General features: G+C 45.0%; 2 protein-coding genes across 6 annotated transcripts in view; one reads left to right on the top strand and one right to left on the bottom strand.

Annotated features, from left to right (window-relative positions):
• Window positions 1-5,944, top strand: part of GNB1L (G protein subunit beta 1 like) — an 80,576-nt gene extending 74,632 nt beyond the window's left edge. For all 5 annotated transcript variants that reach the window (XM_070950748.1, XM_070950749.1, XM_070950751.1 and 2 more), the window contains exon 7: window positions 5,076-5,944. In XM_070950748.1, coding sequence (XP_070806849.1) covers window positions 5,076-5,342 — 267 coding nt within the window. In that variant the 3' untranslated portion in view covers window positions 5,343-5,944. The remainder of the gene's footprint in view (window positions 1-5,075) is intronic.
• Window positions 5,945-31,102: 25,158 nt separating this feature from the next.
• TBX1 (T-box transcription factor 1) lies at window positions 31,103-72,907 on the bottom strand. Its single transcript, XM_070950798.1, is given in 9 exon segments — window positions 31,103-31,548; window positions 39,980-40,080; window positions 41,140-41,207; window positions 49,263-49,418; window positions 53,130-53,301; window positions 59,601-59,702; window positions 72,312-72,476; window positions 72,649-72,697; window positions 72,700-72,907. Coding segments are annotated over 9 exon segments (1,467 nt in total).
• Between the last annotated feature and the right edge of the window lie 71,272 nt (window positions 72,908-144,179).

Genomic DNA, 144,179 nt, shown 5'->3' on the forward strand with positions numbered 1-144,179 from the left:
CTGGACAGGACAGGACAGGACAGGACAGGACAGGACAGGACAGGACAGGATAGGATAGGATAGGATAGGATAGGATAGGATAGGAAAGGATAGGAATAGACTGGACTGGACTAGGATAGGATAGGATAGGATAGGATAGGATAGGGTAGGGTAGGGTAGGGTAGGGTAGGGTAGGGTAGGACAGGACAGGACAGGACAGGACAGGACAGGAAAGGATAGGAATAGACTGGACTGGACTAGGATAGGAAAGGAATAGACTGGACTGGACTGGACTAGGACAGGAATGGACTGGACTGGACTAGGACAGGAATGGACGACTGGACTGGACAGGACTGGACTAGGATAGGAATGGACTGGACTGGACTGGACTAGGATAGGATAGGAATAGACTGGACAGGAAAGGAATGGACTGGACTAGGATAGGATAGGATAGGATAGGATAGGATAGGATAGGATAGGAATAGACTGGACTGGACTGGACTGGACTGGACAGGAATGGACTGGACTAGGATAGGATAGGAATGGACTGGACTAGGATAGGATAAGACTGGACTGGACTGGACTAGGATAGGATAGGATAGGATAGGATAGGATAGGATAGGATAGGATAGGAATAGACTGGACAGGAATGGACTGGACTGGACTAAGGATAGGATAGGATAGGATAGGATAGGATAGGATAGGATAGGAATAGACTGGACAGGAATGGACTGGACTGGACTAGGATAAGATGGGATAGGAATAGACTGGACAGGACAGGACAGGACAGGACAGGACAGGACAGGATAGGATAGGATAGGATAGGATAGGATAGGATAGGATAGGATAGGATAGGAAAGGATAGGAATAGACTGGACTGGACTAGGATAGGATAGGAATAGACTGGAAAGGAATGGACTGGACTAGGATAGGATAGGATAGGATAGGATAGGAATAGACTGGACTGGACTTGACTAGGACAGGAATGGACTGGACTGGACTGGACAGGACTGGACTAGGGTAGGAATGGACTGGACTGCACTGGACTGGACTAGGATAGGATAGGATAGGATAGGATAGGATAGGATAGGATAGGATAGGAATAGACTGGACTGGACTGGACAGGAATGGACTGGACTGGACTGGACTGGACTAGGATAGGATAGGACTGGACTGGACAGGACTAGGATAGGATAGGATAAGATAGGAATAGACTGGACAGGAATGGACTGGACTGGACTGGACTGGACTAGGATAGGAATGGACTGGACTGGACTAGGATAGGATAGGATAGGAATAGGCTAGACAGGAATGGACTGGACTGGACTGGACTAGGATAGGATAGGACAGGACTGGACTGGACTAGGATAGGATAGGATAGGATCTGAATAGACTCGACAGGAATGGAATGGACTGGACTGGACTAGGATAGGATAGGATAGGAATAAACTGGACTGGACTGGACTGGATTGGACTAGGATAGTATAGGATAGGAATAGACTGGACAGGAATGGACTGGACTAAGGATAGGATAGGATAGGATAGGATAGGATAGGATAGGATAGGATTGGAATAGACTGGACTGGACTGGACTGGACAGGAATTGACTGGACTAGGATAGGATTGGACTGGACTGGTCTAGGATAGGATAGGATAGGATAGGATAGGATAGGATAGGATAGGATAGGATAGGACAGGACTGGACTAGGATAGGATAGGATAGGAATAGACTGGACTGGACAGGAATGGACTGGACTAGGATAGGATTGGACTGGACTGGACTGGACTGGGATAGGATAGGATAGGATAGGATAGGATAGGATAGGATAGGATAGGAATAGACTGGACAGGAATGAACTGGACTAGACAAGGATAGGATAGGAATAGACTGGACTGGAATAGGATAGGACAGGAATGGACTGGACTGGACTGGGATAGGATAGGATAGGATAGGATAGGATAGGATAGGATAGGATAGGATAGGATAGGATAGGATAGGATAGGATAGGATAGGAATAGACTGGACAGGAATTGTCTGGACTGGACTAGGATAGGATAGGATAGGAATAGACTGGACTGGACTGGACTAGGATAGGATAGGATAGGATTGGACTGGACTGGACTGGACTGGACTAGGATAGGATAGGATAGGATAGGAATAGACTGGACAGGAATGGACTAGTCTGGAATAGGATAGGATAGGACAGGACTGGACTAGGATAGGATAGGATAGGAATAGACTGGACAGGAATGGACAGGAATGGACTGGTCTAGGATAGGATAGGACAGGAATGGACTGGACTAGGATAGGATAGGACAGGAATGGACTGGATGGGACTGGACTGGACTGGACTGGGATAGGATAGGATAGGATAGGATAGGATAGGATAGGATAGGATAGGAATAGACTGGACTGGACTAGGATAGGATAGGACAGGACGACTGGACTGGACTGGACTTGGATGGGATGGGATAGGACAGGACAGGACTGGACTGGACTGGACTGGACTAGGATTGGATTGGATTGGATTGGATTGGATTGGATTGGATTGGATTGGATTGGATTGGATTGGATTGGATAGGATAGGATAGGATAGGATAGGATTGGATAGGATAGGATAGGATAGGATATAATAAGACATGACTGACATAGAATGGGACAGGACAGGACTGCACTGGACTGCACTGGACTAGGATAGGATAGGACGGGACGGGACTGGACTGGACTGGGACAGGACAGGAATAGACTGGACTGGACTGGACTGGACTAGGATAGGACAGGAATGGACTGGATGGGACTGGACTGGACTGGGATAGGATAGGGTAGGGTAGGATAGGATAGGATAGGATAGGATAGGATAGGATAGGATAGGAATAGACTGGACTGGACTAGGATAGGATAGGACAGGACTGGACTGGACTGGACAGGAATGGACTGGACTGGACTTGGATGGGATGGGATAGGACAGGACAGGACTGGACTGGACTGGACTGGACTGGGATTGGATTGGATTGGATTGGATTGGATTGGATTGGATTGGATTGGATTGGATAGGATAGGATAGGATAGGATAGGATATAATAAGACATGACAGACATAGAATGGGACTGGACAGGACAGGACAGGACTGCACTGGACTAGGATAGGATAGGATAGGACGGGACTGGACTGGACTGGACTGGGACAGGACAGGAATAGACTGGACTGGACTGGACTGAACTAGGATAGGATAATGAAAATGAAAATTTGAGGGCCAGAAAAATAAACTTACCCCTTTCCCACAGTAGCCAATTAGGATGGATTAAGGTTAACAAATTGAAATTGTCTTTTCCGTCTTCTTCTCTTTCTCTCCTTTTCCTCCTCTTTCTCTCCTTCTCCTCCCTCCTCTTTCTCCTTTTCTTTTCCTCACTCTCTTCTCCTCTTCCTCCTCCTCTTTCTTTCTCTCTCCTTCTCTCTTTCTCTCCTCCTCTTCCTCTTCTCCTCCTCCTCCTCCTGTACCTTGTCTTTCTCTCCTTTTCCTCCTTCTCCTCCCTCCTTTCTCCTCCTTTTCCTCCTTCTCTCTTCTCTTCTTCTTCCTCCTCTTTCTCTTTCTCTCTCCTTCTCTCTTTCTCTCCTCCTCTTCCTCTTCTTCCTATTCTCCTCCTCCTCCTCTGCTTTGTCTTTCTCTCCTTTTCCTCCTTCTCCTCTTTCTCTCCTTCTGCTCCCTCCTCTTTCTCCTCCTTTTCCTCCTTCTCTCTTCTCCTCCTCTTCCTCCTCCTCTTTCTCTTTCTCTCCTCCTCTTCCTCTTCTTCCTATTCTCCTCCTCCTCCTCTGCCTTGTCTTTCTCTCCTTTTCCTCCTGCTCCTCTTTCTCTTCTTCTCCTCCCTCCTCTTTCTCCTCCTTTTCCTCCTTCTCTTCTCCTCCTCCTTCTGTCTTTCTCCTTCTCTCTTTCTCTCTTCTTCTTCTTCTTCTTCTTCTTCCCCTTCTCCTCCTCCTTCTTTGCCTTGTCTTCCTCTCCTTTCCCTCCTTCTCCTCCTCCTCCTCCTTGTCCAGGCTATTATAAACCCCCCATTAAATTGTTCCCTTCTATCCATTTGAATTAATAATATAAACCAGATGAGGTATTATGTGGACATTCCAAGCTCCTGAGATAACCATGGCACTCCACTGTCCCTCCCCTGTTTTTATAGCAGGATTTATTCCCCCCCAGAAGCTCTCAATTCAGTAATGAGCCATTTCAGGATGGCATGACGGACGAGCGTTTGAGGTGGCCCCCGTTCCATTGGGTAGATTAGGGATGTCCAAGCTTTGCGACTTTTTAAGACCTGTGGACCTCAGTTCCCAGAATTCCCCAACCAGCCATTCTGGAAGTTGAAGTTCACCCATTTTACAGTGGCCAAGGTTGAGAAACACTACCCTAGATATATAACCCAGTGACAGAGTTGGAAGGGCCCTTGGAGGTCTTCTAGTCCAACCCCCTGCTTAGGAAGGAAACCCTACACCTCTTCAGACAAATGGTTGTCCAATCTCTTCTTAAAAGCTTCCAGTGTTGGAGCATTCACAACTTCTGGAGGCAAGTTAATTGTTCTCACTGTCAGGAAATTTCTCCTTTGTTCTAGGTTGCTTCTCTCCTTGATTAGTTTCCACCCGTTGCTTCTTCTCCTGCCTTCAGGTGCTTTGGAGAATAGCTTGACTCCCTCTTCTCTGTGACAGCCCCTCAAATATTGGAAGGCTGCTATCATGTCACCCCTAGTCCTTCTCTTCATTAAACTAGACATACCCAGTTCCTGCAACCGTTCTTCATATGTTTTCATCTCCAGGTCCTTCATCATCTTAGTTGCTCTTGTAAAGAGCAGGTAGAATTTGTGTCAGGAAACACAGAAGGCAATTGCAATGAAGCCTCTCTAAGTGTGCTTGTAGCTTATAAGTCATGTCATAGTGTCAAAATATTGGGAGAGAGAGAAATGGCAGGAAGTGGAGGACGGGAGAAACGGGGCTTCCATTCTTTGGGGAGAAATGAGGTCATCTTTAGCTGAGTGTTTCTTTTGTTTTTCCTTTGACCGCACAAACAAAACTTTTGCCATGCTCATCTCTCCACATCTGATCTTTTCCATAGCTTCAACAAACGTACCAGCTCACCAACCCTGGGATCTCCGAGGTGACCTTACGTCAAGACAAGAAGATCTTGGCCACAGCCGGCTGGGATCACCGCATCCGTCTCTTCGGCTGGAAGAAGCTTAAGCCGTTAGCTGTCTTAGACTACCACACATCAACAGTCTATTGTGTAGCCTTCTCAGATCACAACCAGCCCAGTGAGAGACTAATGGCAGCTGGCTCCAAGGACCACCGCATCAGTGTCTGGTCAATATATAATCAGACATGAAAGGAGAACTGGAGAAGACCAACATTTGCAGAGTTCAAAGATGAGAGAGAACCATGAAGGAGAACATCAACCAGTCACTGCCCTGCAGAATGGAAGGAGAACATCAACCACTCACTGTCCTTCAACCCTCAAAGAATGGAGAACTCTAAGAAACAAAAGACTACTAACACTAGAAGGTCGCGATATTCAAGCAGGATGGCATGCATCTTCGGGATCTGGCCTTCTAAAGAGCAGTCAGCGTTGATCTCTTCTAGGACTGACCGGTTGGATCGCCTTGCAGTCCAAGGGACTCGCTGGAGTCTTCTCCAGCACCAGAGTTCAAAGGCCTCATATTTAATATTACATATCATCACAGCAGCGAGAATAGTTTATGCCCAACAATGGAATATACCTAAAGAAAGGGAAATAATGAAGAAAATATTTGACTGCACAGAATGTGACAGACAGACATTGGAACTGAAAAATAACGGGAGAGACAGATTACTATGAGATTTGGAATAGATTTTACCAATGGTTAGGTTTAAGGAATGGAAGTCAGAACAGATAAGAACAAGGATGTGTAGATGGAAAGAAGATGTAATATATGTAGATGTAAGCGTCTATACAAGGTTAAGTATGTGTATATAATTAGTAATGCATATTGAATACACAAGAGGCTTTAGTTTTGTATGGCGGAGATAACGCCAAGATGGTTGCACCTTGTCCAACTTTTTTAATAATAAAGATTATATATATATTAAAAAAAACAACTCGCTGTCCTACAGAATGGAAGGAGGACATCAACTTTAGCATAAGCTAATGTTGAGTTCGATTCCAGGAAAAATCTTGGAGGATCCTTGGATGGAAGCCCCTCTCAGTCAGCTCCCCATTGCTACTGGTTGCCCAGTGACTGAGCAAGGGTCACCTGATGTCCCTTCTACTACTCAGCAATCTTACAATGCTGAGCAAGGATGCTTACAACCACACATTTGTTATGACAAGGGGGTCTCTCTCTCGCTCTCTCCCATCTCCCTCTCTCTCTTTCTCTGTCTTTCTTTCTCCTCTCCCTCCATCTCTCTCTCCCCTCTCTCCCTCTCTGTCTCTCCCCCCTCTCCCTCTCTCCCCCTCTCCCTCTCTGTTTCTGTCTCCCCCCTTTCTCTCCCCTCTCCCTCTCCCTCTCTCTCCCCTCTCCCTGTCTCTGTCTCTCCCCTCTCTGCCTCTCCCCCCTCTCCCTCTCTCCCCCTCTCCCTTACTCCCTCCTCTCTCTCTCCCCTCTCTCCCCTCTCCCTCTCTCTCCCCATCTCTCTCCCCCTTTCCCTCTCCCTCTCTCCCCCTCTCCCCCCTCTCCCGTCTCTGTCCCCCCTCCACCTCTCTCTGTTTCTGTCTCCCCCTTTCTCTCCCCTCTCCCTGTCTCTGTCTCTGTCTCTCCCCTCTCTGCCTCTCTCCCCTGTCCCTTTCTCTCCCCCCTCTCCCTCTCCCCCCTCTCTCCCCTCTCCCTTTCTCCCTCCTCTCTCCCCTCTCTCCCCTCTCCCTCTCTCTCCCCATCTCTCTCCCCCTTTCCCTCTCCCTCTCTCCCCCTCTCCCCCCTCTCCCGTCTCTGTCCCCCCTCCACCTCTCTCTGTTTCTGTCTCCCCCTTTCTCTCCCCTCTCCCTGTCTCTGTCTCTGTCTCTCCCCTCTCTGCCTCTCTCCCCTGTCCCTTTCTCTCCCCCCTCTCCCTCTCCCCCCTCTCTCCCCTCTCCCTTTCTCCCTCCTCTCTCTCCCCTCTCTCCCCCTCTCCCTCTCTCTCCCCATCTCTCTCCCCCTTTCCCTCTCCCTCTCTCCCCCTCTCCCCCCTCTCCCGTCTCTGTCCCCCCTCCACCTCTCTGTTTCTGTCTCCCCCTTTCTCTCCCCCTCTCCCTGTCTCTGTCTCTGTCTCTCCCCTCTCTGCCTCTCTCCCCTGTCCCTTTCTCTCCCCCCCTCTCGCTCTCCCCCCTCTCCCCTCTCCCTTTCTCCCTCCTCTCTCTCCCCTCTCTCCCCTCTCCCTCTCTCTCCCCATCTCTCTCCCCCCCTTTCCCTCTCCCTCTCTCTCCCCCCTCTCCCCCCTCTCCCGTCTCTGTCCCCCCTCCACCTCTCTCTGTTTCTGTCTCCCCCTTTCTCGCCTCTCTCCCCTCTCCCTGTCTGTCTCTGTCCCCCCTCCCCCTCTCTCTGTCTCTCTCCCTCTCTCTCTGCCTCTCTCCCCCCCTCCCCTCTCTCTCCCCCTCTCTGTTTCTGTCTCTCCCTCTCTCTCCCCCCCTCTCCCCTCTGTCTCTCTCCCTGTCTGTCTGTTTCTGTCTCTCCCCTCTCTCTCCCCCTCTCCCTCTCTCCCCTCATGGCCTAAGGAACTACTATAGGATAATTTGGTCTAGCCATCCCTTCCGTCTCATTCAAGTTAGCAAGACAGGTTGGTTAGAATTGATGTCTGCATGATTTCATGGTGGATTACAGCATGTACTCCTTTCTCCCCTTGGAATTTGAGATCCAGGACTTGGATAAACATTTTGGAAACATCTTAACTATGTTGTAAAATGGGGAAAAATTGATGGTTCTATATAGAATTCATTGTTGTACAGACAATCTTTCACTTACAACAGTTCATTTCGTAACCGTTCCAATGGCACTGAAAAGAAAGTGAGCGACGACCATTATTCACACTTAACGACCATTGTGGCATCGTCGCAGTCATGCAATCCAAATTGGCAACTGGTTCATACTTACGACGGTCTCAGCGTCCTGGGGTCACGTGTTCCCCTGTTGTGACCTTCTCACAAGTAAAGTCAATGGGGGAAGCCATGATTCACTTAACAACCATGTTACTGACTTACAACTACAGTGGTCCACTTAGCAACTGTGCAGGAAAGGTCATAAAATGGAGGCAAAATTCACTTGACGGTCTCGCTGAGCAACAGAAATTTTGGAGCTCCGTTGTGGTCGTATGTCGAGGACTACCTCTGTTGTATTCAATGTTATAAACTACCCCTGGCAGCAATTTATTTAACAACTGTGGCGAGCCAGGTCGTAAAAATGGGGCGCACACACACAAAAAAAGAAAATCACTTAAATGTTTCGCTTAGCAACAGAACTTTGGCGCTCTACTGTCGTCGTAAGTCGAGGACTAATCGATTTCATTTTGGCTCCTCTCGATTCTGCGTCAGAAATTTTGCCCAATTCTGCTCCATCCCTCCCTCTAAGCTACACACCTGCTCTTTCAAAGATCAGCCAACAGCATTCGGAGGGGGGACAGACTTGTAAATTTAATTCCCGGACGTAAAAACTGCTTACCCAGAGCTTCTCCGCACCGTCAGGATTTTATCCTGAGTTTGGCTCGGGTCCAGCCTCATCCCGACATCTAGACACCAGCTTGGCAGCTACATAACCTCACCTGACTCACCGGCCGCGGAGCAAGCCGCCACGATGAGAATCTTGGAGTCTGCCAAGGTGAGCCTGTCCTAAGGAGCTTCGCATGGAATCAGACTAGAGCAGGAAGGGACCTTGGAGGCCTTCTAGTCCAGCCCCCTGCTCAAGCAGGATAAACTATACCATTTCAGACAAGTGGCTGTTCATCTCTTCTTAAAAACCTCCAGTGGATGGAGCACCCACAACTTCTGGTGGCGAGCTGTTCCACTGGTTAATTGCCCTCACTGTTAGGCAGTTTCTCCTCAATTCCAGGTTGCTTCTCTCCTTGATTAGTTTCCATCCGTTGTTTCTTGGCCTGCCTTCTGGGGCTTTGGAGAAGAATTTTACCCCATCTTTGTTGTGACAGCACCTCAAATATTGGAACACTGCTATCAAGTCCCCCTAGTCCTCCTTTTCTGTAGACTAGCCAAACCCAAATCCTGCAACCACTCTTCACTGACTGTAAACCACTTTGAGAGGACTGGAAAGCACTGTGAAGCGGTATATAAGACTAAGGGATATTGTTTGTGTCCCTCTCTCCCTCCATGGTGGCACAGTAGTTAGAATGCAATATTGCAAACTAACTCTGCCCACTGCCAGCAGTTTGATCCTGACTGGCTCGAGGTTGGCTCAGCCTTCCATCCTTCCGAGGTGGGTAAAATGAGGACCCAGATTGTTGGGGGCAAGAGGCTGACTCTGTAAACCGCTTAGAGAGGGCTGTAAATCACTATGAAGTGCTATGTAAGTCTGTTATCTTCCTCCCTCCCTCCCTTCCCCCCTCCCTCCCTCCCATCCATCCATCCATCCATGCTGCACAATAGTTAGAATGTAGTATTGCAGGCTAGTTCTGCCATAGCCAGGAGTTCCATTTTCACTGCTCACGGTTGACTCAGCCTTCCCTCCTTCCAACGTGGGTAAAATGAGGGCTCAGATTATTGGAGGCGATAGGCTGACTCTGTAAACCGCTTAGAGAGAGGACTGTAAAGCACTGTGAAGCGGTATATAAGTTTATATAAGTGCTATTTCGATTGCTGTTGACTCAGCCTTCCATCCTTCCAAGATCGGTAAAATGAAGACCCAGATTGTTGGGGGGGCAATATGCAAAAATAATGCTGATATGATAAACCACCCAGGGAGGGCTGAAGCAGGAGAAAGACCCTATCCCAGGGGTCTGCAACCTTAAATACTCAAAGAGCCATTTGGACCTGTTTCCCATAGAAAAGAAAACACCGGGAGCCACAAAACCTGGGTGGGCGTGGCCAACTCGATGTCACTCACTTCCACCAGTAGGTCATGTGACTGGGTGGGCGTGGCCAACTCTATGTCCCTCACGTCAAGGGGCACCTTGCCGTCGTCTCCTTGCCCCTCCCCTCCCAGCCACTCCTCGCCTGCCCGCCCAGGCTCCTTAGGGCCCCAAGAGAAAGCAGTTGTTGGAGCTAAGCAGCCCCCATGAGAAAGAGTTGGCAAAACAGCTCGGTTCAAATTGGATCTGACCAAGGAGGCGGCTCAGCAGAAGCACCTCACTGAGGACTAGGAGCATAGGCTTTCCAAGCAGAGGGAAGACCTGCGGGAGTGCAAGGCCAGGTACCGGCGCCTGGAGGCTCACAGGCTGAGATGGTCAGCCAGTTCCAGGTCATGAGGCAGTCCCACTGGAACGAGGCCGTCCGGCTCTTCACCACCAGCGGCACTTCCCTCCAGCCTTCGCCCAAAGCCCCACACCAGGAGGCTGAAACAGACCCCAAGTCTGAATTCCTGCCCCCCTCCGACCCGCACAAAAAGACCCCAAAGGGGGAGACTCTCTGCAGCAACACAAACGTTCATTGCATTGGACCGTAGTTTGAGGACCCCTAATTCAGTGCAATATAAAAAATGCAAATAATTTTTCTGCAGACCACCAAACTTTTCTCATGGACCCCCAGTTCGTGACCGCTGGTCTGGGGTGACACACACGCATGCATGCATGCACATATCATACAGTGCAATGTGCTTTAAAAGGCTGCATGCTCTCTCTTTTTTTGGCTCCTGATGCAAAAGGGAAGGAGACACTTACCCCGGGGGGCTGTGGGAGTAATTGACTTTTCAATTATTTCACAGTTTCCAACCTGCCCTGCTTTTCCCTCCTCCTGCTGGAGGGGGTGAAGGGAAGAGAGCAGTTTTAACATCTGAACATTTGAAAGCATGGTAGGGAAGCAAAAGAGAGAAGTCGCCCCAACATAAACTTTTTTAAAAGAAACCCACAACCCTCATGTACAGATAGGTCTCAATAAAAGGTAAAGGTTCCCCTTGCACATATGTGCTAGTTGTTCCCGACTCTAGGGGGCGGTGCTCATCTCTGTTTCAAAGCCCAAGAGCCAGCACTGTCTGAAGACGTCTCCGTGGTCATGTGGCCGGCATGACTCAACACCAAAGGCGCACGGAACTCTTACCTTCCCACCAAAGGTGGCCCCTATTTTTCTACTTGCATTTTTATTTTACGTGCTTTCAAACTGCTAGGTTGGCAGAAGCTGGGACAAGTCATGGGAGCTCACCCCCTTAAGCGGCGTGCTAGGGATTCGAACCGCTGAACTGCCGACCTTTCGATCGACAAGCTCAACGTCTTAGCCACTGAGCCACCGCATCCCTACAAAGTCGATGACAACTCAATTTCCTGATAATAAAACTTCCCTTGTGGCAAGTGGATACAACTCTGATGCTACAATTAGGGGAGACCCACCCAGTTTCCAAATTGTCTGGCGATTATCTGGGATATTTATCGGGGTCACGCATCTCAAACTTTTTGACATTTCCTCCTCCTTTCATTGCCCATTCCTCTTCTTTTGTGACCGAGAAGACTGTTGCATCCGAATTCTCCTTTCTCCATTTAGTTAGTTAGTTAGTTTGTCAAACATGTATAAGATAACAGATATAAGTATAAACATGATTATGAATACAGGACATGTATACAGGATACAAATAAAAGGGGATATTAGGACAGGGATGGTAGACACGTTGGTATGCTTATGCACGCCCCTCACAGACCTCTTAGGAATGGGGGGGAGGTCAACAGTAGACAGTCTAAGGTTAAAGTTTTGGGGGTTTGGGGAAGAAACCACAGAGTCAGGTAGTGCATTCCAGGCATTGACCACTCTGTTGCTGAAGTCGTATTTTCTGCAATCGAGTTTGGAACGGTTTACCTTGAGTTTGTATCTATTGTGTGCTCATGTATTATTGCGGTTGAAGCTGAAGTAGCCATTGACAGGTAGGACGTTGTAGCAGATAATTTTATGAGCTACGCTTAGGTCAGAGCGAAGGCAGCATAGCTTTAAGTTGCCTAAGCCCAAAATTTCAAGCCTGGTGGCATAAGGGATTCTGTTGCGAGCAGAGGAGTGGAGGACTCTTCTCGTGAAATACCTCTGGACTCGCTCAATCCTATTAATGTCCGATATACAGTGCGGGTTCCAGGCAGACGAGCTGTATTCGAGAATCGGTCTAGCAAAGGTTTTGTATGCCCTATTTTGCAGTACAATATTACCGGAGAAAAAGCTTTGCATTCCCTTCCCCCACCCCGTTTACAACAACACTGAAAAAAAGTGACTTTCACACTTTCACAACTATTGCAACATCCTCGTAGTCACGTCGAGCCAACACCACCGGCATGGAATTGCTAGGGCAATGCGTTGTGTATGTAATTAGCCCGATGAGAATTTTTAAAAATGTTGAGGGGAAGCTGAAATGAACAGGACAGCCAAGAAAGCATTTCCAGCCCCCCTCCCAGAAACCAAAAGGTAAAAAAAAAAAAAAAACAATTTCAGCATTTCTGTTTGAGAGAAACCTCAAATGCAGGCAAGTTTGAAACCGTCTGAGCAAGTATTCCTGCTTTTAAAATATGCTCTGTTGACCGTACGTGTTTTTATTTGATCGTTGTTGGTTTGGGGGAGGGACACGTACAGGTAGTCCTCGATTTACGACCGGAGTTGAGCCCAAAAAAATCTCACTGGCTAAGCGAGCCCATTGTTTAGCGAGTTTCGCCCCATTTCTACAACCTTTCTTGCCACCGTGGTTAAGTGAATCACTGCAGCTGTTAAGTGAGTAACGCCGTTGTTAAGTGAATCCGGCTTCCTCGTTGACTTCGCTGGTCAGAAGGGGGTAAAAAAGGGGATCAACATGACCCCTTTGCAACCATCATAAATATGAGCCATCTGACTTTTAATCCCTTGACCATGGGGATGATGCAATGGCCATAAGTGTGAAAAACGGACCTAACTCACTTTTTACAGTGCTGCCGTAACTTACTTAGTCACTAAGTGAATAGCTGTAAGTCAAAGCCTACCTGTCGTAGAGATGTGGCTTACAGTTGCAAGGAAGATCTCCAATCCTGTGGCTCATTGGGGTTCTGGGGTTCGCAGTGGTTCGGGAGAACCTCTAGCTAAGATTCTGTGCCATTCGGAGAACCCCCAAATCCCACTCCTGGCTGGCCCCTCCCATCTCGCCCCTCCCAGGAGTCCCCACACGGCCCGTTTTGGATGCAGGTAAGTGCAGGGCACACGTGGAGGCTCAGACAGGGCGAAAAACAGGCCTACCGGAAGTTTGGAAAGGCTGGAAACGGGCCCGTTTCCGGCCTCCAGAGGGCCTCCAGAACCTGGGGAGGCTGTTTTTTGCCCTCCTGGAGGCTCAAGAAAAGCCTCTGGAGCCCGGGGAGGGCAAAAATGCCACCCCCCGCCGTGATGCAGGAGACTGACTAGGCCATGGCCACCATGGCAACACCCACCTAGCAACAGGGCAGAGAACCCCTTGCTAAAAATTTTGAAGCCCACCCGAAGAGATTCCTAATGGATCAGCCTGTCACCCACCAAGCTGAGCCCTCCAGTAAAACTGGAATGAAGCAGCCGGCTTCGAATCCAGTCAGATCTATTTCACCTCATCAATCACGTGAGTAAAAATCCCTTTCCCCGGCTTGGAATTAGGTTGCTACCCATCCCAACTGGGAGATTTTTCCGTACATTAAAATGCCAAGCGCCCGTTGATGAATGGCACCAGCAGGGATCAGGCCCAGACGCGCCCCCCCTCCCCCCCGCCCCTCCCGCACAGAAGCCTAGATTTGAAGAAGGAGGGTGAATTTTCAAGTGCTTTTGCAGAGGCTAGTATAAATAAAACCATGAAAAAGAAAGAAAACTCTAGATTAGCAGAGGTTGGTCCATACGACTCCCAATAAGCACCTTGCTGGATTTGAACAGGTTAGCCTGGGGTTATGTGATCCGGCTATCAAGGATAGAATAGTTCATTCAATCACATCAGCAAGCATCTTAATGACCTGTAGAGATTCTGAAAAGGTGAACTTCAATAAATTTATCTTCTAAAAAGGGGCATTTATTAACTGGATTAACAAAGAAACATTATCACTTATCATCTCTACCTATATCGCTGTCTATCTTATTATCTCTACCTTTCTCTATCTGTCTCTATCTCTCTACCTCTACCTGTATCTATTGTCTCTGTCTGTCTGTTTATCTATCATCTGTCTAATTTTCTATCTATATCTATCATCCCTGCCCAAAAAGCACCCTCCAAAACCAGGAAAAGAGCAAGGAAAAATATATATAATATTTTTACATTCGACTACATTAGATTAATTGCACCATCTATTGCACCAAAACCTATGAGTGGATATAACAATGAGGATAAATAACTGTCTCCATCTCTCTCTCTCTCTCTCTCTCTCTCTCTCTCTCTCTCTCTCTCTCTCTCTCTCTCTCTCTCTCTCTCTCTCTCTCTCTCTCTCTCTCTCTCTCTCTCTTTCTCTCCCTCCCTCCCTCTCTCTCTTTTCTATCTATCATCTATCTATCTGTACCTATCTCTGTCATCTATCTATCTGTTGTGACCTCGGCTTCCTGAGTCATTCAAACACACGAGTAATCCCAAAAACCTCTTTTATTGCAACAGCTGTGAATTACGTTCACAGCTGAGAAGTCCTTTGGGATAATCGCCAACCTTTATCTCCCTTGACACGTTGCCAAAGACCTACTTGGCAAAGCCACACGGAGTCCAGAATCAAACAGAGATGCCGACTGGGAACAGAATTAACAACATTGCTTTCCTGCAAAGGGCCCACGTGCCTTTGCTCCTCTTTTAAGCCTTATGGGAGGGGCCAATCATCTCCAGGCCTTACTCCTGAGTCGTCCCTTTTGTTTTAACTGTTCTTGCCTTCTGGCAGCTCTGTGCATGCGCATACTAGGAACAGGCTCCTCCTGTTCCTCTGTCTCTCTGATATCCGACTCTGGAGGCTCCGGAGTCCACACATCACTCCCAGGTGGCCCTGACCCCATCTCTGCCTCCAACGCAAAGCCCTCGTCCAAGCCTTCCTCAGCCTCCAGGACTGGCCCAAGTTTCTCCCCAGCCTCCTCACTGTCCAACTCCACTGCCAGCTCTGCAGGCTGCTGGTGGACCACAACACTATCCATCCATCCATCCATCCATCCATCCATCCATCCATCCATCCATCATCCATCATCCTATCTATCTATCTATCTATCTATCTATCTATCTATCTATCTATCTATCTATCTATCTACCTACCTACCTACCTACCTACCTACCTACCTACCTACCTACCTACCTACCTACCTACCTATCTTGTCTATCATTTACTCTGTTTTCCTGAAAATAAGACCCAACTGGAAAATAATAATCCTAGCATGATTTTTCATGCTCATAATATAAACCCTACCCCCTAAAATAAGCCCTAGTTAGGATTGTCAGCCAGATGGGTGCATTTAGTACCGTATTTCCCCCAAAATAAGATCTAACCAAAAAACAAGCCCCAATGCATCTTTCGGAGCAAAAATTAATATAAGACCCAGTCTTATTTTCGGGGAAGCATGGTATAATCTATCTATATCTATCATCCCTGCCCAAAAAGCACACTCCAAAAACAGGAAAAGTGCAGGCAGAAGAAAAAAAGAATATGATCTTTTTACATTCGACTGCATTAGATGAATTGCTCCATCCAGAACCTATGAGTGGCTATAACAAATACGAATAAATAACAATCTCTTATCTTTATCTCTATTTTTCCTCTATCTCTCTTTACCTATCTATATCTCTATCATCTATCTACCTCTACCGTATCTATCTAACTGGCTATAACAAATGGGGATAAATAACAGTTTGGCTGTTGTGGTCCGCCAGCAGTCTGTGGAGCAGGCAGCGGAATCGGACAGCGATGAGGCTGAGGAAGAACATGGGCCAGTCGTGGAGGCTGGGGAAGGTCCAGATGAAGACTCTGCGTCGGGGGCAGAGATGGAACCAGGTTCATCGGGGACTGATGCGCGGACTCCGGAGCCTCCAGAGGCTGCCAGCAGAGAGGCAGAGGAACAGGAGGAGCCTGTTCCTAGTGCATGTATGAGAAGAGCTGCCAGAAGGCAAGAGCAGCTACAACAAAGAGGACGACTCGGGAGTAGGGCTAAGAGATGATTGGCCCCTCCCTTAAGGCTTAAAAGACCAGCAATGGCTCTTGGGCTCTTTGTCGGAAAACAACATTGATAGACTCGTTCTTGTCTTGCTGCACCTATCTCTGGTCGGCATCTTCTGCTTCTGAACTTTTGCCAAGAGAAGCCTTTGGCAGTTTGCCTAATTATACCAAGGTTGGTGATTAGACTGAAGAATTTGTGTTATGAAGAATTTGTTTTAATTTAGTTTGGACTACGCTGAGAATGAGTTAATTCTCAGCTGTTCTAATAAAGTCTGTTTGTTTTGGAACTGTTTGCGGCAACTACTATCTACTTGGGCCTGGGTCACAACACTAGTGTCTAACATACAGTTTGAACCAGAGGTGGTATTCAGCCGGTTCGGATCGGTTCGCTCGAACCTGTAGCTGAAATCACCGGTGGGCCCGCCCCTGACTCCCCACCCCACCCCCGACTTCCCCCCCACCCCCCGCCCCAGCTCTATGCCATCCTATTTAGGCATGTTTTTGAGGCCGGGCGTATGCGTGGAAGGTGCACGCATGAGCAAAGCGTGTGTGGAAGGCATGTGTGGAACCAGGGGGGGCACGCATATGAAGCAAGTGTGCGTGTATGCGGCAAACCAGTAGTAACATAATGTGAAACCCACTGCTGGCTTGAACACCACCGAAGTATAACCTCGATATTTTGATCGTGCATCGAAACGGCTCCCTATTTTATTCTATTTTTTTTCAGCCAAGCATGTTATAAAAACATTTGGAAAAAATAAAATAAAGTTCAGGCATGTTAGAGAGGAATGTTGTCACGCTGGTCTCTTACAGAAGGTGCAAACACCACCTGGGCCAGAGAAACAAAATAAACCCCATCAGAACTTTTTGCGAAGGGTGTCTCGAAGGAGACACCCTTCTGTGCTGCGGCTGCTGCGGGGTAAAAAAAAAAGACAACAACTTCAGGATTGTGAGGGTATATCTCAGCGCCAATCATTTACCTCAGTTCATTGTGGTAAACCAATAGTTGTTACCAACAATTAGCGCGAACAAATCTGGCTTCCCTTACGATGATGGAGATTATTGTAAGCGGCTTTGAAATAATACAATTAGGGCTCGGTAGAAGTGGAGCCAAGTCACCTGAGTTGCAAAGGTTCAGAGAACCGCGTTTCTAATGAACCATTAAGAATATAGGCCCGTGATGGCGAACCTATGGCATGCGTGCCAGAGGTGGCACGCAGAGCCGTCTCTGTGGGCACGTGCTCTGCCAGCCAGCTGATCTTCACGGGTGCTGGAGCGCCGGAAAACGTCTTGGAAATGGCTAAAAAGCAGGCCATTTTTCAGGCCGTTTCTGGCCTTTTTGGGGCTGTTTTCAGGCCGTTTTTCAGGCCGTTTTTAGGCCTAAAAACGGCCTGAAAAAGGCCTGAAAACATCCATAAAACCAGGCATATGAGCACCAGCCAGTTGGTCTTCACGGGTGCTGGAGTGCCGGAAAACGTCCTGAAAATGGCAAAAAACCAGGCTGTTTTGCAGGCCGTTTCTGGGCCTTTGGGAGGCTGTTTTCAGGCCGTTTTCAGGCTGTTTTCAGGCCTAAAAATGGCCTGGAAAATGGCCTGAAAACGGCCCAGAAAACAGCCAAAAAAACAGGCATATGAGCACAGGCCAGCTGGTCTTCACGGGTGCTGAAGCACCAGAAAACGCCCTGAAAATGGCTAAAAACCAGGCCATTTTTCAGGCCATTTCTGGGCCTTTGGGGGGCTGTTTTAGGCCTAAAAACAGCCTGAAAAATGGCCTGAAAATGGCCCAGAAAATGGCCAAAAAAACAGGCATGTGAGCACCAGCCTACTGGTCTTCAGGTATCCAATGCTCTAGCGCACGCATATGCACAGACATACATGCGCGTTCTGGTTTGAGCACTCGGTGCCGACAAGATTCGCCATCACTGATCTAGGTAATCCTTGATTTAAGGCCACAATTGAGCCCAAAATTTCCGTTGCTGAGTGAGGCATTTGTGAAGTGACTTTTGTCTCATGAGCTTTCCACCGTTTTTAAGGGAATCAACTGCAGTTGTTGAGTTAGTCACATGGTGGTTAAGGGAATCTGGGCTTCCCCATTGATTTTTTTTTTTTTTTGCTTGTCAGAAGGTCGCAAAAAGGGATCAAATGACCCCGGGATGCTGCAACCGTCATAAATATGAACTGTTGTAAGTCATGATAATTTCATACCAGCTGCAGTGCTTGTTTGGATCGCCTCTGCCCATAAGACAGGTGAATCCTGAAGAAAGGGGATATCAGCCAAATTAAAAACTCGCGACATTGGGGGCTGGTGTCAGGTTTCAAAGGGCCCCCATTGGCATTTTTAAGGTTCGTTGAAGCTTCTCTGCTTTCCTTCTCATTGGGCTTTTTTAGAAGAAGGAAGGAAGGAAGATTTGTGACCTGAAATAATGAACTTGACTCTCATTTCACACCTCGTGCTGAACCAGAGCTTGTTAACCACGATTGAGTGAATGAACTATAATTAGGTGAGCTCATACAGCACCATCAAGCTAAACCAGGAGTCTCCAAACCTGACAATTTTAAGACTTGTGGTCTTCAGCTCCCAGAATTCCTCAGCCAGTCATGGACTTCAACTCCCAGAATTCCACAGGGGTCTCAAAACCTGGCAATTTTAAAACTTGTGGACTTCAACTCCCAGAATTCCTCAGCCAGTCATGGACTTCAACTCCCAGAATTCCACAGGAGTCTCAAAACCTGGCAATTTTAAGACTTGTGGTCTTCAACTCCCAGAATTCCTCAGCCAGTCATGTACTTCAACTCCCAGAATTCCTCAGGGGTCTCAAAACTTGGCAATTTTAAGACTTGTGGACTTCAACTCCCATGCTGGCTGAGGAATTCTGGGAATTGAAGTCCACAAGTCTTAAAGTTGCCAAGTTTGGAGAGTCCTGATGTTCAACCATAGTTGGCCTGCAGTGCTTGGCTGGGACACCACAGCAATCATTCAAGGCTTACAAACAGGATGTATACAATTTACACAACACCCGAACCAAGCCCAAACCACCTATCAAGATACACGAATCTAGCCTACCTCCCCTCCTTCCTTCCTTCAATCCCATCTATCAACTTATCAACTGGTCTTCATCACCTCCTACCTCCATGTTCTCCTTAGCTTGGACTGCTGCAGCTCAAACGAAGTTGGTCTCCTAAAACTGAAAGCTTTTAAACCTAGACTCTTAAGCCACCACCCCCAGCAGATTGTTAGAGATCTTCTAACGGTATCCCTACTCTTGAGGAGACTCTTACTCACTAGTAGGCTTTTATTTTTGAGGAGTCCTGCTCTTGGTTCCTTAGATAGGTTCTTTCTATGGTCAGTAGATGGCAGCATCTACCTCACCTTGTTGGATTCTCAAATTAAGCGGTGTTAATCTTGATGGATACTTAGATGGAAGACCACCTACTCTAGACTCTGATTATGACAGCAGCTAGCTAACCTTGGTTGAACTCAAAAGGTAAGCCTCTCCACTCCTGGCTGATGTTCTGGATGGAGGACAACTAAGAAATCTTTTGAGTCGCAGACATGAATGCAAAGTTGAAAAAATATCCTAGAAAAAGGCAGTAGAAATCAGATTACAGATTAACAGAGTTGGAAGGGACCTTGTAGGTCATCTCCGCCCAAGCAGGAGACCCTACACCATTTCTGACAAATGGCAATCCAGTCTCTTCTTGAAAGCCTCCAGTGATGAAGCTACCACAACTTCCGAAGGCAACTTCTATTCCATTGGTTGATTGCTCTCTGTGTCAGAAAAATTCTCCTCATTTCTAGGTTGAATCTCTTCTTGGTCAGTTTCCATCCATTGTTCCTTGTCTGGCCTTCGGGGGCTTTGGAAAATCGCTTGACCCCTCTCCTCTCTGGGGCAGCCCCTCAAATATTGGAAGACTGCTATCATGTTTCCCTGGTCTTTCTCTTCACTAAACTAGCCAGGCCCAGTTCCTGCAACCATTCATCGTATGTTTTAGCCTCCAGTCCTCTAATCATCTTGATTGCTCTTCTCTGCACTCTTTCTAGAGTCTCAACATCTTTTTTATACTGTATACAGTACTCTAAGTGTGGTCTTACTAAGGCTTTACAGAGTGGCATTAGTACCTCACTTGATCTTGATTGAATGCAAGATCTGTTAATGCAACTCTTATCTATCTATGCTGCAACCATCATAAATTCGTATCAGTTGCCAAGCACCCAGATTTTGCTTATGTGACCGAAGGGATTGTTCTGATCTAGGCTTCCTTAGAAAGTATAAAGCACACTCTTAGTCCTGGCAAAACCTCTTTTATTTACACGGCTGTGAATTATTGCCATTCACAGTCCGCAAGGCTTCACAAACAGTCTTTCAGGGGAATGTTTATCAACACCCACCTATCTCACGTGGAACGCTGCCAGAGAGCTAATTTCCAGACGCAGGGCAAGGCCAAACTTGGCACAGAGTCACAAACAGAAGTTTCAAATCTTGAATCGGCCAGATGAACTAATTGCTTCCTGCAAAAGCTCACGTCCCGTTCGCTTCTCTTTTATATCTTATGGGAGGGGCCAATCATCTCCAAGCCTTACTCCCAAGTCGACCCTGTTTCCTTAATTGTTCCTGTCTTCTGGCAGCTCTGCGCATGCAAACACTGGGAACAGGCTCCTGCTGTTCTTCTGCCCCGCTGATGTCAGACTCTGAAGAATCCGGAGGCAGCACATAACTATCAGATGGCTTTGGCCCCCTCTCTGCCTCCGATGCAGAGCCCTCATCCGAGCTTTCCCCAGCCCCCAAGACTGACCCAAGTTCCTTCCCAACCTCCTCACTGTCCAACTCTGCTGCAAGCTCTGCTGGCCTCCGGCAGGCCACAACAGGGATGTTGTGATAGCTGTGAATACAAGGACCGGTTGTAAATAACTTTTTCCAAGGGCCATTGTAACTTGGAAGAGTTGCTAAGCGAATTTGTAGTCAATCCAGGACTTCCTGTATGTGTGCATGTATGTAACCAACATGCTTCTTGGAAAACATTGCATGTGCCTATTTTACAGCTGTCATTCATGTCAAGAGCTTTTATATTTAATATCTGGTCTGCCTTCACATCCCTGGAACACTTAAATAATTTAAAAAAAAATATTTACAAAAAACTCCCCTGGATCATTTTCACAACAGATTTGTAGCATTTGGCCGAGAATTTTATTTCCCCCATCATTTTGCTATTTCTTTCTTTCTTTTTTTAAGCCAGTCCACTTTTTAAAGTTTGATCTGATCCCTTTCAAGATCAAGTTGCTTTCAAGCATGAAACATCCTTGCTGGGAAAAACTTCTGTCTGGTATACAGATTAGGCAGGGAGATTTCTCTCTCTCTCTCTTCTCTCTCCCTTCTCTCTCTCTCTCTGTTTCTTTGTCTTCCTGTGTGTCTCTTTCTCTCTTCTCTCTTTTTCTCTCTTTTGTATCTTTGTCTTTCTCTGTGTCTCTTCTCTCTCTCTCTCTCTCTCTTTCTCTCTCTTTTCTTTGTCTTTCTGTGTCTCTTTTTCTCTCTGTTTGTCTCTCTCTCTCTCTCTGTGTGTGTGTGTGTGTGTGTGTGTCTCTTTCTCTCTCTCTCTGTTAAAAGAATGTAAGATTCCAGTTTTTTCTCCCTTTTTTTTGGTTTCTGTGCATACAGCCATCAGGAAATCCTGTACCTAGAATACGGGGGCCTGTCAAACATCTTTTTTTAAAACCCAGGTCCTTATCCACAGCTAATCTCTTCAAAGTATGCATTTAATGGGAAAAATGTGCAGGCTGTTATTGTCCTTCTTTTAATGTGAGTCTTTCTTTTTGCAAAGCTCGCCTCTCGTTTCCCATGTGAGTAAGGAAAAGGCGCCCATTTATCTTCATTTAGTCACAGATTGGTCAGCCGAGCCGGGTGCTGTCTGCCCGAAACAAATGTGACATATACAAACCGTTTGGGATGTCATAGGCTAGGAGATGAAAACCCCAGAGGTTTATTTCCCAAACATCTGTGTCTTGTTTCAAAACCCCACTTAAAGGCTTGCGCAGGTTCTCACTGGCTGCGTGTTCAGGTTGTTTCTCCGTGTTCGGGAAACTACCAAGAGAGTATAGACTAAGAAAACGAGACTTCATGAATTGTTTACCCCGAGCATCTTAGTTCTTACACACACATACAAACACAATACAGACACACACACAGACACACACATAATTGTTTCCCCAAAAATAAGACAGGGTCTTGTATTAATTTTTGCTCCGAAAGATACATTGGGGCTTATTTTCTGGTTAGGTCTTATTTTTGGGGAAAATACGGGACTAAATGCACCAATCTGGCTGACGATCTTAACTGGGGCTTATTTTGGGGGTAGGGCTTATATTACACGCATCCTGAAAAATCATGTTAGGACTTATTTTTTGGTTGGGTCTTATTTTCGGGAAAACAATGTGTGTGTGTGTGTGTGTGTGTGTGTATATATCTCAAATTTATATATATAAATTTTTATATATTTATATATATCAAATTTATATTTCGCTGATAAAGAAATAAAGGGAGACTAATATACATCTATTTCAAGCTATTTAGCTCTCATCAGCTAGCCCTACCCTTACTCGGATTCGAACTTGGGCTGCCTGCACGTTAGGTTGTATTAACCTCTGAGCCACAAGTTCTCCTCCCTTTATCAGCTTGAGCCAGGGGAGAGATGAAGTGTTTTTTCTATCGAGGCACTGGTCTACCCCACCATGTGGGAGGGAGCATACAGTGGTGAAATTCAAAAATTTTTTACTACCTTCTGTTCGGTTCTCTGGGCGTGGCTTGGTGGGTGTAGTGTGGCTTGGTGGGCGTGGCTTGGTGGGCGTGGCAGGGGAAGGTTACTGCAAAATCTCCATTCCCACCCTACTCTGGGGCCAGCCAGAGGTGGTATTTGCCAATTCTCCAAACTACTCAAAATTTCTGCTACCGGTTCTCGGAACTACTCAAAATTTCTGCTTCTGATTCTCCAGAACCTGTCAGAACCTGCTGGATTTCACCCCTTATTTTATATGAATATGCAAAAAATTAAAATCTCGGGTTTTTTCCCACGTCATTATAAATAAGTTGGTTAAAATATTTAAAATCCTGGTTAAAATCCCATCTTAAAATCTTCTAAAAATCCTTACAGAGCACTCTGCAAGGTTCTTTAAAACCTCAGCTAAAATCCTACCAGTGACTTTAAAAGTTTTTCTTAAAGCAACGTTTCGACAGGCTCACAACCCTATCATCTTCAGGCTCTGTTTCATGTAGAAGCTATGGGTTCTCTGTTGCGGGGCCGGAGCTGTCGCTTATCTATATTTGCTGCTGCTGACGTTAGAAGATTTTAAGCTGGGATTTTAACCAGGATTTTAAATATTTTAACCAACTTATTTATAATGACGCGGGAAAACACCCGAGATTTTAATTTTTTGCATATGCACACCCGCGAAAACTTAAGAAGACATTATATGAATATATATATAATATATATATATGTATGTATGTATGTATGTATGTATGTATGTATGTAGGTCTTTGGTTATTCGGGTTTTCTCCCACGTAAAATTGGAGGTTTCTTGGCAACGTTTCGACGAAGTCTCATTCGTCATCTTCAGGCTGGTGTTCTCGGCTTCGTGCTTCTAGGAACGAAGCCGAGAACACCAGCCTGAAGATGACGAATGAGACTTCGTCGAAACGTTGCCAAGAAACCTCCAATTTTACGCGGGAGAAAACCCGAATAACCAAAGACCTACATATAAACACCCGCGAAAACCTCAGAAAACATATATATATATATATATATATATATATATGTATATATGTAGGTCTTTGGTTATTCGGGTCTTCTCCCACGTAAAATTGGAAGTGTCTTGGCGACGTTTCGACGAAGTCTCATTCGTCATCTTCAGGCTGGTGTTCTCGGCTTCGTGCTTCCAGGAGCAATATATATAAATATATATATATATTCATACAGTCATACAGTCTCTCTTGATTCACTATGTGTGTGTGTATGTATCAAGAGGGACTGTATGAATGTATTGGTTTCAATGTTTACTTTGAAGACTTTGAAGGGCCCAAATGTGGGTGAAATTATCTTGACCTAGATAAATCTCCAGATGGAGGAAAAATATTGTCAGCTAGTGCAGAATGACAAATGTTGGAAGGGACCTTGGAGGTTTTCTCAAGCAGGAGACCCTGTACCATTTCAGACAAATGGTTGTCCAAACTCTTCTTAAAAATTTCCAGTGTTGGAGCATCCACAACTTCTGGTGGCAAGTTGTTCCACTGATGAATTGTTCTCACTGTCAGAACATTTCTCCTTAGTTCTAGGTTGCTTCTCTTCTTGGTTAGTTTCCATCCGTTGTTTCTTGTCCTGCATTCAGGTGCTTTGGGGAATAGGTTGATCTACTCTTCTTTGGGGCAGCTCCTCAAATATTGGAAGACTGCTATCCTGTCACCCCTATTCCTCTTTTTCCTTAAACTAGACATACTCAGTTCCTTCAACCAGTCTTTGTCTGTTTTAGCCTCCAGCCCACTAATCATCCTCGTTGTTCTTCTCTGCACTTTTTCTAAAAGAGTCTCTAATGCAAAGGATCGCTCTGTGAGTGAGATAGGCAGCCTCTAAATTTGATCTATAAAATATAAAATAATTGACAAGCACCCCGGAAACCCCCACGTGGACAAAAGAAAAATGAGATAAAGCAAAAACTCAGAGAAATACTGTTTATAAATGTTACTGCCTGCCATCTTCCCTCCTCCCGCTCCCCCAGTGTTATCTACACATATCTACAAATTATCTACAAATTATCTACATATTTTGCAGATATGATTCTTTGGTTTGCCCCCCCCCCCCCCGGTTTTTCCACTCTTTCTCTTTTTTTACACAGCAACTATAAAAGCAGAAAAAAGAACCATCAGGAACTGCATACGTAATCACTTTGGGGGGGGGAGAGAGAGAAAAGGAATAATATAGGGGTGAAATGCTCCCGGTTCGGACCGGATCACCGATCCGGTAGCGATGGCGGCGGGTGGTTCATCGCAAAAATCCCTGCACCCCCCCTCCCATGCCCAGCTGAGCCGCGCGATCATCAGAGGCTGTTTTTTTTTACTTTTAAAAGTATTTTTTCTACAACTTCTTCGGCCGAAAAAAATGCTTTTAAAAGTAAAAAAAAAGCCTCTGATGATTGCGCGGCTCAGCTGGGATCGTCAGAGGCTTTTAAAAGCATTTTTTTTTTCTGCAACCTCTTCAGCCAAAGAGGTTGTAGGGGGAAAAAATGCCTTTAAAAGCCTCTGGCGATCTCAGCTGACTTGCCTGATCGTCAGAAGCTTCTAAAAGCATTTTTTTCTGCAACCTCTTCAGCTGAAGAGGTTGTAGGGGGAAAAAAAATGCCTTTAAAAGCCTCTGGCGATCCCAGCTGACTTGCCTGATCGTCAAAGGCTTCTAAAAGCATTTTTTTCTGCAACCTCTTAAGGTTGTAGAAAAAAATGCTTTTAAAAGTTTTTTTTTTAAAAAAAGTTGGCCATGCCCACCCAGTCACATTACCATCCCCAAGCCATGCCCACAGAAGCGGTAGTAACAAATTTTAGATTTCACCCCTGGAATAATATAATATCAATAAATATAACAATGTCACAATAGGGTTTTTTTGACTCAAACCTTTGGCACCGATGCGTTTCGAGAGACGTTGGAGATCACAAAGCAGAAGAAAAAACAAGAGTAAAGGGCTTTTTCTCAAAGTTATAACAATGCACACAGGACAGCAGAATTCTTCCCAATAGATTTTACATCGATTCTTCAAAGAATCCTACAGCGAAATTTGTTAACGAAACAAAACCTAAATTTTCATTTTGTATTTGGGGTTTTTTTTACGGCATGAAGTTTGCTGCATTTTTCTGCTTTTGCCACTAGCTAAACCGAAATGCAAAAACATTATAAAGGCTACAGCTGTTTTGTGCCCGCACCTGTCCTTAAAGGCTGCCCCAAAAATATCACGCCTGGCTGCTGAGATTATCCTGGGACTTTAAGCCTCTGCATTTGGGGGGGGTGGGGGGGGAAGGGGAGAGACAAGAAATAACCGAGGTGAGCAAAAAGCTGCAGACGCTAGAATTAAAAGCACAGAGAAAGGAAGTTGATTTTTTTTTCCAGAGCTGGGCAAGTTTAGGCTGGGGGCGGGGGGTGTATGTCAGAATTGCAAAGAAAGGCATCAATTATGCAAAATCGGACGCCTCATTTAAAAAGAAAAAGCAGAAAGACCCACCCCCATTAAGAATGATATTGATTTACGGAATCCCAAGCCGGTGCGGCAGTGTTGTGAGGACAAAGCTAATGGCAGCTTCTACTTTTGAGGGTCAACCATCATCAACTCTTCTTGGAAGACCAAGAGGATTTCTCATCCTGTGGTTTTGCACCAAGATAAAAAACTGAACAGAGAGAGAGAGAGAGAGGGAGAGAGAAAGACAAAGAAACAAAAGAGGGAGAGAAGAGAGAGAAAGAGAGAGAAGAGAGAGAGAGAGAGAAAGAGACACAGAGGAAGACAAAGAAACAAAGAGAGAAAGAGGAGAGAGAAAAAGAGACAGAGAAAGACAAAGAAACAAAAGAGGGAGAAAGAGAAGAGAGAGAAAGAGAAAGAGACACAGAAAGACAAAGAAACAAAAGAGAGAGAGACACACACACACAGAGGAAGACAAAGAAACAAAGAGAGAGAGAGAGAGAGAGAGGGAGAAGAGTCAGAGACAGAGAAAGACAAAAAACAAAAGAGGGAGAAAGAGAAAGAGGAGAGAGAGAAAGAGAGAGAGTGTAGGATGAGCAGTTTGGATTGTGACACCTCTTCTCATCCACCCACCGAACCGCTCCCTAACCTGGCCAACTTTCTCTTAAGAGGACGATTCTGCTCATCCTTGTGAATGGAAGATCTCAGTTCCATGGAAAGACCCAATCCAAAGAAAACATCGGTTTTTATTCCAGCTTGTGGGAAGGGGGGGTGGGGTTGGACTAGAAGACCTCCAAAGTCCCTTCCAACACTTTCTGTCGAGGGGCTGCTTACGGATTCTTTCTAAACCGCATCTCAAGCCGGCTGCCGGAAAAATAAATAAATAAATAAACGACCCTGGACCTCCTCAAAGGCTCTCCTCCTCCTGTGGCCCCTTCTCTCTCTTCTGCTTCTCGAGAGTGGGTGGGATGCTCTTGCGGAAGGGAGATTGTATTATTTCCATTGGCGTCCACCGGCCCTAATAACACTGTTGGGATATGGGGAATACAGATAGTCCTCAGCTTACGACCAACCGTTGAGTGCCAAATTTCCGTCGCTCAGCGAGGCAGTTGCGAAGTGAGGGTTCCCCACACACACACCCATTTTGTGACCTTCCTTGCCACAGGTGGCTAAGCAAAATCACTGCAAATGTTATGCTAGGAACACGTCACCGAGCCGTCTTGAGTTTTGATCGCTTGACCGTGGGGGATGTTGCAACGGTGGTCATAAGTCACGAATGGGGACTGAACAAACCGTTGTTAAGTCGAGGAGGACCTGCATTCGTGAAAGCCATTGCTTCTGGTGGGTGGAGTTGGCCGGGCTTCCGAAATGCCTTGTTAGTGACAATGAGAATTCCAGAACTCAAGGGCATGGTTGGCTTGGCCCCAGCCCGAAACAAGAGGCATGGATCAGGAGAGGTTGGGTGGCAGGGGACCAAGAGATGCCACCGTCGGCATCTCAGCGCCCACCCGGCCCATGCCAGTCATGTGCTAAGCACATGCTTGTGTGTGACAACTGAGCGCAGGTCAGGAGGGACCGCATACTCCATGACAATCGTCGTCAGCTGTGCCCGTCACTCAGAAGGCCGAAGAAGACAACGTCCCAGGATTGTCGGGTTAGGGAGGCATGCAGGAAGCTGCCTTCTTTCCAGCACACAGGTAGTCCTCAGCTTACAACCACAATTGAGCCCCAGATTTCTGTCGCTAAGTGAGATCTCTGTTAAATTGGAACAGAGGTTGCCTTCGGAAGTTTCATCCCTGGAAGCTTTCAAGAAGAGATTGGGCTGCCCCCTGTCAAAAATGGTGTAGGGCAGTGATGGCGAACCTTTTCGGCATCAAGTGCCCAAACTGGAACACGTGTGCATGCATGTGTGCACGCCGGCACCGGAAACCCAAAAACCAGCTGGCCGGCGGAAGCAGCCTGTTTTTTGGGCATTTTGGGGGGCCATTTTCAGGGCCATTTTTGGAAATGGCCCAAAAAGGGCCTGAAAACGCCCAAAAAGCAGCCTAAAAAAGGCAGGAGAATGACCTGTTTTCTGGGCATTTTTCTGGGCGTTTTCCGGCCATCTTTCTGGCCGAAAATGGCCAAAAAAACTGCCTAAAAACAGCCTGGAAAAGAACCCAGAAAATGACCCCAAAATGGCTCTGGAAAACAGCCTGGTTTTCTAGAAACCAGAAGAGCAGTGGGCAACGGTGCACATACCCACAGAGAGGGCTCTGCGTGCTACCTCTGGCACGCGTGCCATAGGTTCGCCATCACGGGTGTAGGGTCTCCTGCTTGGGTGGGGGGTGGGGGTTGGACTAGATGACCTCCAAGGTCCCTTCCAACTCAGTTATTCTATATTCAATGGAACGACTTTCCTACAGAAGTTGTGGGAGCTTCATCCCTGGAAGCTTTCAAGAAGAGACTGGGCTGCCCCCTGTTAGAAATGGTGTAGGGTGTCCTGCTTGGGGATGGGGTGGTGGGGGTTGGACTAGATGACCTCCAAGATCCCTTCCAACTCTTCTGTTATGTTCTGTTTAAAGTGAATTTTGCCCCGTTTTTCATGCCACGGGGGTTAAGGGAATCCCTGAAACGGTTAAGTTAGTCGTACCATTGTTAAATGAATCTGGCTCTCCCCATTGACTTTGCTTGTCGGGCGGTCGCAAAAGAGGACACTGGGACACTGCAGCCGTCATAAATACGAGTCAAGTTGCCAAATGTCTGAATTTGGATCGTGTGACCATGGGGATGCCGTAAGTGTGAAAAAAAGTCACTTTTTTAAAAAAAAAAAGTATGCCGATTAGTGTACATTTAAAGTGACGATAAAAGTTATTCTCCTATTCTACGTTTAGGGCCGTTGGAACTTCAAGCGGTCATTAAACAAACAGTTGTAAGATGAGGACTACCTGTAGGCCAGGTTGGTCTACTCCAGGGAGTGGGGAACTACGGCCCCTTTATGGCCCCTGTGGACTTCAATTCCCAGAATTCCTGAGCTGTACCTGGATGGGCAAAGCTCTCCAAGGTCGGATGTAGACTGTCCCAATCAGGTGTTCCCAACTGCTCTCCAACAGAGATTGCTGAGACTGGATCCTCAACACTGTAAAAGAAACCCTGGTGGGTGACTTGGTCCCCACTACGGTAGGAAGAACGGGCCAGGGGGCAACAAAGAGGCAGTCCTTGACTTACGACCGCAATTGAGCCCCAGATTTCCGTGGCTAAGCGAGGCGGTGGTTAAGTGAGCGGTACCCCATGTTTGCCACATGTTGTTCATCCAATCCCTGCAGTTAATTGAATCAAGAAGGGATTGGACCGCCATCTGTCAGAAATGGTGTAGGGATTTCTGCTTGGGTGGGGGGTGGGGGTTGGACTAGATGACCTACAAGGTCCCTTCCAACTGTGTTATTCTATATTCAGTGGAGGGACTTGCCTTCAGGGGTTGTGAGAGCTTCATCACTGGAAGCTTGCAAGAAGAGACTGGGCTGGCCCCTGTCAGAAATGGTGTAGGGCAGTGATGGCTAACCTTTTTGCCATCGCGTGCCAGGAGGGGGGGAGCGGGAGAGGTTTGCATGCATGTGTACCTACACCCATAATTCTATGTGCCCCGCCCCTCACATGCCCCCCCTTCCTCGCGTTCCTAGCACGTGATGACCCGGTAGGCCTGTTTTTCTTTCTCATCTGGCTCCAGATCCTCTCTTTGCATCTGGGGAGGGTGAAAACAGGCTTCCCCACTCCCTCGGAGGCCCTCCGGAGGCCCAAAACAGCCCATTTCCCAACTTCTGGTTGGACAGGAAGTGACTTTTTTGCTGTCCCCAGCCTCCAGAGACTCCGACGCATGCGCACCGGAGCTGAGCTGACGTGCCAGGCGACATGGTTCTGCATGCCACCTGTGGCACACGTGCCATAGGTTCGCCGTCATGGGTGTAGGGTCTCCTGCTTGGGCAGGGGGGTTGGACTAGATGACCTACAAGATCCCTTCCAAGTCTGTTAAATCTGTAAATCATGTGGGTGTTAAGTAAATCTGGCTTCCCCCCATTGACTAGTTGGAAGTTGGCTGGGAAGGTTACCAATGGCCATCCCTTGACAATGGAACGGTCACAGATACATGCCGGTCGCCACAGGGCCGAATTTTGATCCCGTGACTATGGGGTTGTTAGTTGAAGAACAGTCGGAAGTCACCTTTTTTTCTGGGGCCGTCGTAACTTTGAAAAGTCACTAAGGGAACGGTTGTAAGTCAAGGACTACCTGTATAGAGCTGCATCAGGGCCAGAACAGCTAGGAAACGACACCAGGACGCTTGGTGGGTTACGCAAGGGAGAAGGGAACTGCACCTCAGTGGGCCGAGTGGAAAGCTGAAGAGAGGAGAAACTGCCCTTCGAGCCCCACAGCCGGCGACGTAAAGCGAGTACGAGAGAACGCCAGCCTTCCATCGCTCCACCGCATTGCCCCAAACGCGAGCCAAAGATCACAACTCCCCGGATGGGAAAAACACAACACAAATCTTGAACGACGTGTCCAACAACAGAACCTGGTGGAAAGGATGGCGCGAGGAAGAAAACCGTGTGCACAAGGGGGACGATGGTGGATTTTCCCCATACCCCACCCCAAATTCGACAAAACAGGAAACGCTTCCCAAACGTACTGAGCAATTCACACCATGCAAAGAGTCGGTCCGAGCTCGAGGAGCGTGCATCGGAGATGTTATCTCGGTCCGTAGTCATAGGTCGTGGGCGCGCCGGCAGTGGAATACATGTTGGCGGCCGCAGCGGCAGCAGCCGCAGCTGCAGCAGCAGCTGGATTCATGTGGTGGTGATGATGATGGTGGTAGCTGTGTCCTCGGATACCGGGCAAGGGGTAGGGGGCTGGCCGGCTCTTGGCTCCTAGATAATGGTCGTAAGCGGAGACCGGATGCTTGTAGGGATGGTGATGGAGAGGTTCGGAAGCAGGGGGGTCCAGCCGCAACTCATGATGGGGGGGACTAGGCCGACTTCCAGCTGGACTAGGGAGGGGGACCAAGCCGCCACCACCAGGAACCGGGAGCGCCGGACTTAACACCCGAGACATGAGCTGCTGATGAGTTGGATCGGCGTGGAGGGGTGTCCCGCTAGCCGATTCCCGTTCGTATTCCCGTCGACTCTCCACTATATCTGCAGCACACAGATAAGAACAGGAAAGGGGAGCAGGGGAGAAAGTATAAGAAGGAGTCAGCTAAGTGTGACATCTTTAGGTAGTGGCCTCTGCGGTGTAAATGTGTAGCACAGGGAGTTCTCCAAACTTGGCAACATTAAGACTTGTGGACTTTCAACTCCCAGAATTCCCCAGCTTTGCAGAGACATCTTAGAATAGAACAACAGAGTTGGAAGGGACCTTGGAGGTCTTCTAGTCCAACCTCCTGCTTAGGCAGGAAACCCTACGCCAGTTCAGACAAATGGTTATCCAACCTCTTCTTTAAAACTTCCAGTATTGGAGCATTTGCAACTTCTGGAGGCAAATTGTTCCACGGATTAATTGTTCTCACTGTCAGGAAATTCCTCCTTAGTTCTAAGTTGCTTCTCTCCTTGATTAGTTTCCACCCATTGCTTCTTGTCCTGCCCTCAGGTGCTTTGGAGAAGAGCTTGACTCCCCCTTCTTTGTGGAAGCCCCTGAGATATTGGAAGACTGCTATCATGTCTCCCCTAGTCCTTCTTTTCATTAAACTAGACATACCCAATTCCTGCAACCGTTCTTCAAATGTTTTAGCCTCCAGTCCCTAAATCATCTTTGTTGCTCTTCTCTGCACTCTTTCTACAGTCTCCACATCTTTTTTTTACTCTAAGTGGCCATCTTTGGACTGATCCAGCAAGGATGATATGTTTGTGCACTGCGTTAAGCCATAATCCAAATTCATTCCGCATGTTGTGTAAATCCAGGGGATGATCTGAAGCAGGCTATTCTGTTCTATATCCTATTCTGTTTGTCGGATACTACTTCAATATAACAGACTCTTACAAGATTGAAAGTATTTTCCCCTCTCCTTTCTCTTCTACTCTCTGGAAAACTAGGGAGGGTCCCTTCTGAAATTTTTTTTCCCACACCCTTTCTCCTTCTGTGGGCTGGGAAATCTTGTCCATGCTGTTTGTTCAGTCTGCAGCTCTTCCTCCTCCCTCAAGGTCATTCTCACATACCATTCTCTCTAGATAGCTACAAGTTCCCCTTCACCTAGGCTTAGGAATTTCTTGGCGTGTATCCAGCCTTCCCTGGGTAAACCAGACAGGAAACCTGTCTCGATGAACTAAACTTCTATTTTTTTTCATTGTAAAGTTACATTAACGGGCATCTCGTAGGCCCGAAGGTACAAATTGCCTGAGCAATTAAGGTGGGCTCTTCCTCAATTTCTTCCTCTGGTTGTTAATCCACTCGGGACCCCTGTTGCTCTTGTCTGATTGTGTCCTAAGGTAACGGTAAAGGTACCCCTCGCACATATTGTGCTAGTCATTCTCGACTCTAGGGGGCGCTGCTCATCTCCGTTTCAAAGCTGAAGAGCCAGCGCTATCCGAAGACCTCTCCATGGTCATGACTCAATGCCGAAGGTGCACGGAACGCTGTTCCCTTCCCACCAAAGGTGGTCCCTATTTTTCTACTTGCATTTTTTACGTGCTTTCGAACTGCTAGGTTGGCAGAAGCTGGGACAAGCAACGGGAGCTCACCCCGTTACACAGTGCTAGGGATTCGAACCGCTGATCTGCTGAACTTTCGATCGACAAGCTCAGTGTCTTAGCCACTGAGCCACTGTGTCCCTATTCGATTGTGTCCTAGGCAGCACCTTTTCCCCTCATCCCCCAAGGTCACCCACATATTCCATTACATCATGCCATAGATCAGTTTCATTCTGATCCCATTCCTGCACTCATGACGTGGCAGAGTGAAAGCATGAAACATACTTTACAACAGAAAGGTGTAGGGATCAGGGTCCTTATGCAAGGACAGGTGCTCTGCCCAGATGTTTCCATCTATTAGGTCCAGCATCTCTGTCTACACTGCAGAAACAGGATCCAACCACACAATGTTAGGACTAACCTTCTACATTCTGGAGTCTACAGTCAGTGTAGAATTGAGTATCAACATCAATTCTACACATTCAGTGTAGAATGTAGAAGGCTAACCTTCTAGATTCTACATTGACCGACACTGAATCATCTACTTTTCGTCCCCTTCTGTCATATTCTTCATTTTGTGAGTGGTTCTGGGAGTCTTAAAAAGCTTCTAGGTTATCCTTACCCTAGAAAGTCAGGAGGAAAAATAAGCTTTCTACCACCACAAGGACATAGTTCAAGGGACCATTTGACCCTACAGTAGTGGCCAAAATTATGGAAACCTTTTGGGACAAGTGTATTTTTGAGGTTTGATGGCTAATAACACCACTTTTTTTTTTTTGGAGTTTCAAGATAATCCTATTCCACTGCTGGAATGGCCTGGGAACAGCCCAGACTTTAATCCAGGGGTGAAATCCAGCAGGTTCTGACAGGTTCTGGAGAACCGGCAGCGGAAATTTTGAGTAGTTTGGAGAACTGGCAAATACCACCTCTGGCTGGCCCCAGAGTGGGGTGGAATGGAGATTTTGCAATATCCTTTCCCCAGGAGTGGGGTGGGAATGAAGATTTTGCAGTATCCTTCCGCTTTAACGCCCACCAAGCTACATCCACCAAGCCACACCACACCCAAGCCACGCCCACAGAACCGGTAGTAAAATTTTGGATTTCACCACTGGGGCTGCCACAAAGAAAAGGGAGTCAAGCTCTTCTCCAAAGCCCCTGAGGGCAGGACAAGAAGCAATGGATGAAAACTAATCAAGGAAAGAAGCAACTTAGAACGAAGGAGAAATTTCCTGACAGTGAGGACAATTAACCAGTGGAACAACTTGCCTCCAGAAGTTGTGAGTGCTCCAACACTGGAAGTTCTTAAGAAGATGTTGGATAACCATTCGTCTGAAGTGGTGTAGGGTTTCCTGCCTGGGCAGAGGGTTGGACTAGAAGACCTCCAAGGTCCCTTCCAACTCTGTTGTTCTATTTTTTTTTGTTTTATGTCTCCTGCTCTGAAGTCACCTGGAGATTCAGAAATACGTTTTCACCCCCACCTCCCCGACAAGCAGTGGTGGGATTCAGCCAGTTCGCACCACTTCGGGAGAACCGGTTGTTAACTTTCTGAGCAGTTTGGTCAGCTGGTTGTTGGAAGAAATCATTAGGGCAGAGAACCGGTTGTTAAATTACTTGAATCCCACCACTGCCGACAAGGCTGTTCGACGGACAGCCATCGCAAATGTTTTCTCCCTAAGAAGGAAACAAAAGGAGACTTCCCGTGTGTGTGAGGGCCTATATAGGTATGTGCACTTTGATTGCTTTTCAGACCGACCGTCTGACGTCGAGGGGAAGAATGCAGAAATATCCCAAAGTTTAGGTTTCCTTCTCTTTCTTTCTTCCTTTTTTTTTTTTTTTAAAAAAAAGATGAAGTGTTTAACATTATGTTCAGCAAAAGATCCCGGCTCCCGAGACAAGGCATTGTGATTTTGATAAATCGAGCAGGGTTGAGTGACACGTTTGCACACGCCTGAAATTTTTGCAATTGTATAACGCTAAACAAATACAGGCTTCCCCCCCCCCCTTTTCTTTATTTTAATAGGCTCGGAGTGCTCTTTGAGAAAAAGGGCCTCTCTCTTGTTTCTTTTTTCTTCTCCTGACCGACTGTTTATTCTGCGTAATGGAAATGGAATCAGCGAGAAAGCTTAAATAGCTATCTGGGGCAGGTTTTGGAGGAGGTTAGAGGCAATTACTGGGTATTGTGGGTTTTTTCTTTCTTTCTCTTTCTTTCTTTCTTTCTTTCTTTCTTTCTTTCTTTCTTTCTTTCTTTCTTTCTTTCCTTCCCTTCTTTCCTTCCTTCCTTCCTTTCTTTCCTTCTTTCCTTCCTTCCTCTTTTCTTCTTTTTTTTCCTTCCTTCCTTCTCCTCTTCTTTCCTTCCTTCCTTCCTTTCCTTCTCTTCTTTCCTTCCTTCCTCCTTTCTTCTTTTTCTTTTTTTCTTCCTTCCTTTCCTTCTCTTCTTTCTTTCCTTCCTTTCTTTCCTTCCTTCTCCTCTTCTTCCTTCCTTCCTTCCTTCCTTCCTTCCTTCCTTCCTTCCTTCTCTTCTTTCTTTCCTTCCTTCTTTCTCCTCTTCTTTTTCTTTCCTTCCTTCCTTCCTTCCTTCCTTCCTTCCTTCCTTCCTTCCTTCCTTCCTTCCTTCCTTCCTTCCTTCTTTTTTTCTTTTTTGGCAACTTCTCCTCCTATCTATTCTTTGGTTTCTTTGTTCAAGAAAACTGCTTATGTTATATAGCTCTCGTAGAAACAGAGAGTTTACAGGGTAAATTAACAATAATAAGATACACAAGGGAAAATGAGTCATGCTTAATGTGCATTGGTTGTAAGTTTATATGGGAGGCAAATGTGTATGTGTATGTGTGCGTGTGTATATATATGTGTACATACACATACACATACACATACACATACACATACACATACACACACACACACACACACACACACACACATACACATACACATACACATACACACACACACACACACACACATATACATATATATAATCCTTCAGCGGGTTGTATCAAAGCCCCAAACATTTAATTCAATTAAATTTCGGATTGAAATTCCAACTGTATTTGTATATACATTAGAATATCAAGTTAATTTTCCTTTTAGGATTAATGAAATAGATCTGGCTGAGTTTGAAGCCAGCTGCTCAATTCCAGTTTTGGTGGAGGCATCAGCTCACTGGCTGATCCATTAGGAATCTCATGAACCCCGATGAGCCACAGGATTGGAGATCTTCCTTGAAACTGCAAGCCACGTCTCTACAACAGGTAGGCCTTGATCCACAAAATGAGGATCACATCATCCTGGGACACTGTCTCAGTGTCTTTTTCCAGTGCCGCTGTAACTTCAAATGGTCACTAAGTGAATAAGCAGTTCACTTAGTGACCGTTTGAAGTTACAACAGCACTGGAAAAAGTGGCTTAGGACCGTTTTTTGCACTTAAGACCGTTGTAGCATCCCTGCGGTCAAAATTATGATCAAAACTGAGACAACTTGGCTACTGGCTCGTATTTATGACGGTTGCAGTGTCCCAGGGTGATGTGATCCCTGTTTTGTCAGTCGATGTATTTATTAACTTAACAACTGCAGGGATTCACTCAACAACTTTGGCACGAAAAGCAGTGGTGGGTTCCAAAATTTTTACTACCAGTTTGGTGGGCGTGGCTTGGTGGGCGTGGCAGGGGAAGGATACTGTAAAATCTCCATTTTATCAGGGGCTTTTTTTTTTTTTACTTTTAAAAGCATTTTTTCAGCCAAGAAAAAATGCTTTTAAAAGTAAAAATAAAAGCCTCTGATGATCGCGCGGCTCAGCTGGGCATGGAGGGGGGGGGCAGGGATTTTTGCTACCGGTTCTCCGAACCACCCGCCGTCATCGCTACCGGATTGGGCGATCCGGTCCGAACCGGGAGCATTTCACCCCTGCTTCTACCCCAGAGCAGTAACTATATTGAATTCTACTGTCTAGTGCAACATGAATGCAATGTCAGGGGTTTTCAGTTCAATTGTATAGAATGTGAGGGGTATGTGTGTGTGTTTTAATGTATAATGTACACTGAAGATGGCATTTAATTTCGTCGTACGAGGTGCAATGACTTGGATTGGGAGGCTCTCCTCACGGTCACTCATGCCCTTGTCACCTCACGGTTAGATTATTGCAACGCGCTCTTCATGGGGCTACCCTTGAAAAATGTTCGGAGACTACAGTTGGTCCAGAACGCAGCTGCGTGAGCTGTCGTGGGTGCACCTAGGTACACCCACATTACATCAATTCTCCGCGAGCTGCACTGGCTCCCTATTGGTCTCCGGTCACAATTCAAGGTGTTGGTTATTCCCTTTAAAGCCTTACATGGCTCAGGGCCAGGGTATCTTCGAGACCGCCTTCTACCACGTAACTCCCAACGACCGGTAAGATCCCACAGAGTCGGTCTCCTCTGGGACCCGTCAGCTAAACAATGCCGGCTGGCGGGCCTGCAGGGGAGGGCCTTCTCTGTGGCTGCCCCAGCTCTCTGGAACCAGTTACCTCCTGAGGTCCGGATCATCCCCACCCTATTGGCCTTCCGAAAAGCAGTGAAGACCTGGCTTTTCCATCAGGTCTGGGGCCGTTGATCTCGCTCTTGAGATCCAGCGAGATCCGGCCATGAAGGGTGTGAATGAGTTTTAATGTTTTTAATTTTTAAATGTTTTTTATAATGATTTTAAATGCATTGTGAGCCGCCCTGAGTCTTCGGAGAGGGGCGGCATACAAATTAAATTAATAAAATAAATAAATAAATAATAAAATAAATAAAGTAAACTAAACTATATTTCCTGAACGATGCTACTGACAATTCGGCCTTTTCCCAACAATAAACAGGATCCAAAATGTGTCTTTGGATGAACCAAACAGCCCCTGTTAAATTTCACTCTCTTATTCCTCCAAAATGGGATTCTTTGCACCAGGGAGAACGATGTTTGCTTGTAGGGACCTGTTGTTGTTTTTTTTCCCCAGGTAGACTCAGAGTGCTAGATGGAGATACAACTAGTTGGATCAATGTTGCTCCCCCACCCCCAAGTCAAAAACCTCCTATTTACAAAGCTGGCTGTCTCGGGAATTAAGTCCTTTTGACGGGTTTGCAAGGGGGATGCATTAAGAGCAAAATCCCCCCGTCCCCCCAAAAAAAGAATAACCAGATCAGCCAGGGAAAGCACAATAAAAGAAGATCAGCCACTAAGAGCCCAATAAAGAAGAGCGAACTTCCATCTCTAAATCCTGGTTAGACGTTCCACTCTTTGTGAGCAAAATGTTTTTCTTGTAATCCGTCTAAAGCAGACTGGCCAATTGCCAAGCTCTGTGTCTTAACTAGTTAGCAGATTCTGGCGGTGCACCGCATTTAATGTCGGGTTCCTATGCGTCACTCCCTTAAGACTCAAAGGGAGTGCTTTCGGAGGGCGAAATCCTGCATGGGAGGGCTGACGTGGACTCTGACGTGGGGGTCAGTCTTACGGCCCCGTCCGCGCAATGGACGTGGCGGGTTTCGTGGTGCTGACGGCACCATGATGCTGCTTTGCATTTCAGGTAGTGTTGCCTGAAATCCATGTGAATGTTGGAATGGGCTGAGTTTCATAGTTTTAAAAGGATTATATGTGGCTTTTAATTTTTGATTGGGAGCTGCCCAGAGTTGGATGGGCAAGTATATACATGTTTTAAATAAATGGATAGATGACAGATAGATAGATAGATAGATAGATAGATAGATAGATAGATAGATAGATAGATGATAGAGACAGGCAGACAGACAGGCAGATAGATGGATGGATAGATAGATAGATAGATAGATATAGATGATAGCAAGATAGATAGATAGCAAAATAGATAGATGATAGATATAGATGATAGCAAGATAGATAGATAGCAAGATAGATAGGTAGGTAGGTAGATAGATAGATGATAGATAGATAGCAAGATAGCAAGCTAGATAAATAGCAAGATAGATAGATAGATAGAAAGATAAATAGCAAGATAGATAGATAGAAGATAGATAGAAGATAGATAGATAGATAGATAGATAGATAGATAGATAGATAGAAAGATAGAAAGATATAGATAGATGATGATAGAGACAGGCAGACAGACAGGCAGAGACAGATGGATAGATAGATAGCAAAGATAGATAGGTAGGTAGATAGATGATAGATAGATAGCAAGATAGATAGATAGCAAGATAGATAGATAGATAGATAGATAGATAGATAGATAGATGATAGCAAGATAGATAGATAGATAGATAGATAGATAGATAGATAGATAGATAGCAAGATAGATAGATAGATAGATAGATAGCAAGATAGATAGATAGATAGCAAGATAGATAGATAGATGATAGCAAGATAGATAGATAACAAGATAGATAGCAAGATAGATAGCAAGATAGCAAGTTAGATAGATAGATAGATAGATAGATAGATAGATAGATAGATAGAAAGATAGATAGATAGATAGCAAGATAGATAGATAGATAAATAGATGATAGCAAGATAGATAGTTAGATAACAAGATAGATAGCAAGATAGCAAGATAGATAGATAGATAGATAGATAGATAGATAGATAGATAGATAGCAAGATACATAGATAAATAGATGATAGCAAGATAGATAGATAACAAGATAGATAGCAAGATAGATAGCAAGATAGCAAGATCGATAGATCGATAGATCGATAGATCGATAGATCGATAGATCGATAGATCGATAGATAGATAGATAGATAGATAGATAGATAGATAGATAGATAGATAGATAGATGGATGGGCGGACAGATTGTTCTGGAACGGTGACAGATAGAGCATTAGATGATTGGGAGTGATGAACAGGGAATTCTCCATAAGGAAATGACAAAGCTCCCCTTTTTTGGCTACTGTTTTCCTGTACAGCTGGGACTCTCACAGGCTCAGAGCGCAGGTGGGAAACTACGGACTCACCTTTGTCAGTTCCATTTTGGTGCACTGGGGAAGACACGGGATTTCTCGACCGAGCGAAGGCACTCATAAGAGGTAGGGCTCCTGGTCGGTGATTCCTAGGCCTGTTATGGGAGAAGGGGGAGAAAAAAATCAGAACACTGTTCTAACTCTGTGATTGACTCACCTCTCACTTCAAGCTTCTTGTAGAGGGATGCTCTACTTTTGTATGAATTGTATTTTTGTAGGAGCAGATTAAGTTCCATATCTGAGTCCAGCCTGGGATGGACCAATTAATTAATTTATTACTTATTACTTAATTAATTGGAGGGCAATTGATCAGTGGAACAGAAGTTGCCTTCAAAAGTTGTGGATGCTCCATCACTGGAGGTTTTTAAGAAGAAATTGGGCAGCCACTTCTGTGGAATTGTATAGGGCCATGATGGCAAAAATATGGCACACATGCCACAGGTGGCACATGGAGCCATATTGGTGGGCACGCGAGCTCAGCTGCGGCGCACAAGTGCCCGCCAGCCAGTTGATTTTCGGGCCTTCTGGACCACCCAGAAGTAGGGAAACAGGCTGTTTCCTGCCTCCGGAGGGCCTGGGAGGTGGGGAAGGTCCGTTTTTTGCTCTCCCCAGGCTCCAGAGCCTCTCTAGGAGCCTGGGGAGGGCGAAAACGGCCTTCCCCACCCCCCAAGGGCCCTCCAGAGGCTGGAAATGGCCCGTTTGTGAACTTCCAATGGAACCGGAAGGCCCGTTTTTTGCATTCCCACCGGAAGTTGGGAAACGGGCCATTTCCGGCCTCTGGAGGGCTTCCAGGGGAGGGTGGGGAAGGCCGTTTTCAGCCTCTCCAGGCTCCTAGAGAAGCTCTGGAGCCTGGGGAGAGCAAAAAACGGGCCTACTGGGCCCACCATGCCATTGCGTGCCAAAAGTGGGGGGAGCGTGGGGGGGGGTCGCGTGCGCAGGGGACGGGGCACATAGAATTATGGATGTGGGCACATGCGCGACCCCCCCCCCGGTGTGACCCCCACTTTTGGCACGCGATGGCAAAAAGGTTAGCCATCACTAGTATAGGGTCTCCAGAGGGTTGGACTACGAGACCTCCAAGATCCTTTCCAACTCTGCCCTTCTGTACTCTATTCAACATTGGAAGAAGAGAAGAAAAAATTAAACAGGCTTACCAATCTTCAGGATCGCAATCCCGGAATCCTTTTGCAAATGGATTGCTGGCAATCTTAAGCTGGGTTATCTGAAAGGGGAGAATTAGGGAAATGGCTTTAGAGTCATTTTGCGACTTCCTTGCCGCTGTTGTTAAGTGCATCCCCGCGGTTGTGAAGTTAGTAACACAGTTCTTAAGTGAATCTGGCTTTCTCCCATTGACTTTGTTTGTCAGAAGGTCGCAAAAGGAGATTCCCTGACCTCGGGGCATCGCAACGGTCATAAACAAGCATCTGAATTTGGATCCCGGGGAGGCTGCAACAGTCGTAAGGATGGAAAAATGGTCCTAAGTCACTTTTTTTCAGTGCCGTCGTAACTTCGAACGGTCACGAAAAAAATGACTGTAAGGCGGAGGCTACCTCTATTTACGTGCAGCTCTTTTAAAAACTGCCACGGTCAATTTTTTGCTGCTTTTGAATGCCCACCTGAATGGATTGTCAACTCAACTTTAAATTGTGTCGCTTGTAAACCTGCAAACTCTGTAAACCGCTTAGAAAGGGGCTGTAAAGCACTGTGAAGCGGCATATAAGACTAAGTGCTATTGCTATTGATTCAGCCTTCCAAGGTTGGTAAAATGAGGACCCGGATTGTTGGGGGCAAGAGGCTGACTCTGTAAACCGCTTAGAGAGGGCTGGAAAGCACAGTGAAGCGGTATATAAGTCTAAGGGCTATTGCTATTGTTCTTCCTTCCTTCCTTCCTTCCTTCCTTCCTTCCTTCCTTCCTTCCTTCCTTCCTTCCTTCCTCCCACCCATCCATGGTGCACAGTGGTTAGAATGCAGTATTGCAAACTGACTCTGCCCACTGACAGGAGTTCGATCCTGACTGGCTCAAGGTTGACTCAGCCTTCCATCCTTCCAAGGTGGATGAAATGAGGACCCAGATTGTTGGGGGCAAGAGGCTGACTCTGTAAAACCGCTTAGAGAGGGCTGTAAGGCACTGTGAAGCGGTATATAAATCTAAGTCCTATTGCTATTGTCCGTCCTTCCTTCCTTCCTTCCTTCCTTCCTTCCTTCCTTCCTTCCTTCCTTCCTTCCTTCCTTCCTTCCTTCCTTCCTCCCACCCATCCATGGTGCACAGTGGTTAGAATGCAGTATTGCAAACTAACTCTGCCCACTGACAGGAGTTCAATCCTGACCGGCTCAAGGTCGACTCAGCCTTCCATCCTTCCAAGGTGGGTGAAATGAGGACCCAGATTGTTGGGGGCAACAGGCTGATTCTGTAAACCGCTTAGACCGAGCTGTAAAGTACTGCAAAGCGGTATATAAGTCTAAGGGCTACTGCTATTTGCTCTTTTAAGTCTAATTCGCAGCACCAGGACAGAGGCATCTTTTAACCTTCAGATCCGTTTTGAAAAGCACGTATTATCTGCAAAAATTATCCCTGTCCTATTCCCCAGACCATCACTGCGGAGTATTTATTTCATTCACAGGGAGGTGGGGGAAGAGTGAAGCGGGGAAGGGACATCCCCCGCCCCCCTTCCTCCTTTATAACCCCTTTATATTTAAACAAATCCAGGGACAAAGTATAATGATTGTGAGTTTCCGGAATGGGTTGAAAAACAAACTTTAAGCCCCTCGGTGACAGTTCAGCCCTTCGAGGTCAAAGTGATAGAAAGCAGAAGAGAAAAATAAGCAGCTGTTCGAAGCGATCAGAGGGATGGCATTCTGAAAAAGGCTTCTTAAAGGCGCAGCTTCCCTCCAGCCCTGATCCCATGGTTCCCTGTTTTCCTTGTGTTCCATCACTGCTCCTTCTCTCCTCCTCCTGCTCCTCCTCCTTCACCTATTATGGAAAAAACAGTCTTCCACCTTCTTCGTTGTTGCAATTCAATCTTCTCCTTTATGAAAAGAAATTTCCTTCTCCTCTTCTTTCTCTATTATTCTGAAAACATCTTCTCGCTCTCCTCTTCCTCCTCCTCCTTCTCCTCCTCTCCTCTTCCTCCTCCTCTTCTTCAATTATTCTGAAATCTTCTCCTTCTCCTCCTTTTCCTCCTCCTCCTTCTTCTTCGCCTCTCCTTTCTCCATTATTCTGAAATCTTCTCCTTCTCCTCCTTTTCCTCCTCTCCTCCTTCTTCTCCTTTTCCTCCTCCTCCTCTTTCTCCATTATTCTGAAATCTCCTCTTCTCCTCCTCTCCTCCTTCTCCTCCTCCTCTTTCTCCATTATTCTGAAATCTTCTCCTTCTCCTCCTTTTCCTCCTCTCCTCCTTCTTCTCCTTCTCCTCTCCTCTTCTTTCTCCATTATTCTGAAATCTTCTCCTTCTCCTCCTTTTCCTCCTCCTCCTCTTTCTCCATTATTCTGAAATCTCCTCCTTTTCTCCTCCTCTCCTCCTTCTCCTCCTCCTCTTTCTCCATTATTCTGAAATCTTCTCCTTCTCCTCCTTTTCCTCCTCCTCCTTCTTCTTCGCCTCTTCTTTCTCCATTATTCTGAAATCTTCTCCTTCTCCTCCTTTTCCTCCTCCTCCTCTTTCTCCATTATTCTGAAATCTCCTCCTTTTCTCCTCCTCTCCTCCTTCTCCTCCTCCTCTTTCTCCATTATTCTGAAATCTCCTTTTCTCCTCCTCTCCTCCTTCTCCTCCTCCTTTTTCTCCATTATTCTGAAATCTTCTCCTCCTCCTCCTCTCCTCCTTCTCCTCTCCTCCTCTTTCTCCATTATTCTGAAATCTTCTCCTTCTCCTCCTTCTCCTCCTCCTCCTCCTCTCCTCCTCTCCCTCTTCCTCCTCCTCTTTCTCCATTATTCTGAAAACAACTCCTTCTCTTCCTCCTCCTCCTCCTTCTCAAAGAACATGGTTACCGTTTTTCTTATATTTAGCAAGGAAAGGCACACCTTCCTTCACTTGGAAATGGTACATTTGATGTGTACATCTACAGATCAGATTCAAGGAGCGTGTGCTCCAGAGGTGGGTTTCTGCAGGTTCTGACCAATTCTGAAGAACCGGTAGTGGAAATTTTGTATAGTTCGGAGAACCAGTAGTAAAAATTCTGACTGGCCCTGCCCCCATCTATTCTCTGCCTCCCGAGTACCAGCTGATTGGGAGGAAATGGGGATTTTGCAGTAACCTTCCCCTGAAGTGGGGAGGGAATGGAGATTTGCAGTATCCTTCTCCTGGAGTGGGGTGGGAATGGAGATTTTACATTATCCTTCCCCTGCCATGCCCAACAAGCCATGCCCAACAAGCCACACCCACAGAACCGGTAGTAAAAAAATTTGAAACCCATCACTGGTGTGCTCTCACCGAAGCAAGAGATTTGTGGTCTATCAGGAGGAAGCAGGAGATCAGTGGCAATCTCCCCCCTCTCCACCCCTGCCCCATGGGGCACTTCTGAACCCCTCAGGCATCTTTCAAATCTAGCACATCCCCCAAGATTTCTTTTCTATTTCTTCTGCGTAATGTTCTTGGTGGATTTTTTTTTGCATTTCTACCCTAATGGACAGCTCTGGGATTTTCTGGTGGTCTCCCATCCTAGTCCATCCCTACTTTTTGAAAAACCCACTGAAGGTTAGCTCAGTGCTGCCACCACCTGGGAGGATTTTGAAATGCAAGACTAATTTTGGGGGGGGGCATAGTATGTTCCTTGTAAGAGGAAAAAAATCGAAAGAATCTTTAATTCCATAGACATTTGGGAAATTCAAGATTCCAGCTGACCAATTTGAATTGATATCTTTTCACCCGCATTGTAATTGAATGAATACGAAATATCATGATTCCTGACCTAAGAAAACCTTTGCATATCTGAGAGACAATTTGGTCTAGTGGTTACAGCACCAGCCTAGAAACTAGGAGTCAGTGAGTTCTAGTCCTATCTTAATGAAAGTCTGACTGAGTGACTTTGAGCCAATCACCAGGAGATGGTGAGTTCTAGTCCTTAAGACTTAAGCCTGAAACCCACCTGAGTGACTTTGGGCCAATAGCCAGACAGCTGAGAGTTCTAGTCCCGCCTTAGGCATGAAAGCTGATTGGGTGACTTGCCAATCGCTCTCTCTCAGCCCAATTCACCTCACCTGGGTATGCTCACCACCAATGAGTTTTTTGTAAAACTAATAAAGGCAGGATACAAATAAAATAGTAAAATAAAGAGAGGATATATATGATATATAAGACATAAGATAAGATAAAATATTAAAATAAAATATTAAAATAAATTACCATACAATTAAACCCCGTATTCGTAAAACTAATAAAGGCAGGATACAAATAAAATAATAAAGATAAGATATGAGATGAGATATAAGACATAAGATATAAGATATAAGATAAGATAAAATATTAAAATAAAATATTAAAATAAAATACCATACAATTAAACACCATATTTGCAAAACTAATAAAGGCAGGCTACAAATAAAATAATGAAATAAAGATAAGATATAAGACATAAGATATAAGATAAAATATTTTAAAAAATAAAAAAATAAAATACCATACAATTAAACACTGTATTTGTAAAATTAATAAAGGCAGGATACAAATAAAATAGTAAAATAAAGATAAGATATAAGACATAAGACATGAGACGTGAGATATAAGATATAAGATATAAAATAAAATATTAAAATAAAATACCATACAATTAAACACTGTATTTGTAAAACTAATAAAGGCAGGATACAAATAAAATAGTAAAATAAAGATAAAATATAAGATATATAAGATATAAGCTAAAATATTAAAATAAAATACAATTAAAAAGCTCTCTATTCCACGCACGCACCACCAAAGCAAAATATTCTGGTGCATCATTCAGAAATGAAAGTGGACTTTTCATTATTATTCTAACGCAATTTTTTCCCTCTTTGGGGGTGTGTGAATTGCGTTGGTGAGGGAGGAGAAGGGAGGGGAGCTGCCTATGGTTCCACTGATAATACGGGAAGATCAGTTTAACCTACGTCGTGCTGTTTTGCCAATTTTGAGGAGTGGGAGGGTAGCAGGGAAAGTAGAGATCTTTACTTCTCTAGAAATCAGGCCTCCCAGGGTGATCAAATTCCTTCAGAAAGCCATCAACGGATTTAGCAGATGAAATGCTTAAGGAAAAGCAGAGAGAAGGCAGATAACTCTTCAGACAGTCTGCAGGACTTGCTGGAGATGCAAAAAGTGTACATTATTTGGCTGGAGAATAGCTGTGCGGAAAAGAGCAAGTCTCTTGGATTAAGCCTCCCAAAAGGGACTTTCAGAGTGGTGAACATGGTTTGTCAACCTTGATGACATCAACTCTCAGAATTCCTCAGAAGGGTGGACTTCAACTCCCAGAGTTCTCCAGCCAAGTTGCTTTAAGATATATGGACTTCAGCTCCCAGAATTCCCCAGCCAGCACGCTTTAAAATATATGGACTTCAACTCCCATAATTCTTAATCCAGCAAGTTTTAAAATATATGGACTTCAGCTCCCAGAATTACCCAGCCAGCATGCTTTAAGACATATGGACTTCAACTCCCAGAATTCTTAATTCAGCATGCTTTAAGATATATCAAATTCAACTCCCAGAATTCCCCAGCCAGATTGTTTTAAGATATATCAACTTCAACTCCCAGAATTCATAGCCCAGCATGATGTAAGATATATGGACTTCAACTCCCAGAATTCCCCAGCCAGATTGCTTTAAAATATATGGACTTCAACTCCCAGAATTTCCCAGCCAGCATCCTTTAAGCTATATGGACTTCAGCTCCCAGAATTCTTAATCCAGCAAGCTTTAAGATATATGGACTTCAGCTCCCAGAATTCCCCAGCCAGCATCTTTTAAGATGCGTGGACTTCCAGGATTCCCCGGTCAGCCTGCTTTACAAATGTGCGAACTTCAACTCCCAGAATTCCCTGTCCGCCAGCATCGGTAGGAAACTCTTGGGAGCTGGCTGGGAAAAATTCCTCATTCCTGGCTGGGAAAAATTCCCTCGCTGGGGAATTCTGGGATATGAAGTCCATACACCTTAATGTCACCAAGGTTGAGGAGCACTGGTTGAGAAATTGGCCTTCTTCACACCAGGCGAACTGAGCTTGAACCGGACTGGGCTTCCCCGTTGCCAGAAGTTTGCAAAAGCTCAGAACATTGCAACCGTCATAAATACGAGCCAGTTGCCAAGCGTCTGAATTTTTATCACGTGACCATGGGGGAGGCGCGCTAACAGTTATAAACATTAGAATAATCCTAAATCACTTTTTTTCACTGCCGAAACATCACTAAATGAACTGTTGTAACTTGAGAACTGTCTGTACCCTACTTGGCTTCAATTTTTGGCTGCAGAGATGGGGAACATCTCCAAAGCCTGCAAATATTTTTCTTTTTTACATAAATAAGCCTCTTTCCCCCCCCCCTATTTCTGATTGATTTGAAGCATTCAAAGTCGCCTCGGAGTTGGGCTTTGCTAATTTCATGGGTTCTTCGCTGTAGAGACGCATTTCCCATCTAGTCTTCTGGCATTGATATTATAAGGGAGGTGGGGTGTCACATTAGACACAAGCAATCCATAATCCTCCAAGGATTATGCGATAAAAGGACTTTCAGGCTCCCTGGGCACATTCTGGGCACAGAGATCTCCCAGATGTATTAAACAGATGCAGTGAACTGGTGTTTTTATCCCCAGCTGCAACTTCACACAATTTTTTTTTTTTTTTTTTTTGCTCCATTGGGACACCGTAATTGCATGCATGGGAAGCTGATAAGAATAATACTTCGTTTTTACAATATTTTTTATAGATATTAAATAGTGAAGATGGTATTTGATTATACGCAGAGAATAAGATGAATAAGTTTATGCAAAGCTATTAAGTAAGGAATGTTTCCGGGAAGAATCAATATAAGTTTATGGGGTAAAAAATAAAAATAAGGTTTTTACAATATATTTTATTTGAGATTGGTTAAAATATTTTGGTAAGGGTTGGAGATGCGATGGTTAATTGTAACTGGGCTCTGATTGTGTAATACTGGAAGAAAGAAGACTTGCTTATTATTGAAGAACGGACGAAAGTGGATTGATTACTTTCAAGCAATAATTGGTTTAAATAGTTATATTTAGATATGAACAAGGGGAGTTAAAGTGCAAGAGGGAGATAAATCTATAGATAGTTAGTGTATGGTTTTTTTTATGTTTGTTAAATGCTATACCCTGTATTGGCTCTGGAAAGTCCGGGCGGGGGAGGGTTGGGGCAGGAGGGGGGAGGAGAGAGGGGAAAATATGTGTAAAATTTTTAAAAACTTTTCAATAATAATAAAAAAAAGAATAATACTTCACGCGCACATCTGGTTTCTTTGTCACCAGCTGCACATTAGAAGTCCCACATCATGGTGAGGAGGTACCTCTAAGGTTCCAGATGTTACCAAACTGAAAATTCTGGAACCCTGTCGTGATCAACCCAGTGGTGAAATCCAATTTTTTTTTTATTACCGGTTCTGTGGCCGTGGCTTGGTGGGCGTGGTATGGCTTGGTGGGCGTGGCAGGGGAAGGATACTGCAAAATCCCCATTCCCTCCCCACTCCAGGGGAAGGATACTGCAAAATCCCCATTCCCTCCCCACTCCAGGGGAAGGATACTGCAAAATCCCCATTCCCACCCCACTCCAGGGGAAGGATATTGCAAAATCCCCATTCCCTCCGACCGGGCCCTGCAGTTACCTGGCATCCAAAACGGGCTGCGTGGAGACTCCTGGGAGGGGGAGGGGCAGAGTGAGCCCGGGTCAGCCGGTCCTTGCAATTACCGGTTCGGCAAACCAGATTAAAATTAACATCCGAACCGGTCCGAACCAGCTGAATCCCACCAACCCCTGGCCTTAATTCTTCCCTCCAGGTCCTCACATCTGAGATGATTTAAACAAGAACGTATGTCGCCTTTAAGAGCTTTGCACCAATTTCCCAACTCACCCACCCACCCCCACCAAAACAAGCAAAGTTTGGTTGATTGACTGCACCCAACAATCTCCGACCTACCTTCTCTTTTCCGGCTCTTCATCCATCATGTCACTAGATGAAGATGTGTGCTGGACAAGGGAAGGTGGCTTTTTAAGGCGAAGGAGGGGGGCAGGCAGGGGTGGTGGTGGTTGGTTGATAAATGACGTCTTGGAAAGCCCTGCGTCTCCTTAATGAATTCCAGATACTCACCCGATGGTTTTGATAGGCCGTGACGGCGGTGAACCGGGTCTCCTCGAAGACAAAGGTCTTAAAGTTCTCCTCCGCGTACTTCTCGCTGTCTTTCCGCGGGTCCACGTAGACGACGTGGAAACGGGGCTGGTATCTGTGCATGGAGTTCAAAATGATCTGAATGGCAAAACGAGCAAGGGAAATCGTATAACTGGTCCGTTCGGCCACACCAAGGTGGTAGCGACGAGAAAGAAAGAAAGAGAGAGAGAGAGAGAGAGAGAGAGAGAGAGAGAGAGAGAGAGAGAGAGAGAGAGAGAGGAACACCCCATAAAAATATTCAGATTAGAAGAGGCCGTTTCAATGGCAGTTCTTGCTCCCCTCAACTTGGCAAGAAGGTGAAGGGTGAGTTCAGAGGCGGACTTCAACAATTTTAGCAAGGGATTCTCTGGCCAGTTGCTGCGTAGGCACGGCCATGGTGAGCATGCCCTAGTCCCATGATGGCGAACCTGTGGCACGCGTAGCCATATCGGTGGGCACATAAGCTCAGCTCAGGTGCATATACGCGCGCCAGCCAGCTGATTTTCAGGCCTTCTGGGCCCACCAGAAGTTGGGAAACAGGCTGTTTCCTGCCTCCTGAGGGCCTCGGGAGGTGGTGGGGAAGGCCTGTTTTTCTCTCCCCCTCAGGCTCCAGAGCCTTTCTAGGAGCTTGGGGAGGACAAAAACAGCCTCCCCTCCGCCCGGAGGCCTTCCGGAAGTTGGCAAATGGGCCGCTTCCGGCCTCCGGAGGGCCTCCGCAGGGTGAGGAAGGCTGTTTTCGCCCTCCCCAAGCTCCTTGAAAAGCACTGGAGCCTGGGGGGAGAGAAAAACAGGCCTACTGGGCCCACTGGGCCATCGCGTGCCAGGAGCGGGGGGGAAGCGAGGGGGGGTCACATGTGCATGCACGGGGGTGAGGTGCATAGAATCCCCCGCTCTTGGCACACGATGGCAAAAAGGTTCGCCATCGCTGCCCTAGTCGGCTTCCTGCACCATGGCAGAGGGGGCATTTTTGTCCTCCCCAGGCTCCGGAGGCTTTTCTTGAACCTCCAGGAGGGTGAAAACAGCCTCCCCAGGCTCCGGAGGCCCTCTGGAGGCCAGAAATGGGCCTGTTTCTTCCCGAACTTCCAGTAGGCCCGTTTTTTCGCCCTCCCTGAGCCTCTGTGCATGCTGTGCACTTACCTGCATTCAAAACGGGCCATGTGGGGATTCCTGGGAAAAGAGGGGCAGGGTGGGCGGGGCCAGCCAGGAGTGGGATTTGGGGGTTCTTCGAACTGCACAGAATCTTATGTAGAGGTTCTCCCAAACCCCCAGCAGCCTACCCCTGGGTGAGTTGTCTGCCATGTTGGCTGGGGATGATGGGGGTTGTTGTGTCACACAGTTTTATTATTATTATTTATATTTCTATGCCGCCCACTCTCCGAGGACTCTGGGCAACTTGCACCAAAGATCAGTATACTAAATAGCATATTGCCCTCAAAAATCTGGGTCCTCATTTTACCCACCTCGGAAGGACGGAAGGCTGAGTCAACCTTGAGCCGGTGAGATTTGATCTGCTGATCTGCTGAACTAGCAGTCAGCTGAAGTAGCTGCAGTACTGCACTCTAACCACTGCGCCACCTCGGCTCGAGTGGGGTTTCTCAGCCTTGATGTCTTGCAGTGAGTTGATGACCAACTCACAGAATTCTGGAAGCCGACTTCCATGCATCTTAATGTCACCAAAGTTGGAAAACCCCACTCGAGAACTTTGCAGCTGCATGACACCACAGGTCCCATCGTTCCCAGCTAACATGGTGGACACCTCACCTATCATCTTCTTCTGTTGTAGAGGAAAGATGTGAAGAGTATCTTTTGAGGATACATGTGGGGAGAGATGATCCCCAAGGCTTTAAAACCATGAGCTATTTTTCATTGGGAAAACTATGGTGTGAGTTTTGAAAGGAGATGCTTTAAGTCAGAAATGTCTTTTCATCTTCCCAGTTTGGCCCACAACCTTGAGTCTCCCAACCAAGTCTTAATCTTGCTGAATTTTCAAGGCCAGTTAAGGCTAATAAGATGCTGACACATTGTTGTAACCCAATAGATCTGTATAGAACTACGGTTGGTAGCCCAATAGATCTGGTCAATAGTTCCTTGACCAATTCAGAAAGAATTTGAAAGGACAACCTGATCCTTCTATCCTTGGAGTTGGAAGGGACCTTGGAGGTCTTCTAGTCCAACCCCCTGCTTAGATAGGAAACCCTACACCACTTCAGACAAATGGTTATCCAACATCTTCTTAAAAATTTCCATTGTTGGAGCATTCACAGCTTCTGGAGGCAAGTTGTTCCACTGATTCATTGTTCCCACTGTCAGGAAATTCCTCCTTAGTTCTAAGTTGCTTCTCTCCTTGAGGAGTTTCCACCCATTGCTTCTTGTCCTGCCTTCAGGTGCTTTGGAGAATAGCTTGACTCCCTCTTCTTTAGGGCAGCCCCTGAGATATTGAAACACTGCTATCATGTCTCCCCTGGTCCTTCTTTTCATTAAACTAGACATACCCAGTTCCTGCAACATCCCCTGATAATAAGCCCAATCGGGCTTTTGAGCACATGGCAATAAGGCCAAGCGCTTATTTCAGGGTTCAAAAAAATATAAGACAGGGTCTTATTTTCGGGGAAACAGTATTATTATTGTTGTTGTTGTTGTTGTTATTTACCCTGTTTTCCCCAAAATAAGACCTCCCCTGATAATAAACCCAATCTGACTTTTGAGCGCATGGCAATAAGGCCAAGCGCTTATTTCAGGGTTCAAAAAAATATAAGACAGGGTCTTATTTTTGGAGAAACACTGTATTATTATTGTTGTTATTATTATTGTTGTTGTTGTTGTTGACCCTGTTTCCCCCAAAATAAGACATCCCCTGATAATAAACCCAATCTGACTTTTGAGCGCATGGCAATAAGGCCCAGCGCTTAATTCAGGGTTCAAAAAAATATAAGACAGGGTCTTATTTTCGGGGAAACACGTAATCTATCTATCTATCTATCTATCTATCTATCTATCTATCTATCTATCTATCTATCTATCTCTATGTACCTATCATCCATCCATCTATCCATCTATCCATCTATCTATCTATCTATCTATCTATCTATCTATCTATCTATCTATCTATCTATCCTGCTTTCCCCAAAATAAGTCATCCCCTGATAATAAGCCCAATTGGGCTTTTGAGCGCATGGCAATAAGGCCAAGCGCTTATTTCAGGGTTCAAAAAAATATAACACAGGGTCTTATTTTTGGAGAAACACTGTATTATTGTTGTTATTATTATTGTTGTTGTTGTTGTTGTTGACCCTGTTTCCCCCAAAATAAGACATCCCCTGATAATAAACCCAATCTGACTTTTGAGCGCATGGCAATAAGGCCAAGCGCTTATTTCAGGGTTCAAAAAAATATAAGAAAGGGTCTTATTTTTGGAGAAACACTGTATTATTATTATTGTTGTTATTATTGTTGTTGTTGTTGTTGTTGTTGACCCTGTTTCCTCCAAAATAAGACATCCCCTGATAATAAGCCCAATTGGGCTTTTGAGCGCATGGCAATAAGGCCAAGCGCTTATTTCAGGGTTCAAAAAAATATAAGACGGTCTTATTTTGGGGGAAACACAGTATTATTGTTGTTGTTGTTGTTGTTGTTGTTGTTTTTAAAGGTGTGGCTATTGTTTTAATGTATTGTGAGAAACCCAGAGTCGCCCTTATGTGATAGGCGTGCATCTAAACTGATGAAATAAATGGTGATGTTGGTACTGCTAGGGGGGATATTCACCTCCCTCTCCAGCTGTCCCTGGTTCTCCCTTTCCCAGCGACCACTTACATGCCCATTGTCATCCAATAAATTGTTCGTCAGCTTCAACTTATCAAAGGACACAATCTGCTTCATCCACTGAGCTCCTCTCGCAGGAGAATCCGGGTGATAGTGCACTCTTCCCGGTGTGGCAGGGTCGGCTTTGCCAGCGACCAGCCAGGAGGAACTGTGAAACGCATACCTGCGGAGAAATTTAAAAAAAAACAAAACCAATCAGGAATTGATATGATTCACAAGGGTTGGAAAGGAGACCACCAGGAAATCCCACAGACGTAAATTTGACCGGGACAGTGGGGGGAAAAAAACCCAAACATTTGGCAGATGTAGGAGATCTAACCTAGGTTCTTTGATCGCCCCGCTCATCCTTCCTTCCGACAAGGAAGCCAGGTTTACTTAGCAACCATGGTACTAAGCTAACAAGTGCAACGATTCACAGAACAATGAGGGCAAGAAAAGTCGTAATATGGGGCAAACGTCACTTAACAAACATTTTCACTTAGCCACATAAATTCTGGGCTCGCTATTTTTTCACTGTTAAGTGTGAAAAGCCAGCCCAAAGTCACTTTTTTCTTAGGGAGGAGGAGGAGGGGAAGGGGGAGGGGAGGAAGAAGAGGAAGAAGGAGGAGAAGAGGAAGTAGTAGAAGAAGAAGGGAGAGGAGGAGGAGGAGGAAAAGGAGGAGGAGGAGGAGGAGGAGGAGGAGGAGAAGGAGAAGGAGAAGGAGAAGGAGAAGAAGAAGAAGAAGAAGAAGAAGAAGAAGAAGAAGAAGAAGAAGAAGAAGAAGAAGAAGAAGAAGAAGAAGAAGAAGAAGAAGAAGAAGAAGAAGAAGAAGGGAGAGGAGGAGGAGGACGAGGAGGAGAAGGAGAAGGAGAAGAGGAAGTGAAAGAGGAAGAGGAAGAGGAGGAGGAGAGGAAGAGGAGGAGGAGGAAGAAGGAGGAGGAAGAGGAGGTGAAGGAGTAGGAGGAGAAGAAGAAAGGGAAGTAGGAGGAGAAGGAGAAGGAGAAGGAGGGGAAGAGGAAGAGGAAGAAGAAGAAGGGGAAGGAGGAAGAGGAGGAGGAGGAGGAGGGGAGGGGAGGGGAGGAGGAGGAGGAAGAAGAAGAAGAAGAAGAAGAAGAAGAAGAAGAAGAAGAAGAAGAAGAAGAAGAAGAAGAAGAAGAAGAAGAAGAAGAAGAAGAAGAAGAATCTAGTCAACTGGCCGTTAAGGGAAATGAGCCAGGGATAATAGAGGCATTCAAATTGGGCTGGAGTTAGATCTCTTATGGGAGCAGGGACTCGTGACTTATGACGCGTTTGACCCCCCTTTCAGGCTCAGCCTTGTCATCTCCTACAACAGCCCAGATACGACGTAAACCCAACACGCTGGATTAAAGACCGCATTGCGGTTGCACGGAGAAGCCACCTCAGTCAGGACGGTTCTCTTGGCATCTGGGCCATGCTGGCTGCCTTCTATCCAGCCCCAGTGCCCGGCATCGGACCCCCGAGGAGATTCTAGACTTCTCAAGCCAAGAGAGTCTTGAAAAAGCAGGTTTCGGGTGAAGGGTGGAGGTGCCCAATGTAGGCTGAACAGAAACAAATGAGGAATCGAGCAAGAAGGAAGGTGGGGCGCCTCAGGCAAAAATCCTCTTTCTTGCATGCAATAGATCCCGTTTCCTTTTGACAAGCAAACATATTTGAGGCCCTGCGGGATGTTGCCGAAATATTTACCTCCTTGTCAGCGTGCGAGCAAGGAGGCTTGGAGGTTTCTGCAAAGGGGAGTGGGCAGAGGAAGGGGAGAGTAACATCATAACTGGGATCCTGCGGGCGATGACATCATCACGACACCCATGAAGTCATTGTGGATTCTCTTTTTATTTCCCCCTCCCTCCCCCGAATGTTGGGCGGCCAAGGAGGGGTGGTGGAAAACAGGCAGTAATTACCCGTCTGTGCTCTTGGTTTTTAATTCATTTAAGTTCATTTCATCATTGACCATCTTCATGGTTTTATATTGATGCTTTTAAACTATACTGTAAGATGCTTACAGTAAAGGGACGCAGTGGCTCAGTGGCTAAGACGCTGAGCTTGTCGATTGAAAGGTTGGCAGTTCAGCGGTTCGAATCCCTAGTGCTGCCTAATGGGGTGAGCTCCCGTGACTTGTCCCAGCTTCTGCCAACCTAGCAGTTCGAAAGCAGGTAAAAAAAATGCAAGTAGAAAAATAGGGACCACCTTTGGTGGGAAGGGAACAGTGTTCTGTGCGCCTTTGGTGTTGAGTCATGCCGGCCACATGACCACGGAGACGTCTTTGGACAGCGGTGGCTCTTCGGCTTTGAAACAGAGATGAGCACCGCCCCCTAGAGTCGGGAACGACTAGCACCTATGTGCGAGGGGAACCTTTACCTTTACCTTGCTTGGAGTCACTTTGGAGAGTGAGATGGACGACATCCATATTTAATCAATAAAGAAACCTACAAATGCTAGCGTTGTTCCAGAGAGAATTGTGTATGTGTGTGCACACATGTGCTTGCATGTTTGAGCAAGGCAGGTGGGAGATGGACCCCTGGTTGTGCAAGAAGCGATACCGACAGATTTCCCAAACCATGGAGGGCGGGGGGAATCACCAGCAGCACAATTCTATGAATATTCTCCTCTTTTCATATAGAGTACGCTCGATTTTGGCTGGAGTTATCAGTCACCCTAAAGGAGGTCAGTTTAAGAGGTGGTGGATGTGTTCACAGGACACATGAACCCCAAATGATATTCGACTGTCTGAGGGTCGTGTGAAGCCTGCATGTTTGATGAGCTTAAGGAATCAGGTATGCCCAGAAAAGTAGCTGAAGTTCATAGCTGGGTTAAGAATGATGTGTGAACGTGACTGTGAATGAACTTTCCCCCCACTGAATACACTCACATAGTGCTGGGAATTATGGGAGCTGGAGTCCAGCACATGTGGAAAGTGCACAGTTGGTAGGTAAAGTGGGAGGGAGGGAGGGAGGAAAGAGAAAGAGAGAAAGAAAAAAGGAAAAAGGAAAAGACAGAAATTAAGACAGGCAGGCAGGCAGGCAGGCAGGCAGAAAATAAAATGAAAGAAAGAAAGAAAGAAAGAAAGAAAGAAAGAAAGAAAGAAAGAAAGAAAGAAAGAAAGAAAGAAAGAAAGAAAGAAGAAAAAAGAAAAAGTGAATGTGAATTTGAATGAACTTTCCACAAGTTAATACCCCACATAATGCTGGGAATTATGGGAACTGGAGTCCAGCACATGTGGAGAGTGCACAGTTGGTAGGTAAAGTGGGAGGGAAGGAAGGATGGAGGGAGGGAGGAGAGAGAGAGAAAGAAAGAAAAAAGAAAAAAGAGAGAAAGAGAAAGAAATAAGAAAAAGAGAGAGAAAGAAAGAAATAAGAAATAAAGAAATAGAGAGAGAGAGAAACAAAAAAGAAAAAGAAAGAGAGAGAGAGAGAGAAAGGAAGAGAGAGAGAAAGAAAGAGAAAGAAATAGAGAGAGAAACAAGAAAGAAAGAGAAAGAGAAAGAAATAAGAAAGAGAGAAACGAGAAAGAAAGAGAAAGAGAGAGAGAAAGAAAGAAAAAGAAATAAGAAAGAGAGAGAGAAACAAGAAAAAGAAAAAGAAAGAGAAAGAAAGAGAGAAAGAAAGAGAAAGAAAGAGAGAAAGAAAGAGAAAGAAAGAGAAAGAAATAAGAGAGAGAAACAAGAAAGAAAGAGAAAGAAATAAGAGAGAAACGAGAAAGAGAAAGAGAGAGAGAAAGAAAGAGAGAGAGAGAAAGAAAGAAAGAAAAAGAAATAAGAAAGAGAGAGAGAAACAAGAAAGAAAAAGAAAGAGAGAAAGAGAGAGAAAGAAAGAAAAAGAAATAAGAAAGAGAGAGAGAAACAAGAAAGAAAAAGAAAGAGAGAAAGAGAGAAAGGAAAGATCTCTACTAAATCTGTTTAAAAAATGGCTCAAAGGCATTCTTGCTTTTAAACTGAGAACAAAATTGGAGATAATCGCTGACAAATGACTGAAGCCTCAAAGCAAAATAATGATTCAGGGAAAAAAGAAAAAAAAAAAAACCAGCAACAAATTTGAGATTTAGCTCCCTGCTCCTAAATTGCAGCTTCTTGGCAGGAAGCAAAGGCCAAGCAAGACAGTTACTTTTAGACGAGCTTTGGAGAGAGAGAGAGAGAGAGAGAGAGAAATGCCTGGAAGGAGTGGAGCGTGGAAGAACAAACTTGGGTCGGGGGGGGGGGAGGAGGGAGGAGAGGGAGGAGGGCCACTGGGGGAGGATTACGCCACCCAGTGAAGCCCCCATCCCCACTGAAAAGCATAGATTAATCAATCCTTCCAGGGGTATATTTCACATAATTTTACCACTGGTTTGCCGTGCACTGAAAGCATTTTGCTTATGCGCATGCGCATGGCTTAGAAAATGTGGCTAAACAGGATGGCATAGCACTGGGTCGCCACTACAGATTCGCCCGAACCGGCTGAATGCCACCACTAAACTCTTCCCATGACTGTCTGCTAGAAGTGAATTTTTCCCCTTGTTTCCAAAAAGTCATTTTTTTTTTTTTTACTCCTCTCCTTAGTTAACAGAATAGATTAAAACAATGGGCTGGGCTGGGGTGAGGACAAGGTTTTATTGTTTATATCCTGTATTATTTTTGCAAATAAAATCCAAGGCGGTGAACATATTCAACACATCTTACGCCTCCTATTTTCCCCACAACAGCAACTTTGTAAAAGGTGGGTTTCGCTGAGAGATCAGGACTGGCCCAAAGTCAGCCAAGCTGGCTTTCATGCCTAAGGTAGGACTAGAACTCACTGTCTCCTGGTGATTGGCCCCAAGTCACCCAGCTGGCTTTCATGCTTAAGGCAGGGCTAGAACTCACCATCACCTAGTGATTGGCCTAAAGTCACCCAGCTGGCTTTCATGCTTAAGGCAGGGCTAGAACTCACCATCGCCTAGTGATTGGCTCAAAGTCACCCAGCTGGCTTTCATGTCTAAGGCAAAACTAGAAGTCACCATCACCTAGTGATTGGCTCAAAGTCACCCAGCTGGCTTTCATGCCTAAGGCAGGACTAGAATTCACCACTGCCTAGTGATTGGCCCCAAGTCATCCAGTTGGCTTTCATGCTTAAGGCAGGACTAGAATTCACCATCGCCTAGTGATTGGCCCAGTCACCCAGCTGGCTTTCATGCTTAAAGCAGGGCTAGAACTCATCATCACCTAGTGATTGGCTCAAAGTCACCCAGCTGCCTTTCATGCTTAAGGCAGGACTAGAATTCACCATCGCCTAGTGATTGGCCCCAAGTCACCCAGCTGCCTTTCATGCTTAAGGCAGGACTAGAATTCACCATCGCCTAGTGATTGGCCCAAAGTCACCCAGCTGGCTTTCATGCTTAAAGCAGGGCTAGAACTCACCATCACCTAGTGATTGGCCCAAAGTCACCCAGCTGGCTTTCATGCTTAAGGCAGAGCTAGAACTCATCATCACCTAGTGATTGGCTCAAAGTCACCCAGCTGGCTTTCATGCTTAAGGCAGGGCTAGAACTCACCATCGCCTAGTGATTGGCTCAAAGTCACCCAGCTGGCTTTCATGTCTAAGGCAAAACTAGAAGTCACCATCACCTAGTGATTGGCTCAAAGTCACCCAGCTGGCTTTCATGCCTAAGGCAGGACTAGAATTCACCACTGCCTAGTGATTGGCCCCAAGTCATCCAGTTGGCTTTCATGCTTAAGGCAGGACTAGAATTCACCATCGCCTAGTGATTGGCCCAGTCACCCAGCTGGCTTTCATGCTTAAAGCAGGGCTAGAACTCATCATCACCTAGTGATTGGCTCAAAGTCACCCAGCTGCCTTTCATGCTTAAGGCAGGACTAGAATTCACCATCGCCTAGTGATTGGCCCCAAGTCACCCAGCTGCCTTTCATGCTTAAGGCAGGACTAGAATTCACCATCGCCTAGTGATTGGCCCAAAGTCACCCAGCTGGCTTTCATGCTTAAAGCAGGGCTAGAACTCACCATCACCTAGTGATTGGCCCAAAGTCACCCAGCTGGCTTTCATGCTTAAGGCAGAGCTAGAACTCATCATCACCTAGTGATTGGCTCAAAGTCACCCAGCTGCCTTTCATGCCTAAGGTAGGACTAGAATTCACCATTGCCTAGTGATTGGCCCCAAGTCACCCAGCTGGCTTTCATGCCTAAGTGGAAACTAGAACTCACAGCCTCCCAGTTTCTAGCCTGCTGCCTTATCCACCAGACCAAACTGTCTCTCACAATTCTGCAAAATCAATACTGAATCCCTCCAAGGGACATACTGCCTCGGTGGGGAATTTGCACCCCCAGCATTGGGAAAAAGGAGACAGGCCTCACAGCCCGGGGATCTAGTTGTAACTTGTGATTTCCATCCCCCTTCCGTTCCTTGCAAGACACTCAGCCGCCTACTCGGAGGTTACATCCATTCAAGGCAACCCTTGCAGAGCTCTCCACTCCCCAGAGAAGACTTCCAATACTTGCCTATAACGTTTGTCATCCACCGGTACAAAGTCCATCAGGAGCATATAGTCGGCCATGGGATCCATCCCGAAAATTTTCACCTGGAACGTGGGGAACATTCTCCTGCGGAAGGAAAAGGAGACAGCTGAGAAGGACGGAGGAGCATCTGACAAAGCCCATTCTGACAGATTTCCAAAGAAAAGGAAATGGAGGTGGCATTGAGCGATTAGAAAATCGGAACCTTGTAGGAAGGCGGTTAGATTAACAGATTGGCAGAGTTGGAAGGGATCTTGTAGGTCATCTAGTCCAGCCCCCGCCCATGCAGGACACCCTACACACCATTTCTGACAAATGGCAGCCTCTTCTTGAAAGCTTCCAGTGATGAAGCTCCAACAACTTCCGAAGGCAACTTCTATTCCATGGGTTGATTGCTCTCAGTGTCAGAAAAATTCTCCTCATTTCTAGGTTGAATCTCTTCTTGGTCAGTTTCCATATCCATCATTCCTTGTGTGGCCTTCAGGTGCTTTGGGAAATAGATTGACCCCCCTTCCTCCTCTCTGTGGCAGCCCCTCAAATACTGGAAGATGCTATCCTGTCTCCCCTGGTCCTTCTCTTCACTAGACTAGCCATGCCCAGTTCCTGCAACCATTCTTCATACGTTTTAGCCTCCAGTCCCCTAATCCTCCTGGTTGATCTTCTCTGCACTCTTTCTAGAGCAGTGATGGCGAACCTGTGGCACATGTGCCACAGGTGGCACACGTAGCCATATCAGTGGGCAAGCCAGCTCAGCTCTGGCGCGCATGCGTGCACCGGCCAGCTGATTTTCAGGCCTTCTGGGCCCACCAGAAGTAGGGAAACAGGCTGTTTCCTGCCCCCAGAGGGCCTGGGCGGGGTGAGGAAGGCCTGTTTTTCTTTCTCACCTGGCTCCAGATCCTCTCTATGCATCTGGGGAGGGCAAAAACAGCCTTCCCCACCCCCTCAGAGGCCCTCCGGAGGCCTGAAACAGCCCATTTCCCAACTTCCGGTTGGACAGGAACTGACTTTTTTGCTGTCCCCAGCCTCCAGAGCGGGAGGGGAGGGTTGCGCACACATGCATAGGGCGGGATGCACAGAATTATGGGTGTGGGCATGGTTGAACCTCCCCCGCCTCCCCTCCTGGCACGCGATGGCAAAAAGGTTAGCCATCACTGTTCTAGAGTCTCAACGTCTTTATGTTATGAGATAGCAATAGAGATCTTGGTGTGGAAATGTGAGGATTTCTCTCCACCACAAGTTCTTTGTTCCTGCTTAATGAAATGGACCTCTTTCACTCAGACCAGCCAATGGTGGTGGCCCAAAACGTGTCTGGAGAGGATGTCATCATAGCCATCTTTTGATGACATTAGAAAAAAACACTAACCTCCTCTTCTAAACCAATTTATGAAATCATGAGGAGAGCCCCCAGTTAGGTATTGACTGTAAATTGGCCATCTTCAGAGTGCCACAAGACTCTTCTTCATCGTATGTTCTTTGCCCCACTGGTTACAGATTGGTCTCTTCAGCATCTTGGTCTAAAAAAACATGACTTGGGAGATGGATACCATCCATCTGACGGACTTCAGATTTCGCTCTGTAAGTCTCAATTGTCTAACTACCAATAAAGGTAAAGGTTCCCCTCTCACATACGTGCTAGTTGTTCCCAACTCTAGGGGGCAGTGCTCATCTCCGTTTCTAAGCCAAGGAGCCAGCGCTGTCCGAAGACATCTCCGTGGTCATGTGGCCAGCATGACTCAACACCAAAGGCGCACGGAACGCTGTTCCCTTCCCACCAAAGGTGGTCCCTATTTTTCTACTTGCATTTTTTATGTGCTTTCGAACTGCTAGGTTCGCAGAAGCTGGGACAAGTCACGGGAGCTCACCCCGTTACGCGGCACTAGGGATTCAAACCGCTGAACTGCCGACCTTTTGATCAACAAACTTAGCGTCTTAGCCACTGAGCTACCATGTCCCTCTAACTACCAATAGAAGAGGTTAATTGTAGCTCAGGGGTCTTTGGTGCCTTCTGAGCTTGGTAGTTTTTTTGCAGACAAATAGAGAGTAAGCCCCACTCCCTTCTAGCACTGATGATGTTAGCTAGTTGGGTAATGAGACGTTTGCAAGAAAACCACCAAGTTCAGACAGCACCCAACAATTCTCTAACTGCTTAATTCTGCACTTAGCATTTTGGGAAAAGAATTCCAGCCAGCACCATTGACTAAGTCAGAATCTATATGGCAGACCAGAATAAAAACTTGGTTGCCCACCACAGATAAAGAAGCAACTTTTTAAACTTAAGCTCCCAAGTTTAAACTCTTAGCTTCCCCCTTCCTGGCCTTCTGAGTTAAGGGATCCTTTTTTTGACATCGTTGGAAGGAGTTAAAATAAATTCATCAAGGAATTCTCACTTGCTTGGCCATCCTTGGTGCCCATTCCTCACACCCCCTTACAAAAAGGAAAGCAGCATTGGAAAATGGGCACCCCTGAAAAGTCCACACCATTGTATTACCCTGTTTCCCCGAAAATAAGACCCAACTGGAAAATTAGCCCTAGCATGATTTTTCAGGATGCTCGTAATATAAGCCCTATCCCCCCAAATAAGGCCCAGTTAAAGACTGTCAGCCAGATGGATGCATTTAGTACCGTATTTCCCTCAAAATAAGACCTAACCAGAAAATAAGCCCTAATGCATCTTTTGGAGCAAAAATCAACATAAGACCGGGTCTTATTTTTGGGGAAACACGGGTAGTAATGCTTCCAGTTCTCATCACAATTCAATGCAAAGTCCAAACTTAGTCTTGTTTGTCTTTTTGCATTTCTTTGGTGAATCTCAAGTTTGCAAGTTCTGGAATGCTTTTTTTTAAAAAAAGGCAATTTGAGCTCAGCTTTTACAAACCCAGAGCAACTTCCCAGATAGCATATACTATGTTTCCCCTAAAATAAGACCTCCCCTGATAATAAGCCCAATCTGGCTTTTGAGCGCATGCACTAAAATAAGCCCCCCCTGAAAATAAGCCTTCCCCAAAAATAAGCCCTCCCCAAAAATATTTAAACACATGTGCAGCCGGTCCCCGCCATTTCCTCTGGGTAGGGTTAGGGAGACCAAGCTGGAAATCAGGTAAAATGGCAAGAGGAGCCCCATTTTGCTCCACGCGTCCCAAAGTAATAAGACCTCCCCAAAAATAAGGCCAAGCGCTTATTTCGGGGTTCAAAAAAATATAAGACAGGGTCTTATTTTTGGGAAAACAGTGGTATATGTCCAGGAATGAATAAACTCCATTATTAAACCCATGGGACTCCTTTCACAGAAACTCTCTCCCTCCCTCTTAATTTATAGATGCTTCGAACACTTTCCCTGCTCCAGGCTTGCGTTGAACATAAGTGTAAAATCATGGCATACGCCCTAGAAAAGTTTCCTTCCAAACACAAGGTGCGCATTGCAATATTCTGAGGTTCCTGGCAAGCCGATATTGAAAACTCAATGGGAAAGAAAGGCAATTTTTAAAAAACCTTCCTTTCAAACTCTTTGTGGGCAAGATTCCATCCAGTGAGGAAATATATATATTTTTTTACTCCCTGAAACTCAGCTGAAGGAGAAGTGAAAGCACCGGCTGCATGCAACTTTTAGCTGGTTCCAAAGAGCGAAAGGAGTTGCAATCACACTTGGTATCACCACAAACACACACACACACACACACACACACACATATCCCAGGATCATTTGAGGTCGCTTGAATAGACTTCTCAGAACAGTTTCTCCCACTGGGTGCCCTCTCTCACAATTGCCCAGACTCCAACCTTCAGCCTTCTGAGCCAGCCAGGTGGGGGAGGATGGGTGTTGTAGTCCAAGCCTTGTGCAGACCACCAGCATTGTGATTTTTCCCTCTTTCCCTGCTGCTCCTCTCCCTGGTCTGAATCAACTTCAGAGAGAGGAAAATGTGGGTGAGAGGGAGAGGAACAAGTGGGGGGGGGAGGATTTTACTATCTGTGTGCCCCGTCTCCTTTCTAAATGTATTGTCTTTCCCTAGTTACAATCCACATTATACTTTTTTTTTTTTTAACATTTTGCTCTTAGTTATTTTTCTCCCTAGTTATTTGTCAGGATTTAATGATAATGATAATAATGGAGGAGGAGGGGGAGGAGGAAGAGGAGGAGGGGATGAAGAAGAAGAGGAGGAGGAGGAGGAGGAGGAGGAGGAGGAGGAGGAGGAGAGGAGGAGGAGGAAGAAGAAGAAGTAGTAGTAGAAGAAGAAGAAGTAGTAGTTTAAAAGTCACAATCCACATTATACTTCTTTTTTACATTTTGCTCTTAGTTATTTTTCTCCCTAGTTATTTGTCAGGATTGAGTGATAATGATAATAATGGAGGAGAAGCAGAAGGAGAAGGAAAAGAAGGAGAAGGAGAAGGAGAAGGAGAAGGAGGAGAAGGAGAAGGAGAAGAAGGAAAAGAAGAAGAAGAAGAAGAAGAAGAAGAAGAAGAAGAAGAAGAAGAAGAAGAAGAAGAAGAAGAAGAAGAAGAAGAAGAAGAAGAAGAAGAAGAAGAAGAAGAAGTTTAAAATCCACAATCCACATTATACTTCTTTTTTTAACATTTTGCTCTTAATTTTGCCGCCCGGGAGAGAGCAGGGCTGGCTCCTAGGCCGGTGAGCCAAGCCTCCCAGACCAGATCAACCTGAGTGAGGGCTTTTATTGACAAAGGAACTCGAGAAGACAACAATTCCGTTTAAAAATTCATCGCGGCGCGTCTTTCTTCCAGCCCGGAGAGAAAACGATCTGAATTTGTTTCCATTCCTTCGCTCCCCTTCGCAGCTTTCTTACCTCCGTCTTGAGGCGGAGGGTCGATTTTTTTTTTTTTTGTTTCGATTTTTTTCCCTAAACCACAGCTTTTCCTCACGCAAATTAAATCAGGGGTTTCTTTAAAGCTCAAACTTTTTAGTTCGTCCTGACCTTTAGAATGGTTCCCCGGCCCCCGCAGACACGGACGGTATGAACATAATTTCATAAAGACGATTTGAACTCATAAGTCTGAGAATAATAAGGGGAAAACAGAAGGACGAAGGCGTATTTAGGCGAGTTCGCAGCCTGGAGTGATTTATAAAAAGGAATAAAGTCGGGATATGAATGAATAAAATAAGCAATAATAATCTAAACATCTGGCTTGCTGTACGATCACCCATAACTCCTTGGACTTGAATTATTTTTATTTTAAAATGTTTATTTGCTTTATTGGCTTATTTATTTAATTTGTTTGTATGTACAATGAGAGTTTAGGCACCGGAGACAAATTCCTCCAGCGTCCAATCACACTTGGCCAATAAAGAATTCTATTCTACTTAAAATATTTATTTTATAAATATTTATATATATATAAGTCAAGTCCTTTATAAATATTTATACTAATGCCCTTGGACTTGAATTATTTTTATTTTAAAATGTTTATTTGCTTATTTATTTATTTGCTTGTATGTACACTGAGAGCATATGCACCAAAGACAAATTCCTTGTGTGTCCAATCACACTTGGCCAATAAAGAGTTCTGTTCTGTTCCGTTCCATATTCCATTCCATATTCTACTCTACTCTACTCTACTCTACTCTACTCTACTCTACTCTACTCTACTCAAAAAATAAGTTGTATGTACACTGAGAGCATATGCACCAAAGACAAATTCTTTGTGTGTCCAATCACACTTGGCCAATAAAGAATTCTGTTCTGTTCCGTTCCATATTCCATTCCATATTCTACTCTACTCTACTCTACTCTACTCTACTCTACTCTACTCTACTCTACTCTACTCTACTCTATTCAAAAAATAAGTTTTCGCCAGCCTTTCTCTGTGACTCTAATTGTAGATTGCCCAGAATAATAACTAAAATAGCATAATAATACAATGCAAAATATTATAACACAAAACAATACCTGACAATCTAATATGATGCCATAATATTTGACGATGACGATAACATCTGATAATGTAATATTTGATCATGAAAGATCAAAAGGGCAAAAGGGATCTTTCCTTTTCGACCATTTACATTTTTATTCCTGGGAGTAGTTGTCCGTAGGGACCCCAGTAAACCGTCCTGCCCTTACGAAATCTCAAACGATACAATCCGGTTGAAATCAACCTTACAAATTAAGGGCTGTCCTTTCCCCCCACCAACTAGAAGAAGGAAAAAAAAAAAAAAAACACCGCGCGGGGGTTTTGGAAAACTTCCCTCCCCGCTCGAAAGAGCAAAGAGCGGTTCGAAGCTCGTTTCCCCGCAAAAGTCTCCGAGGGAGGCGGACGATTTAAGAAACACGAAATATAAATAGAATCAATAAACGGGACGGCTCTTCTTGCCAGAAAACACCACACTTTTTCGGAGTTTTTTTTTTTTTTTTTTTTAATCCTCTTGGGAGGGGGGTGACTTTGAAAGCGCTTTTGTGAGACAGGCGGTTATGCACATAGGATAAATCAATAGAAATATGTTTATTTTTATTTATTTTTTAAAAAAAACTGCCATTCGTTGCATATTTTAAACCCGGGAGGGGGGTAGGGTTCCAAGCCCCCCCCTCAAGATTTATTTCTCAGAAAAGGGGTGCACGGGTAAAACAAGAGAAGATAACTTTAGGGGAGACTTATATTGTTTTAGTTGAAATAATGATCCGGCGATTCATGTTTAATTTCCTGATCGTGCATGAATATTGATAATATTGAGAATCGGGTTTATCACAACGCGAAGGTCGGTATCGGTTTAGGATTTGCACCCCTGACCAAACCACTCCTTTGTCCTTTTGCGAAAAAAACAGCATTTTTTTCCCCGTGTTTTATGAATGCAGAAAAATTTAGGGCATAATTTTCAAAAAGTCTGAGCCCCGTTCCAGAGCGAGGTGGTCGTGGATGGGGTAGGGGGGAATAGAGGAAGGGCGCCTTGGATTTCCCCTTTAGCTTTGAAAATCTCCAAAGACGGATTTCTGCGGAAGACCTTTAAGCTATGGATTTAGAAGGCGAGACAGAAGAAAAATTCCTATCGAGGAAAATGATTTATTTGACGCTGGTGGATCAGGCCCATTGGTGTTCCTTCCAAGCGCGCTCTCTCTTCCCCCCCCTCTCTCTCTCTCTCATAACCCAGCCGGGGAGAACCTTGAGAAGATGGGGTGAAGGGGAGGGAGCAGGAGATGGGGAAACGACCCCCAACTCTTAAAAGTTCCCACAAGCTGCAGTAACTGTTCTCCAGTTTACAGCGGCTTCTAAAGCTGAAATAAAAAGATGCCCTATTATTTATATTGTTGTTGTTGTTGTTGTTGTTGTTGTTGTTGTTGTTGTTGTTATTATTATTATTATTATTATTATTATTATTATTATTATTATACAAATTTATATACCGCCCAACTTACACATAGGTGACTTCAGGCTGATTCATAGAAAATTCACATGAACATTGTCTACCTCTGTTTCTATACTTCTCTCTCTGTGTGTGGGTCTCTCTCTCTCTCTCTCTCTCTCTCTCTCTGTGTGTGTGTGTCTGTCTGTCTGTCTGTCTCTCTGTCTCTCTGTCTCTGTCTCTCTGTGTGTTTCTCTCTCTGTCTCTCTGTCTTTCTCTTTCTCTGTGTGTGTCTCTCTGTCTCTCCCTGTGTCTCTCTCTCATACACAGACCCATGGAAACGTTCCTCTTGTGAATCTAGGATAAAAACTGAAATAATTTCCCCTTGGTACATTGTGGGATTGCACGTTACAAATTGCAGGACCCCAATATCGGGCATTTAGGAATTTATAATCACATTTTATAGAGAGAGTGCCAGATTGGAAGAAAGCTGGAGACGGGAGGGGGAGGACGTTGTACAAAGCCAGGATTACCTTTAACGTGGTCTCTTCACTAAACTGAGTTGGGTTCAGCTAAGCGTGGTTAGTGTCCTCTAGCCAGCAAAAAGAAAAAAAAATGGATTGCTTACCGCAATCTTGGCTGCAAAAATCAGAGTGTCCTCTAGAGGGCAGCAGGATAGAGCCAATGGGTCGGGTCTGGTCTGTGCTGCCCTCTAGGGATGGTCCATGGTATTGTTAGAGTCAGAAATGGGGAAATTATAACCCTGGGGGTGACGGGAAGGGGGCTTTGGCTTCCTATGTTGGGTAATCAAAATCCTTATTGTTGGTAAATTTTAGTTTATGACTGGATAGGTCTCTGCAATGCAACTCGATTTATTCCAGAAAACGTATTTTAGGATACCTTCACTTAAATCCACGCAGGACATCCAGCGAGGATTACTTTTGGGGTTTCTGTAAAGAATAGTAGTGAAACCGCCCCCTTTTTTTAAAATCCAAGGAATATGGATATGCATATGGAAGCAAAAATATAGAATTTATCAGGATGCATCTCTCTCGGAGTAAAATAAAATAAAATAGCAAATTCTCAACTATGTGGAAAATTCCCTGATTTGGGGCTTTGTTTACTGCTAGATCGTGGCCCTTAAATCAGTTAGAAAACTACACCCAGAAAAGCTGACTTGGGGAAGACGTTAAAGGTCCACGAAAACGTTTTATTTTCCGCTCCTTTTTAATCGAGACAAACTCTCCGCAAAGAAAGAAAGCGCAGCGGCTCGCTTGAGTTGCGAACCCTTCCTTTCCAACGACAGAGAAAAACTCCACGTGTATTCTTGCACGCGTTTCATTGCCCAAACCAGGTTAATTTGGGTCATGAAACGCCTGCAAGAAAACCAGCAAGCTCAGAGAGCACCAAGGACTCCTTCACGTCAACCCTGAGCTACAAATAATCTCCTTTACTTTAGTTACAAGTCCGCGCGGCCACAAACCAATAGGCGTAAAAAGGGTCGGCTGGATCTCCACACTTTAATTCCAGATTTATATGATTTTTTCCTTTAAAATGAAGGGGAAATAAAGGCATGGACACACAGAGGAGAAGTGAGAGAGGGGGGGCTATTTCTATTTTATTCCGCCGCCGCCCCCCCAGCAAAATTTGGATAGTAACACGATCAATTTTGGTTTCAATTAAGTCCCGGTCCGTTTCTTTTCTTTCTTTTTTTTTTTTTTTAATGAAATGAGAATTGGCGTTTTCGGAGGACATTTTTCTGCAGCCCCTTCCCAGCTTTTAAGAGGCCTATATAGAGCGATTTTTCTAAAGAGGTTTGTTGCAAAAAAAAAAAGGTTGCTTTCAATAGGAAAGCACGCCTAGATTTTTCACTTGCATTTAAGAGGGCCAGCAATATATTTTTCATCCTTTAACCCAAAGCCGCGTTTTCCTTTTTTATAATCTCCTTTTTTATATATATATAAATCCTCAAACAGGCTCCTTTCCTAACGGGGAGCGTCATTCATCGCGTTGGGTTTACTAGAAAAAAAATTAACAAAGCAAAACGTTTCAAAGGGAAGCCTAAACGGAATCCAAATATCAATAATTTTTCTGGGGTGGGGAAGGGAAAGAATGAATAATGTGTGCGGGTATTATATGCGAGCGTGCAGGCACAAATCCTGCATTCGCGCATGCTTTAAAATGTACAGCATGCTTTCATACACGCACGGACACCGTTTAAAATGTACACACAAATGCAAAGATATGTAGCACGCTTTTATACATAACACAAACAAAAGACGCACGTAAAATACACAGGAGTACACACCATGTTTTAAATTTTGTGTGTGTGTATACACACATACATACACACATATGCGCATACACTTGCATGCATGTGCGTGCATACACATATATACCCATACATAGGTACACATTTATTTTAAATGTGTACATATGTATACACACACATACGTTTTCGTACACATGCACACAAGTATACATACACACACATATAAATTATATTAAACACATATATCTACTTTCATAGATTTATACCCACAGGTAGGTACATATTTTAAATGCGTACATATGTATACACAATTTTCGTACACACGCACACACACACATATACATTTAAGTTAGACTAAATGTCAGGTTTCCAACACTACTTATTTATATCAAATAGGTGAAATTGATTGGTGGCCATTTTCTTCTAAATCCTTGCTCGACCCCGTTCCTAACTATAGTAATATTTTCTCTTGCGGGAGGAGGGGGGCAGGGAAAGGCTATGAATTAATTAAGCAGGTTGTGATTGTCTGGGGGGGGGGCTGGCTTTGGATTCCCTCCCCCCCCCCAAATTTGAGGGTTTTTTGAAGGCTTCAAGGCCAGCCGCGGCTTAAAAAGCGTCACCAAAATTTCCCTCCGGAAAGGAGGCGAAAAGTTTTGCAAAAAGAGGCAGGAACATAAACGGGGAGTGAGTCACGGAATCTGTGGCTTGTTGTTTCTTTCACGCCCCCCTCCTCTCTTCCCCGCTCTGGATTTCATTGTTAATGTTGCTCTTTTTTTTGCCACCTCCTCCTCCCTTTTTTTGGGGGGGGGGCTAAATACGGGAACGATTCTGCCGGGGAGCTTTGCATGGCTAAGAACCGGAGCGGCCCAACCAGTTGGGGGCAATTCCATTCGGTCAAAAATCATCTGCGCTCCGGCTTTTTCAATAAAGCTCCATTCGGGGAGGGAGGGAAGGAAAAGAAAGGAAGCAAAATAGGAGGGAAGAGAAGAGAAGGAAAGGAGAGGAGAGGAGGAGAGGGGAAAGAGGAAAAGAAAGGAAAGGAAGGAAGGAAGGAAAGCAGGAAAGAAGGAAGGAAAGAAAGAAGGAAAGGAAACAAAAGGGAATGAAGGAAGGAAAGAAAGAAGAAAGGAAAGGAAACAAAAGGGAATGAAGGAAGGAAAGAAAGAAGAAAGGAAAGGAAACGAAAGGGAAGGGAAGGAAGGAAAAGAAGGGAAGGAAAGAAGGCAGAAAGGAAGGAAAAAAGGAAGCAAGCAAGCTGGGAAACCCAGTCTAAAACCCTGAGCCCCCTTGAACTTCAGAGCAATTCATTCAAAGGCATCCCCACTTCCAAACCCCCTTCCTCGCAAAATAAACCACACGCGAAAAATTTGCACTGGTGGGTTTGAAAACACCTCCACCCCCTTACACTTTCCCCCAAGGCCGACTCTCTAGATGTGTCAGAGGCAACCCCCATCATCCCCAGCCAGAGGGAAGGACGAAGAGGTGACTTGCATGGACGCTGGAGGCCTGGCTGGACACCGGCGAGTTAGGAGGACTAAAAACAGGTTTTTGAAACCTGAGGTTCCGGCGATATTTCCCTTACCCTTAATGAACTGATCACTTATCGCCACGAGCCAACACAGCTAATTATTCCTCTTCTGATTACTGACCCCGGCTTCGGTTACATTTTTCATTTCCTGCAAACTACGCAGACCCGCCTTCGATCGTGTGTGTGTCCCCGAAAAGTGATTTTTTTTTTTTTTGCTCCAGCTTGTACCTACTCTGAGAGTCGGACCCGAGTTTAAGGAAAATAAAAACGGGCTTTACGAACAGAAAAGTGGAACTGACAAATGCTGAGCCGGAGGGAAATCATTGCAATAGAAGAGGCCTTAAGGAGGTAGGAAAAAAGCATGCGAGATCCGGCATGAGCTAGGAATTCACTTTTCAATGTTTCGTGCATTAATAAAATCACAATCTTTCTCTTTCTTCTCTCTCTCTTCTCTTCTCTCTTCTCTCTCTCTTTCTCTCTCTCTCTTCTCTCTTCCTCTTCTCTCTCTTCTCCCTCTGTCTCTCTCTCTCCTCTCTCTCCTCTCTCTATCTCTCTTCTCTGTCTTCTCTCTCCTCTTCTTTCTCTTCTCTCTCTGTCTCTCTCTCCTCTCTCTCTTCTTTCTCTTCTCTTTGTCTCTCTCTTCCTCTTCCTCTTCTCTCTCTCTTCTCTTTCTCTTTTTCTCTCTTTTCTCTCTCTCCTCTCTGTCTCTCTTTCTGTCTCTCTCTTCTCTCTCTTCTGTCTCTCTTCTCTCTCTGTCTCTCTCTCTCCTCTCTCTCCTCTCTCTATCTCTCTTCTCTCTGTCTTCTCTCTCTTCTTTCTCTTCTCTCTCTGTCTCTCTCTCCTCTCTCTCTCTCCTCTCTCTCCTCTCTCTCTCTCTTCTTTCTCTTCTCTCTCTCTTTCGGTCTTTCTCTTCCTCTTCCTCTTCTCTCTCTCTTCTCTTTCTCTTTCTGTCTCTCTCCTTTCTCTCTCTCCTCTCTCTGTCTCTTTTTCTGTCTCTTTCTGTCTCTCTCTTCTCTCTCTGTCTCTCTCTTCTGTCTCTCTCTCTGTCTCTTCTCTGTGTGTCTCTCTCGTCTCTCTTTCTCTCTGTGTTTCCAGTCATTCTACAAAGGACGGTCGGCTGCACGTCGCCCCCACTTTATTCGGGAGCAAAAACAGCGGAGGATTAAACAGTAAGGCGAACTCCGCCAGCATTTGGCATCCAAACGTTCCCCCATCCCCGATCCAAAGCCATTCGCGACGTTTTCCCCGCAGCAAATTAACGTGGCACCCCAATAGACTTTTCCGCCTCCCCCCGCAGCTCCCCCCCCAAAAAAAAAATTCCTGGGAAAAGACGCGCAAAAAGTCGGCCGAGTCCTCGCAAGAGAGAGCAGGCGCGCAAGGCGGCCAACACCCCCCCCCTCGCTGCCCCCCAAATTATCCCTGGCTTTGGCGCACAGGCGGCGCAGCGAGGCCTGGGAAACGCGCGGGGAGGGGGAGTTGAGTCGCCTCCCCAGTTCCAAACGCCAGGGAAGTAGAGTTTCTTCCTCCCCAGCCCCCCAAAAAGAAACTCGCAACCCATCCCACGCATCTGCTTTAGAGAGACCCACCGAGGAGGAGGGGGGGGCTTCTAACCTGCCGGCTTTGGTGACAATCATTTCGGTGCCCAGTTGATTGAATTCGTCCCACAGCGCTTTCATCTCCAACTGGACGCTGATGTTGGCCACTTTGGGGTTCTTCTTGACCGGAGCCTTGGTCGAGGCCGGGCCCGATCCTCCAGAGCCGGAGCCCGGTCCACTGCTTCCTCCTCCTCCTCCTCCTCCTCCACCGCCTCCTCCTCCTCCTCCTCCTCCTCCTCCACCGCCCCCGCCGCCTTCGGGAGCCTCGGAGCCCACCGGGAGTGGAGGGTTGTTGCTGGCCGCCGCTCCGGGCGCGAAGGAGTAGCCGCCGTGTTGCGCCTGGCCGTGGTGGCGGTGCGGCGGTTGTTGATGGTGCTGCTGCTGCTGCTGGGCCTGCGGGTGGTGAGGCGGCGGCTGGGCCGAGCAGGGGTCGTAGTGGGGCGGCTCATGTTGGCCGTAAGTCTCTCCGGCCGGGGAGGGCGGGAGGTGAGGGTAGCCCGCCGCGGCGGCCGCGGCCGAGTTGAGGCTGCTCAGGCTGTTGGCGGTGAAAGCTGCAACATCGCAAAAATGGGAGAGCTGCGTGAGCCACGGGCTGGAGACGGCTGAGATCATTCCAGGCAGGCGGCGAGGAAGAAGAGCCAGAGGGAGAGAGGGAGAAAGAGAGAGAGTGTGAGCAGCGGAGGAGGAGGAAGAGGAGGAGGAGGAGGGCGGAGAGGGCACCCAAGCACAGCCGGCCGGCCTGGCTCCCTCGCCTGCCCGCCTGCCTTCTTCCCTCCCTCCCTCCCGCTGGGCTCTGGGCCGCCCCGTCGTGGCCCGCCTCCACTTATAGCACCCCCGAACCGCCAGCCAGCCAGCCGGCCAGCCGCGTGCGCGCCCTGGGAATGCGCGAGCAAGCGGCTGCCTCTTTGCGCTCTCCTCCGGCCCCGTTTTTGCGCTCGGCCAAGTTCGAGCCTGGAGCGCGCACGTCCCACCCACCCCGCACGCGCGCTCCCCCATTCTTCTCCACCCCCCTTCTCTTCTTTCTTTCTCCCCCGCCCCCTTAAAGTTAAGGAGGAAGGGGGAGGGGAAGGGAAGCCCTGCCCTTCCCCACGTCCAACCGAACGGTCTTCTCCCCGGAGAGGAGCCAAAACAGTCCTTGCGCGCAGCCAAGGCTGGGTTTGCGCGCTGTTAACTCCCCTTTTCTCCGCTCAGCCTTGGTTTGGCCAGCCGAGGCGCGCTCCTCCTGCTTCCAGGGCGCGTTCCCAAGCGGGGAAAGGGGAGGGAGGGAGCGGCGGCGGCGGCGCGCCTTTTGCCTCTTCCCAGGGAGCGCGCACCGCGGCTCTTTGGCTGCTCTCCTTCCCTCCGAGCGCCAGCAGCGGCAAGGAGCTTCTCCCGCCCCTCTCCTCCTCTTCCTTTCTCTCGGGCCTCCCAAGCCTGGAGGGGAGCAGCAGGCGAGGAGGCGGCCAACAATGTGCTAGCAGCCGCCGACGGGCGAGGCTGGTTCCCCCACTCCCCAAAACCTTGTTCGCTTCTCTTTCTCCCGGCTTGGCTACCAGGCTGCCTCGCCGGGTGTCCCCGAGGCCGCCGCCAAACCGGTTCTGATTTGATTTTCGCTTTTTCCTCCCCGCCTTCCTCTGAGATAAGACGGAACGGGAAGGGGGGGTAGCACCCACCTTTGCAGGTAAACCGCCCCCACCCCGGGAATGTTTGACGAGGAAAGCAATTCGGTCTCGGGCGAAAAGAAGGGGGTGGGCTGGCTTCTAACGTTCATATCTCTCTCTCTCTCTCTCTCTCTCTCTCTCTCTCTCTCTCTCTCTCTCTCTCCCTCCGTCCCTCCCTCCCTCCCTCCCTCCCTCCCTACCTACCTACCTACCTACGGTATCTACGGCATCTCTCTCTCTCTATCTATCCACGGTACCTACCTACCAACCTACCTACCTACCTACCTACCTACCTCTCTCTCTCTTATCTATCTATCTATCTATCTATCTATCTATCTATCTATCTATCTATCTATCTATCCCCCTCTCTCTATCTAGGGGTTATTGACAATCTGTTTAGCTCCTGTTCTCCCGTTCGCCCTTTCTGCCGGAGGAATTTGGCTTCCACCAGCAAGAAGTAGGAACGGGGGAGGGGGCCGCCTATCTCGCAACCCCTTCACACTGGCCTTGTCCTGATCTTCTCCATGCACCCCCCCCCACCCACTCTAACCCTGCCGGGTTGGGCCGAGGCTAGAGACCGAGTGAGGTTCCCTTCCGAAAGGGATCTGAACAGAATTCAGAAGGAGCCTCATTCTGAAGACACCGCCGCTGATCTCGCGCCCCAGCCGGCGTTTAAGGTCCGGGCGATCTATAATCGGGGCAATCGGAGCCTTGGAATTACGGAGCGAAATGCCTGCCCTGGAAGGACGGAATCCAGAGGAATTTGGATGGGATTTATTTCTCGTTCTGGAGAAGGAGAAAATTTTAGTTCGCCTTTGGAGATTTGCAGCGGGAGAGGAGAACGCGCGATCCACCCTCCGTTTTATTTTAATGTCAAATAGATAAGGCGGGGTGGACGGGGGGGAGGGGGACGAGGAAATGAGCCAAGCGTTTTTCCATGCATCCTTCCAGCTGCCCTCGCCACCCCCCACCCCCCGTCCAATAATTTCCTACCGCGGTTTCCCCTCGAAAGCCCTTGAAACCCGCTGGCGAGCTAGAGAGTTTGCGTTTTCAGGCAAAGGCTCCGCGATTTGACATGGGCGGAGGAGATGCCATAATTTCCTTGACTTCCCGCGGTTAAACTTTTTGATACCGTCGCTATTTATTATGCGAGAGAATAAGGGCAAGGGCTTTTGATTATTATTGTTGTTGTTATTGTTGTTGATGATTATGTGCCATTAAGTGGGTGTCGACTTTTAGGGTTATTTGTAATAGTATGTGCAGTAATTAGAATAGGTAGGTAGATAGGTAGATAGATAGATAGATGAATTTAGATAGATAGATAGATAGATAGATAGATAGATAGATAGATAGATGAATTTAGATAGGTGAATTTAGATAGATAGATAGATAGATAGATAGATAGATAGATAGATAGATAGATAGATAGATAGATGAATTTAGATAGATAGATGAATTTAGATAGATAGATGAATTTAGATAGATAGATAGATAGATAGATAGATAGATAGATAGATAGATAGATGGATGACTAGGTGGCTCAAGTGGCTGAGCTTGTCGATCAGAAAGGTCGGCAGTTCTGCGGTTCGAATCCCTAGTACAGGTCTCCTGCGTGAGCAGGGGGTTGGACTAGATGACCTCCAAGGTCCCTTCCAACTCTGTTACTTAGATAGATAGATAGATAGATAGATAGATAGATAGATAGATAGATACATACATACATACATACATACATACATACATAATTAGGATAGACAGACAGACAGACAGACAATAGAGTGTCTGTGTTTTGTGTGTGTGTGTGTGAGAGAGAGAGAGAGAAAGAAAGAAAGGGAGAGGAAGGGAGGGAGGGAGAGGGGATTTTTTTTTTTTCTGAACCAGTCTGGGACATTTTAAAGGATCTCGACCCAAGCCGAAGAACCCTTTAGATAGAAAGAAGTGAATAAAATTCAGGCCAAGCCCTGCTGTTTATTTTCCCTTCCCACCCTCCGTTCTTCTTCCAAAGGCTCCACCGCTATTCTGCGCTCAGTTAGGAGGGTTTTTTTTTTCCCAGCGCCTAATTTGTAGGATTTTTTTTTCTTCCTTTGATAGCCACAGCCTCTCGACCTCCATCGCAAATATTTGGGACAAATATTTAGGTCAAAACCCTTGCGGGCTTCTCCGCTGTTCTCCAGTTCAGAGAAATATTTTGGTTTTTCCAAGGCCTGGGTCAGCCGTCAAGGCGAGACTGCTTTCTTTGTCCTTTCAAATGGAGCCGCAATGTTATTTTACACGCGTAAAATATTTGTCTGAACGATGGTGTCATTCCTTCCCGTTTTATTCCTTTTCATCTCTTTCTGCACTCTGTAAACTGTGAACTGATTAATTATTTGTATCCTGCATTATTATTATTTACTACAAATAAGGCGGCGAATATATCCATCACACCTTCCTCCTACTTTCCCCCAACAACAACCCTGCGAAGTAGGCTGGGGCTGAGAGAGACTGACTGGTCCGAGGATACCCAAAGTGGCTTGCGTGGCTAAGGCGGGACTAGAACTCACCGTCTCCTGGTAAGTCAAAGTCACCTAAAGTCACCCAGTTGGCCTTTCACAGCTAAGAAGGGACTTGAATTCACCATCTACCCTGCCTCCTCCTCCTCTTACTGAGTTGAAGACATTAAAAATAAATAAATAAATAAATAAATAAATAAATAAATAACAAATAATCAATCAATCAATCAATCAATCAATACTTCCTAAGTCACCCGCACACTTTAAGGAGAACTGTATTAAATTTTTATTTTGGAGAGGAGCAGTGCTTATGTGCGAGGTTTTGGCCACTGCTTCAGTTGTGACAGCGTTAGCCCCCAAAAGCTCTTAGCTGAATTAATGAAATCGTGGCTTATTCAAAACGAGAGTTTTACGGTGGGCAAGATCCAGGGACGCTTAAATAACTGCAAAGCTTGGCCCGCTGAGCTAAAAAAATGTATTTTTTTTTTAAAAAAAATGTGATTCTATAAGAACAGAGCTGGGCAACACACAAAAGGCTGCTAACCGGTTTTGCGTGCTTAATTAAGTCTGAAACTCGACTTTGTGGGCAATTAATGCCATCTAGAGACCCATCTGTGGGTCTCTAAATCCAGCCTAAAACAAACGCACGGAAGTTGGTTTTATTTTTTATTTTGTCCTGCACGGGGAAAAAACACAAGCCATTTTCGACTCTCTTAAAAGAAATAGTCCCTTTAAAAAAGAGGGGGGGAAAGAGAGAAAAGGATCACACCCTGCGGCTGAAGAGCAAAACCTTTGCGATTCTTCATCCCAGATTTTGATTAACCATGGTTTAGCAACTCATCGATTTAAAAAGAGCCTTAGAGTAGGGTTGTTGTTTTTTTTTAATCTCACTTTAAGCCACTTTATAGTTCAGGAGTTCTCCCCAGGAGCTAAGGGGCCCAAAGTATATTGTGTGAATCCGGGGTATTCCTGGCCTCTAACCCGCTGCATACCACCCCTTCCCCTCTCCAGGCAAACCCACAGACACGCGAGTTTGCCCTGGAACTCTACAGCTCGGTGGCAAGCTCGCTAATTGACAGGAAGCTGTCATTAAAAGAGTTAACAGCTTCTGTTAGCTTTATCCCCAGTTCTTGAGTTTAATCGTAGCTTCTGGGTTGTTTCCCCCATTGGAAGAGACGCCTCTGGAGAAAAAATATTCAATGTTTGCATCCCAGTTAGATAGCTATTTCTGTTCGGGAGGTGTCCCAGTGGAGAATTTACTCCTCGGAAACTAAGGAGACAATCCTTTGATATAAAAGTCTCTGGGTTTCTATTCCGATTATTTAGAGACAGCGCGGTACTCAACTAACTAAACCTTAACTAAACGTTTACTCAGACAATCCCGCTTGCTTAAGCAGCAACAGCAGGACTTGCCCAGCGGACTTACTCCGAACTGGCCTGAGCCGACTTTTTCTAGGCTGACCCAACACACTAAGCCGTAGCAATAGTGGACTATGCTCGACCGGAGATTTCAACTCCTCTGCTTGTGTGAATGCGGCTGGATCTGGTGTCCGGGTGGGCTCATTTGGTGAGTCCTAAAAAGAGACCCAGGCCCATAGACCTGTCAACAAAACCGCGAGGGATCAATGGGGCAGCGAGGGAGGAGAGGCGACGTCTCCCTCCCCCCCCCAACCATTTCAAGCCCACCTTTTCTGGATGCCTGAAGAGGGAGGACGCAGAGAGAGAATCTGGGGTTCATCCGAAAACAAGCCAACTTTGACTCCTTAGTTCTCTGCACCTTGCCTGGATCTGGGCCACCTGAAGTTTCGGATCCAGGGGTTTACAGCGAACGGATCTTTCAGGTTGCTAATTCTGGGGGTGTTCCTTAGGGACGCGCGTCTTTGAGACCACACAACCGCGGTTGGAAAAAGGGAGAAGGAGAAGGAGAAGGAGAAGGAGAAGGAGAAGGAGAAGGAGAAGGAGAAGGAGAAGGAGAAGGAGAAGGAGAAGGAGAAGGAGAAGGAGAAGGAGAAGGAGAAGGAGAAGGAGAAGGAGAAGGAGAAGGAGAAGGAGAAGGAGAAGGAGAAGGAGAAGAAGAAGAAGAAGAAGAAGAAGAAGAAGAAGAAGAAGAAGAAGAAGAAGAAGAAGAAGAAGAAGAAGAAGAAGAAGAAGAAGAAGAAGAAGAAGAAGAAGAAGAAGAAGAAGAAGAAAGGAGGATGAGGACAGATTCGGGGTCCCATGACCCCTCCAACTCAGGCCGGCCAAGCCTTGATCGTAAGTGTCCCGATGCCCTGTTTTTTGGAAGGCGGTTGGATTTCAGCTCCCGGTCGAAAAGGACGGCAGCCGAGGACATCCTAAGGACGCCGGGCTGGGGAAAACCGGCGTGGCTCGCTGGACAGCTGGCGCTGGCGCCCTTTAGGATTCCTGCGCCTCCATTCCGCGTTGGCTTGGAGGGCAAGAGCCCCCGAAAAGCCGGCTTATTCGGAGACCCTCCACCCCCCCTCCCTTTAGTTCAACTGGAAGGGAAGGGTTCGTTTCCAAAAGCGGAGGGCAGCCTTAGGAACGGAGGGGAGCGTCTTTAACCAGAGGGAGTTTAGGTTCCCTATTTGAGTTTAATGAACACATTTTAAATCGTGTTTTATTCCTATTCCAATTTCATTTTAAATTGTTCCTATCAAATTTTTGCAATAATTGTTTCTGGAACTTTGCACTTTGATATGGCCCAAGGGCTAATCAATAAATAAAGATGATTGTTTGAGGTTAGGGCGAAAGAGCAGGCAGATTTAAAGGGGGTGGGTGGGTTAAGGAGGGGGGGATTTCTCCCCCCATTCAATCCCCTTCGCCCGAATCTCGGCGGGGGAGGGTGGTCCCTAGAGGGGCGGCGGAGAGCAAAGCAGCCTCAGAGTTCAGACCTGCGCACGTACCCCCGGCCGTGATTCCCCCCCCCCACTCTCGCCGCCTTACCTTCCATGTCTCGGGTGACTGCGCTGAAATGCATCCTTCTCCGGGAGGCGGCGGCGGGGTGGTGGTAAGCTTTGCGAAGCCTCCCGCCGGCGAAGGCGCGGTGCCGGGCTGACAGTCGAGCGCAGGTTCTTCCTCTTCTTCTTCTTCCTCCTTCTCCTCCCCCTCCTCCTCTTCCTCCTCCTCGCTGGCGGGTTCGACGGCTGCAATCAAAGAAGCGATGCTGAACGCGTTGGCCTTGGGGGACAAGGGGCTCGCCTCGTCCATGGGGCGGGGGGGGGGGGGGTAGGTGGGTGGGTATTTGCGGGGAAGCCCACCCGACGGCGCGCTCTCCGAGCCCAGTTCAGCGCTCCATGGGCGGCTGGCGTGGACGCGGCCGCAACGAGTGGCGAGGAAAGGCAAGCGGGAACGGAAGCTTCCAACGCGGCTCTCCAGCCCTCCCCCACTGCCCGGGGCCCGTCCCTCCCCTCCCCGCCCCTCCCCAGCCCCCTCTCCGCTCCCTCCAACCAGCTGCCGGAGAGCGCCCGCCGAGCGCGCCTTCGCCCTGCCCCGTTGGCGGCAGGCAAAGGCAGCGATCCGGACCCGTTTGCGCCGAATTCAAGCCCGGGTTGGATGCGCAAGCGAGACACGGATCTTCCTTTCACTTCCCCGTCGGCCAACTCGCCACGGGATAAAAGGGACACCAATATCGAAGAAACAGTGGGATATTGAAGCATTAAAGGGATGGGACAAAAATGAAATGGGAATGACCAAAATTAAAATCATTTAATATTTTATTAATAATAGGACTGGGTGTTTTGTTAATTTATTTATTGGTTCGATTTATATGCCGCCCTTCTCCGGAGACTCAGGGCGGCTTACAATGCGTTAAGCAACAGCCTTCATACTTTTGTATATACCTGCTTAGTAGAGCTTTCGGGCCCCCCCTAAGTGGTGTTCTTTTTTATACAAAGTCAGCTTATTGCCCCCACAATCCGGGTCCTCATTTTACCTACCTCGAAAGGATGGAAGGCTGAGTCAACCTTGAGCCTGGTGAGATTCGAACTTGCAGTAATTGCAGGCAGCTGGTGCTATTTAACAGCGCCTTAGTCTGCTGCGCCACCAAGGCTCTTAATGTGAGTTATTGGGTTAAGGATTTTCTGTCTATTGTGTTGGGGGGGGGGAGATGCACTGAGGGAGCTCAACCAATCTCATTGCACCTATGTTGTGCACTGACAATAAAACTGGCGCTCCAGGTGTCTCTTCTATCCCACCCCTATCCTTAAATGACGTCGCCCGTTTCCTTACAGGGCATGGAAAGGGCCACCTTTCCCAGCACTGTCCCCTCCATGCAAAATCACGGATCGTCCCTCTCTCTCCCTCCCCCCCTCTCCCTCCCCCCCCTCTCTCCCCCGCTCTCTCTTCTATTTCCAACATTCTCTTTCTGTGTGTGTGTGTCCTGTGCAGGTAAGAGAATCCACCTGGACCCGCTCATTCTGTTCTATTACAGTCTTTAAGCTGTGGCAGCATCAAAGATTTTAACAGAAGGTAACCGAGTTTAAAAGGAGGGAGGGAAGACGAGACAGAAAAAGATTCAGAAAAAAATAAAACTCTGCGCACTCCCACTAAGGGACTGGCCTCGACTGGGCCGCCTTGAAATACTTCCCGTCCCTTGAAGATCCAGGCCAAAAGCGGGGTAGGGGGCTCCGGATTCCAAGGATGCATGTTTTCTTCGATACTCCCCCTGCCCCAAGGAGAGGAGGACTGGAGGCTAAAGCATACGAAGAATATGGGTAATGCCTCACATTATTATTTTTGGGGTATGTTATGCAAATATCTTGGAATATTGCATCCAGTTTTGGTTGCCACGAGATAGATAGATAGATAGATAGATAGATAGATAGATAGATAGATAGATAGATGTTGAGACTCTAGAAAGAGTGTAGAGAAGAGCAACGAAGATGATCAAGGGACTGAAGCTAAAACATCAGAAGAAGGGTTGCAAAATTGGGTTATGTCTAGTTTAATGAAAAGAAGGACTAGGGATGACATGATAGCAGTCTTCCAATATCTCAGGGGCTGCCCCAAAGAAGAGGGAGTCAAGCTATTCTCCAAAGCACCTGAAGGCAGGACAAGAAGCAACTAGATGGAAACTAATCAAGGAGAAAAGCAACTTAGAACTAAGGAGAAATTTCCTGACAGTGAGAACTATTCATCAGTGGAACGACTTGCCTCCAGAAGTTGTGAATTCTCCAACACTGGAAATTTTAAAGAAGAGATTGGACAAATGGGATAGAGTTTCCTTGCCTGAGCAGTGGGGGCTGGACTAGAAGACCTCCAAGGTCCCTTCCAACTCTCGGGCATTCAGTCTCATATTCCCCAGGAGTAAGAGCTGGTGCCCTCCACATGTCATAGCACCCACTGGCATAATCTCTAAGCCAGGGGTCAGCAACCTGCGGCTCTAGAGCCGCATGTGGCTCTTTCACCCCTCTGCTGTGGCTCCCTGTCACTAAAAATATAGGTCACAATCGCCAATGTGCGACACTCACTGGCACGTGATTTATTGAGCTTTTTAACCCCCGGTAGGCCAACCATGGATAAATCTAAGAAAAGAAAAGTTTCAGAAGAAAACAGAACACTTAATTTAACAGATGCTAGTTTTGTGGCCGCTCAGAAATAGTCAGGCACAGGAAAGGTTTTGTGGCTCCCGGTGTTTTCTTTTCTGTGGGAAACGGTTCCAAATGGCTCTTTGAGTGTTTAAGGTTGCAGAGCTCTAAGCATTGGTCTTGCTGCTGCCTGGGGCTTACAAGAACCAGAGTGCCAGGCACCTGAATGTGTCGGGGATAATAGATCCTAAACGTAGACCCAAGGAGAAAGAGAATAGTCTTTGTGGGCGAAGCTAATACCAACTACTGGTAGTAAACCAATTTAGGACTCACTCGGTTTCCCTCTAATGTTTTCCTTAGAGATGGGTTTTGAGTGAGAGGTTTCCTAGCTGAAGAAAGGATAATGAATCTAGAAAACCTTTTCTACCAGTTGACCAGATTGTGGGACGATGAATCGCTGCCTTAGAAGAGTGAGGAAAATTCTCAGGGACTACTCTCACCCTAGTCAGCACTTCTTTACCCTCCTACCATCCGGGAAGGAGATATAGAAGCATAGCCAGCCAGCTGCACAAACAGGCTGAAGAACTGCCTTTATCCGTGGACTGTCAGACTCCTGAATGCAAAATAACATCGTACATAACTACGTAGTACGAGGAACTTGCAGGGCCGTGTAACATGTTCACACTGGTGCAATGGGACTGGGTGTTTTGTTAATATGATTTATTTGGGTTAGGGATTTTCTGCCTTCACGGTGAGTTGTATTGTGTTGGGTGTGTGTGTGTGTGTGTGTGTGTGTGTGTGTGCACTGAGGGAGCTCCACCAATCTCATTGTACATATGTTGTGCGCTGACAAAGATTTGAATTGAGATGAATTGTTATAATTAATTTGCTCACCTGTTTTAATCTCCCTCCCTTTCCCAGTTAAGTCATCCTCCAACCATTATCCCTGGCATAAAGCAAGGAGTGAGAATGGAGCGACCCTTTAAGATTATTAGCTTCGATCCCTTAAGATTATTAGCTTAGGTTTTGCATCGTCTCAACCCGCCCGCACCCCCAAAAAACCCACTCTTAATTCCTGAAGCCAAAATGAGGTTTTTGGTTTTTTTAAGGGGGGCTGAAATCATAGACATCTATTGCATGGTTAGCTAAACCTCCCTTTACTAAAGTAACAGAAAATAAAGCTTTTACCGCCCTCCTAGCTTATAGGAAGTGAGACAAGACCGCTTATCTGCTTAATTAAATTCGGATCAGAGGCTATATTTGCCAAACCTCTTTTTACAACTTGAAGATATGAATTGAAGATCAGGAATGAGAGCTACGGATTTGGATTGGTATAATTTGGATTAAGCAGTTTATTTTTATTTTATTTTTTTCCTGCCTCGTCAAGCACAGGCATAAGATCCAGTAGTAAAAGGCAGGGAGGTACTTAAAGAGTTTTTGCCTAGAGCTTAGTTCTAGCATTAATACAGAATGCTGGAAATAGAAGAGAGAGGGGGGGGAGAGAGGGGGAGGGAGGGAGAGAGAGAAAGAAAGAAAGAAAGAGAGGGAGAGGGAGAGAGAGAGAGAAAGAAAGAGGGAGAGAGAGAGAGAGAGAAAGAGGGAGAGAGAGAAAGAAAGAAAGAGGGAGAGAGAAAGAAAGAAAGAGGGAGAGAGAGAGAAAGAAAGAGAGGGAGAGAGAGAGAGAGAGAGAGAGAGAGAGAGAGAGAACGAATTATTATGGTCCCAGACCGGCACAATTAGAAACAGCAATAAAAGTCCTTCTAATCCACACATATCTGTATATTTGTTAAACAAATTTATGTAGCTGCTCGACTCACACAGTAAGAGGTGTATGACATTTTTTTAAAAAAAAAAATCCAGCTAAAAACACACAATTTAAACCCCAATCTCCACCATGAATACCAATAAGATCAATGTTAATATTAAACAACGATAAGGAAGGGTTCTTAGATCAGGGCTGTGTTAGACTCAAAAAAAAAAAGGGGGGGTCTGTATAAAAACTGGATACTTTACGAGAAGGCTAAAATTAGGATATTAACATTTTGTCGACCAGTGGATCAATTTTTTTTTATTACGGCCACAGACCAGCTTCAACCAATAAAGCTTATAGACTTACATCTAAGTATCATACAATGCAATGCAATTCAAGCAAACGAGAGAGAGAGAGAGGGAGGGAGGGAGAGAGAGGGGGGAGGGTATCTTTCCCCTACAGGGATGTTAAACCATTGGTGTATCGCTAACAAGAGGGAAAATTCACAATTTCCCAATAATTGTATCAAATTCTTTATTGGCCAAGTGTGATTGGACACACAAGGGACTTTGTCTCCAGTGCATAAGCTCTCAGTGCACATGCAAACAACAAATAATAAATCGTGATCATAGACATCGTAAAAAATAATACACCCATCATAAATCATAAGATACAACATTTAGTGCGAGTCATAGGATACTAACTAAGCAGTCAGCATAAATCATACGAGGATGCTAAGTAAAACAATATAAATCGTATAAGAGACAAGCAACAAAGTTATAGGCGTAAGAAGATAAGGAGAAAGGTGAGAATAATAATAATAATACAGTCTTAGTAAATAGTTTGACAGTGTTGTGGGAATTAGTTGTTTAGCAGAGTGATGGCATGGGGTGGGGGAACTGTCCTTGGGTCTAGTTGTTCTGATGTGCAGTGCCCTATAGCATGTGAGGGTTGAAGTTGAAACAGTTTAGGTCCAGGTGTGAGTGGTCCTTAGAGTTAGAGTTAGAGTTTGAGTTGTTAGAGTTAGAGTTAGAGTTAGAGTTAGAGTCAGAGTCTGAGTCTGAGTCTGAGTCTGAGTCTGAGTCTGAGTTTGAGTTTGAGTTTGAGTTTGAGTTTGAGTTTGAGTTTGAGTTGTTAGAGTTGTTCGAGTTAGAGTCTGAGTTTCAGTTTGAGTTGTTTTTTTTTTTTTAATTTGATTTATATGCCGCCCTTCTCCGGAGACTCAGGGCGGCTTACAATGTGTTAAGCAATAGCCTTCATCCTTTTGTATATTTATACAAAGTCAGAGTTGTTAGAGTTGTTAGAGTTGTTAGAGTTGTTAGAGTTGTTAGAGTTGTTAGAGTTAGAGTTAGAGTTAGAGTTAGAGTTAGAGTTAGAGTTAGAGTTAAGAGTTAAGAGTTAAGAGTTTGAGTTTGAGTTTGAGTTTGAGTTTGAGTTTGAGTTTGAGTTTGAGTTTGAGTTTGAGTTTGAGTTTGAGTTTGAGTTAGAATTGAAATAGAAATGAGCTGGAAGGGACCTTGGAGGTCTTCTAGTCCAGCCCCCTGCTCAAGCAGGAGAACCTACCCTATTTCAGATAAGTGACTGTCTAGTCTCTTCTTCAAAACCTCCAGTGATGGAGCACCCACGATTTCTGGTGGCAAGCTGTTCCACTGATACTTTCCCAGCCCTCTTTCTGGCTCGTGCATGCAGTATACAGGTCCTCAATGGAGGGCAGGCTGGTTGCAATGGTTTTTTTCTGCAGTTCCTAACCATCCTTTGACGTCCATGTCTGTCTTGTTGGGTTGCAGTTAAAAATTTAAAAAATAGTTTTAGCCCACCTTCAGTTGCCTGCACAGTGCACACACAGCCAGGTGTTTTCCCTGGGCCATCTTTTTTCTATTTTCCAATCCGACTTTTGGGAATCTTTCCCCCCTCCTCCAGGATCTTCCAGAATGGTGAGGCCTGGTGGATCGATCCATTGAATTGGAGAGGGGGGAAGTAATGTTTCATCTTAAGCAGGTCACCTGAGACCAAAGGACTGCACGCCCTCCTGGCATCCAATCTACAAAACTGCAGAGTAGGGAGGGGAGGGGGAGGGTATTGTTTCTGGCATATATAGGGGAAGGGACCTCCTTTTCAGAATCTGGCTTGCTGACTGACATCTTCACAGGACCATGGAAATAAATCTCAAGGACCTAGTTTCAGGGCTCCACCAATTTCTATCTTCTGTCTTTCGTGTTTTTGTTTTTTTTAAATTTATTTAAACTTGTATACTGCCCTTCTCCTGGTGGACTCAGGGCGGTGCACAGCCAAGTAAAAAACATCCAATACAAAATTTAAAAATTTAAAAGAATTATACCCTTTGGCCAAAATTTAAGAACCTTACGACTAAAACCCATCAAACAATTAAAAATCTAATATCTCAAAAACGGGGGGGGGAGGGGGGGGTTCACGCCAGCCCTGCTTGATGGAAGAGAAAAGTTTTTAGGGCGCGGCGAAAAACCCGGAGATCTGATATCCTCCATATCTCTGGAGGCAAATCGTTCCAGAGGGCAGGTGCTGCCACAGAGAAGGCCCTCCCCCTGGGGGTCGCCAGCCGACATTTCCTGGATCATTAACCCCAATGGGTTTAACAGATTTAACAGATTAACAGAGTTGGAAGATGTCGAATGGATGTTCTGAATGATCATTTGTGTCCAGATTTGTCTACCCCAGTTTTATCTAACCCAGTGTTGAGGCCCGTCAGCGGCCTGTGCAGCTAGTAGCTGATTCAGACATCGAGGAGGCTGGTGTGGTGCTGCACCAGCAGCCTGTTCAGCTGGCACTCAAGTCGGACAATGAGGAGGCTGGAGAAAATATGGTGCCAGAGGCAGGGATTCAGCCAGGGCCTTCAGAACCTCCAGAAGCTCCCATAAGTGAAGAGGACGAAGAGGAGGAGCCTCTTCTCGATGCATGGGCGCGCAGAGCTGCCAAAAGGCAGGAGTGGCTCCTCAAGAGGAGGTCTCCTTGAGAGTAAGGCTTGGGGCTAATTGGCCACTCCCTTAGCCTATTTAAGGAGGAACTCCAACTGAAGCAATTTGTAGGGAACAACTTTAGTTCATTCTCCTTCATGTCTGGATTCTCTGCAAATTGCTTCTGGGCTTTCTGCCAACCTTTGTAAGATTGTGATTACTTTATCTTTGGTTTCTTGTAGGCTGTTAAGAAAGTTTATTAACAGCCTTTGTTTTGAAAAAGACTGAGTTATTTTAGTAAATTCAGTTTTGTACAAACTTTGTGTGTGCTGCGTTCTTTGGGGTCCGTAGCTGGGGCAAAACACCCAGAAGCTCAAGATCAAGGACAATGGAAGTCATAGCTGAAAACATCTGGAAGGGATTGAATGGCAGAAGATGGTTGTAATGCCAATTTTGGCATGCTCTGGTTATGTCTAGCATTGATGATGTTCCCTAGTTGGGTCATGAAATGTCTGCAAGGAAATCAGGAAGCTCAAAAGAGCACCAAGGACCCCACAGTTCTCCTCCTCTTCCACTCTACAAATCCCATTCCTTCTAAGACTGACGATGTTCCCTAGTTGGGTCACGAAACGTCTGCAAGAAAACCACCAAGCTCAAAAGAGCACCAAGGACCTTCCCTTTGCACCGATATATAATTTTATCATTTTTATCTTAAATTATTGCATGTTATTCCAATTTTGTCTTAGACTGTATTTTATCCCAATTTCCTTTTAAATTGTATTTTATTCCAATTTCATTTTAAATTGCTTTTATCAAATTTTAGTAATCATTTGTTCCTGGAACTCTGCCCTTTGATATGGCCCAAGGCCTAAACAATCAATAAATGTAATGTAATGCAAATCTAGATAGTTTACTAAAAAGCAGAGACATCACCCTGCCAACAAAAGTGCGTATAGTCAAGGCGATGGTTTTCCCAGTTGCGATGTATGGCTGTGAAAGTTGGAAGGCTGAGCGCCAAAAAATGGAGGCCTTTGAACTCTGGTGCTGGAGAAGACTCCTGTGAGTCCCTTGGACTGCAAGGCCATCCAATCGGTCGGTCCTAGAGGAGATCAATCCCGATTGCTCTTTAGAAGGCCAGATCCTGAAGAGGAAACTCAAATACTTGGGCCACCTAATGAGAAGGAAGGACTCCCTGGAGAAGAGCCTAATGCTGGGAATGATTGAAGGCAAAAGAAGAAGGGGACGGCAGAGAACGAGGTGGCCGGATGGAGTCACCGAAGCAGTTGGCGTGAGCTTCAATGAACTCCAGAGGATGGTAGAGGACAGGAAGGCCTGGAGGAACGTTGTCCATGGGTCGGATACGACTTTGCAACTAACAACAATAACCAAAATGTAATGTAATATTCTCCTTTATGGGTAAGTCAGAAATGATTAGCTGGAGATGATGATCAGATTCACAGTGAATGAACTGCAGTGAATGAATGAATTTTGAACATTGGAATAATTGGCATAAGGAAGAGGAGGAGGAGAGGAGGAGGAGGAGGAGGAGGAGGGAGGAGGAGGAAGAGGAGGTGGAGGAGGAAGGAGGAGGAGAAGGAGAAGAAGAGGAAAGAGGAGGAGGAGGAAGAGAAGAAGAAGAGGAAGAAGAGGAGGAGGAGAGGAAGGAGGAGGAGGAAGAAGAGGAGGAGGAGGAAGAGAAGAAGAGGAGGAAGAGGAGGAGAGGAAGGAGGAGGAGGAGGAAGAGGAGGAGGAGGAAGAGAAGAAGAGGAGGAAGAGGAGGAAGGAGGAGAAGGAGAAGGAGGAAGAGAAGAAGAGGAGGAGGAGTAACTAGGCACGAGCCCAACTAATAGAATATTTGTAGCTCAGAAGAGAATATTTGAAGAGAATATTGGTAGCTCAGGGTTGAACTGTGAGGTCCTTGGTTGTCTCTGTGTCTGACTGTTTTATTGCAGACGTTTCATGATTCAACTAGGTAACATCATCAGTGCGAGAGGGAGTGGGGTGGGAGGAGGAGGAGGAGGAACATTGTGGAGTCTTTGATGGTCTCTATATTTAGCTGTTTTCTTGCAGACATCTAACAACCCAACTAGGCAACTTCATCAGTGCTCGTAGCACCAAGCACTTAGAAGTCAGGCCCGTTGAATTCAAGGAGTTTGGATCCAAACGGAATCAGAACTGGAGTAGCTCCATTCGAAAGGAAAGCATGTTGGCTTGAACACGGGTCTTGGGGCTAAATCTAGATTGTTCTAGATCCGTTTTTATTGGGGAGAAGGTCTTATTTAGTCCTGCATTCAAAGCCCTTTTAATATTATTCCACTTTTTGGGGGGAGGAGGGGCGAGTTTTAAACTCTCTTGCAAGCCGTCTCGGTTTCCAACAGTCTGCAAACTCGCTAAGAGAACACGCGTACCCAATGCGCGTGTGAACGGAATATAATTCCACCCTCGGGGATATATAAAGTTGTTTTGGGGCTCGGACCTCAGGACACGGGTCTGGAACCCACGTTTTGGGCCAAAGGGAGGGAAGGAAACGCTTTTTCGCTTCGTCCCCCAATTCCCAGCTCGATCCTTTCAAACAAATAAGCAAACCAGCTCGGGGAAAACTCGCGAAGTCAAGACGCCAATTTTGCCATGCAGGCTGGAAAACCTGGATATTTATGCTTACACCAGGACTCTCTCCGGCACCTGCGGAATTCCCACGCGCGCCTCCCACGCCTCAAAGCCAGCGAGATTTCCCCCCCGGCTGCATTTTAGTTCAACAAAAATGCTCCTTTAAAAAAAGAAAAGAAAAAGATGGATCCACTTTTAAAATAAATTGGAAGAGAAGAACGGCGGTTTGACTAATTTGGACCCGTGAGGAAGTTCTACCAAGAGAGCCACCGAAAAATATATCGTATCGTATCGTATCATATCATATCAATAGCACTTATATACCGCTTCACAGTGCTTTACAGCCCTCTCTAAGCGGTTTACAGAGTCAGCCTCTTGCCCCCAACAATCTGGGTCCTCATTTTATCCACCTCGGAAGGACGGAAGGCTGAGTCAACCTGAAGGAAGGGAGAGAGGGAGTGAGGGAGGAAGGAAGGAAGGAAGGAAGGAAGGAAGGAAGGAAGGAAGGAAGGAAGGAAGGAAGGAAGGAAGGAAGGAAGGAAGGAAGGAAGGAAGGAAGGACAATAGCAATAGTACTTAGACTTATATACTGCTTCATAGTGCTTTACAGCCCTCTCTAAGCGGTTTACAGAGTCAGCCTCTTGCCCCCAACAATCTGGGTCCTCATTTTACCCACCTTGGAAGGATGGAAGACTGAATCAACCTTGAGATATTATATTATAATAATATAATATAATATAATATAATATAATATAATATAATATAATATAATATAATATAATATAATATAATATAATATAATATAATATAATATCTCAAGGTTGATTCAGTCTTATTATATTATATTATATTATATTATATTATATTATATTATATTATATTATATTATATTATATTATATTAATTTATTACATTACATTAATCATATATTATATTACATCATATCATATGGTATACTAATACTAATACTAATACTAATACTAATACTAATACTAATACTACTACTAATACTAATACTAATACTAATACTAATACCATACTACTAATACTTATACTTATACCATACTACTAATACTAATACTAATACTAATACTAATACTAATACTAATACTAATACTAATACTAATACTATATTGGAACAATACCAATAAAACAAGTTTAAAAAAAAAAAATCCCTAATACGTCTTTATTTAAAGCCAAGCCCGTTTTATTTCCTTCCACGCAGAATTCGGAGTCTGCCGTCCGTTTTATCTCACCAGGAAATCTACCTGGCTGAGCTTTGCAGTTTGCAGAAGAGCCAAAGTATCCTTTCCCCCCCACTCCTCCCCCCAAATCCAGGACCAGCTTTTTAAAAGAGGAGCTACTCTGGACACGAACATTCTTATTCCAAAGGCTAGCTTTTTTAAAAAATAAAATAATAAATAAAATAAAATAAAATAAAATAAAATAAAATAAAATAAAATAAAATAAAATAAAATAAAATAAAATAAAATAAAATAAAATAAAATAAAATAGGAGGGGGAGGCAATCCCTCCCCTTCTTTAAGAATCGAGGTCGGCGAACAAAGAACAAGATTAAACGGGGGGGGGGAGATTTAGGGTAGTAAGAGATTGTAGGGCACATCGGCGCGCTCCCACCTGATCCCCCCCTCCCCAAAAAAACTTTCGCTTCCAAAGTTTCTCCCACCTTGAGAATCCTCCGTCTTCCTTCGGCTGGTTTTTCTCCCGTTCCTCCTGACCGGAGTGGGAGGCGCCGCTAAACACCCACCCACACACACACTCACACATACGAACGAATAACGCCTCTCCGCCTTCCTTGCCTCGTTTTGCGGGTGGCTACACACACACCAGCCAAGAAACGGGGAGCAATTGCGCAATGAGGGATGGAAGAACCAGATTTCCAAAGGAGAGGAGGGGAGGGGAGCCTTCTCCCCCCGCCCCCGATTTCCCTGCTTCGCTTGCTCCCCTCCCTCGCAAGAGCTAAATTTTTCCTTCCTTCCTTCTTCCTCCCTCATTCCTCTTCCTTCCTTCCTCCCTTCTTCCTCCTCCCTCCCTTCCTTCCTCATTCCTCTTCCTTCCTTCCTTCCTTCCTTCCTTCCTTCCTTCCTTCCTTCCTTCCTTCCTTCCTTCCTTCCTTCCTTCCTTCCTTCCTCTCCCTCTCCGGTAAGAAGCTTATTAACGCCTCTCCATTTTAAACAAGGGAGCCCCTAAAATATCGGGCCAGGTTTTCTCCAACGAGCACCCCCCTCCTTCCAGAAACACTGCATGACTCTCCTTTTCCGCATACCTGAGTGGTTGTGGATGATGGGCATAATTGTCGCCCAGCGCTTCTAGAAGAGGCTGGCTTATTATGGGAATGTCACGCTGATAGCTGGGAAAAGAGAAACCTGAAAAACGGTAGGGGGGAGGGGGCAGAACGGGTAAAGTATTGGAGGGGTGGCGGGAGCGCAAATGAGCTGGATTCCCGATCCGTTTAGGCTGGGATATACCAATAAAGGAGAATATTTGCAGCTGGGGGTTGAAAAGAGGGGCCCTTTGTTGTTTTCTTGTAGACGTTTCATTCCCCAACTAGGTAACATAATCAGGACTAAAAGGAGGAGGAGGGGGAAGGGGCGACTGTGGGGTCCTTGGTGCTCTCTGAGCTTGGTTATTTCTTGCAGACATTTCATTTACCTGAATTATAACATCATTACTTGTTTGGGTAATGAAGCTTCTGCAAGAAAACCAAAGTTGGGATGTTTTAAACTTAGAATAACTTTATTTTTAATACACTAACCGGCATATATTAAAATGAAATTTCGTTGCACGCAGCTCTCAAAGGTTCTCCACCTCTAATATACATGACATAAACATGACAACATAAATAAATACAGAATTATGCACATACCCACATACATTATATTTATGGAAGGAAGGAAGGAAGGAAGGAAGGAAGGAAGGAAGGAAGGAAGGAAGGAAGGAAGGAAGGAAGGAAAAAGAAAGGAGAGAAAGGGAAAGAAAAGAAAATCGAAGGAAGGAAAGGAAAAGAAGAAAGGGAAAGAAAAGAAAAGTAAAGGAAGGAAAGGAAAGGGAGAAAAGGAAAGGAAAGGGAGAAAAGGAAAGGAAAGGAAGGAAAGGAAAGGAAAGGGAGAAAGGGAAAGAAAAAAAGGATGGTTGCCAAGCAGGCAGGCAAGTTAAATTACAGATTTTTATTTGAACGTTTCCACGCTGTCAAATATCAATAATTTGGTCTGGGGAACATCTCCAGAAAGAGACTTTTGTGCCCCAAATAATCCCCACTTCTTAAAACCTATTGATCAGCCCCGGAGAGGCAGTAGGAGTCTCAGAGGCTGGTGCGGGCTCTGTAAGAAGCTTTGGGGTGATCAGGAAAGAGACATCGATTCCCCCAAATAGATAAGAAAGAAATCTATTGGTTTCATAGCAAGGCGAGCTTTAAAGCCACTGCTAGGATTTAATTCGCTTAAAAAAAAAAAAACTGCCCATCTTCCAGCAGTTTCTAAATAGGTTTGCACCAACAATGCCTCCAGTGTTGGAACTTTAATTCTGCGCTGATGGATTGGGGCGCAAAACCCTCACAAATAAAACACAAACCGAATTTAATTCAAGGGCCGCCTCGATATTCCAAAGAATAGCTACTCCTAGTCAGTTAGCCGGCTGTCTCTGGTGCACGCAAAAAATAAAAAATAAAAATAAAGTTTGTGAAAAAGCCACAGATTGTCCCTACATCGCATTGCCGCATCCATTATCTTCTAGACCAAGTTAATCTCTTAATTTGGTCTAGAATCGGTTGTATTATCTCCATAGAAACAGTGGCAGGATGGGGGGGGGACCCTGAAACTAATGCCATTCGGAATGACCTGCGCTGGTTTGCAGCGCCATCCTATACCCTTTGCTCAGATCCCATTGAGTGGGGTTTCTCCACCTGACCCCATTTCAGCCTTTGGCCCTGAGATTGTGAGTTCTAGTCTCAGTCTCTCTCCCTCTCCCTCTCCCTCTCCCTCTCCCTCTCCCTCTCCCTCTCCCTCTCCCTCCCCCTCCCTCCCTCTCTCTCTCTCTCTCTCTCGATAAATAGATTAGATAGATATTTAGATATTTAGATAGATAGATAGATAGAAGATAGATAGATAAATAGATTAGATAGATATTTACATATTTAGATAGATAAATAGATTAGATATTTACATACTTAGATATTTAGATATTTAGATATTTAGATAGATAGATAGATAGATAGATAGATAGATAGATAGATAGATATTTAGATATTTAGATAGGTAGAAGATAGATAAATAGATTAGATAGATATTTAGATAGATAGAAAGATAGATAGATAGATAGATAGATAGATAGATAGATAGATAGATAGATAGATAGATAGATAGATAGATAGATAAATAAATAGATATTTAGATATTTAGATAGGTAGAAGATAGATAAATAGATTAGATAGATATTTAGATAGATAGATAGATAGATACAGACAAACAGATGATAGAGATAGATAGATATTAGATGATAAATATTAGATGATAGATGATAGATAGAAGATAGATAGAAGATAGATGCTAGATAGATAGATAGATAGATAGATAGATAGATAGATAGATAGATAGGAGAGATAAGAGAGAGAGAGAAGAAAGACGGAGAGAGAGAGAGAAAGAAAAGGGGAGAAAGGGAGAAACAAAGAGATGATAGATTGCAATAAAGAATAAAAGAAAAAAGAAAGAAAGAAAAAAGAAAAAAAGAAAGAAAGAAAGAAAGAAAAAGAGTGTAAATAAGATGGAATAAATAAGGAACCGTCCCCTCCCGCACAATTTCTCCTCCGACTTGTGTGTCCACAAACTGGATTGTGACTCCTGGTAAGGAGGCTGGGGGCCCGGAGAACGCCTCACTGTCTCCCTCTTCCGCGTCTCTTTTACACCGAAGTAAAATTCGTAGCAACTCCGGAACTGGTTCCCCGGTTAAGCTGTCGTCGCGCGGGAGTTTGCAGGTTTAGGAACTCCAGCGCGGACTTCCCCATGGAGATACTATCGAGGGCTTATTGGAACGGGGGTGGGGTGGGGGTCTCTCGGGTCAGAGAAGAGTGGTGGGGGGGTGGAAGGGCGAGCTTTTTCATTTTTAAGAGAGAGAGATAAAAAATGAGAAAAGGGGGAAAGAAGCAGCGATCCGTTGGAGGAAAAAGAAAATAAGCAGCAGGCAGAAAAGCGCAGATTTAATCGCCCGCATCCTATGCAATGTATACATGCCCAGCGCTACCTATCACGCCCCCCGCCCAAGAGACCTGAAGACCCCCATCCATCCCACTCCAAAATTCAAGTCTTTAAACTCTCCCTTGCTGCTATTCTCGGGGAGGAAAATGTTCTTTTGCTCTCCAGAAAGAAGGATCGCTGTTCCCAATATGCGGGGTATCCTGGCCTTTTCGTGTTTGATGCTCCGGGGCAGCACCGCGTCTCGTCCAGCAGCGGCCAGGTGCCTTTTAACGAAGTAGGAAAACCTGGGCCTATTTTTCCCCCTGCCTAAGTCGGGAGTATCTCGGGCTTTTTTAGGGTACGCCGGGTTTCACATGCCACCCTAGACGCGCTTCTTCTGGCTGTTGGAATAATAATAATACTGCCCGTCTGGATCTCTCCTCGCCCTGGATCGCCTCCGCTGGGCAGCCCAGCAAACTTAGCCGCGTTGCAACAACCAAGGCCCGGCCTTTGCTCCGCGTTCCCTCCGGATCCTCGGCCACTTTGCGCTTCGCTGTTATTTTTGGATTGCTTTCTTCTGCTCCCGCGCGCGTAAAGCTCGGAGGTCAAGTTTGCAAAGATTCGTGGCTGGGTTTTGCTGCCGAAACTGGACAGCTCTGCTCTTCCCTTCTGGAGAGATGCTTTTAAAAAAAATATATGTATATCGCTCTGCAAAGGAATAAAGAGGCGCCGTTTTCACGTCTCTGGCTCTGGGCGGGATCCAGACCGAAGCGTGTTTAGCTGGGAGTGCTTAGAAGCTCGTCCGGGGGCCTTAAAGCAAAGTTTATGCGGGCTGAATTGTTTTCTTCCTTTCTTCTTTCCTTCTTATTTCGTTTCCCTCCCATCCTTCCTTTCTTCTTCCTCCCCTCCTCTCTCTCCCTCCCTCTCTTTTCCTTCTTCTTGCCTTCCTCTCTTCCTTCCTCCCTTTTCCTTCCTTCCTTCCTTCTTTCCATTACCTTCTGTTCACTCTTCCTTTTTTCCTTTCCCTTTCTTCCTCCCTTTCCCTCCCTCCCTCTTCTTACTTCCCTTCCTTTCTCCTTTCCATTATCTTCCTTTCTCTCTTCCTTTTTCCTTCTTTCTTTCCTCCCTTTCCTCCCTCCCTCCCTTTTCTTCCTTCCTTCCATTATCTTCCTTCCTCTTCCTTTTTCCTTCTTTCTTTCTTTCCTCCCTCCCTTTCTTCTTCTTTTTTTTTAAAATTTGATTTTATATGCCGCCCTTCTCCGGAGACTCAGGGTGGCTTACAATGCGTTAAGCGTTCTTCCCTTTTCCTCCCTCCCTTTTCTGCCTTCCTTCCTTCCTTCCCTTCCTTTCTTCCTTCCATTATCTTCCATTCTGTCTTCCTTTTTCCTTCCTTCTTTCCTCCCTTTCTTCCTCTCTCCCTCCCTCACTTTTCTGCCTCCCTTCCTCCCTTCATCTTCCTTCCTCTTCCTTTTTCCTTCTTTCCTCTCTCCCTTTCTTCTTCCCTTTTCCTCCCTCCCTTTTCTGCCTTCCTTCCTTCCTTTCCTTCCTTCCTTCCATTATCTTCCATTCTGTCTTCCTTTTTCCTTCTTTTCTCCTTTTTTTTCCTCCCTCCCCGCTCTCCCTTTTCTGCCTCCCTCCCTCCCTTTTCTGATTTCTCTATTCAACGATATTTTCACAATTTTCCAGCTTTGCCTAGCCCTCATTGTGAGACCTTCTAAACCCTCACTGACATGATTGCTATTATTATATATATTGGTAGGAGGACGATGGTTACAATCAATTAACGCAGGGGGGAAAAAAACATTCGGTATCCTGAACAATCTGTCTGTCAGAGGTCGGGGAGAATTTCAACTTGTCTGCGTCCTTCTCCTTTCCAGGACTTTTTAAGACCTGAAAGGCGACTGTAAAATCGCTGAACACCCCAAGCTAAAAAAAAAAAAAAACAATCAATCCCTCACATGATCTCTCCTGTCTCTTCGTTAACGCTGCTTCGGTTTTAAAGTCAGAAATATGTTTTACTCCTAGACCAAAAAAAAAAAAAAAAAAAAAGCGATTTTAGGGATGCATATACTTATCCCTGCCGTTCAAATCCGCTCTGGTTTTATTTCGTTGTCAATTTTCGACACCATTTCTTTTCACTGAATTAACTTGATTACGCTTTTGGGTAGCGAATCAGCCGGGAGCGGAGATGCTGGGAGAAGACCCATTGAAAATGGGATGGAAAAATAGACCAAAAAAAGACGGAATATTATTTATGGAAATTAGAGGAGAAATAGATACGTTGAAATAAAATAATAAACAAAGAAATAAACCCAAATAAGAAATTATATATTCACTAGTGAATTGTGATTTCACTGAACTAGGGCTGCATAATATCTTGGTTTACGTAGGTAGAACCTGGCTAAAGAGAAACACACACAGAACCTACGAAAAAGAAAGAAAAACAAATATTGTACCTTTACAGGGAGGATACATGAGATGAAGGTGTGGCTAACTGATGAGGCCTTATAAGGCCGAAATAGATCTATCTTAGTCTCCCAAAGGGTCTGCTGGCTGCCAGAAGAGAGAGAGAGAAAGAGTGAAGAGAGGGAGAGAGAAGAGAGAGAGAGAGAGGGAGAGAGAGAGAGAGAGGGAGAGAGAGAGAGAGAAAACCCAGAAACTAATGAATTGTGATTTCACTGAACTAGGGCTGCATAATATCTTGGTTTACATAGGTAGAACCTGGCTAAAGAGAAACCCACCCACACCCACCCACATACATATATATTAATGAATTAACAAACATTTATAAGAAATAAATAATTATACATTTATAACTGATAAATAAACGAAGTGTAGGCAGATAATTATTAAAAATAGTATACATTTATAATGGATAAATACATAAAGCCAACAATTATACGTTTGTAACGGATAAATAAATGAACGTTTAAATGCAAGAAATAGAGGCGTCCAGCCACTATTTGCCAAAACGGAACAATTCGGCTCTGTTTGTTTGCGGGAGTTGTTTTAAACCACTTTTCCCGCCCCGCAACGAATCTGGATTTCGAAAATATCCTTAAAGGGGGCTGCCTTGCTCCTCCCTCCCCCTCCCCCTCCCCACTCCCCCTTCCCGCTTGGCTTGCTAAGTAAGACCACGTACATCCCCTACTACCCCCTTGTGAAAAATAAAAATAAAAATTAACCCACCCTGGACGATGGAAGTGGTTATCCCCGCCGCCCACCCCACCCCGCAGAGACCCCTCCCCCCCCCATTTGGGGGAAAAAGCAGGGGCGAGATTCTTCCTACATTCCCCCTCGAAAGGAAGAGCTAGGGGGCTTACCCCAAAACCCAAGCCTCGGGTCCTCCCACGAGCCTCCCCCCCCTCCAATACTAGTCTGCTGAGCCTTGGTGGCCGCAGCAGACTAAAGCGCTGTTAAGTAGCACCAGCTGCCTGCAATTACTGCGAGTTCAAATCTCACCAGGCTCAAGGTTGATTCAGCCTTCCATCCTTCCGAGGTAGGTAAAATGAGGACCCGGATTGTGGGGGGCAATAAGCTGACTTTTTATAAAAAAGAACACCGCTTTGGGGGGGGGGGGGGCGAAAGCCCTACTAAGCAGGGTATATACAAAAGTATGAAGGCTATTGCTTTATGCATTGTAAGCCGCCCTGAGTCTCCGGGAGAAGGGCGGCATATAAACCGAACCAATAAATAAATAAATAAATAAATAAATAAATAAATAAATAAATAAATAAATAAATAAATAAAATAATAAATAAATAAATAAATAAATAAATAAATAAATAAATAAATACATACATACATACATACATACATACATACATACATACATACTTGAGAGTAACATTTCTTCCTACTTTTCCTAAACAACAACAACCCCGCAGGGTAGGCTGGACCTAAGAAGGAGAAGGCGGGGACCCGAGACCCCTCTGGGTGCATCTGAATCTGGGTCTCCCTAACCTTAGGCCGGGTTAAAACGGGGGTGGGGGGCTCCCGGGAAGCATAAATCTTGCACGTATATTAAGACATTTCTTACGTGCGGGAAAGAGAGCAGGGGAAACAAAGGCTTCGCTTTTGCTGAAGGCAGAGAAATTCCGTCCAGAAGAGAAATTCCAGAAGCTTGAATTTCAAGCCGGCTTTCCGACCGGTCCCCTCCCCTCCCCTCACCCTGCCTTGCCAACAACGGGGGGGGGGTGCCCCGTCCCAGGCCGGCGCCATCGCTCAGCGCTGGGCCTCAACCCAGCTTAGTCCGCGCTCGGCCCTTGAGCCCAAGGAGAAATTCGCCGCTGCTCCTTCATTATGGATGCCTTTGGCCACCTCCAGTTTCCAGAAGTCCGCTCTGACGTTGCGGGGGCCTGCCTATCTTCTCCCCTTCCCCTCTTCCTTCCTTCCTTCCTTCCTTCCTTCCTTCCTTCCTTCCTTCCTTCCTTCCTTCCTTCCTTCCTTTGTAGGGAAAAGATCTAGAATAGCTACATAAGGGAGGGAGAGAGACACAGGAGAGAGAGAGAAAGAGAAAGAAAGAGAGAGAGAAAGTGAGAGAAAGAGAAAGAGGGGAGGGAGGGAGGGAGGAGGGAGAGAGAGAGAGAGAGAGAGAGAGGAAAACAAGGGAGGGAGAGAGACAGAGAGAGAACGAGATAGAGAGAAAGTGTGAGAGAAAGAGAAAGAGAGGGGGGAGAGAGAGGAAAAAATAAGGGAGAGAGAGAGACACAGAGAGAGAGAGTGAGTGAGAGAAAGAGAGGAGGGAGAGAGAGAGAGAGGAAAAATGAGAGAGAGACAGAGAGAGACAGAGAGGAGGGAGAGAGAGAGGAAAAATAAGGGAGGGGGAGAGAGAGAGAGTGAGAGAAAGAGTTGGCCAAACCAACTTCTGTGTTTGGCCTCATAGGCCATGCATACACCCAACAAGGAACTCTACAATCGCTCTCCATGATAGTTTCTGCTCACAAGCCCAAAGCTGGCCTTTGAATCACAAACGTGGGCTAAGAAACCGGCAAGAAGTAATTCCCACAAATAACCAAACGCCAGCAATTAAGAAGAGGAGCAAAGATACACCATTACTACCCATTTTTCCACCTGTAAGCCTAGAGGTATGTTCATGCACGTCCCCCTGCAGGAAGCATCAGAACTACAATACCCAGGATTCCCAGCCAGGGCCTGCTCCCTCCCCATCCCTTTGTCTGGACCTTTAGCTTCATAATATTTTTGATATTCTGGCTACTGTCTTAACACCTGCACCAATGAATCCCTAACATGTTTTCTCCAAAGGAAGGGGAAAATTCTCTCCGTAATCCTCACCCATTTCTTTCCCCGGGGATCTGGGGTGATTTTTCCCAGGGCAAACATGGCGGGCTTCGTTTTTGGGGAGCAAAGAGCAACAACAGGCAGACAAGAAAAATTTAATATTTGATCTTAAGATTTCCAGAACGTCCCCAAACAGAAAAGGAAAAGGAACATCCGTGGCTCCATGTTATGATGATTTTATTATGGTTTCATGTTAATTTCCTATACTCTTCCCTATATTGTATTATTGTATTGTCCATCCATCTATCTATCTATCTATCTATCTATCTATCTATCTATCTATTTATCATCTACTCTCTCTCTCATATCTCTCTCTATCTAATCTATCTATCTACCTACCTACCTATCTATCGCCATACCTAATCGATATCTATCTATCTATCTATCTATCTATCTATCTATCTATCTATCTATCTATCTTAATTATCTATACCATCTCTCATTCTCTCTCTCTAATCTATCTATCTATCTATTTATCTATCTATCTATCATCTACTCTCTCATATCTCTCTACCTACCTACCTACCTACCTACATACATACCTAATCGATATCTATCTATCTATCTATCTATCTATCTATCTATCTATCTATCTATTTATCATCTATTCTCTCTCTCATATCTCTCTCTCTCTACCTACCTACCTATCACCATACCTAATCGATATCTGTCTATCTGTCTATCTATCTATCTATCTATCTATCTATCTATCTATCTATCTATCATCTATTCTCTCTCTCATATCTCTCTCTCTCTACCTACCTACCTATCGCCATACCTAATCGATATCTATCTATCTATCTATCTATCTATCTATCTATCTATTTATCATCTATTCTCTCTCTCATATCTCTCTCTACCTACCTACCTATCGCCATACCTAATCGATATCTGTCTATCTGTCTATCTATCTATCTATCTATCTATCTATCTATCTATCTATTTATCATCTATTCTCTCTCTCATATCTCTCTCTCTCTACCTACCTACCTATCTATCGCCATACCTAATCGATATCTGTCTATCTGTCTATCTGTCTGTCTATCTGTCTATCTATCTATCTATCTATCTATCTATCTATCTATCTATCTATCTATCTCTAAATCTATCTGTATCATCTCTCTTTCTCTCTTTCTATGTAATTTATCTATCTATCATCTATCCTCTCTCTCTCTCTCTCTCTCTCTCTCTCTCTTTCTCTCTCTCTCCCCTGATGAATTATTTAAACTAAATTTGTATATTAGGGATGGCAGGACCTCTGTAGATGCCATACGCATACGCTAAACAGAAATAACTAAAACAATCTTGCTAACCTGCATGATAGGGCTAGGACTGTATATGCACTGTCTAAAAATCTCTGTGGGCTTTGAACACTACAAACGATTCTGTGTGTGTGTGTGTGTGTGTGTGTGTGTGTGTGTGTGCAGAGGAAGAAAAAGGTTGCTTTTTGCTGAAGGACACAGCCACCCCTTCTACACCATGCATTTCTCTCCCCTCCCCACCCAGTTATAAATCTTGGCTGGGAGGCGGGGCGTGACAAGCAGGCGACACGCTAGATTGCCGCCCCACAAAACCCCCAACAACTCGACACTGTTTGTGTGCAAATACTTTCGCTTCCAGGCCTGTGTTGAGCTACACTTGCTTTCTGTCTTCCACGTCAACCTCCAGCCAGAACCTTTTCAGGCCATCTGTGGGTTGATCGATCCATCCATCCGTCAATTAATCAATCCATCAAATAGCCGGTTACTCCGACACCCAGACAGACTCATCCCATGAAAACAGCATGGATGGTTCCTGATTTTTTTTTTTAGCGCTCCGTGTGAGTCCTGCTAATGCTTCCTTGTAATTTCCATGAAGATAATGCTGGAGGTCAACATTTTGCAGCATTGTTATGGTTCTGTTGTTACTTGTTAGGTTGAACAAATAAACAACATAAGTAGCACGTTTGTTAGGTTTCCTCTACCAGCTCAGAGCATTCTACTATTAATATACTATTATTGCTCAATAGTAGTAACTGTGAGAGGGATCTTGGAGTCCTAGTGGACAACCATTTAGATATGAGCCAGTTGTGTGCAGCAGCTGCCAAAAAGGCCAACACAGTTCTAGGCTGCATCAACAGAGGGATAGAATCAAGATCATGTGAAGTGTTAATACCGCTTTATAATGCTTTGGTAAGGCCACACTTGGAATCCTGCATCCAGTTTTGGTCGCCACGATGTGAAAAAGATGCGGAGACTCTAGAAAGAGTGCAGAGAAGAGCAACAAAGAGGATTAGGGGACTGGAGGCTAAAACAGATGAAGAACGATTGCAGGAACTGGGTATGTCTAGTTTAATGAAAAGAAGGACTAAGGGAGACATGATAGCAGTCTTCCAATATCTCAGGGGATGCCCCAAAGAAGAGGCAGTCAAGCTCTTCTCCAAAGCACCTGAGGGCAGGACAAGAAGCAATGGGTGGAAACTAATCAAGGAGAGAAGCAACTTAGAACTAAGGAGAAATTTCCTGACACTTAGAACAATTAATCAGTGGAACAACTTGCCTGCAGAAGTTGTGAATGCTCCAACACTGGAAGCTTTTAAAAAGATATTGGATAACCATTTGTCTGAAGTGGTGTAGGGTTTCCTGCCTGGGCAGGGGGTTGGACTAGAAGACCTCCAAGGTCCCTTCCAACTCTGTTATTCTATTCTAGATAGAAAATTAGATTTATTTATCATTAGATAAATCTATCTAGAAATAAAATTAGATTTATTTGTCACCAGATAGTTCTACCATCTTGTTATTATATCCTCTGAGCTCCATTCTGTGGCAGAATTTTAGACTCTCTGCCAGTGGTGAAATCCAATTTTTTTTACAACTGGTTCTGTGAGCGTGGCTTGGTGGGCATGGTGTGGCTTGGTGGGCGTGGCAGGGGAAGGATACTGCAAAATCCCCATTCCCTCCTCACTCCTGGGGGAAGGATACTGCAAAATCTCCATTCCCACCCCACTCTGGGACCAGCCAGAGGTGGTATTTGCCAGTTCTCCGAACTACTCTAAATTTCCGCCACCGGTTCTCCAGAAACTGTCAGAACCTGTTGGATTTCACCCCTGCTTTCCGCCCAGAAAATCAGCAAGAAACGAATCCTTGCAGGGAGAAATCCAGCTCTCCAGTGATGGATTTGTTTGCTGGGTGCAAACCTTGGGAATAATAATATTTTTTTAAAACAAACAAACAAACGCGCAGCCTGAATTTGTTCCTTTTCAAGATGGCTTCAATCTGATTCTTCTATGAATTCCCCTTCACGCTCAAGGCAAGTAGGAGAATTTTATTTTTATTTCTTAATGAGCAACTCGGGACCCTGTCACATTTTTTAAAAAAAAAATTATTCAGGAAACGGAAAACAACACGAGTTGAATAAATGGCCTTTTTGATGAAAGCTACAATTTGATGGTGCTTTCTTGCCTGATAAAATACTGGGTGTGTTGTGTTGATTTGCCCTAAATCTGATGGATTTAAACTCATTATGCTGTTGGTTGGATATTTATTTAAATTTTATTTTATGTCTCTCAGATCCATGTTTCGAAGTTAGGTTCTGTATTATTATTATTACATTTTGGAGGTTTGGAAGTGTATTTGATAGATTCCAGGTGAGCTACAATTATTGGTAAAGGTTAGCAAAGAAATAGATGCTGGTTAATTGTCTCTTGTATTGTGATTATTATTATTCTGGTTTGTTGTACAGTTAGCCAGATGTTTAGGCTGGGTTTGGCATTTTTATCCACCTTCCCAAGGATCTGGGATAGACAGATGTGGATGTTTGATGGTCTCGTTGCACGATGCAAGCTATTTCAAGTAAAGCTGCCTTTCGCAATTGACCAATGGGGTTTTTGTCAATGCCAATATTATGGTTCATTGCAGTCATCCAGATGTTCAGAGTGAATTTGGCATATCCCTTCACCTATCCAGTCCTTCCCCAGGACCTGAGATAGGCAGATGTGAATGTTTGGGGTGAAAGGTCTCACTCACTGCAGGATGTAAGCTGTTCCCAGTAAAGCTGCCTTTCGCAATTGACCGATGGGGATTTTGTCAATGCCGACGATGTTCAAGTGGCACTCCAGAAATTTTAGAATTACACCCAAAGCATCTATCACTACAGGTGGTCCTCGACCTACGACCACAATCGAGCCCAACATTTCTGCTGCTAAGTGAAACATTTGGTAAGTGAATTTGGCCCTATTGTACGACCTTCCTTGCCACATTTGTTAAGTAAAACACTGTAGTTGTTAAGATATTAATTGGTGGTGCAGTATTGTGTCAGCAGTTCGGGAGTTCGATTCTGATTGGCTCAAAGTTGACTCAGCCTTCCATCCTTCCGAAGTCGGTAAAACGAGGACCCAGATGGTTGGGGGCAAGAGGCTGACCCTGTAAAACTGCTTAGAGAGGGCTGTAAAAGCACCGTGAAGCGGTATATAAGTCTAAGTGCTATTGCTATATTAACATGGTTGTTAAGTGAATCTGGCTTCTCCATTCACAGAAGGCCACAAAAGGGGATTGTGTGACCCCAGGACATGGCAACTGTCATAAATATGAGTCAGTTGCCAAGGGTCTGAATTTTATTCACTTGACCATGGGGAGGCTGCAATGGTCACTAAGTGTGAAAACTATTCTAAGTCACTTTTTTTAGTGCCGTCGTAATTTTGAACAGTAAGTATTTAATTTGATTTAATTTGATTTTATCTGGTTTTTAAATTTTGTGTATCTATGTATTTTATTGTTGGCTGTTCACCGCCCTGAGTCCTTCGGGAGTAGGGCGGTATACAAATCAAATAAATTAAACATAAACTAAGTAAATGAACCGTTGTAAATCAAGGACTACTGCATTGGTGCTATCTTTGCTTTCCTTTGCTGCGGTGGTTCTACTTCTACTTGCAAGTCTTTTCTTTTTTTAAAAAAAAATCATTGGTTTTCTATTAAATACATTTCTTAGTGCTTAATGAACATCGTGTTGTCTGCAGGGTGGATTTGATTTAAATCGAGTCGATTTAAATCACGATTTAAATCATGATTTAAATCACTAGTAAAAAGACTTGATTTAAATCAACTCGATTTAAATCCTAATTTTTAAAGAGCAACTGCCATCTCTGCTACTCCTTTGACCCGCTGTTGACTCACCGATAGTACCAGGGTTGCAGAATATACAGCCTCATGCTACGTAACTAAGCTCCATTTCATGCTGAATCAACTAAATTATTTATGTATCTTAAATAGAAAACTATCTTACGATAGATTTTTACCCCAAAAGCTTTTTATTAAAATAAATTCAATAAAAATCAAAAAAATCAAAAAAATCCAGTTTTTTTGATTTTTTTAAAAAAATCATTGATTTTTATCCACCCTGGTTGTCTGGGTAAGTATTGCTTAATATTATAAATTTATCACCTCTTCATCTCCGCCTCTTTTTTTTTCACCAGCCACTGGTAAAATAGATTCCATATTTGATCATCATCGGCACCTTCCTTCTGTTTAATTTTCAATGTGAGTCTTATCCATTTTTCCACCATCTAATATCTTCTCAACTCTCTCTTCATCTCGCGGGGTATTTTCACTTTTCCAGCATTGTGCGAATATAATCCTCGCTGCTGTTAAAACAGTGGTTCTACTCAGGGGTGGGCTTCAAAAATTTTAGCAAGGGGTTCTCTGCCCAATTGCAGGGTGGGCGCGGCCATGGTGGGTATGGCCTAGTCGGTCTCCTGCACCGTGGTGGTGGTGTTTGCCCTCCCCGGGCTCCAGAGGCTTTTCTCAAGCCTCTGGGAGGGTGAAAACAGCCTCTCCAGGCTCTGAAGGCCCTCTGGAGGTCGGAAACGGGCCTGTTTCCGCCCTTCTTGAACTTCTGGTAGGCCCATTTTTCGCCCTCACCAAGCCTCTGCGTGTGCCCTGCACTTACCTGCATCCAAAACGGGCTGCATGGGGACTCCTGGGAGGGGCGGGGTGAGGTGGGCAGGGCCAGCCAGGAATTGGATTTGGGGGTTCTCTGAACTGCACAGAATCTTAGCTAGAGGTTCTCCCGAACCCCTGTGAACCCCCAGCAGCCCCACCCCTGGCTCTACTTCTACTTGCAAGTCTTTTATGGTTTGTGATGATGATGATTTATGCACCGTCCACCTGACCGTCGAGCAACTCCGGGCAACTTACAACATCATAAGTATGACAGTCACTGCAGTTACTACAAAGATGCCTTTTCTCTCCAGAATATCTCCTTTCTGCGCAGGGGAAGATCAGATTCCTTTTAATCATCTTCTAGTGGAGAAGCTGGTCTTCCCTTAGACCAGCGAAACCAGAGAACAGGGGATTAAAAACCTATTATTATTATTATTATTATTATTATTATTATTATTATTATTATTATTAATAATAATAATAAATGAAGTCCACTCACAGAGGAAGCCCTCTAGAACCCAGTGGGACTTTATTGTAGGCCTGGGCCCATTTTGAAGGGGAGTCCGCGGATAACTACACCCCAGAGAGAGCGTTGATTTACGCCTGGATTAGACCTCTCCAGAAGATGGATGTTCCAGGGTGTGCAGAATATTAAAAAGCGCATTTATGACCAACTCAGGTTACACTATTTCTGGCATGGTGAGTTTAAATATAGAATGGCTGGCTTAAAAAGGGAAAAGAATGAAGGCGGGGGAATGGCTGACACGGCTTGGTAGAACTCGGGCTCTGTTTTCCTCCTTGAGAAGACGAGATGTATTACATTGAGAGAGAGAGAGAGAGAGAGAGAGAGAGAGAGAGAGAGAGAGAGAGAGAGAGAGAGAGAGAAGAAGAAGAAGAAGAAGAAGAAGAAGAAGAAGAAGAAGAAGAGGAGGAGGAGGAGGAGGAGGAGGAGGAGGAGGAGGAGGAGGAGGAGGAGGAGGAGGAGGAGGAGGAGGAGGAGGAGGGAGGGAGGGAGGGGTTGGGAGGGAGACATAAAGAGTAAGCGAGAGAGGGAGGGAGAGAAAGAGAGAGGGATGGTGGGTGGAAAGAAAAAGAGTAAGAGAGAGAAGAGAGCGAGAGAAGGAGGGAGGGAGGGAAGGAGGGAGAAAGAGTAAGAGGGAGGGAGGGAAGGAAAGAAAGAGAGAGAGAGAAGGAGGATGAAAGAAAGAAAGAAAGAAAGAAAGAAAGAAAGAAAGAAAGAAAGAAAGAAAGAAAGAGTAAGACAGAGAGGGAAGGGAGGGAGCGAGTGAAAGAGAAACAGAGAGGGGAGGGAGGGAGAAAGAGTAAGAGGGAGGGAGGGAAGGAGAGAGAAGAGAGGGAGAGGGAGGGAGAGAAAGAGAGAGACAGGGAGGGTGGAAGGAAGAAAAAAAATAAGACAGAGAGAGAGAAGAGAGAGAGGGAGGGAAAGGGAAGAAGGGAGGGCGAGGGAGAGAGAGAGAAACAAGAAAGAAAAAGAAAGAGAGAAAAAGAGAATTCTCTTTCCAAGAATATTCTTTAACTCAGTCAATGAAATTTCTGGCTTGTCTTTTGAACAGGAGTTCATCACGAATAATAAAGTGGAGCTTATTATGAGTTTATTATGAACAACAGTGAGTTTATTTTGAATAATAAATAGCTTATTATGAATAATGAACAACTTATTATGAGCAGAAGCTTATTATGAAAAATAAAAAGGGGCCTCATGAATAAAAAACATGAGTTTATTATAAAGGAGTTGCATCTGGATTCTGTTGTACTAAATCCCACGAAATGATTCTCAGTGGTTTTATTCAAGCTCCAGAGTATGCTGCATAATTTATACAATAGTTTATTGCCAGGGCACAAACCTTTGGAAAAGGGGGCAGGAAAATGAGGTTATTGATCCAATATCAGTGGAAGGGATTGATTGATTGATTGATTAGGTGATGTCAAGTCATTTTAACACTCCTAGCAACCCCATGGATGGATGGATGGATGGATGGATGGATGGATGGGTGGGTGGATGGATGGATGGGACTTTCTACTGACTTTCTTCCTTTCAATTGATTGATTACGTACCATCAAGTTATGTTGACTCTTATCAGCCACAACAATAGACTTTCTCCAGGTCTGTCCCACACCTGGTTTTTCAACTCTTCCAATGGTGCACGCATTGCAACAAGAATTAAATTCGTCTAGCTTGTGGTTGGCCATTACCTCCTTTTTGCTTCCACTTTTTCCACCATCATTGAGTAGAAAAACAGAATAACAAAGTTGGAAGGGACTTTTGGTGGCCTTCTAGTCTAATCCTATAGCATTTCAGACAAATGGTTATCCAAGCTTTTCTTAAAAACTTCTACTGTTGGAGCATTCACAGCTTCTGGAGGCACTGATTCATTGTTCTCACTGTCAGGAAGTTTCTCCTTAATTCCAGGCTGCTTCTCTCCTTGATTAGTTTCCACCCATTGCTTCTTGTCCTGCCTTCAGGTGATTTGGAGAATAGGTTGACCCCTTCTTCTTTGTGGCAGCTCCCAAAATATTGGAAGACTACTATCATGTCTCCCTACTCCTTCTTTTCATTAAAATAGACATAACCCAATTCTGCAACCGTTCTTTGGATGTTTTAGCCTCCAGTCCCCTAATCATCTTTGTTGCTCTTCTCTGCACTCTTTCTAGAATCTCAACATCTCTTTTTTTTTTTTTAATATCGTGGCAACCAAAATTGGATGCCCTATTCCACGATATCTGCAGAACGTGTCCAAAGTATGATCATTTGATCCCATTCAATGCCTATCAATATATCATCTCAACGTGGGACTTCTGTGACCGAAAATGTGGAGGCGGGGCAGGTGAGAACCAACTCACTACCTGGATGTGAAAAGAATTTGGGATCTTCTCAAATGAAGTCACAGCCACCAGAAGATCATCTTGTTAACAGAGCTTGGAAGATCGTGTTTTTTGGCACATCATAAATCACCGCCGATGCCAAGCAAGCATCTCACACGGAGTAGCCAAGTTGCTTCGGTGTGACTCTTCTGATGGACAGAGGGCAGCAAGGTGTGGACATGACCGGGGTTAAACTTGAGACTGTCTAAATATTTGCGTGTGGGAGCCAAACTGGAGGAGTGGGGAAGGCCAGTTAGATTAGTGGCTGGTGAAAAATCAGAGCTTTGACGCAGAGGTGAGTGGCGTCTTTATTTTCAGCGTCTAATTTTGGTAACGAGTGAAAGTTAGGTTACGTCTTGAGAATGTGCTTAAGTGTACTATTAAAGTATTGTGTATACTGTTGGGGGGACAAATATAATTGTGGGGAGGTGTGAAACTCCTTTGAATGAAGATAATAAATCTAATAAGATAAAAATAAATAAATAAGGTAGTGATAAATAGCCGTTTTAACATTATCTGGCTTACCTACCCTCATCTAATATATCATCCATCCATCCATCCATATCTGTCCATCCATTTGTCCATCTTTATATACCCATCCATTTCTTTCTTTCCACTCATCCATCCATATCCATCCTTCCAATTTTCCAACTTTATATACCCATCCATTTCTCTCTTTCCATCCATCCATCCATCCATCCATCCATCCATCCATCCATCCATCTTATCTATTCATCTATGTCTGTCCATCTATATATCCATCAGTCTAACCATCCATCTGTATGTACACATCTACCGGTATATCTGCTTATCCATCCTTCCATCCATCCATCTTTATCTACTTTATCTACCTATCCATATCTATCTGTCCATCCATCCATCCATCCATCCATCCATCCATCCTTACCTACTTTACCCATCTGTATCTGTCCATCCATTTGTCCATCTTTATATACCCATCCATTTCTCTCTTTCCATCCCTCCATCCATCCATCTTATCTATTCATCTATGTCTGTCCATCTATATATCCATCAGTCTAACCATCCATCTGTATGTACACATCTACTGGTATATCTACTTATCCATCCAACTATCCATCCATCCATCCATCCATCCATCCATCCATCCATCTTTATCTACTTTATCTACCTATCCATATCTATCTGTTCATCCATCCATCCATCCATCCATCCATCCATCCTTACCTACTTTACCCATCTGTATCAGTCCATCCATTTGTCCATCTTTATATACCCATCTATTTCTATCTGTATCCACCCACCCACCCATCCATCCATTAAATTATCTACCCATCCATGTCTGTCTGTCTCTAGCTTAGCAGCACCTTCCTGATTGTGGGTGACTCCAGACAAAGTAAGCACCTGACCAATACCTCTGTGGGAAACAACCAGGAACACCTGTCAATTACAGTGGTTTAGGGGGATAGCTAGGAATTACAAATAAAAATCCTAGAAGAAGACAGTAGCAAATCACTTCCAGGTCACTGCCAAGAAAATTACACAGACCTATCTATGTAGCTATGTATCTATGAAAGGGACATGGTGGTTCAATAGCTAAGACGCTGAGCTTGTCGATCGAAAGGTCAGCAATTCAGTGGTTCGAATCCCGAGTGCCGCGTAACGGGGTGAGCTCCCGTGACTTGTCCCAGCTTCTGCCAACCTAGCAGTTCAAAAGCACATAAAAAATGCAAGTAGAAAAATAGGGACCACCTTTGGTGGGATTGTAACAGCGTTCCGTATGCCTTTGGCATTGAGTCATGCCGGCCACATGACCATGGAGACGTCTTCGGACAGCGCTGGCTCTTCGGCTTTGAAACAGAGATGAGCACCGCCCCCTAGAGTCGGAAACAACTAGCACAATATGTGCGAGGGAACCTTTACCTTTATTTTTTATCTACGTAGCCACCAGTTCAAACCCCAAGCCAAGAAAGTATTTTCATGCTCACACCCAGGCCTTGAGTGTCAAATGCTTGTTAAAATAAGAACCAGCAGAAGATGTCGGTTAAGCAAAGATACCAGGCACCCCAAAGTTCATCGGTCATTTGTAGCCCCCGCTGAGCTACTACCATTCCACCCCAACTGGAGCATTACAATATCTCACCCTGTGACGTGCAACTCAATCAAATAATAAAGGGAAGGAAATGTTGGAAAGAAAGGCCTGCCTTCATGCCAGTTGCTGCCTGGAATCTGGGAAGCTGGTGCTGACTTTCACCAAGGGGCTTTCCGTTGTTTACCTAATTAGTGCTCATTAGCACTTGAAAGTCAGAGCTGGAATCTCGACTTGCTTGATTGACAGGCCTTCCTTGATGTGGTTCACCTAACGGGCTGGGGAAAGTACGGGGCGGAAAAGGAACGGCAGGTGAATGCTGGTTTCATTACGGCACAGTTCTGTCATCGGGCTAATCTAGGATCATCGGCATTCCCCACCTTGAAGACCGACACAGAAATATGTGAAGGGTTCCCCCCCATCCCCAAAAAACCATTCATTATTATCAACCTGTTCTGAAGTGCTTTGGGCTGACTAACCCATCTCCCCCAAAATCTTAGGGTTTTCCTTGGCAGTTCAGCGGTTCGAATCCCTAGTACGGGTCTTCTGCGTGGGCAGGGGGTTGGACTAGATGACCTCCAAGGTCCCTTCCGACTCTGTAACTAAGTTAATTTACCCTTTCTGTAAGCCCTACAGCTCGGGATTTGAATCTCAGAAAAATGTTGACGGCCTTAGGTAGTAGAGTAGCAGAATAACACAGTTGGAAGGGATGTTGGAACAGGAGATCCTATATCGGGGGTGTCAAACTCGATTTCATTGAGGGCCACATCAGGGTTGTGTTTGACCTTGGGGGGGAATGGCCAGGGGGCATGGCCAAGCATGTCACTTATGTTGGGGGGCACCTGTGGTAGCCTGAGTGCTCTGCCAGCGAAAACAGGCCCCCCAAGGTCCGTTTTCGGCTGGGATGGCCTCCTGCAACCCTGAAAATGGAGCTCGGGAGGCCTGTGTGTGGCCCTCATAAGCTGGTCCCTCACTATTTCCAGGATGGCTCTGTGGGCCAGATCTAAGCACCCCACAGGCCAGATTCAACCCCCGAGACTTGGATTTGACACCCCTGCCCTATAACATTTCACACAAATCGTTGTCCAATCTTTTTTTAAAAGCCTCCAGTCATGGAGGGTCCAGAACTTCCGGAGTCAAGCCATTGCACTGATTTAATTGTTCTGTCAGGAACAATTTCCTCCTTAGTTCTAGGTTGCTTCTCTCCTTGATTAGTTTCCATCCATTGCTTCTTGTTCTGCCTTCAGGTGCTTTGGAGAATAGGCTGACCCCTTTCTTTGTGGCAGCCCTGTTGTGGTCCGCCAGCAGCCTATCAGACAGTGATGAGGCTGAGGAAGAACATGGCCAGTCCTGGAGGCTGGGGAAGGCCCGGATGAGGGCTCTGCATCGGAGGCAGAGATGGGGCCAGGGCCATCGGGGAGTGATGTGCGGACTCCGGAGCCTCCAGAGGCTGACAGTAGAGAGGCAGAGGAACAGGAGGAGCCTGTTCCTAGTGCACGTATGAGAAGAGCTGCCAGAAGGCAGGAGCAGCTAAAGCAAAAAGGGCGACTCGGGAGTAAGGCCAAGAGATGATAGGCCCCTCCCAGAAGGCTTAAAAAACCAGCAACGGCTCTTGGGCTCTTTGTTGGAAAACAACGTTGAGAGATTTGCTTCTTGTTTCACTGTGTTCATTTCTTGTTGGCGTCTTCTGCTTCTGAACTTTTGCCAAGAAAAGCCTTTGGTAGGTTGCCTAATTAGACCAAGGTTGGTGATAAAGCTGAAGAATTGTGTTATGAAGAATTTGTTTTGAATTAGTTTGGACTACGCTGAGAATGAGTTAATTCTCAGCTGTTCTAATAAAGTCTGTTTGTTTTCAAACTGTTTGTTTTTTTTTAATTTGATTTATATGCCGCCCTTCTCCGGAGACTCAGGGCGGCTTACAATGCGTTAAGCAATAGCCTTCATCCTTTTGTATATTTATACAAAGTCAGCTTATTGCCCCCACAAACTGGGTCCTCATTTAACCTACCTTAGAAAGGATGGAAGGCTGAGTCAACCTTGAGCCTTGGAGAGATTCGAACCAGCAGTAATTGCAGGCAGCAGTTGTTAATAACAGGGTGCTTAGACCACTGTACTATCAAGGCTCTTTGATAATACCTAGATGGGCCTGGGTCACAACAAGCCCCTCAGATATTGGAACGCTGCTGTCATGTCACCATGCCATGTCATTTGAACTGGAGAAGTTCCGAACTCTGGGATAAGAAAAATTTCTCTGCCATATTTCAACCGAGCACAGTGGCAACGTTGGCGAGACCTGGCAGAGATCCAAGTAAACTGGTCGGTAAGATCTTCCTCGGCGAGTGGAATTATAAGGACAATGGGTTAAAAATGTATTCACAAAGGCACGGATGGGAAGCTACCCAGGAACCGGGCTGGGCAAATCTTCCTTTCTTTCTTCCTTTTGCAAAACATCAAGAGGAAATTTAAGGGTACTGAGGTAAAAAAAAAAAAACCACGACAAAAAAAAAAAAACCCGAGGAAACCTTTCAACTCCCAGTTAAGGGGAGAGAAAGAAAAGTTGACAAACTTACTTTGTTTATTATCTGCCGCCAATTGGCAAGAGAAAGGAAGGCTTGTAACACTCATTGGCTACTTCCTCTGTGGCGGAACACACATTGAGTAGTGACCCAAGGGGACCGAAGAGGAAGTCAAGGGGAGACAGAATGAACCTTAAGAGAGGTGTGGGGGGAAAAGCAGCTGTGAAGAAAATGTCAGAGGCACCCAGCTCTGGGCCAGGGACGAAGCAGAATGGATTAGCTCTCCAATTTGTTGACATTTGCTCTAAGCCCTGTTTTTCTTGGCCTGGTCTGACACCGGAGGAATGGTGGACTTTCGAAGTCTTGGTGAATTAATTACCAGATTGTGTTTGGAACAACAAGATGGTTTCCCCGCACTGGGAAGTAGGGAAGCAGCAGCCCCCCTACTTGCTACGGAGCCGCCCTCCCTCGCAACCAGGTAGAACATCCACAGAACGTCAAGCTTTTTGTGGTTGTTAGTTGCGAAGTCGTGCCCGACCCATCGCGACCCCATGGACAACGTTCCTCCAGGCCTTCCTGTCCTCTACCATCCCCCGGAGTCCATTTAAGCTCACGCCGACTGCTTCGGTGACTCCATCCGGCCACCTCAAGCTTGGGAATGCTCAAAAGTGGATGAGATTGGGTGTTCCAGAACCGTGATCTGATATTCTTGATCGCCATCTGCCTTGGGGTGGCAGCAATATAAGAGTCGTGGTGGGGCCAAGCCAGACGAGCAAGGAAATTACCTCTAGATGTGAGATCTTGTTGACTTACTGTCAATAAAGTTGTCACTCAAGGAGAATATTTGTAGCTCAGGGTTGAAATGAAGGGTCCCTGGTGCTCTCTGAGCTTGGTTGTTTCATGACCCAGCTAAGTAACTTCATCAGTGCTAGAAGGGAGTGGGATTTGTGGAGAGGAGGAGGAGGAGGAGGAGGAGGAGGAGGATTGTGGGGTCCTTGGTGCTCTCTGAGCTCGGTTGTATTCTTGCAGACATTTCATTACCCAACTAGGTAACTTCATCAGTGCTAGGCTGTTTTCTGGCCATATTTCCGGCCGTTTTTTAGGCGGCTTGAAAACAGCCCGAAAAACGGCCTGAAAATGGCCCAAAATGCCCCCCAAAAGGCTGTTTTCTGGCCATATTTCCGGCCGTTTTTTAGGCGGCTTGAAAACAGCCTGAAAAATGGCCTTAAAGTGGCTCAAAAAACAGCCCAAAATGCCCCCCAAAAGGCTGTTTTCTGGCCATTTTTCCAGCCGTTTTTTAGACGGCTTGAAAACAGCCTGAAAAACGGTCTGAAAATGGCCCCAAAAATGGCCATAAACGGCCCAAAAACAGGCATGAGTGAGCCGGCCAGCTGGTCTTCAAATTTCCGGCGCTGGGTTTGGGCACTCGGTGCCGAAAAGTTTTGCCATCACTGCACTAGCACTTTCCAAAATACAGGTAGTCCTCAACTTACAACAGGTTGCTTTGGTGACCGCTCAAAGTTACCAACCGCACTGAAAAAAAATGACTTATGAACATTTTCCACACTTACAACCCCTGCAGCCCATGGTCGCATGATCAAAATTCAGACGCTTGATATCTGATTCATATTTATGACCGTGTCCCATGGGTCGTACAATCCCCCTTTTGCGACCTTATGACAAGCAAATTCAAATGGGGAAGCCAGATTCCGGGCATGTGTCTAACTTAACAACTGTGGCCCTGAAGGTCATAATGTGGGGCAAGAGCCACTTCACAACTGTCTTGCTTGGCAACAGAGATGTTGGGCTCAGTTGCGGTCGTAAATCGAGGACTACCTATATATATTTTGCCCCAGAGTAAAACTCTCTGGTTTACCCATATACAGTAGATTCAGGGGTGGGCTGCTGGGGGTTCGCAGGTGTTCAGGAGAAGCTAAGATTCTGTGCAGTTCAGAGAACCCCCAAATCCCACTCCTGGCTGGCCCGGCCTCACCTGCCCCGCCCCTCCCAGGAGTCCCCACGTGGCCCATTTTGGATGCAGGTAAGTGCAGGGCGCGCGCGGAGGCTCGGGGACGGCAAAAAATGGGCCTACCGGAAGTTCAGGAAGGCCGGAAATGGGCCCATTTCTGGCCTCCAGAGGGCCTCTGGAGCCTGGGGAGGCCGTTCTTGCCCTCCTGGAGGCTCGAGGAAAGCCTCCGGAGCCCGGGGAGGGCAAAAATGTCCCCACCACCACCACTGTGGTGCAGGAGGCCGACTAGACCACCCGGGGAAGAGAACCTCTTGCTAAAATATTTGAAGCCCACCCCCTGAGTAGATTGCCTTCTGCTTTCGCTCCAGGTTTAAATCAGCAGTTACGAGATTCTCGTCTCTCATCTTGTGTGCCGGGAGAGCAACAGTACGTGGCATCGTTGGACTTTAACATGTTGTGACGGCGGGAAAGAAATTAAGGAACAGATGGTGCACCGTGAATGGCAGGGAAGTTTAACATGCGTCCGTCTGTTCTCCCCTTTCCTTCAGATCTCATTGACTCTAGCAGGAGACTTTCTCGCTCACGGCCAAAATGTAAATGGGGACACTGAAATATCCCCTGAAACTTTCCTGGGTGTGCCACTGTAATGACTGCATTTGAGCTGCTCTGTAACAAAATATATGGGAGATACCGGATTATCTCCCTGGTGCTGACACGGATCAGAGCGGGTTGAGACTGGTGATAAGTCATTAGCTTTTTCGAAAAGAGTCAGGTTGTCCTGAATCTTGGCCAAGCGCATGGTTGGGGAAGGTGCAGTAGATAGAGAACTGTGAGCCAAGGTCAACGGCAAGCTTGATTTCACAACGTCTGTTGAGTTGCACGAAGAAGATCAGAGACCAAGGGTCCTTCAAAGAAGGGCTTTGGGGGCCTCTCAAGATGGAGGCTTAAATGTACCGAGGTTGGCTGACCTCCTTGAGAAGGTAAGAGGAGAAACCATCTTTCCTAATAAGGACCGTAGCCGAGAGGCCCAAAATTACCTGTCAGTTTCAAGGAAGATCCACAGCTCAGTTGCCTTGCCTTTTGGAATCGGAATCGAGCTGGAAGGGACCTTGGAGGTCTTCTAGTCCATCCCCCTGCTCAAGCAGGAGATCTTATACCATTTCAGACACGCGACTGTCCAGTCTTTTCTTAAAAAGCTCCAATGATGAAGCACCCACAACTTCTGGTGGCCAGCTGTTCCACTGGTTAATTGTCCCCACTGTTAGGAAGTTTCTCCGTAATTCTTTTTTTTTTTTTTTTTAATTTGATTTATATGCCGCCCTTCTCCGGAGACTCAGGGCGGCTTACAGTGCGTTAAGCAATAGCCTTCATACTTTTGTATATTTATACAAAGTCAGCTTATTGCCCCCACAAACTGGGTCCTCATTTAACCTACCTTAGAAAGGATGGAAGGCTGAGTCAACCTTGAGCCTTGGAGAGATTCGAACCAGCAGTAAATTGCAGGCAGCTGTGTTAATAACAGGGTGCTTTAAACCACTGTAGTACCAAGGCTCCAGGTTGCTTCTCTCCTTGATTAGGTTCCATCATTTCTTGTCTTGCCTTCTGGTGCTTTGGAAAATAAATTGATCCCCTCCTCTTTTTGGCAGCCCCTCTAATGCTGAAATACTAGTATCCTGTCCCCCCACCCCCAGTCCTTCTTTTCTCTAGACTGGCCAAACATTTTTGGATGAGAACTGAAATGTCTTCAAATAAAAGAAAGAAAGAAAGAGAGAAAGAAAGAAAGAAAGAAAGAAATAAAGAAAGAAAGAAAGAAAGAAAGAAAGAAAGAAAGAAAGAAGAAAAAAGAAAGAAAAAAGAAAGAAGAAAGAAGGAAAGAAGGAAAGAAAGAAAGAAAGAAAGAAAGAAAGAAAGAAAGAAAGAAAGAAAGAAAGAAAGAAAGAAAGAAAGTCAGTCCAGTTGCCTTTTGAAAAAATACCTTTGAGACAACCATGACCCGATGAGTTAAGAGTTTGGAGGTCTAAAGTTTAAACTGGTTTAAACTTCAAATAAAAGAAAGAAAGAAGAAAGAAAGAAAGAAAGAAAGAAAGAAAGAAAGAAAGAAAGAAAGAAAGAAAGAAAGAAGAGTAAGTCCAGTTGCCTTTTGAAAAAATACCTTTGAGACAACCATGACCCGATGAGTTAAGAGTTTGGAAGTCTAAAGTTTAAACTGGTTTGGAAACCAGTTAAAAAATCTCATGAGTTTATTTTTTTTTTTTACAGTAGCATAAAACGATCTTTGCAAGCCATTACTAATGACCAAATTTATACTATAAAACCATTATTATTATTTTTTTTAAAAAAAAACGATAAATGGATTTTGGAACACTTCTAATGTACCGAACGAAGGGGGGTAACCCCAAACTGAGAACTAAATTGCAATAATTTAAATAATTTAAAAACTGACTAGGTGGCTAAGACATTGAGCTTGTCAAGATCAGAAAGGTTGGCAGTTTGGCGGTTCGAATCCCTAGTACAAGTCTCCTGCGTGAGCAGGGGGTTGGACTAGATGACCTCCAAAGTCCCTTCTAGCTCTCTTACTCATATTTATGAGTCAGTCTCCTGTGTGAGCAGGGGGTTGGAGTAGATGACCTCCAAGGTCCCTTCCAACTCTTACTGTTATTATTATTACAAATACAATTTTTTTTCTTACTGTTATTATTATAAATACAATTGAAAGGTTCGCTTTGAGCCTAGCCTATATTTCTTTTCTCTGCAAAACAGAGATCACACACACACAAAAAAAAAAAACACAAAAAAAACCCAACTCTCCACCACATCCCTTCCGACAGAAAAGAAAAACGAACTTGGAACGTTCAGCCTGAATCCATCCAGAATCTGATGGTTTCGTGCAAGCTGGAAAAAATGCTCGCTCTGCATTTCCAGGAAGAATTCCCTGCTGACTGGACCTTTTATGAAGTGTGTCCTTGCTCTTCAGACTGGAAACGCTTTGATGGATATTATTAGGCAGCAAGGGGAAACGTTTGAAGAATTCCACTTCCGCACAAGCTTAGCCTAAACATGGCTGAATTGAAAGGGAGATCGTTTGCAGGGCTTGTTCATATCCTGAGAAAAGAGGAAAATCTGATGTCCTTCGGGCTTTTTACCGACATTTAAGGGGATATGAAACATGGCCTTCCCGAACCTTCCCCCAGTTTGCTCTGCAGAGTAGAATAACAAGAGTTAGAAGGGACCTTGGAGGTCTTCTAGTCCAGCGGTCACCAACTGGTGGTCCGTGGACCACTGGTGGTCCATGAAAAAGTTTTGGTGGTCCCGCAGAAAAATTATTTGCATTTTTAATATTGCACTAAATCAGGGGTCCTCAAACTACGGCCCCTGGGACGGATACATGCAATGAACACTTGTGTTGCTGCAGAGAGTCTCCCTCTTCAGTGTCTTTTGGTACAGGTCAGAGGGGGGCAGAAATTCCGACTTTGAAATTCTGACTATCGCTACTGGTTCTCCGAACTACTGGCCGTCATTGCTACCGGCTCCGCCGAACCAGTCTGAACCGGGAGCATTTCACCCCTGCTCTACCTAGGATCAAACTCACAACCTCCTGATTGTGAGGCAAGAGGTCCACCTCTAATCCACCATAGCTGGGTATGTACCAGGTCAGCTGCAGCAGAGGTGGGTTTCAGCAGGTTCTGACCAGTTCTGGAGAACCAGTAGCAGAAGTTTTGAGTAGTTTGGAGAACCAGTAGTAAAAATTCCGACTGGCCCCACCCCCATCTATTCTCTGCCTCCCAAGTCTCAGCTGATCAGGAGGAAATGGGAATTTTGCAGTATCCTTTCCCTGGATTGGGGAGGGAATGGTGATTTTACAGTATCCTTCCCCTGCCACACCCACCAAGCCACACCCACAGAACCGGTAGTAAAAATTTTTGAAACCAACCACTGCAGTGATGGGTTTCCTAAAAGTCCTTTACTCGGACATGCAAATCCCCAAATGTCAGTCGAAATTTTTTAAAAAAATCAAGACGGAAACTCCCCGAAAGGAATTCTTCTAAAGCCCGGTTTGCAAATCTGTAACACAGGTCCATTTCTTGCTTTCTTGAAGTTGCAAATTAAAACAGGGACCCCCCGCTCGATTCCCCCTATTAGACCCAGATCATTGTGGCTTGCACACAACTTTTGATTTTCCCTGTGGTGGGGACTTGGTATTTTAAGAGTTCCCAAATTCTCTGGGCCTTTCAGAGAATAACTCCACATCCTTTGATGTGAAATCCAAACACCAGGGCCTTTTCCCAAAGCAGAAAATGGTTTCGTTTTTCCAGCGCCTAAAAAACACCCCCACCCCCCCCAAAGCTTGGCTGAACTTCTCCAACACGGCTTCAAGAAGGGGGGAAAAAACCCATTTCCACCAAAACAAGCGGCATAATTGGAGACATGATCCGACCAACTGGAAGTGTTGAATAAAGCAAAACGCTTTATTTTGACTCTTGCGTTATCCTTGGCTACACGGTTTTTTACTCCTAGGAATAGTGCCTGTCTCCTTACAAATCCGATACAACCTGGGAAATATTAAGGCATTACTAACGGGGAATAAATCTCAGGCGATAACAGCCTCTATAAGGAAGTTTAGTTAATGCAAAGGAAAACAGAGGGCAATGGAAAAAGAGAAATTTTATATCTGAAAGATGAGAAATAAAAACCCTGGTGAGAACAGATGAAATTCTTTTCTTTCGTTCTTTCTTTTTTTCCCTCCCTATTTCGCTGACTGCATTTTACCGCTATTGATAGCTTGGATGGGTTTCATATGTGGCCTTTGAAAAGACTTTTATCTTCTTCCTGAATTGCATTTGAGAAATAATAGAAAGCAGAGAGAGAGAGAGAGAGAAACTCTTTTAAATCTGCTTGCTTGGGGTTCTTGAATCTGTTTGCAGCCAGGCAAGCAAGGAGATCGCTTGGGATCCTTTGGGTTTTGTTGATCTTGGGGCGGGGGAGACAAATCTAGGTATTTTTTCCTGATTTTTTTCCCCCTCTTCCGAGACTTCACAAACTTTTATTTTATGTGGTTTTTTTCCCCCACTTCTTAGCAAATCCAGGTGCTTCTACCCCACTTTATACATTCCATAAAATGTTATGGCTTTACTCTCTTCTAGAATCCTAGAATTAAGGGTGGAAGGAACACGGAGATCAATTAGCTCAGTTCTGAGATCTACAAGATTCCTTTTTTTTAAAAAAAAAAAAATCCCTGCTGAAACAGACAATCTTGCAAAATGTATGAATGGCTGTTTATTTTCTCCTTCTGCTGTGAAACTGACAGGGCCATCCATCCATCCACGCTGAAAATTGTTTATTTCCCAAGTCTAGCGAATTCTTGTTGATCGGAAAAATATTGGCGTGTAGATTGTGTGTGGCTGTATATTGTGTGTGTGTCTCTCTCTCTGTGTTTTTTTTTTTTATATGTGTATTGATGTAATTATTGGGCAAAGAGGATAGTTTATAATATATCTGCTTTTTATATATGAGACTTGGTTTACAGTATATAAGAAACCCAGCCTTTTCTGTACAACAATGTTATTCTGTAGCAGGTTTTGTCTGTTTCCTTTGGTGACGGGATGTCACCTTATTTTAAAATTGGGCATTGAAGACCTTTTTTTTCCTCAGCAAATGCAAATCCACAAATGCAAAGCAAAATCTTAAAAATGTCCCTGCTACAACATCACAACGTAGCTTGAACATCATGAGCTTATAGATTAAGCACAGAAACAGTGGTGCAAATATATATTTTTAAAAGAGAGACGCCTAGGCAGCAACAGAGTACCGAATAACCAAAAGCAATATTTATTTCATACGGGGGTAGCTCTTGAGTTGAATGTTTAACATTATTTAGATGGATGGTCTCAGCCCTAATGAGCCTAATACATGAATAGGCTTATCTTTCTTATTTATTTGGTAGGAATAAAAACAGCCCCTATCCCCTCATCATTTATTTTCACAGTTCAGACTGACTCTGTGCAAAGGGCAGGATGAGAGATTGTTCCCTTAAGACTTGGACCTAGGCTACTATTAATTAAAAATAAAAATATACTGTGTCGTCGGAGTACGTCAGAACGCTGCTTGTGCTTCTTAACTGTGGGTAATCGTAAAATGGTTTATAATGTCCTCTCTGTTTTCTGCCAATTTAACATTGAAATTTAATTCTTACATCAGACAGATCCCCGTATAAATCAATAAAATTTCTTGGATTCTTCTCATATTCATATTCATTCTTATTCATCTATAAAAATCTCCTCTTTATCAATACTATTCTTCTTTATTTTTCTATTTTAATCACATTGTTTTATTTTCCATCCTTAGACATCTATAAACACCTCCTTTTTATAATTAATATTCATTAATATATACAGTTGGGAAAAAAGAATATAAAAATAGTTTGATTAAAAATGAAAATGTAATGTTTACATGAATAGTAATGTCCTCTCTGGATCAGAGAATTTAGCTGGCACAATGGTTATGGCTCTGCATGTAATTCAGTAGCCCCAAATGCGCTGAAACTGACCGGGACATTCTTACTGTTTGCAGGGAATGTTGTTGCCTGTGTCAAAGAAGCAACAGAGAACTATTAACTGATTCTCCACCACCCCCTCTTTTGCTTAAAAAAAAAAGGGGGAGTTTGAAAGTGTTGGCCGAAGAAATTTAGATCGTGGAGGTGATTCCTACTTGTGGTTTCATTGTGGGGTGTAGTTGACCCTGAAAAAGTAGAGCGCGTTGGATAAATAATAGGTGTCGATAAAATTATCTTCTAATTCATAGGGAGGAAGTTGTGTGGGTGCACGCATGCCTGCGTGCATTTTAAATAAATGAAAAGTCGATTACTAAGTGAGAAGAGACTTAAACATAAGAATCTTCAGTCACAGTGGGTTGACAGCCTAAATCTACATTTAAAAATAGAAAGAAAAGAGGAAGATTTAAATCATAAATCAAGTTTCCCGCTGTTATGTAAACATTCCCCAAATTTTGTCCATGTATAGCACAGCTACTTAAGCTTGTGGAAAAAAAAAACATCATGTTGTTTTAAATGAATTTACTGTGATGTAGAAATACACCTTGAGTAGAATACTCTGTTGCAAATATTTTATTTTTCTACCTAGAATATATCTCTTTGATATACACTACTCTGTATTTTGTAGCCCTTTCTTTCTTTCTTTCTTTCTTTCTTTCTTTCTTTCTTTCTTTCTTTCTTTCTTTCTTTCTTTCCTTCCTTCCTTCCTTCCTTCCTTCCTTCCTTCCTTCCTTCCTTCCTTCCTTCTCAAAAATAATCCTATGAAATATTCCTATTTTTTACGATCAACTGCCATAACAGTTTGTAGCATAAAATTACAGGAACTGGTTATTTTAGTTTTGTTTCCTTGTTCGCTTTTCATTGTTGTTCTTTACTTTCTCCAACCACATTTTCACAAATAGAAAAAATTGTGAAATAAGGAAAAAAAAAAGACATTCAAAGTTAATACCACGAAGAAAGTTACTACGGCGGCTTATTTTTATACGAATACAATGCAGTGCAATGCTTATGTTTGATAAATGATACAACTGGGCTTTGCTTTCTAAAAAAAACCCACCAAAGTATATTTTAAAAGAAAGCTCCTTTCAATTCACTTAGTGAGATTAGAATTTAACTGAATGAGAATGCCTTGTAATTATCTCTTTTGTTATATAAGAGAACCCTTTTAAATATTTTTGCTAATTCGTAAATGGAATTTACATTCAGAACCTTCTAATTTAAAAATGCTAATGTATTTTATTTATTTCTCTTTTAAAATTGAGGCATTTTTTAAATAAAAAAAATGCAACTGTTTTGGATAACCTTAATAACATTGGCAATAATGAATTGCTAATATCATAAATGTTTGCTCCAGCAGTTTTCTTGGCAGATAAATTCAAAGAGGCTATACAAAATGCTTAAGAAGAAAATGAATATTTTACAAGGCATCTACTTATCTAAAGCAAACTCCCTATTGATCTAAGAAACAATCTTAATACTGTATTTTAATCACCAAAAAGTTTATTTTCTGCACTCTCCGTAATATCCCAGTACATGCTTTTGCATATAAATGGTCAGAATTCACTCCAATGCTGTTTATGTGTAAGCACGATACAGACAGATTGATCAATTTTAAAAAAAGGATTTGGCCAGAGATTATATGAAAATTATTGCTACTTATAAAGAGTTTATTTTAATGTTTCTGTTTGCTCCGAATTTAAAGGAAGTCGTGAATGCATGCAGAACAAGAGCCTTGATAGTACAGGGGTTTAGTGTACCCTGTTATTAACACAGCTGCCTGCAATTTCTGCTGGTTCGAATCTCTCCAAGGCTCAAGGTTGACTCAGCCTTCCATCCTTTCTAAGGTAGGTGAAATGAGGACCCAGTTTGTGGGGGCAATAAGCTGACTTTGTATAAAATATACAAAAGAATGAAGGCTATTGCTTAAAGCATTGTAAGCCGCCCTGAGTCTCCGGAGAAGGGCGGCATATAAATCAAATTAAAAAAAAAAAAAAAAAAGAACAGTTATGAATTTTAAACATAAAGAAATTGTAACAAGAAGGCCAAAATATTCACTGATATAGCTAGAAGAGTAAGTAATATAGTAATAGTAATATAGATAATAGATAGCTAGACAGACAGATGATAGATAGATGTTTGATGATAGATAGATAGATAGATAGATAGATAGATAGATAGATAGATACATACATACATACATTCATACATACATACATGGTTGATGATAAATAGATGATGGATGGATGGATGGATGGATGGATGGATGGATGGATGGATAGGTGGGTAGGTAGGTAGGTAGGTAGGTAGATAGATAGATAGATAGATAGATAGATAGATAGATAGATAGATAGATGAAAGATAGACAGACAGACAGATACATACATACATACATACATACATACATACATACATGGTTGATGATAAATAGATGATGGATGGATAGATAGATAGATAGATAGGTAGATAGATAGATAGATAGATAGATAGATAGATAGATAGATAGATACATGGTTGATAAATAGATGACAGATGGATGGATGGATGGATGGATGGATGGATGGATGGATAGATAGATAGATAGATAGATAGATAGATAGATAGATAGATAGATAGGAGACAGACAGACACAGACAGACAGACAGACAGACAGACAGACAAGACAGACAGACTGATTCAGAATCCAGAAACGGACATAGCAAAACTTTTAGAAGTTTATTATGACTTTCAAGCATTTTGACTTGCATAAACTTTGTTGAAAGATGCAATGCTGGACAATTTGGATGGATTTGCATTTTTTAAAGGCTAAAGAAATCTAAGTTTATATGCCACCTGGGAGAAAAAGGCAACCAAGGATCCTCTGTCTGTTGGTTTGATGTTGTTCTCTGAATTTTGGGACATTGTTCTTGGCTCAACAGTTCCCTAAAAATAGAATGTATCATCGAAAATTGTCCAATGAAAAGGCATATATTCAGAAACGGCCTGGACCGATGCCTTTGCACAATATTTCCATCGATAATTCTCTCTCTTTGGGGAGGGGGGCCCTGGGGGATTGGGTTGGGGCCTTAGCAGAGTCAAATTGCAGGAGGAGGAATTTCCTGACAGTGAGAACAATTAACCAGTGGAACAACTGGCCTCTAGAAATTGTGGTTGCTCCAACGTTGGAGGTTTTCAAGAAAAGACTGGAGACCCATTTGTTTGGAATAGGGTCTCCTGCGTTTGTCTAAAATGGTAGTTAGTCTTCAACTTACAACAGTTCATTTAGTGACCATTTAAAGTTACAATGGCATTGGAAAAAAGTGATTTATGCCCATGTTTCACACTTACGACCGTGTCACAGGATCAAAATTCAGACGCTTGGCAACTGATTCATATTTATGATGGTCGCAGCGTCCCGGGGATCCTCTTTTCCAACCTTCTGACAAGCATGGGGAAGCCAGATTCACTTAACAACTGTTGTTACTAACTGAACTGCAATGATTCGCTTAACAACGGTGACAAGAAAGGTCGTGAAAGGGGGGGCAAAGCTCACTTAACAAACGTCTCGCTTAGCTACAGAAACGTTGGGCTCAGTTGTGGCCGTACAAAACAGACTACCGGTGCAAACTAGGATCAAAGAGTCTAGAGTTGAGTAGAGTCAACAAAATTCCCTTTTTGTCGTTTCCCAAATTTTTAGTTTTGACTGCTCTTGAGAAGGCCAGATCCTGAAGAGGAAACTCAAATAGTTTGGCCACCTAATGAGAAGGAAGGACTCCCTGGAGAAGAGCCTAATGCTGGGAACGATGGAGGGCAAAAGAAGAAGGGGACGGCAGAGAACGAGGTGACCGGATGGAGTCACTGAAGCAGTCGGCGTGAGCTTCAATGGACTCCAGAGGATGGTAGAGGACAGGAAGAGCTGGAGGAACATTGTCCATGGGGCCGCAATGGATCGGACATGACTTCGCAACTAACAACAACAATAGATAGAAGATAGATAGATAGATAGATAGATAGATAGATAGATAGATAGATAGATAGATAGGTAGGTAGGTAGATCCAAGCAAGTCCTGTGAGTCCCTTGGACAGCAAGGCAATCCAACCCAACCAGTCAGTCCTAGAGGAGATCAACTCTGACTGCTCTTTAGAAGGCCAGATCCTGAAGAGGAAACTCAAATCCTTTGGCCACCTAATGAGAAGGAAGGACTCCCTTGAGAAGAGCCTAATGCTGGGAACGATGGAGGGCAAAAGAAGAAGGGGACGGCAGAGAACGAGGTGGCTGGATGGAGTCACTGAAGCAGTCAGCGTGAGCTTAAATGGACTCCAGAGGATGGTAGAGGACAGGAAGGCCTGGAGGAACATTGTCCATGGGGTCGCGATGGGTCGGACACGACTTTGCAACTAACAACAACAAAGTTTTTAGGAACGTTTGCTAATTTTCAGTTCATGTCTTCGTTCCCAGAAGTCAGATGACCAATGTCTCTTCCCCTTCTGAGTCCACAAGGTGATGAGATCCTTCTCTTCATTTTCAGGATGAAGCTTGAGGAACGTCTAAAGACCACCCATTCTGGCCCCCGCTTCCAGGTTTACCTCATCCTTGCTTGGCCTGGCCACACAAAAGCTTCATTCTTTCTCACCAAACCCAACTCACCTATGTAGGAAAACACAGATCTTCGCTCCACCACAACATCCATTTTCCATCAGGTTCCTTCTGACAGCTGTCAACACCCTGATGTTTATTTGTTCAACAGGAAGTGATGGGGTTGGGTGGGGAGGGAGGGAGGGAGGGAGGGGGAGAAGAGTGCCGGCAGATTGAGTGAGCGAATCAATGTCATATGGAAGAGAATCATCTCCTCCTCCAGTAAAAATCGACTTCTTCCCGAGTGTCACCGAGATTAGGACTTTCCTGGGAAACTTGCTGAATAGAATAGAATAGAATCAGAGCTGGAAGGGATCTTGGAGGTCTTCTAGTCCAACCCCCTGCTCAAACAGGAGACCCTATACCACTGATGGTGAACCTTTTTGGCACCGAGTGCCCAAACTCGAATGCGCATACATGTGCATGCATGTGCGTGTGCCGGAGTGCCGGAAACCCGGACCAGCTGGCCAGTGTGCACATACCTGTTTTTCGGCCGTTTTTCAGGCTGTTTTCAGGCCGGGTTTTGGTCCGTTGTTTTTGGGCATTTTCCGGCCATTTTTGGCCCAAAAATGGCCCTGAAAACGGCCTGAAAAATGGCCTAAAAACAGTCTGAAAAATGGCCCGGAAAATGGCCTGGAAAACAGCCTAAAATGGCCTGGAAAACGGCCTGAAAAAGGCCCAAAAAAGGCCCAAAAAACAGCCTGTTTTGGGGAAGTTTTTCAGGCCTTTTTCAGGCTGTTTTCTGGTGCTCCAGCACCCACGAAGAGCATCTGGAGATGGCACATATACCCATAGAGAGGGCACTGCATGCCACTTCTTGCACACGTGACAGAGGTTTGCCATCACAGCACTAAAAGATGGAGCTCAAGATCTACTCCTTGAGTAACCCAGCCATTGGGGGTGGGGGTGGGGACACACATAAAAATATTGAAAGACTCGATTGTGGGTTCTCCCTCCGAGGATAATGCTATTTTCAGATGTTTTGGGGCTGCCAAATTAAAGAGCTGGGCGTTTGAAAGGAAAGGCCTTAATGAATTGGGGAGATTTCGAATCCCCATCATCGTGTCAACGGTCCTTTCAGCTTGGAATTTGAGTTATTTGCACAGGAGCCAAAAAGAAAAAGAAAAAGAAATGGGGAGACGGGCGATCAAGGTGTTGAAATTTCTCAACGGTGGGAGAAGAGAGGCTTCTTTGAGGAAGCGAAGGAGAGAAAAGAAGGAATGGGCAGCTCGTAAGGGAAGTAGCTTGGCGATTAGTAGATCGTGAAAGGCCTTTGAAATCTCCTGCGTTCGCCGTGAGACAGCTTTGTGAGGGGGAGTGAGAAGGGGCTAATGGGACCTAATAGTGTGTGGCAGATCCCGAGTCTTATAAACGAGATGACAACTCAAACCGGACAGAGATGGGACTTCCCGTTGTTCAGGGAAGAAGGTTAAGAAGGTTGAGACAATCTGAGTTTCTTCAGTTTCGTGTTTCCATCACAGTCAACCAACAGTAAAAACAGAGAGGAACAAAAGAAAACTTAAGAATGAACATCTTAAAACATTAGTTTTCTTTTCTTCTTTATCCCTTCATGTATAACAGAATAACAGAGTAGGAAAGGGACGCTGGAGGTCCTCTAGTCCAACCCTCAGCTCAGGCAGAAAACCCTACACCATTTCAGACAAATGACTGTCCAAGTCTCTTCTTAAAAACTTCCAATGTTGGAGCATCCACAACTTAGTTTGTTGTTTCACTCTCAGGAAATTTCTCCTTAGTTCTAGGTTGGTTCTTGATTAGCTTCCATGATTAGCTTTCATGATTAGTTTCCATCCATTGCTTCTTGTCCTGCCTTCAGGTGCTTTGGAGAATAGCTTGACCCCCTCTTCTTGATGGCAACCCCTGAGATATTGAAACACTGCTATCATGTCTCCCCTAGTCCTTCTTTTCATCAAACTAGACATCCCCAATTCCAGCAACTGTTCTTCATATGTTTTAGCCTCCAATCCCTTAATCATCTTTGTTGCTCTTCTCTGCACTCTTTCTAGAGTCTCAACATCTTTTTTTATATTATGGAGACCAAAACTAGACGCAGTATTCCAAGTGAGATCTTACCAAGATATTATAAAGTGATACTAACACTTCACATGAGCTTGATTCTATCCCTAAGACTGAGTTGGCTCTGTTGTAATTTATTATTTTTGTTATAACTGCCCAACATTTTAAAACCATGAAATAATCTTTAGTTCCTATACACTCTTAGAGTGTCCAAGAAGTCTTGGCCAGACCATCAAAGCTTGACTTGATCCTACCTTGACACTTTTCTCATATCTCTTGGTGTTTTTCCACCTTGTTCCTTTTGTGTTGTCTAGTTCAGGGATCCTCAACCTTTCGGACCTCAGGGACCACTAAATTCATAATTTTAAATCCCACGGACTACTAATATGATCTGCATAATGACTGGCTGGTGGGCGTGGCTAGGTGATCATGTGACTGGGTGGGCGTGGCCAACTCAATGTCACTCATGTCAAGGGGCGCCTCGACAGCTTCTACTTGCCCCTCCCCTCCCAGCCACTCCTCGCCTGTCCGCCCGGGCTCCTTAGTGCCCCAATAGAAAGCAGCTGTTGGAGCTAAGCAGCCACCACGAGAAAGAGTTGGCAAAACAGCTCAGTTCAAATTGGGTCTGACCAAGAAGGAGGCTCAGCAGAAGCACCTCACTGAGGACTAGGAGCATAGGCTTTCCAAGCAGAGGGAAGACCTGCGGGAGTGCAAGGCCAGGTACCGGCACCTGGAGGCTCAGCGGGCTAAGACGATCAGCCAGTTCCAGGCCATGATGCAGTCCCACTGGAACAAGGCCCTCTGGCTCTTTGCCACCAGTGGCGCTTCCCTCCAGCCTTCGCCCAAAGCCCCACACCAGGAGGCTGAAGCAGACCCCAAGTCGGAATTTCTGCCCCCCTCTGACCCACACAAAAAGATCCCAAAGGGGGAGATTCTCTGCAGCAACACAAATGTTCATTGCACGTATCTGTCCCAGGGGCTGTAGTTTGAGAACTCCTGATTTAGTGCAATATAAAAAATGTAAATAATTTTTCTGTGGACCCCCAAAATTTTCTCATGGACCACCAGTTGGTGACCGCTGGTCTAGTTCACACCTGTTCTTCTACATACATTTGTTTGTGAGAACCAGATCTTGCTGTGCCTTTTTCGAAATGGCCTTTCTCTATATGTGTAGATTGAAATTCCAGACTCATCCTTCTCTTTTGACCTGATCTGTGCATTCCATCTTTTATGCTTCTCCTTTACTAGCTTAACTAGAACAAAAAGCAATGGATGGAAGCTAATCAAGGAGAGAAGCTACCTAGAAATAAGGAAAAATTTCCTGAGAGTGAGAACAATTAATCAGTGGAACGACTCGCCTCCAGAAGTTGTGAATGCTCCAACCCTAGATATTTTCAAGAAGAGATTGGTCTGAAATGGTATTAGGGTCTCCTGCTTAAGGAGGGGATTGGATTAGAAGACCTCCAAGGTTCCTTCCAACTCTGTTCTTCTGTTATTCTCCTCCTTTGACATCATGGCATGAAAATGCATGGGACAGAGGCTATGATAGATGTATAGACAATACATACTACCGTTGCATGCTAAAAATAACATGCTGGTATATGGGTAAATTACAAGATACTATGGGTAATGGCGTGCTATAACAAGCATGGCTTTGCTTATCCAGAGGATCTACAAAAAGCTCTGAACCAAAACAGAAGCTCGTATCTCTACTTAGTAGAAAACCCCACAAGGAAATCTCTCCTAGTTTCAGGAAGTAAACAAAAGACCTTGAGCTACTTCTGAGTTCTATCCATTTGGTCTCCTCTGTTCATCTCAGGTTATGTGAAGCACCACATAATATAATAACATAATGATAATTAGCTCAGCGGTTAAGATGCCAAGCTTGTCGATGGAAAGGTCGGCAGTTTAGCGGTTCGAATCCCTAGTGCCGCGTAACGGGGTGAGCTCCCATTCCTTGTCCCAGCTTCTGCCAGCCAAGCAGTTCGAAAGCAGGTAAAAAATGCAAGTAGAAAAAATAGGGACCACCTTTGGTGGGAAGGTAACAGCGTTCCGTGCACCTTTGGCATTGAGTCATGTTGGCCACATGACCACGGAGACGTCTTCGGACAGCGCTGGTTCTTCGGCTTTGAAACGGAGATGAGCAGCGTCCCCTAGAGTCGGGAACGACTAGCACATATGTGCGAGGGGAACCTTTACCTTTATAATATAATATCTTCCTAACGGCGAGGACAATTAACCAGTGGAACAGAAGTTGCCTTCAGAAGCTGTGGGTGCTTCATCACTGGAGTTTTTAAAGAAGAGACTGGACAGTCACTTGTCTGAAATGATATCGGATCTCCTGCTTGAGCAGAGGGCTGGACTAGAAGACCTCCAAGGTCCCTTCCAGCTCTATTCTGATTGATTGAACTACTGCCTGAAATGGTATAGGGCAGGGATGGCAAACCTATGGCACATGTGCTGGAACCATCTCTCGGGCACGCCAGCTGTCGCCCGTTGCTCTTTGGGGTTCTGGTGCGCACATGTGTGCCAGCCAGCTGGTCTTCATGCATGCATGTGTGCCAGAAACCGGAAGACCAGGTGACCAGCATGCATGCACATGCCGGAACCAGGAAGCTCAGCTTCCCAGTGTGCACAGGCACGCCAGGGAGCTGCTCTTCTGGTTTCTGGCGCTCCCATATGCGTGAAGAGCAGGTGGCTGGTACACATCTGGCGTACCCAGAGAGATGGTTCTGCGTGCCACTTTCGGCACGCATGCCGTAGGTTCTCCATCACTACCCTATACCATTCCAGACAAGTGGCTGTCCAGTCTCCTCTTAGAAACCTCTAGTAATGGAGCATCCCCAACTTCTGAAGGCAAGCCATTCCGCTAGTGAACTGTTAGTCCTTGATTCATGACCATAATTGAGCCCCTTCCGGTTTCCGGTGCTCCCACGCACGAACACATTCCTGTTTCGGCATTCGAGCAGGGGGTTGGACTAGAAGATCTCCAAGGTCCCTTACTGCTCTGTTATTTTACCTATATACCATCTTTACATAAAATTCACAAGCCACACTTTCCCAGTATCTCTGTGCTACATTTTTCTCTCTCCCCCCCTTTCTCCCCCCTCCCTACTCCAAGTCTCCTTAAACCTTCTTCACCCAGCTTGGAGTATATTTTTCACCTTCCCCTAGTTGAATATCTTCAGATCTCTCTCTGTGTGTGTGTGTGTGTCTCTGTGTGTCTCTCCGTCTCTCTCTGTATGTCTCTCTCTGTCTCTCTCTGTCTTGTCTCTCCCTCTCCCTCTCCATTTCTCTCTCACTCTCTCTCTTTCTGTCTCTCTCTCTCTGTCCCTCTGTCTCTGTCTGTCTGTCTGTCTCTGTCTGTCTCTCTCTCTCTCTTCTCTCTCTCCCCATCTCCCTCTCCCTCTGTCTCACTCTCTCTCTGTCCCCCCCCTCTCTCTGTCTCCCCATCTCCCTCTCCGTCTCCCTCTCTCTCTCCCTCTCTGTCTCTCTCTGTCTGTCTCTGTGTGTCTGTCTGTCTGTCTGTCTCTGTCTTTGTCTCCCCATCTCCCTCTCCCTCTGTCTCACTCTCTCTCTGTCCCTCTCTCTCTCTCTGTCTCCCCATCTCCCTCTCCCTCTCTCTCCCTCTCTGTCTCTCTCTGTCTGTCTGTCCGTCTCCGTGTGTCTGTCTGTCTGTCTCTCTCTCTCTGTCTCCTCCTCTCCCTCTCCCTCCCCATTTCCCTCTTCCTCTCTGTTTCTCTCCCTCTCTCTCCCCCGCTCTCTCTCTGTCTCTCTTTGTCTCTGTCTCTCCCTCTCCCTCTCCATTTTCCTCTCTCTCCCTCCCTCTCTCTCTCTCTCTCACACACACACACACACGTACACATTCTATTCATAGTCTCTGTAGGAAAGAATGAAAATGCTCCAAGAATAAGCAACCGAGTTCCATTCATAGTCTTTTCCACGTGATTGAGAGAGATTTCCCAGAATCGTGGCTATTTAAGGACACAAAGCCTTGATTAAAATCCTGGTCTGAGATGCAGGAAGAACAAGAGAAGAGAGAGGTCCTAGTTAGCGGGATGTTAGTAAGTTGTGACCCAGGATGACCTGTCAGTCTCAGGTGACAGCTGTCATGCCCCTGAAATGGTGAGACTTTGTTGAATGCATTATTCCACCTGTTGCTCAATAGCCAGCCATAGTGGACACCATTCCTAGCTTTTGCCCCTGGTAAATCATTGTAGCTCCTCCTCCTCCTCCTCCTCCTCCTCCTCCTCCTCCTCCTCCTCCTCCTCCTCCTCCTCCTCCTCTTTCTTGATTATGAAAACATCTTCTCCTTCTCTTTCTCCATTATTATGAAAACATCTCCTTCTCCTCCTTCTGTTCCTTCTCCTCCTCCTCCGCCCCCCCACTCCCATTTGCACTGATGATGTTACCTAATTGGATCATGAATTGTCTGCAAGAAAACAGCCAAACACAGAGATCACCAAGGACCCAACAGTTCAACTCTGAGCTACAAATATTCTCTTCTATTAGTTGAGTTGGTGTCTAGTTACTCCTTCTCCTTCTCCTCCTCCTCCTGCTCTTTCTCTTGGTTATGAGAATATCCTTCTCCTTCTCCATTATGAGGAAAACATCTCCTCCTCCTCCTCCTTCTCCTACACAAAGAGAAATCCTTTGGATGGGTTGTTACGTATTTCCTGACATCCCAAGTGAATAGGCAACAGACGATATAGTTTACCTCTACATTTCCAAAATCTTCACCAATTTCCTCCTCCCCTCTCCCCCCAATCTGGAGCTACATCTGATCCTCCTTGATGATCAACCAAATCAGATCGTTTCATAAGCAAGGTTCTACATTTAGGGAAGAAAAACAAAATGCACAGGTACCGTATATGTGGTACCTTGCTCAACAGTAGTAACTGTGAGAGGGATCTTGGAGACCTAGTGGACAACCATTTAGATATGAGCCAGCTGTGTGCAGCAGCTGCCAAAAAAGCCAACACAGTTCTGGGCTGCATCAACAGAGGGACAGAATCAAGATCATGTGAAGTGTTAATACCACTTTATAATGCCTTGGAATTATTCCACTTGGAATATTGCATTCAGTTTTGGTCGCCACGATGTAAAAAAGATGTGGAGACTCTAGAAAGAGTGCAGAGAAGAGCAACAAAGATGATTAGGGGATTGGAGGCTAAAACATATGAAGAACGGTTGCAGGAACTGGGTATGTCTAGTTTGATGAAGAGAAGGACGAGGGGAGACATGATAGCAGTGTTTCGATATCTCAGGGGTTGCCACAAAGAAGAGGGAGTCAAACTATTTTCCAAAGCACTTGAGGGCAGGACAAGGAGCAAGAGGTGGAAACTAATCAAGGAGAGAAGCAACATAGAACTAAGGAGGAAATTTCCTGATAGTTAGAACAATTAATACGTGGAACAACTTGCCTCCAGAAGTTGTGGATGCTCCAACACTGGAAGTGTTTAAGAAGAGGTTGGATAACCATTTGTCTGAAATGCTGTGTAGGGTTTCCTGCCTAGGCAGGGGGTTGGACTAGAAGACCTCCAAGGTCCCTTCAAATTCTGTTATTCTATTCTATTCTATATAAGCAAAAGTGGGAAATAGGCACATAAAATAATTCCTGCTTCTCCGTGAGAGCTTTTCCCTCTTCTCTTTCCTTCTAAAACCCAAGAGGAGACCACCTACTTGTTTCAAACAAGCTTCTGAGCAGTTGAGGGCTGGGGGTGACCTTTGCTCACCGGTGAACTGAACTGGATTTGGAATTCGAACTCGAGACCCAGAGGTGAAAGGCATCCTATCCCATTACAAGTCCCTTAAGGCAGCCACATCCCTCGTCGAGGACAAGGGAACAAGGTGGGAGGTCTGCAGGACGGCATGGAGGCGACGGGGCAACGAGACGATTCCGCTTCCTTCGTTTGCATTCGTTGGTTAAGTGGATTTAGAAAAACATCACTTCCCTCTGGAAATGTCCTCACTGGCTGGAAATGCCAATTCCCGAAACATTCCGTATGGACTGAATCTCATTTTGTTCGACAGAGAAGAAATGGTGGTTGGCCTAGAAGAGTGGAAGTCAAAGAGATCTTAGCAAAAACATATGAGAGGCATATTTAGGATGATCTGGTTTAGGTGGTGGTGGTGGTGGTGGTGGTGGTGGTGGTGGTGGTGGTGGTTGTTGTTGTTGTTGTTGTTGTTGTTGTTGTTGTTGTTGTTGTTCTTCTTCTTCTTCTTCTTCTTCTTCTTCTTCTTCTTCTTCTTCTTCTTCTTCTTCTTCTTCTTCTTCTTCTTCTTCTTCTTCTTCTTCTCCCTCCTCCTCCTTCCTTTTCCTTTTCCTCTTCCCCTTCTCCTCCTTCTCCTTCTCCTCCTTCTCTTTCTCCATTTTCTCCTTCTCCTTCTCCTCTTCTCCTTCTCCTCTTTTCCTTCTCCTGATTCTCCTTCTCTTCCTTCTTCTCCTTCTCCTTCTCCTCTTCCTCCTCCTTCTCCTCCTCCTCCGTCCTCCTCCTTCCTCTTCCCCTCCTCCTCTTTCTCCTCCTCTTTCTCCATTTTCTCCTTCTCCTTCTCCTTCTCCTCTTCCTCCTCCTCCTTCTCCTCCTCCTCCATCCTCCTCCTCTTTCTCCATTTTCTCCTTCTCCTCCTCCTCCTCCTCCTCCTCCTCCTCCTCCTCCTCCTCCGTCCTCCTTCTTCCTCTTCCCCTCTTCCTTTTTCTCCTTCTCTTTCTCCATTTTCTCCTTCTCCTTTTTCTCCCCTCCTCCTCCAAAATATAAAAATCCCCTTCTCCATTATTGGGAAAATATCTTCTCTTTCTCCTCCACTTCCTGCTCCATCATCCCACCTTTCTTCTCTACCATTGAAGGTGTCAGATATAATGCTCCCAACTCCTATTTTCCCCACAGCAGCAATTCTGAGAGGTGGATTGGGCCAGTCCCCTTTTTTCAGCCCAAGTCACCCGACCACGTTTCGTGCCTAAGGTAGGATGAGAGCTTACATCTTCTTTTTTCCAATATAGCATCTTAAACCCTGCACCACGATTCTCATTCTGCTTGGAAACATTTTTGTGATTGCCATTCCTTCTTTGGATGGCTTTCCTTTCCCTTGTATGGCAAGGGAGCTAATTTTTTTTTTTTTAATTTGATTTATATGCCGCCCTTCTCCGGAGACTCAGGGCGGCTTACAGTGCGTTAAGCAATAGCCTTCATTCTTTTGTATATTTATACAAAGTCAGCTTATTGCCCCCACAAACTGGGTCCTCATTTAACCTACCTTAGAAAGGATGGAAGGCTGAGTCAACCTTGAGCCTTGGAGAGATTCGAACCAGCAGTAAATTGCAGGCAGCTGTGTTAATAACAGGGTGCTTTAAACCACTGTAGTACCAAGGCTCTTAATTCAACCAATTGTCTTCTATCCCATCTCTTATTGTTCCAGATGTTGCATTGGTCCATGGCCCTCTGACAGAGTGAACAATGACCATTTCCATTGGAAGGTTCCATTTTCTCCCTGATTTTCTCAGAATGCAATGTTTGGAGGATTCTGGGAAAATAATGGCAGCTGTCCTCAAAATCCATTTTCTTCTAATCACAATAGTTCTTCATCTTTTATTTGTTGTTGTTGTTAGTTGTGAAGTTGTGTCTGACCCATCACGACCCCATGGACAATGTTCCTCCAGGCCTTCCTGTCCTCTACCATCCTCTGGAGTCCATTGAAGCTCACGCCGACTGCTTCAGCGACTCCATCCAGCCACCACGTTCTCTGCCGTCCCCTTCTTCTTTTACTCTCAATCTTTCCCAGCATTAGGCTCCTCTCCAGTGAGTCCTTCCTTCTCCTTAGGTGGCCAAAGTATTTGAGTTTCCTCTTCAGGATCTGGCCTTCTAAAGGGTTGATCTCCTCTAGGACTGGCCGGTTGGATCGCCTTGCAGTCCAAGGGACTCTCAGGAGTCTTCTCCAGCACCAGAGTTCAAAGGCCTCCATTCTTTGGCGCTCAGCCTTCCTTATGATCCAACTTTCACAGCCATACATTGCAACTGGGAAAACCATCGCCTGGACTATACGCACTTCATCTTTTATAACTATGTATAATTCTATTCATTCATTGTATGCATTACCGTATATTTTTACTGGCTTGATTTTAATCCTCTTACTTTGATATTTTTATCCCAAGAAACCCTCCGAGATTAGAAAAATCAGCATTAATAGCGCAGCGCAATTACATTGTACAATTGTAATCAAAACATTATCATTGTAATTGCACTGGACTTGGAAATTGTACAAATCATACAATTTATGCCCAATGCATTAAAAAAAAAAAGATAGTAATCCTCATTCTAGCAACAACTGAATTTCTCCCCAACTTTGAAAGCTCCAAAGCTCAAGAATATTTCAACGCCATGTGCACAAAGAATTTCAACACTTCTTGGTGGCATTGGTTTGTTATGTGGGAATTAAGCTACACTTCCTGTTGTTGCATTCTGCAGTTAGCAGTAGACTGTTGATGGAGACACAAGTCAAGCTTGTTCCCCATTAAGCCTGTTCCCCAAGCTATTGAACCAGTCTTCAGAATCTGGTTTTACAGCAGAAATGTAGTGTCATAACACGGAAATGTAATCTCAGGTTGTTTTTCAGTGGTCATCGATAGGAATTAGATTCAGAGTTAAGAAAGTTAAATTCCAGTATTCAGAAGCACGTGGTGTAGACATCTGGGAGGTGGTACCACCTCCAAATACATATGGAGCCTCTCTTACTTCAAGATCTTATCCGTAATAAAACTGTCCTGCATATAGACAAGCTTATATCTCAGAGGAGGTTTCTCTCTGTTGTATAAATCGGTTGAAATATAGTGCAGAATTGATATCACCATCACCAAGATTGCAAAATCAAGAAACATTCCAACTGGTTTTCATAGATAAAATAGGTTAATATCCCCTTAAACTTAATTAATCCAATTATTTAACCAATGTAATAGAAACATCCTACTCCTATTCCTATTCCGGGCTGGCTTGACCCCCATCCTTGTGGTTTTAAATTTATAATTGGTTTTAATTGGGTTATTTTAAATTGATGGCCAAAATGATTTAATGTTTTTTAAATTGTTTTTAAATTTTATATGTTGTGTTTTTACTGTGGCTGTTCACTGCCCTGAGTCCTGTTGGAGAAGGGCGGTATACAAATTAAATAAATAAATAAATAAATAAATAAATAAATAAATAAATAAATAAATAAATAAATAAATTCCTATTCCTATTCCTATTCCTATTCCTATTCCTATTCCTATTTCTATTCCTATTCCACTCTACTCTACCATACCCTACCCTACCCAACTCTACTCTACCCTGCCCTGCCCTGCCCTACCCTACCCTACCCTACCCTACTCTACCCTACCCTACTCTACTCTATTCTCTAATCTAATCTATCCTATCCTATCCTATCCTATCCTATCCTACCCTACCCTACTTTACTCTACCCTGCCCTACCCTACCCTACCCTACTCTACCCTACTCTACTCTACCCTACCCTACCCTACTCTACTCTATTCTCTAATCTAGTCTATCCTATCCTATCATATCCTATCTTATCCTATCCTATCCTACCCTACCCTACCCTACTCTACTCTACCCTGCCCTACCCTACTCTACCCTACTCTACTCTACTCTACTCTACTCTACTCTACTCTACTCTACCCTACTCTACTCTATTCTCTAATCTAGTCTCTCCTATCCTATCCTATCCTATCCTACCCTACCCTACTCTACTCTATCCTGCCCTACCCTACCCTACCCTACTCTACTCTACTCTACTCTACCCTACTCTACCCTACTCTACTCTATTCTCTAATCTATCCTATCCTATCCTATCCTATCCTATCCTATCCTATCCTATCCTATCCTATCCTATCCTAACACCATCAGTGCTAGAAGGGAGTGGGGCTTTCTTTCATTTTATATCCTAGTGGTTTGCTCTGTCCGTGTTCCCTTTTGTGAGTAAGATAGACTTATACCTAGCTTGGCTTTTACTAGGTTTTACAAATGACCTTGAAATTGCAAGAGTTCTTACTCTTCCATACAAATGAGATGCATTTTGCCCAAAATGCATTCAAATATTTTAGCAAGGGGTTCTCTGCCCTGTTGCTGGGTGGGCGTGGCCATAGTGGGTGTGGCCTAGTCAGCCTCCTGCACCACGGCGGGGGGATGGGAAACGTTTTTGCCCTCCCTGGGCTCTGGAGGCTTTCCTCCGGGAAGGCAAAAACGGCCTCCCCGGGCTCCAGAGGCCCTCCCTGAGCTTCCTGAACTTCCGGTAGGCCAGTTTTTCGCCCTCCCTGAGCCTCTGCATGCGCCTTGCACTTACCTGCATTCAAAACGGGCTGCATGGGGACTCCTGGGAGGGGTGGGGTGGGGTGGGCAGGGTCAGCCAGGAGTGGGATTTGGGGGTTCTCCGAACTGCACAGAAACTTAGCCAGACCCCCTGAAAACCCCCAGCAGCCCACCCCCCGATTTCTCCACTTGGACATGCGAGTAAAAGTTACACAAAATTAGCATCCTACCTCTGAGATTGGCGTATTGTTGAAATCACAGGGCTGACCGACGTATTTGTTTCTGCTGCTTGTGCAGAGATCCAAAATACTCCTGAGTGATTCATCCTGGAGGCCATCCAGTCTGAAGCCAAGGAGCTTGCCTTGAATCTGTTCCAGAATTCAGCCAAACAGATAAAGGGGAAAAAAATAAAATAAAGAATAGCTTAACCAACTGGAGAATTCAGATTAGAAGATTTTTTCCAAAGAAAACAAGTTTAGAAAAACACAGCGCATATCTCGGTAACTGGTTAGGAGTTTGCTCAAATGGTACGGCAATCAAACCCCCCACTGCTGCTATTATGGGATGGCCTCAATTTTGGCTTTGATTCTTTGATTCAATTTACGGAATAATTATTAACACCCTACACACGGTGCTGCTAATTTGCAGGATCTAAGAAACAGGAAGCATCAATTTTCAGAGCATGGAGCTGTTGGGATGATTGCAAAGCCAGAATGGGTTAAGGTTGGGCATGTCAAACATCCTGGATCAAGGAATCTTTTGACTTGAAGCTTTGATTGATTGATTGATTGATTGATTGATTGATTGATTTTCTACGTTGCTCAGCTCACTTGTACTGCGACTCCAGGAGGCTGACACGATAGTAAAAAGATTTAAAAGTACTAAAACTGGTCCAGAAAGCAATACTGGTAGTCCTCAACTTACAACAATTTGCCCGGTGACTGTTCGAAGTTACATCAGCACTGAAAAAATGACTCATGACCATTTTTCACACTTACGACTGTGGTAGCCTCCCCGTGGTCAAGGGATCAGCATTCAGATGCTCGGCAACTGGCATGGACTTATGACAGTTGCAGTGTCCTACCACAAGATGGTAGCAGAAACATTTTTTAAAAAATAGCTCAGTGCTGCTACCTAGTGGACGCTTGAATTTCTGCACCCCAATTATGATAGCCTATATTCAAATCCCGCACAAATTTTCACTGGCTCATGTTAGGTTACTAATTATTATTTTATTCTACCTTGCTGTGTCTCCTGACCCCAAAACTAATGGGAAATTTTTTTTTGCAAAAGGGAGAAAGGTGTATTCATCTGCGGTTTCCTTTTAAGTCACAGAAAAATCAGCAGAAAATCAGAATCAGGACTTGTTATTGTGTTGTGTTGTGTTGTGTTCTCCTTGTTCTGTTCTATTCTATTCTATTCTATTCTATTCTATTCTATTCTATTCTATTCTATTCTATTCTATTCTATTCTATTCCATATTCCAATATTTATTCTATTCTATTCTATTCTATTCTATTCTATTCTATTCTATTCTATTCTATTCTATTCTATTCTATTCTATTCTATTCTATTCTATTCCACATTCCAATATTTATTCTATTCTATTCTATTCTATTCTATTCTATTCTATTCTATTCTATTCTATTCTATTCTATTCTATTCTATTCTATTCTATTTCTTCACTCCTCCTCCTCCTCTTCCTCCTCCTTGTATTCCATTCCATTCCATTTATTTACGGCTAGATTTGAGCAGGGCAATCTTTGCAAACTCTCTCTGCTACCTGCCTAATAAATTGATTAATAAACAAGCGCAGCAGAAGCACGTCAGTTACCAGCAGTGCCCAATGGTAAATCCGTTGGATATCAATGGAGCCAATGCTTTCGTAATGATTTTACAGGCCTATCCCGTCAATTGTTTGCAATTCAGCTTTTTATTCTCCTTAGGGAAATAGATCCTCAGAGAGAATTATCCCGCGGAGAGATCACACATTTCAACATTTCATTGCAAGGCTCACTTGTCGACAATTGAGATTCCAAACAGGTTCCAAGTTTGCACACGGGGTTTTTTTTTTTGTACGTTTAATTTCAGCTGGGAGCCAAAATCTAGGCAAAGAAAGGAGCTCCTCCACTAAACAAGGGGCTACCCCAGATCCCAAAACTATGATGGTTTAGAACAGTGATGGCAAACCTTTTCGACACCGAGTGCCCAAGTGTGTGTGTGCATGTGCGCGCAGCGGAGCACTGGAAACCCGAAGACCAGCTGCCTGTGCACCAGCCAGCTGGTCTTCCGATTTCCGGCATCAGCATGTACGCTGGCACCGGAAACCTGAAGATCAGCTGGTCGGCACTCGCATGCCTGTTTTGTGGCAATTTTGGGGGCTGTTTTCAGGCTCATTTCCAGGCTGTTTTCAGGGCATTTTCCAGCGCTCCAGCACCTGCAAACACCAGCTGATGCACCAGAAACCCGAAGACCAGCTGGTCAGCACTCACAAGATATCTACATCTATCTATCTACCTACCTACCTACCCACCTGCCTGCCTGCCATATCTATCTATCTATCTGTCTGTCTGTCTGCCATATCTATCTGTCTGTCTGTCTGTCTGTCTGTCTGTCTGTCTGTCTATCTATCTATCTATCTATCTATCTATCTATCTATCTATCTATCTATCTATCTTTCCCCTTTATTTTTCTTTTTATTTGTATATTTATTTATATAATAATAATAATAATAATAATAATAATAATAATAATAATAATAATAATAATAATAATAATACATCCTCTGACGATACCTTAACAGTTCCTAGGTCCTTAGTTAGGACTGCTGAGCTATTAACCAGCCTCAAAGGCTGTGAATAATAATAATAATAATAATAATAATAATAATAATAATAATAATAATAATAATAATAATAATAATAATAACAACAACAACAACAACAACAACACAACAACACACCTGACATAACAATAGTTGAAAAGAAAAAAGTATGGTTCATTGACATTGCAATACCTGGTGATGCACGAATTGAAGATAAGCAGCAAGAAAAAATCACAAAGTACCGGGACTTGCAAATTGAAGTTGAGCGACTGTGGAAAAAGAAATCGTGTGTTGTCCCAATTGTAATTGGAGCCCTCGGAGCAATACCCAAAGGGCTACCCCGCTGTTTAGAAATTCTAAATTTGCCGGACTTGAACATTTTGACTCTACAAAAAACCACCTTACTCGGAACAGCTTACATCCTCCGACGATACCTTAACAGTTCCTAGGTCCTTGGTTAGGACTCGAGCTGCTGAGCTATTAACCAGCCTCAAAGGCTGTGAATCTCACTAAAGATTAACCAATAAATAATAATAATAATAATACACAGCTATGGATGAAACATGTAACAGTGATACCCATTGTCCTCGGGGCACTTGGTACCATGTCCAAGAATTTTACAAAACACATCAAGAAATTGCAGCTTCCTGCAATAACACCAGTGGAATTGCAAAAACCTGGGCTACTCAGAACATCGTATATTTTAAGAAGATACTTGGTTGATACCTAGGACGCTGGCAGCAACCTGTATCAACCACTAGCACCAGTCCATCGTATTTGTGACACATTTTTAAATGTTGAGTTGACTGAGTTTCATGTTGAATGAATAAAAGAGATACTAATAGAAGAGAAAGAACTGGAGAAGATAACAAAATACAAAGACCTACAAATAGAAAAAGAACTACTATGGTAAAAGGAAAAAAAAAAAAAAGGTGGTACCAATAGCAATAGGCACTTTGCGTGCTATCCCAAAATATTTGGGGCACCACCCTTGAACACCATCAGCATTGACAATATCACTGTCTGTCAATTGCAAAAGGCAGCTCTACTCGGAACAGCTTACATCCTGCAATGATGCTTTTAATACCATCAAACAACCACCTCTGCCTACCCCAGATCCTTGAGAAAGACTCGATAGGTGGAGAAAAATGCCAAATCCAGTCTGAACCAGTGGTGGGTTGCTCCCGGTTCGGACCGGTTTGCAAGAACCGGTAGTAAAACTGGCGGAAGGCTCCGCCCACCGACCCTGATGTCATCAGGAAGCGTCTGCGCATGCGCCATTGCGAACCGGTAGTAAAGGTCTGAACATCTGGCTGACTGTGCAACAAACCATCATAATATAAAATAAATGTTCTGCCCCTTCCCCATTCCAACCTCCGTTCCTCAAAACCCTGATGAAGTTCACATCTCATCCCGCTTTCCCATTTTTCACCACACGCAACAAGGCTTGGTTTCCAGAGCCCATCATATGCACATTTTTCTTCGACCTCCGTCACAACAACGAGCCATTTCTGAACCCTGAGAACAAAATTATTCTCAGGCATCCTTATGCCTTGTATGACAATTTGCTTTTCCTTCTGGCCTCAGGCCAAGTTTAACATGGCTGTGACCGAAACTCCGCGCCAGGAGTGCAAGGTAGCAGTGGCCCAGAATAGAAGAATGATGGATTTGAGCTTTTTTAGAAATGTATAGCTCCTCTGTCATTCTGGCAGCGATAACTCTGTAATAAAAATCTGATGTATGGGCCCGAAAGCCACTCCAGAAAATGTCATATATTCTAACTGCCTCTCCACCCCGACTTCGTTTTTTTCAGCTCGGAGAGCACAGCTTGTAAATAAATCTACGGTCTCGCACAGCTACTAACCGGCCAGCTAAGCTGTGCCACGAAGTTATTTATTTTACACTCCGGACTCTGCTTCTGAGCCATGGAGTAGAAAAACAATCAGAAGGACAAAGTGTAAATTCTGCCCGCTGATTTATTTACTGTTGTGTTTTCACAGGCCCACACGGCTCTCTCTCGGAGCTGTGCACACTGAGTCCGCTCGTTCAAGCAAAACTTCCACTGTACGCTGGCTGCTAGAGGAATGAATGACTTTATAAATTCTCTAGAATAATAATCCCACGTAAAAGGAATGCGTGCAGAGGAACACCCAGATGGAGCTGGAATGTTTTTAAGAATATAAGATTCTGCTTTTTTGGTTAGGGAAGCACATTTCTCACCGAGGTTTGTGGTACAGCTCAGGCTCCAGGCCTGTCTGCTTACCACCTGTAATGGATCCTTTGGGAGAACTTAATTGGGGCCACCCAAACTGACAGGAGGCCATAGAGACAGCGACGCTTAGATGTTAACAATCTTCCCTAAGACCCGCTCTAGTTGGAGACTCCGGACAGCCATGTTGGTTTTCAAAAGAAACACCGAAAACACCAGCCCGGTCTCGTTTCCCTCTTTCTGTCTCTCTTTGGAGCTGCTTTGCAGATGTCCCTGGTTTGAAGATCTGGACTGCAGGACTCTAGAGGACACTTTTGAAGGACAGTGGAGAGAGCCAGGGAAAGTCAATGCTTCTTTGCTTTCTACTGGTGGTGGGTCAGTTTCAGGAGTGGGCTTCAAAAATTTGAGCAAGGGGTTCTCTGCCCGGTTGCTGGATGGGCATGACTATGGTGGGCGTGGCCTAGTCGGCCTCCTGCACCACTGCGGGGAGGGTGTTTTTGCTCTCCCCAGGCTCTGGAGGCTTTTCTCGAGCCTCTGGGAGGGCGAAAATGGTCTCCCCAGGCTCCGGAGGCCCTCTGG

The sequence above is a fragment of the Pituophis catenifer genome, unplaced genomic scaffold, assembly GCF_029215685.1.
Source record: "Pituophis catenifer annectens isolate HBS135680 unplaced genomic scaffold, rPitCat1.0.hap2 SCAF_10, whole genome shotgun sequence".
In the NCBI taxonomy this organism is placed as follows: domain Eukaryota; kingdom Metazoa; phylum Chordata; class Lepidosauria; order Squamata; family Colubridae; genus Pituophis; species Pituophis catenifer.